General features: G+C 36.0%; 1 protein-coding gene and 1 pseudogene across 1 annotated transcript; one reads left to right on the top strand and one right to left on the bottom strand.

Moving 5' to 3' along the window:
- Nucleotides 1–32,544: 32,544 nt before the first annotated feature.
- BCHE (butyrylcholinesterase) lies at nucleotides 32,545–115,925 on the top strand. Its single transcript, XM_007197554.3, has 4 exons — nucleotides 32,545–32,668; nucleotides 38,851–40,375; nucleotides 111,499–111,665; nucleotides 113,881–115,925. The coding sequence occupies exons 1-4, from the start codon at nucleotides 32,554–32,556 to the stop codon at nucleotides 114,003–114,005; spliced, it is 1,932 nt and encodes a 643-aa protein (XP_007197616.3). The 5' UTR covers nucleotides 32,545–32,553; the 3' UTR covers nucleotides 114,006–115,925.
- Nucleotides 115,926–136,085: 20,160 nt separating this feature from the next.
- Nucleotides 136,086–136,841, bottom strand: LOC103014644 (phosphomannomutase 2-like; annotated as a pseudogene).
- Between the last annotated feature and the right edge of the window lie 7,338 nt (nucleotides 136,842–144,179).

Raw genomic sequence — 144,179 nt, 5'->3', positions numbered from 1 at the left:
TATACAAAAATGATAATTATGTGAGATGACGGAATGTGTTAACTAATTTTGTGGTAATCATTTCACAATATATACTTGTATCAAATCATGGTGTACAGCTTCAACTTAATGTTGTATGTCAATTATATCTCAATAAAGCTGGGGGAAAAAAAGCAAACATTCCAAGTGTTCCGAGAGTGGTGGAGGCTCTTCTACAGTGAGGACTCACATAGATAGCTCTTTACTCACTCATGATGCCACACATGAAAGGCAACTGATAATATGGAGAAATGCCCCGATCACTCGGCAAAACTGCATCTGTCCAGCAGTTTAGTCTACCAATAAGATTAAAGGTCCTGGGGAAGATTTCTGCCTTCAAGTCAGCAAATGGATGAAGCGGTGTTTAAGATTAATGCTTCAACAAGGGGATATTGATTGAGAAACACTGAAGTAAGTGCTATATTGTTTCTGGGGGCTTATTTCATTAAATGTTCTAGGATTTTTACCTATTTTTTCCACTCTGAGAACATTCACTTGCACAACGTGCTCTCATAAGTAACACTCTAAAGGCAGAGGTAGGACACAGACTACCACCCCCTCCCCGCCATGTAATTTGTGAGAAAGGATACTTTTTGAACCATGCTTAACCTTGGATATTCTGATATTTTCTAAATTGGGTCTTTCCCCACTTCTGTCCCTCCCCCATTCTCTTGAGACTCCTTGAAAGTGATCTGAAACTTCCTAAGGTGATGAAAGTGTTCCCTATTTCAATTGAGGTGTTTCCTTTTGTGGGTGTATGCATTGGACAAAATGTACTTAATTATAGACTTAAAATCTATGCATAAGTTAACACAGAAACATAAATTATATGCCTAATTCTTCTAGCTCAATCAAAAGGAACTCAGCCTTAAAGTCTAGAATGTGTGGCAACATTGTCACCTAGTAGCAGCATATTACCATTGCAAGAATGAGATTTACAAGGAAAACTGCAACACATAGTTGAAAACAGTGGAAAATCATGGCTTCTCAATGATACCCCTCCTTTTAGTTACAATAGTTCCAAATTTGTTGAGTCTTGAGACAAATGTAGGATTTTAATCTAAGAAGGGTATCTAGGATTTGAAGTATCTCTCACCACTCTCAAGATCCCTAACAAATTGAGAAAAAGAAAAAAAGGCCAAAATGTCAGCCTTCCAAGACTACCTTGGTGGATAGAGTTTAAATAATAGTCAAATGGACTGACCCCCAGTCCGAGCCTGGGAGAGCCCAACCAGCAAACATTCATTTGTTCTCAGTCTTAACACTGGTTTGAAATGGAGATGAAAGAAGAAACAATATCCCCGTTGTTGTTTATATCTTTTGGTAAATTAGCTAAGTCAAACAGAAAAATGCATAACCATGGCTTTTACCCAGCAACCAAATAGTTGGCTACACCTGGGAGAGTAAAAGTAAGGGGTGAAGGAAGAGGAAAGAATTGTTTAGGGAATATTAAAATCAGAAGTGTGAAGGAGGGTCATTCCCTGTTTAACAGAGTCTAAAGACATACGGAAAATATGAGAAATCAGAATATGAATTGTAGGCCTTACTGGCCTCAGTCCTGGACCTGATGTAATGCAGATCACTCTCATTAAATTTTGGTGATTCACAAATTTGTCAAAAGAATTCTTTGTAGACATAGACAGATTTTTTAATGTTATTACAATATCAAAGCATCAAAATGAAAAATAAATAAAATTATAAAGCCCATCCATTAGATAGTGTTTGGTTAAAAGGGTATTTGTCAATCCCTGTATATTGTTTCCCAAACCATGTTAAAAGAATGCAAGTGACTACCTACTGCTGGAATTAAGGGCAAATGCAAGGTCAGGAGACTTCTATAATTCTGATAGGATTGTTATTACTTGGAAGTAGAAAAGAGTAGAGATAAACATCAGCCACAGGGGAGGACACAGAAGCCTGCTTGTAGGTGCAACATCAAACTAATGAAAACTCTGGGCTTCCTGGTGCCTGTCTAAACTCGCCAATGGCTTCTCTACTCACTCAGGGTAAAACCCAGATCCTGTTAAAGACTTACAAGGTTCTATGTGATAAGAACTCCCATAACCTTTCTGTCCTCATCTACAACTACTTACCCCTTTGTTCAGTCCACTCCAGATGCACTTTCCTCTTTGCTATTCCTCAGGCACAACACACAGGACCCTATTTCAGACTCTATCTGTTCATACCTTTACTTCCTTCAAGAGTTTTTAAAATGTCACCTTGTCTCAGTAAAGACTATCCAATAATTAACTCTTCTGGACCCCTTGCACTGTTTCTTGTTTTCCATGGGGCTTATCACCTATCACTGTATAATAGGCATGTTTATTATGTTAGAGTTTGATTCCCCTGACTGGAATATAAAGTCTATGAGAGAGGATATTTTTGTCTCTTTTATTCCCCGCTGTATCTGATGAATGAATGAGTAGCCTCACAGAGGATGACTAAAGAAAAGGGTGTTCAGGATTTCCTGATGCTGCAAGATACACACCTTCTGTCCGCCCCAGTCTGATATCCTCCTGACACAGGCATCCAGCTAATTGAGTAGCAAGGGATCATCCTCAAATACAGCCTAGTTGTTAGGTGTTTTCCCAGGATGACACTCCGAAGGTCTTCCTGCTTAGCTGTCTCTCTGATCCTGTCTCTCTGGTCCCTGGCTTTATACCTCAAGCCTATACCTCAGTTTCTGGTCCCTTCATGTTGATGAGAGCTTTGGGTTTTGGCTGGACTTCTTACCCTTCCCTCCAAGTCTCTATATTACATCCTTGCTCACCATCCATCGAGGATCACCTCCGTCAACCTGCCGAAAGGAGAGGAAATAGCTGCCTGCTTCACTTTTACATTATTAAAATATGCAGCCTTCAGGGTAGTTATTTGCCACCTACAATTTGTACATATAGCTATGCCTGCAATTTAAAGTATGCCAGATATAACATGCAGAATGTAAGGAGGAGAGTTTTTTTTTTTCATTTTTCTTCATTTTAATGACATTTTTTTCTCTGTCCTTCAGTTAATTTTCCTCTAGTCTTTATTGAGTTATTTTATTTCCTGCTTGCTTTCGGGTGTCTCTTTCTAGACTGTATCCTAGGGACCTATTTCTCATGTCTGGCCTCTTTGCATGTTAAATTTCTGAAGCGAGTGCGGGGTGCAGGCATCTGAAACACATCATCTGCCAACAAAGTACCATGGTGAATACTGAGTGGAGGCTAGGGATAAAGCTGGTATGGGGACAGGAGCCAGGGTTGAAGTGGCTGGTGATGCCGAGAAGTGGAATAAAAGTCACAGAGACAAAAAAAAAAAAAAAAAAAAGCCAGATATAAACATTTCATAATATTGAGGTTTTAATTCTGGGAATAAGAAAGATTTATTTTTAAGTCTTAGTGTCGTCATTTGCTAGTGGTGACTTGAGAGAAACTTTTACTTCTGCTGTTTTCATCTGTAGCTGATAAAACCTGTCTATATTGAATAGAGCTGACAGACTCTCAGGTCCCTCTGCTCCCGTGTCATGATCCCATCAAACTGAGGCTCATGTTTTTGTGTAGGACTTTCCCGAGTGTGTGGACAGGACCTGTGACTTGCTTCTAATCAATAGAATTTGGCAAAAGTAGGTGATGGATGTCACTCCTGTGGTTATGTTACATTAAATAAATCTCCATCTTGCTGGAAGACTTGCTCTAGAGACCCTTTGCAGGCTTTGTCACTATGAAGTACAGTGACATGTTGGGAAAGCTAACACGACTAGGAACTTTAACAGTCTCTAGGAACAGCGGCAGCCTCTAGCTGCCAACTTCTAGCCAGCCAGAATCTGGGGCACTCAATCTTCCAGCTGCAAAGAAATGAATTCTGCCAAAAGCCTGAGTGAACTTGAAAACAGATTATTTCCCAGTCAAGCCTCCAGATAAGAACACAGCCCCAGGTGACCTTTACTGTAGCTTTGTGGGACTGCTATATATATAAATATATGTGTATATATATATTTTTTTAAATTTTTATTGGAGTGTAGTTGATTTCCAATGTTGTGTTGCTTTCTGCTGTACAGCAAAGTGGATCAGTTATACATATACATGTATCCACTCTTTTTTAGATTCTTTTCCCATACAGGTCATTACAGAGTATTGAGTAGAGTTCCCTGTGCTATACAGTAGGTCCTTAATAGTTACCTATTTTATATACAGTAGTGTGTATATGTCAATCTCAATCTCCCAGTTTATCCCTCCCCCACTTCCCCCCGGTAACCATAAGATTGTTTTCTACATCTGTAACTCTATTTCTGTTTTGTAGATAAGTTCATTTGTACCATGTTTTTAGACTCCACATATAAGTGATATCATACAATATTTGTCCTTCTCTGTGTGACTTATTTCACTCAGTATGACAATCTCTAGGTCCATCCAAGTTGCTGCAAATGGCATTATTTTGTTCTTTTTTAATATTCCATTGTATATATATACCACATCTTCTTTATCCAATCCTCTGTCAATGGACATTTAGGTTGCTTCCATGTTCTGGCTATTTAAATAGTGCTGCAGTGAACATTGGGGTGCATGTAACTTTTCAAATTATGGTTTTCTCCAGATATATGCCCAGGAGTGGGATTGTTGGATCATATGGTAGCTCTATATTTAGAGTCTGCAATATTTAGTTATTATACTATTATAAGCAAATATGGCAGCTAAACTGGGCCCAGACTCCTGACCTACAGAAACTTTGAGATAATAACTTTGTGTTATTTTAAGCCTCTAAGTTTGTGGTATTTTCCTATACAACAATAGATAACTAATAAATACACTGAATTTGCAACCCCTGGTAGTTTACCCATGCAGAAACACAAAGGATGCTGTCATGTCTACAGCCCCACCCATGATTTTTACCAAATGGAGGTATTTCCCCTACTTTCTCAGCCACATTTTCCTATGCCAGGATTGGGCAAATGCCAGTTCCTAAACTAAGAGATGTTGTGACCTTGGTGATCCTGCTTGAAAATTGAATTGAGCCAATTAGATTTTGTTCATACAGTTAACACTAAGTAGTGCCTTAAATGCCTCACAAATTTGGGGAAAAGGATCAAGTATGAGAGCATAAATGGATGTGTTTACTATAATATTCCACTCTATCAACATATACAGTATTAATATTTTATTAACATTATAATTTCAAGATAAATGGTACCTAAATGTCAAATGTAGCAGTTTACAATCAATATGAACTTATTACATTTACTCTTACCAAGTTGTGTTGATATTTCTATGTTATATATATTAAAAAAAAAATCTTTGGTGATGGATCCATTTATGTTATATAACACTCTCTAGTGAAAGATATTTAAATCAGAACTCTTTCTAATGGGAAGAAATAAAGACAGCATAAAGTCACTGAATTTGGTGGAGTATAAAAATGTGTTAGTAACAAATGGGTGTTTAAAAATGGTGTTAAGGGCATAGAAAAATAAATTTGCAATTTTATTATAATTATTCTTGGTAGAAATCCAAAATCAAGTTTCCTTAATATAAGTCACATAGTGTATATGACTTATTTAGTGTTTTTAAAATAACAAGTATTGGGTAATACCTGTGATAAGATATGACATGTCCCCCTGATAAAGAGGTGAATAAGACACATACCTTTCATCAAATATTTCATAACTAGAGGAATAAATATTATGTAGCCCAAATAAATTTTATCCATTCTTGATAAAAATTAATGTTGAAATCAGTAGCCACATGCTTCAACTATTAGTTAATGAGAAAACCTTAAAAGAAATTTTTATATTAAATCTTAAAATGTAACATTGGATAGGCATTACTTTTTTAATGAAGAAAGAAAAGAAACGTTAACAAATATAATTGTCATAGTGAAATCTATGCTTATTCTTATCAGAAAATTGAATTATATCTACTTCAGTTAATAAAATTTTCAAGGATCATCCTAAAAGGTTGAAAGGTTTTCTTTCATAGTTCCAGTTAGAATTCCAGTTAGATTATTTGTTGTAGAAAATAAATACTGATTCACTTAAACTTGCAAACTATGTCACAGGAGATTGGCAAGATTGAAATACACACAAGTTGCTCTGGGAATGGGGGAAGGAGCCACCAGAAAATAAGAAGAGCAGGAGATGGTTAAGTTTTGTTTTGGAGAATAAGCATTAGTTGAAAAGCAGAAAAGAGATGGCAGAAATAAGGACACCTGAATACAAAAGAACAGCATATTAAGGGCTGACATGTACCTTTAATTAAAATATTTTATTGTCAAGTCTATTCAAGAAGTGTCCTTTCAACCCCTGTGATTTGTTGTGTAAATGTTTTAGTAATACTCTTACTCTAATAAACTAAGTTTTTTTCTTTCAAAACAGATCTAGAGTTAAGATCACATATAAGTTTTATAAGCAGTGTAATAATTCTAGACAAATGTATTATTTAGTATTTACATAACATTTTTAAACTGTTTGTTTAGCTTAAATAGGCATCTTAGTTCAGTTGATAGTGACATCATGTACTTATTATATTTTTTAGAAACATACTTTGTAATGCAATTTCATACCAAATTCCTTAAAGAGAGGATGATGTGTAATGAATACTTGTGAGAGGAAATATGTAAAAACCCAAACAGTTCTCCAAACATTGTTAATAGAACATTGAAGGTGCAGCAGCATCTACAATAGTGTGATGGTTAGTTGTTATGTGTCAACTTGGTTTGGCCATGGTGCCCAGATATTTGGCCAAATATTATTCTAGAGGTTTCTGTGAAAACGTTTTTTGGATTAGATTAACATTTAAATCATTGGAATTGAGAAAAGCAGATTATCCTTATAATGTGAGTAAGCCTCATTCAATTAGCCGAAGACCTTAGAGGAACAAAGACTGACCTCTAAGCAAGAAGGAATTCTGTCAGCAGACAGCTTTTGAAGTCGGGTTTCAATTCTTCCCTGGGTCTTCAGCCTGCCCGCCTCTCCTGTGGATTTTAGACTTGCATCTCTACAATCACACGAACCCCGTCCTTAAAATAAATTCTCTCTCTCTCTCCATATATGTGTATATGTTCTAATGGTTCTGTTTCTCTGGAAAACCTTGATAATAACAACACTCCCTCACAACAAATACGTAACCACGCTGAATAGCAATTTTCCCAGCCACAAAATGAAGGAACTGGATCACATGACTTCAAAATCCTTTGTAGCCAGGATTTCTATGAGCTACAATTTAAGGTCATTTTCTCAGAGGTATAAGAGCTTGAATGAGCTGCATTCTATTTCCATTGTTGATCACTTACAAGATAATCTTTAGTAAGTACTAAGAAGAAATAGTTGTAATTATATACAAGTTAATAACAATATATACACACTCTGTTTCTAAGGAAATAAGTTTTAAGTCCATATGATACCAGCACAAATGGTGGAGAGAAAAAAATCTAGAAACACAGATTTTTCCCCCCAAATTACCACTTTGTTATTTTTTTCATGAACTGACCAGAACAACTAATACTTTATTATTATAGTTAAGAGGTATTGTTTAATTGAAATTATATTTATTTTCAATGGTTAGTCCATCTTTGCAATGTTATTTTGCCTTTAAATGCTAATGATCTATGCAGAATTCACATGAATATATCATCAAAAGCATTTACATAAAGACACAAAATAATTTATTTTCTTGATCATCCATCCACGTTGGCGACTATGTTTTTTAAACAGATGGCACTATGATAAATTATCCAATATGTAGGAATCATGGCATGAATCTGGAAACTTTGCACAGATGCTTATTATAAGATGTTCATGATCACATACTACTTGCACATTCAGAGAATGACAGAGCCTTCTGTTGTAAAGACATTTTCACAGTGAGGTTGCTTGTAGTAAAATTTAGTGACGCTGCTTTTCTTTAAGGGTGATGTATTTCCTATGAAATCAATTTATTTATTTATATTTACTTAAGGTAAAATATTTCTAAGAAAACTTTGGATGGGAAAGATTGATTTAGAGTTTATTCATTTTAATAAAAGGAGTTGAAAATACTCTGGGCTTAAAGGTATTTACAAAACTAGATTTCCAGATCTAAATATGATTTTAATTTTCAACCACAGAGCTCTCCAGGCTGTCAGGAGAAAAACTTCATTTTGTTATACAGAGAAAATATTGTTTCAAGTGAAAAATAAAATGCTGATATCAAGATATATGAATTATGATGCTATGTTAATTCTCCTTGAAATGCAGGTTACAGAATAGCAGGTAAAATGGACCATTCAGGAAAAAACTCTTTTATTCCAAAGGCACGAAGCTAATTAACTTGAGTTGTAAAGGACTTTAAGATGATATTAATAGGGAGCTAGTGACTTGAAATGTTAAGTGATGATTCCCAAGGAAGGCAGATAAATCACTTGACATAATATTAATACAAATAACTGGCAGAAACATGGGTCATAACAATCTCTTTCTTGGTTCTTTAATACTGAAATATGTAAGTCTCTAAGAGTCAGATGTCTGAGTCTCAGCTCCAAACACAAATTCTGAGTTTCACTGATTTAAACATGGAGAAAAACACAAGGTTCTAGCATATTAGAGGCCCTAATTCATCTATTTTTACTTTCTGTCCCATGTCTTTCTGGTTTTGTGTGTGCCTCTCTTACATACACCACCATGCACATATAAACACACTTTCTAAAAATTCAAGGAATATGCACATATAGTGCTAATTATTTTAACTTCATTTTGGATTGTTTTTTCTAAATTATCCAAAAGAAATTCTCATCTATCCACATATTTATTATATTGGCAGTCATTATTGAACTTTAAATCTATAAACCAATGATGACAAATTACAAGCCCGATTATGTGACACTTGTCTTTCACTTTTTGCCTAGGCACATTTGAGAATTGCTTAAACAAGGTCTAAATATGGTTGATGTACAATAAATTTTATGTTTCTATGATAAAAAATTTAAATATTATCAGGTACTTTCATTGAAACAAACTGATAGTATTAAAACTGGAACTTAGAAATTCCACAATATTTTGATTTTTCTTATGTGAACTATAGAAATTGTTATTTTCTGATTAAGAGCAATATAATAATCCCTTGTTGAGTCAATAGAAAATGTGGAAGCTATTTTATTTTCTTCCTTGAGTTTATACATCAAGTTAAATATACTTTGGTTACAAAATAAATTTTAAATATAAATAAAAATTTATGAGGGGATGAATTAAGTAGACATAAAGAGACAGATCAGTTTTTCCTTGTATTTAAAAAATTTTTCTCTCTTTACTCTTTACTTTTACTTATTTTTCTTATGTTGAGGGGTTGTGTTTAATGGCTACAGCAAAAGAAGGAAACTACCAAGAAATACTCAAGCCAACAGTTTTCAAAATATGGATTAGGGATCCCTTCATTTCTATGAGTCCCCTTAGGGAGATCTGTAAAGTTAAAACTATTTTCAGGGCTTCCCTGGTGGCGCAGTGGTTGAGAATCTGCCTGCCAATGCAGTGGACACAGGTTCGAGCCCTGGTCTGGGAAGATCCCACATGCCACGGAGCAACTAGGCCCGTGAGCCACAATTACTGAGCCTGCGCATCTGGAGCCTGTGCTCCGCAACAAGAGAGGCCACAATAATGAGCGGCCTGCACACCGCGATGAAGAGTTGCCCCCACTTGCCGCAGCTAGAGAAAGCCCTCGCACAGAAGTGAAGACCCAACACAGCTAAAAATTAAAAAAAAAAAAAAAATATATATATTTTCATAACACTGAGACCTCATTTGTATTTTTCACACTCATTATCGCACAAGTGTACAGTGGAGTTTTCCAGAGCCTACATGACATGTGATACCACAACAGACTGAATGTGGAAGCAGATATGAGAATCCAATTATCTGCTATTAAGAGAGACATTTAAAAGTTTTTTTTTTAATGTTAATGCTACTCTTCTGACTAAATTGCTTTGTGATTTCAAAAATCAAGTTATTTTGCTTAAAAATGTATTTACGTTAACATGTAGTGGGTTTATTACTATTTTAAATAAATAAATAAATAAATATTTTTAAAATTCTCTAACTTCTAACACTGTAAATATTAATACATATAACTCATTAAAAAGCTATTTGGGGGGTTTCCCAGGTGGCGCAGTAGTTAAGAATCTGCCTGCCAATGCAGGAGACATGGGTTCGAGCCCTGGTCCAGGAAGATCCCACATGCCACGGAGCAACTAAGCCTGTGTGCCACAACTACTGAGCCTGCGCTCTAGAGCCCTCGAGCCACAACTACTAAAGCCTGAGTGCCTAGAGCCTGTGCTCCACAACAAGAGAAGCCACCGCAATGAGAAGCCCTCACACCACAACGAAGAGTAGCCCCCACTCGCCACAATGGGAGAAAGCCTGCGCACAGCAATGAGAATCCAACACAGCCAATAAATAAATAAATAAATACATACATAAATATATAAAATCTATTTAAAAAAAAGCTATTTGGAATCTTCAATAATTTTTAAGTGTGCAAAGAAACCAAACTTTCAAAACTTTAAGATGATCTGACATAAATTAACCCACAACACCTGAGATTATTGCCAGTTTCTATATAAATGTAAAAACCTAAAGTGACCAGAATGCCCTAGTATATACACCTCCCTCTTCTGTTAACCTATTCAGCTAAAATAAACTAAAATATTTCATATTCAAATCACGGTGCTAAGCATTGGGACTACAATGATCAATGAGCCCCTGCATCTATCACAGAAGGAGGCAGTGTTCTGGACTATCAAGTTCTTACAACTGTGAGGGTGATATCTGCTTGGGAGATTGTACCCTGTATCTGATATGGAGCATTGTTTACCAAATACCGCTTTTTGCATTTTTATACTAATTATTATGCCTTAGCTATTCTTTTTCTGCAATTATAGCAATGAATCAAGGTGCCTGCATCCTATGCCTAAGGTCATGGTGCCTTTCTTACACAAGGTCCAAAGTACATCTGGGTTACGCACACTGCCTCAAAACTTTTTAAGTTTATATGACCGGAATATAAAAAGAAAAAAAGAAAAGTATCCTTACAATATAGGTTTTCAGAGTCTATTTTAAAGTCAAGTTTTTTGTTTTATTAAAGTTGAGCTTTGTTAAGAGAATAAAATATCCTTGAAGAGCAAAAGTTGAAGGCTCTTATAGCAGAACATAAGCTTATGTCACAACAAGAATTAGATAAATGATAGAGGAAAACATATGACTTGGCGCAAGGAAGATGTAGTTCATCTGGCATGGAATGGGGTTTAGAAGAAGATACTGGAAACTGTAATCAGAGGTGAGACTTATGGAGGTGGTGTATGGAGAAGCAAACACAGCATCACAAGCTTGGCTAGCATAGGTCACACCATCACAGAGCTATGTGGGATCCAGGCCAATGTTTGAGTCACATCAGTCCCAACATGAGCATGTGCCTCACATTGCTGGGCTGAGTAGTCATGTAGGTTATGCTTCTCATCATTTCTGGTAAGGGCCTTCCTCAACAATTTCCTATGGGTTGCTCATGAATCATCACAAAGAAGGGATTCTCACCAATGCTGCAAAATTTTGCAGAGCTCCAGTCAAAATGACCAATGTGGGTGTTGCAATATTTACATCAAGACCTTTTGTAAGCCTTTTGAATAACATCAGAGAATTTACAAAATTAGAATGATATGTAAGACATAGACCTTAGCTACTAGACTATAGAGGTTTAAACCAGACCTGTTACTCATGGGGATTTTTATCCATGTCACAGAGTCATTACTAATCTTTAGGAAAATAAAATAAAATAAAGAGAAGTCTAGTCATTTGAACCAAAGGTCATGACCAACACTTTAGGGATAAAATATCATACCAAGGAAGAAATAGGGTTTTCCAAAAAAATAAAGAAATAACGAAAGAAGGAAGGACATAGAAAATAACCTTTAAACTTCTTTCTTGGGTTTTAAACTTTCAAAATATGGAATCTCTTTTCAGGTATAGAATACAAATTTCCACAACAAAATCCTTAAATGTTGTGGCTGAGAGAATATTTGAACAGCTCGGACCTTGTAGAAAAAGACTGGTCTCTATATCCAGGCCTGAAGGAAAATGTGCAGTTGGTAATGTGAACACTAAGTCACTTTGGAGATGTCTTGAGCAGCCAGGAAAGGGTCTTACCATTATTTAGGGGGTGACGACACTTGCATCTCTTTTGAATTAGATGCGGTTGTGACTTAGCTGGAGAGTGGTGCATGACTGCTCAAAGAAAGATTTGCCTATGCTGGTGGCAAAGCTACTAGTGGAGGACATGAACATTCTTGGAAACACTGCAGACCTTCTGAAATGAAAACTCTGGGTGTGGTTCTTTAACAAGCCCTTCCGGTGATTCTGATGCACAGTTATTTTGAGAACCACTGTTCTAGGGTAAGACATAATGTCCTCTAGTACTCAGATGTTGGAGAGATGGCAAGTGACAGAAAAGTCAAGTTTGAGACTATTTGGCTTTCAAATTCTAGGAAGAAATGGCTTCCTTGCCTAAGAATAAGTGTCTTTTTCAGGAAACAATGTTTTACTTAGGTAGGATGAAATTGAGATAATATTTTTTCAGATGAAAGCAATGGAATTCTATTCCTGATAATCTCAGCTATATGCTGGTTTCCATACCCATTGAAATGATGGTATACATTGTAACAGAGGAAGTCAAATACAGCTTAAATAAAGTATTTATTGATCAATTTTGGGTTTCAAATTAGACAGTCTTTTAGTCTAATGGAAGGTAATAGACTTTTTAACATTTTTTTCTACATTTTAGAACCTTTTTTTTAAAAAAATATCAAGATAAAATTTAACAGTCTGAGCAGTTTTTTGCCAAAGCCAAGTCTAGACCTGGCATAGTATATAAATGATATGAGGACAGTTTATTGTGACTCAGAAAGGAAACAAACGTGTGAGCAGTGACAGGAACATAAATATAGAGAATAAAAGACTTGTTAAGATATTGAGAGAGGGCAGACAACAGAAGCAAGAAGAACTACAATCCTGCAGCCTGTGGAATGAAAACTACATTCACAGAAAGATAGACAAAATGAAAAGGCAGAGGCCTTTTTACCAGATGAAGGAACAAGATAAATCCCAAGAGAAACAATTAAATGAAGTGGAGATAAGCAACCTGTCATAAAAAGAATTCAGAATAATGATAGTGAAGATGATACAGGACCATGGAAAAAGAATGGAGGCAAAGCTTGAGAAGATGCAAGAAACGTTTAACAAAGACCTGAAGAATCAAAGAACAAACACCTAGAAGAATTAAAGAACAAACAAACAGAGATGAACAATACAGTAACTGAAATAAAAAATACACTAGAAGGAAGCAATAGCAGAATAATTGAGGCAGAAGAACAGATAAGTGCCCTGGAAGACAGAATGGTGGAATTCACTGCTGTGGAACAGAATAAAGAAAAATGAATGAAAAGAAATGAAGACAGCCTAAGAGACCTCTGGGACAACATTAAACACAACAACATTTGCAATATACGGTTCCCAGAAGGAGAAGAGAGAAGGAAAGGACCTGAGAAGATATTTGAAGAGATTATAGTCGAAAACTTCCCTAACATGAGAAAGGAAATAGCCACCCAAGTCCAGGAAGCACAGAGAGTCCCAGGGATGATAAACCCAAGGGGAAACAGGCCGAGACACAGAGTTATCAAACTGACAAAAATTAAAGACAAAGAAAAATTATTAAAAGCAACAAAGGAAAAATGACAAAGAACATACAAAGGAACTCCCATAAGGTTAACAGCTGATTTCTCAGCAGAAACTCTACAAGCCAGAAGGGAGTGGTACGATATATTTAAAGTGATGAAAGGGAAGAACCTACAACCAAGATGACTCTACCCGGCAAGGATCTCATTCAGATTTGACAGAGAACTCAAAAGCTTCACAGACAAGCAAAAGCTAAGAGAATTCAGCACCACCAAACGAGCTCTACAGCAAAAGCTAAAGGAACTTATCTAAGTGGGAAACACAGGAGAAGAAAAGGACTTACAAAACAAACCCAAAACAATTAAGAAAATGGTAATAGGAACATATATATTGAAAATTACCTTAAACATGAATGGATTAAATGCTCCAACCAAAAGACACAGGCTCACTGAATGGATACAAAAACAAGACCTGTATATATGCTGTCTACAAGATACCCACTTCAGACCTAGGGACACATACAGACTGAAAGTGAGAGGACGGAAAAAGATTTTCCATGCAAATGGAAATCAAAAGAAAGCTGGAGTAGCAATACTCATATCAGATAAAATGGACTTTAAAATAAAAAATGTTACAAGAGACAAGGAAAGACACTGCATAATGATCAAGGGATCAATCCAAGAAGAAGATATAACAATTATAAATATATATGCATCCAACATAGGAGCATCTCAATACATTAGGCAACTGCTAACAGCTATAAAAGAGGAAACTGACAGTAACACAATAATAGTGGGGGACTTTAATACCTCATTTACACCAAAGGACAGACCATCCAAACAGAAAATTAATAAGGAAACACAAGCTTTAAATGACACAATAGACCATATAGATTTAATTGATATTTATAGGACATTCCATCCAAAACAGCAGATTACACTTTCTTCTCAAATGCACATGGAACATTCTCCAGGATAGTTTACATCTTGGATCACAAATCAAGCCTTAGTAAATTTAAGAAAACTGAAATCATATCAATCATCTTTTCTGACCACAATGCTATGAGATTAGAAATAAATTACATGGAAAAAACTTTAAAAACACAAACACATGGAGACCAAACAATACATTACTAAATAACCAAGAGATCACTGAAGAAATCAAAGAGGAAATCAAAAAATACCTAGAGGCAAATGACAATGAAAACACAACAATCCAAAACCTATGGGATGCAGCAAAAGCAGTTCTAAGAGGGAAGTTTATAGCAATACAATCCTACCTCAAGAAACAAGAAAAATGTCAAATAAACAACTTAACCCTACACCTAAAGGAACTAGAGAAAGAAGAACAAACAAAACCCAAAGTTAGTAGAAGGAAAGAAATCATAAAGATCAGAGCAGAAATAAATGAATAGAAACAAAGAAAACAATAGCAAAGATTAATAAAACTAAAAGCTGGTTCTTTGAGAAGATAAACAAAATTGATAAACCTTTAGCCAGACTCATCAAGAAAAAGAGGGAGAGGATTCCAATCAATAAAATTAGAAATGAAAAAGGAGAAGTTACAACGGACATCGCAGAAATACAAAGCATCATAAGAGACTACTACAAGCAAATCTATGCCAATAAAATGGACAACCTGGAAGAAATGGACAAATTCTTAGAAAGGTATAACCTTCCAAGACTAAACCAGAAAGAAATAGAAAATATGAACAGACCAATCACAAGTAATGAAATTGAAACTGTGATTAAAAATCTTACAACAAACAAAAGCCCAGGACCAGATAGCTTCACAGGTGAATTCTATCAAACATTTAGAGAAGAGCTAACACTCATCCTTCTCAAACTCTTCCAAAAAATTGCAGAGGAAGGAACACTCCCAAACTCATTCTATGAGGCCACCATCACCCTGATATCAGAATCAGACACAGATACTACAAAAAAAAGAAAATTAAAGATATTGAGTAGGGATCTGATAAGGGACACCTTGGGGTGGGGAAAAATAAAATAATTGCAAGACAGGGGAAAGAGCAAATTGAAAGAAAAGACCTGTTCTCTGAGGCACTTTATAACCACAGAAGAGGAGAAGTAGCAACTGGAAATTCATAGACATCCATAGGCAGAGGAGAGCTGAAGATGGTGCACAGGGACCTACCTGAGAGCTTGCCTGAAGCAGACATGAGCTACAGAAGCTCTTCATCACTCTTAGAGCATGTGGCCATGCTGAGGACCTGTGACCTGCAAAGGACCAAAAGTTAGAATAAGGGAGCAACAGAATCTGGGAACCTGAGGCAGTGCAAGCACCCAGTCATCATGAGTAAGTACCATCCTGATGGTCTAAAATCAGGCTGAACCAGGTGCTCCTGAGCCTACAACAGTTCAGGAATGACTGTCAGGGAAGAGTTCAGTGAGGACAATGAACAGTGAGATGCTTATGGACAATGTCTTCCACCAAGATTAGAAAGCTTCACTTTGAACCAAGGGATCAAACTGGAAAGTTATGGTAAGAACTTTTGAAGCAGATGTAGCCCTGATAATATGCTCAAACTTTATACTGACAGAGTAATTAAGTGAAAGGAACTATTTTCAACCAGAAGATAAACCAAATTTAATAAACAAATGCAGAGTTTTTATACATGCAGAGTCCATGCATGTATAAAAGCAGCAATAGGGCTTCCCTGGTGGCTCAGTGGTTGAGAGTCTGCCTGCTAATGCAGGGGACATGGGTTCGAGCCCTGGTCTGGGAAGATCCCACATGCCACGGACCAGCTGGGCCCGTGAGCCACAACTACTGAGCCTGCGCGTCTGGAGCCTGTGCCCCGCAACGGGAGGGGCCGCGATAGTGAAAGGCCCGCGCACCGTGATGAAGAGCGGTCCCTGCACCGCGATGAAGAGTGGCCCCCACTTGCCGTAACTAGAGAAAGCCCTCGCACGAACCGAAGACCCAACACAGCCAAAAAAAAAAAAAAAAATTAAAGAAATAAATAAATAAAGTAGCTATAAAAAAAAAAAACACAAACAAACAAACAAAAAAAAATATAAAAAAAAAAAAAAGCAGCAATAAACTGCATTTGTTGAAGTAGGATTTTCACTATCATACTAGTATCACTTCAGATAAATTTGAGAGGAAGCTGCTGCAGTCAAGAAATTTCCAGGAATATTTTTGAAAAATCAGTATGACTTATTTACCAAAACTAAGCTAGGTAAACTGGCATGTGTGTTTTTCAAATATTGGCATCCACTTCTAAGGCTAAAACAGCTTGTAGCCAAGGACTGAGTGCAAACGGTTCAAGATATGCTACATAAAATTATGCCAAATTAGATAATAAATGCCTTCTATAAAAACAAAATTACTAGGCGTGAGTGGCAGCAGGTGTGAGGGTTGTGCCGCTGAGATGCTGGAGCTCCTGGAAGAAACCCCACCCTGAGGAAATGGAAGTTGGAGGCTGAGTTGGTCTCCACATTGTGACACTACTGGTGGGGGAGCAGGGCAGAGACGAGTGGCTGACAGGGTATTGGTGCTCCAGCCAGGTGTCGGACCAGAGCCTCTGAGGTGGGAGAGCCAAGTCCAGGACACTGGACTGCCAGGGACCTCCCAGCCCCATGTAATATCAAACAGCGAGAGCTCTCCACCTCAATACAAAGACCCACCTCCACTCAATGGCCAGCAAGCTCCAGTGCTGGATGCCCCATGCCAAACAGCTAACAAGACAGGAACGCAAACCCACTCATTAGCAGAGAGGCTGCCTAAAGTCATACCAAGTTCACAGACACTCCAAAATACACCACCGGATGCAGCCCAACAGAAGGACAAGATACAGCCCCACTCACCAGAGCACAGACACCATTCTCCTCTACCAGGAAGCCTATACAAGCCACTGAACCAACCTCACCCACTGGGGACAGACACCAAAAACAATGGAAACTATGAACCTGCAGCCTGCAAAAAGGAGATCCCAAACACAGTAAGTTAAACAAAATGAGAAGACAGAGAAAAATGCATCAGATGAAGGAGAAATGTAAAAACCCACCAGACCAAACAAATGAAGAGGAAATAGGCAGTCTACCTGAAAACGAATTCAGGGTAATGATAGTAAAGATGATCCAAAATCTTGGAAATAGAATGGAGAAAATAGAAGAAACGTTTAACAAGAACCTAAAAGAACTAAAGAGCAAAAAACAATGATGAACAACACAATAAATGAAATTAAAAATTCTTTAAAAGGAATCAATAGCAGAATAACTGAGGCAGAAGAATGGATAAGTGACCTGGAAGATAAAATAGTGGAAATAACTGCCGCAGAGCAGAATAAAGATAAAAGAATGAGAAGAATTGAGGACAGTCTCAGAGACCTCTGGGACAACATTAAAAACACCAACATTTGAATTATAGGGGTCCCAGAAGAAAAAGAGAAAAAGAAATGGTCTGAGAAAATATTTGCAGGCATAGTACTTGAAAACTTCCTTAACATGGGAAAAGATATACTCAATCAAGCCCAGGAAGCACAGAGAATCCTATATAGGATAAATACAAGGAGAAACACACCAAGACACATATTAATCAAACTATCAAAAATTAAATACAAAGAAAATATATTAAAAGCAGCAAGGGAAAAGCAACAAATTACATACAAGGGAATACCCATAAGGTTAACAGCTCATCTTTCAGCAGAAACTCTGCAAGCCAGAAGGGAGTGGTAGGACATATTTAAAGTGATGAAAGGGAGAAATCTACAACCAAGATTACTCTACCCAGCAAGTATGTCATTCAGATTACATGGAGAAATTAAAACCTTTACAGACAAGCAAAAGTTAAGAGAATTCAGCACCACCAAACTAGCTCTGTAACAAATGCTAAAGGAACTTCTCTAGGCAAGAAACACAAGAGAAGGAAAAGACCTACAAAAACAAACCCAAAACTATTAAGAAAATGGTAATAGGAACATACATATTGAAAATTACCTTAAATGTAAATGGATTAAATGCTTCAGCCAAAAGACATAGACTGGCTGAATGGACATAAAAACAAGACCCATATATATGCTGTCTACAAGATACCCACTTCAGACCTAGGGACACATACAGACTAACAGTGAGGGGATGAAAAAAGATATTCCATGCAAATGGAAATCAAAAGAAAGCTGGAGTAACAATTCTCATATCAGACAAAATAGACTTTAAAATAAAGACTATTACAAGAGGCAAAGAAGGACACTACATAATGATCAAGGGATCAATCCAAGAAGAAGATGTAACATTGTAAATATCTATGCACCCAACATAGGAGCACCTCAATACAAAAGCAAATGCTAACAGCCATACAAGGGGAAATCGACAGTAACACAATAATAATAGGGGACTTTAACACCCCACTTTCACCAATGGACACATTATCCAAAATGAAAATAAATAAGGAAACACAAGCTTTAAATGACACATTAGACAAGACAGACATAATTGATAACTATAGGACATTCCATCCCAAAACAACACAATACGCTTTCTTCTCAAGAGCTCATGGAACATTCTCCAGGATAGATCATATCTTGGGTCACAAATCAAGCCTTGTAAATTTGAGAAAATTGAAATCTCATCAAGTATTTTTTCTGACCACAACGCTATGAGACTAATTATCAGGTACATGAAAAGAATGTAAAAAATGCAAACACATGGAGGCTAAGCCATATGCTACTAAATAACCAAGAGATCACTGAAGAAATCAAAGAGGAAATCAAAAAATACCTAGAAACAAATGACAATGAAAACAATGACCCAAAACCTATGAAATGCAGCAAAAACAGTTTAAAGAGGGAGGTTTATAGAAATACAATCTTACCTCAAGAAACAAGAAAAATGTCAAATAACAACCTAACCTTACACTTAAAGCAATTAGAGAAAGAAGAAGAAGAAGAACAAAACAAAACAAAACAAAACCCCAATGTTAGCAGAAGGAAATAAATCATAAGGAACAGATCAGGAATAAATGAAAAAGAAATGAAGGAAATGATAACAATGATCTAAAAAACTAAAAACTGGTTCTTCGAGAAAATAAACAAAACTGATAAACCATTAGCCAGACTCATCAAGAAAATAGTGAGAAGACTCAAATCAACAGAATTAGAAATGAAAAAGGAGAAGTAAAAACTGACACTGCAGAAACACAAAGGATCATGAGAGATTACTACAAGCAGGTCTATGCCCATAAAATGGACAAACTGGGAGAAATGGACAAATTCTTAGAAAAGCACAACCTTCCAAGACTGAACCAGGAAGAAAAAGAAAATATGAACAGACCAATCACAAGCACTGAAATTGAAATTGTGATTAAAAATCTTCCAAAAAACAAAAGCCCAGGACCAAATGGCTTCACAGGTGAATTCTATCAAGCATTTAGAGAAGAGCTAACACCTATCCTTCTCAAACTCTTCCAAAATATAGCAGAGGGAGGAACACTCTTAAACTCATTCTACGAGGTCTCCATCACTCTGACACTAAAACCAAACAAAGATGTCACAAAAAAGGAAAACTACAGACCAATATCACTGATAAAAATAGATGCAAAAATCCTCAACAAAATAATAGCAAACAGAACCAAACAGCACATTAAAAGGATCATACACCATGATCAAGTAGGGTTTATCCCAGGAATGCAAGGATACTTCAATATATGCAAATCAATCAATGTGATAGACCATATTGACAAACTGAAGGTTGAAAACCATATGATAATCTCAATAGATGCAGAAAAAGCTTTTGACAAAATTCAACTCCCATTTATGATAAAAACTCTCCAGAAAGTAGGCACAGAGGGAACCTACCTCAACATAATAAAGGCCATATATGACAAACCCACAGCCAACATCGTTCTCAATGGTGAAAAACTGAAACCATTTCCTCTAAGATCAGGAATAAGACAAGGTTGCGCACTCTCACCACTATTATTCAACATAATTTTGGAAGTTTTAGCCATGGCAATCAGAGAAGAAAAAGAAATAAAAGGAATCCAAATTGGAAAAGAAGAAGTAAAACTGTCACTGTTTGCCAATGACATGATACTATACATAGAGAATCCTAAAGATTCTACCACAAAACTACTAGAGCTAATCAATGAATCTGGTAAAGTAGCAGCATACAAAATTAATGCACAGAAATCTCTTGCGTTCCTATACACTAATGACAAAAATTATGAAAGAGAAATTAAGGAAACACTCCCATTTACCATTGCAACAAGAAGAATAAAATACCTAGGAATAAACCTACCTAAGGAGACAAAAGACCTGTATGCAGAAAACTATAAGACACTGATGAAGAAATTAAAGATGATACAAACAGATGGAGAGATTTGCCATGTTCTGGACTGGAAGAATACACATTGTGAAAATGACTCTACTACCCAAAGTAATCTACAGATTCAATACAATCCCTATCAAACACCACTGACATTTTTCACAGAGCTAGAACAAAAATTTCACAATTTGCATGGAAACACAAAAGACCCCGAATAGTCAAATCAATCTTGAGAAAGAAAAATGGAGCTGGAGGAATCAGGATCCCTTACCTCGGACTATACTACAAAGTTATAGTAATCAAGACACTATGGTACTGGCACAAAAACAGAAATATAGGTCAATGGAACAGGATAGAAAGCCCAAGGATAAACCCACGCACATATGGTAACATCTTATCTTTGATAAAGGAAGCAAGAATATACAATGGAGAAAAGACAGCCTCTTCAATAAGTGGTGCTGGGAGAACTGGACAGCTACATGTAAAAGAATGAAATTAGAACACTGCCTAACACCTTACACAAAAATCAACTCCAAATTGATTAAAGACCTAAATGTAAGGCCAGACACTATATAACTCTTAGAGGAAAACATAGGCAGAACACTCTATGACATAAATCACAGCAAGATCCTTTTTTGACCCACCTGCTAGAGAAATGGAAATAAAAACAAAAATTAACATGTGGGGCCTAATGAAAAAAAAGCTTAAAAGCTTTTGCACAGCAAAGGAAACCATCAACAAGTCGAAAAGGTAATCCTCAGAATGAGAGAAAATATTTGCAAACAAAGCAGCTGACAAAGGATTAATCTCGAAAATATACAAGCAGCTCATGCAACTCAATATCAAATAAACAAACAACCCAATCCAAAAATGGGCAGAAGACCTAAATAGACATTTCTCCAAAGAAGATTTACAGATTGCCAACAAACACATGAAAGGATGCTCAACATCAATAATCATTAGAGAAATGCAAATCAAAACCACAGTGAGGTATCACAAATGCTGGAGAGGGTTCGGAGAAAAGGGAATCCTCTTGCACTGTTGGTGGGAATGTAAATTAATACAGCCACTATAGAGAACAGTATGGACGTTCCTTAAAAAATTAAAAATAGAACTATCATATGACCCAGCAATCCCACTACTGGGCATATACCCTGAGAAAATCATAACTCAAAAAGAGATATGTACCACAATGTTTATTGCAGCACTATTTCAATAACCAGGATATGGAAGCAACCTAGGTGTCCATCGACAGATGAATGGATAAAGAAGATGTGGCACATATATACAATGGAATATTACTCAGCCATAAAAAGAAACGATATTGAGTTATTTGTAGTGAGGTGGATGGACCTAGAGTCTGTCATACAAAGTGAAGCAAGTCAGAAAGAGAAAAATAAATACTGTATGCTAACAAATATATATGGAATCTAAAAAAAAAAATTGTTCTGATGAACCTAGGGCAGGACACAAATAAAGACGCAGATGTAGAGAATGGACTTGAGGACGTGGGGAGAGGGAAGGGTAAGCTGGGACGAAGTGAGAGAGTAGCATGGACTTATATACACTACCAAATGTAAAATAGATAGCTAGTGGGAAGCAGCTGCATAGCACAGGGAGATCAGCTTGGTGCTCTGTGACCACCTAGAGGTGTGGGATAGGGAGGGTGTGAAGGAGGCACAAGAGGGAGGGGATATGGGGTTATATGTATACATATAGCTGATTCACTTTGTTATACAGCAGAAACTAACATTGTAAAGCAATTATATTCCAATAAAGATGTTAAAAAGATAAAATTAAAAAAAAATATTTATTTTAAAAAACAAACAAAAAATCTTGCTCACTAATGTTGAAAGCTTGTGAATTCTAGAATTCTTCAGGCAATTCTTCTTTGGCCATTCTCTCTGGCCTGAGTTTAAGATGTTAAGTGATTATCACAAAAATGGGGCTAAGGATGCATTAAAAAAAGAGAGTTTGGATTATTTTGGATTTTCAATGGCAGACAACAAAGAGCTTTTATATGCTATATTATCTTTCTAGTGTATACAAGTTAAAAGGATGAAGCACTAAAGAACAGACTCGGGCAAAACATGCATAATTATATAATTAAGATTGTAGCCTTATCCTACAAACAAAAGCTTCCAAACAGCACACATTTTTAAAATGCAACCATAAATCTATTTAAAGGGCTTCTTCATTTAGGCCTGCAAACACAGCATTGTCTTTGTCAATTTGCCTGTAGTCTGTTCTGGTAGGTGACATTGTTCTTGAGCACTAATCAATTGATGTCTCCGTGCCATCTGGCATTCTGTTGCTAAGCACAGCAGCAACACTCTAAGGTGAAGTGTGAGTGGCAAGAAGCAGGGTTTGTGCTCATCACGATGTCACAGCCCAGACTACACAGTCAATAAATCCTTCGTATGCCAGGCTTATCCTAGTGGTGAAGAAATGCCTTGACAATGCATCGAAGAAAACAGGATGAATAGTAATTACTCCAATAAAACTTTGAAGATCTTGCTTTGTTTACAGAGGGACCTCATAAGAAAGGATACCATTCTTTACTTGGATGGAATATATATGTCATTACCAGCTATGTCATTACATAAAACAATGTACTGAAAACTCTGGATTAATATTTGTCCTTTATTACTTAGGTATATGTACGTTTCTCATGGACCCATTTTCGTCAGTCAGTAGGGGCCTCCATACTTTGTCTTTAAATTTCTGAGCATAATGGCAGCACTATTAATAATCATGCAGAGAAAACAAGCATATACCAGGAGTGTTCCAGACAAAGGAAGTACAGGTCTGCAATTTGAGAAAGCTGAGTCCCATTAAATATTGTAAAATTTAAGTAAAAACTTAAGTTCCTATCAAAATGTTCTCAAAATACTGCTAACAGTTTGCTTTCAAAATATCCTAAATAATTGGCTGTTGTTAACCTTGGGTGTGGTGAAATTTAACACAAATCTTCCTTGATGCAAGAATAGTAAGGTGTTGATTTCAATTATAATCACTAATGCATATGAACTATAATCATGGTGTACCTATACATCCCAGGAAGTGTCTTTGTCATTGTATTTCATGACTACCACAATCAGCATAACCCACCTTAGGAATGTGTGTGACTAATTCAAGAATATCTTCCTGAATTTGATATTTCAGACCTTCTATTGCATTCCTTAGACAAAAGAGACATGTCTAACTTTCATATAAATTGCTTCATTGGGTGTATCCAGGTGGAATAGAACTGGTTCAGAAAATGCCATGGGGAAAGATATTGGCAAATCCCTGTAGTAGGTAACCACCGATAATAGATGAATGACTTCAAAAAATATCCCCAATGATAAGAAATATTTTTTTCTTTTTTTAAAAAAAGTGTAGGGACTTCCCTGGTGGTGCAGTGGTTAAGAATCCGCCTGCCAATGCAGGGAACACAGGTTCGATCTCTGGTCCGGGAAGATCCCACATGCCGCGGAGTAACTAAGCCCATGCGCCACAGCTACTGAGCCCACGTGCTGCAACTACTGAAGCCTGCGCACCTAGAGCCTGTGCTCCGCAAGGAGAGAAGCCACTGCAATGAGAAGCCCGTGCACCGCAACGAAGAGTAGCCATGGCTCACCGCAACTAGAGAAAGCCCGCATGCAGCAACGAAGACCCAACGCAGCCAAAAATAAATACATAAAATAAATTTATTAAAAAAAAAAGTGTACTTCCTGTGTCTAACAATGAAACTCTTAGAGGAATAGGCACACTGTATTAATAAAATAGTATTTGAGAAAAACAATCTACATGTTTTATACATTTATTTATACATTCAAACAACTACCAAATTTTTATAATCTACTATGTACCAAGCAACTTGCAAGGTGCTGTCAATACAAAGATATACAAATGATTGTCCATTTTATAAACAAATATAGGAGGGTGACACGAGAAAATTAGCACTTAAAGAACTACAGTAAGGTATTTACTCGAAAAGCACCCTCTCTCTTTTTTCTCGGACCATTTACCCTGGCCTATTCAGTTGAATTTAACTGAAGTAATCAGAGTGTAACATTCACTTAAAAACGACTATTTATTTGAGTGATGCAGATCAAAAGAAGGAGAAATAGAAATAGGACTAAACATCCATCCTTTTATTTTCACATTTTTGCTTAAAAAGTAATGTATTCTTGGGATATGGCCATCCTTGTTTAAGATTGTTGTGACTGGGGCTTCCCTAGTGGCGCAGTGGTTGAGAATCTGCCTGCTAATGCAGGGGACACGGGTTCGAGCCCTGGTCTGGGAAGATCCCACATGCCGCGGAGCAACTAGGCCCGTGAGCCACAATTGCTGAGCCTGCGGGTCTGAAGCCTGTGCTCCGCATCAAGAGAGGCCGCGATAATGAGAGGCCTGCGCACCGCGATGAAGAGTGGCCCCCACTTGCTGCAACTAGAGAAAGCCCTCGCACAGAAACGAAGACCCAACACAGCCATAAATAAATAAATAAATAAAAATTAAAAAAAAAAAAAGATTGTTGTGACTGCCCTTAAATGTACTTATGTTTGCTTTTATACTTTGATGCTGATGCTTTTGAAAATCCTCCACTGATAGGCTATGGTAACAGACCTAGGGGCATTTCTTACTTCTCTAAGACCAGGTAAGAAGAACCGGAGCCGGATCACTGTTGGTGATACAATTTTATTGTGCTTTGGGAAACAGAGAATGATTAGCAATAGAAATCAAAATATTTTCTGGTTAGTTATATTTATAAACTATACAATAGAGCTATGCAATAACATTATAATTTATTACATGCTTTTCCAGACATTACTTCATGTGATTTTTTCCCCCAAATTTAATGAAATACACAAGACAAAAATACATATTCTCTCTTGAAGGCTCCTAATGTCTTTTCTGTGTCCACCTATATGGCTTACATAAGCTTATGCATCCATAATTTTAAGAATTACTGGATAAAAATAATTTAGATATGTATATCTATTTGTAGAAGAATAATTTGTAAGGTCTATGAATAGGTTGTGCTTTCAAGTCATATTTCTTGGCATTTGTAGCACTTATCTACTTATGTCATGTTGATCTTTTAAACAGAGCCAGAAATCCGACATCAGAATGATTATACAGAGAACTAAAGTGCCATCTGATGGGTTTAAGGAGGAAATCAAAGGTAGAATCATGACTTGGAGGCAGCAATTATTTTGATATAAGTTTTCTCCTGGCCAGCAAAACAAACCTCTCCATACTTAGGAATATACTCCGAATAAAATTCCTTTGTATGATAAAATCATTCTGTGAATATGATCACCAAATATGAACAGACTCAAAAACAATATTAAGATACAGATTATACTGACATGGCAAGATTAATTATTAGTTGCCTGATTATATTTAGTAACTGCAGTAATGCACTGGCAATCCAGTGCTTAGCTAATTAGTCAGAATATTTGGCATTACATTCGTAATCCAGTTGCAAAACAGAGGTGAATGCCAGCAGTTCAGAGTTTCTGCCTTGTGGCTTTTGACACTATTTCTCCCTACTCTCCCTAAAGACAAGATTTGAATTTTGGCATTTGCAACGTCATCCTAGAGTAATAAAGTTTCAAAGAAAAAGCAGAAAGAGAGGTATCTGGAAATATTGCAAAGGAGATACAGGGAAAGAAGACATAGAACAGAAGATCGTCAGGAAAAAAAAAAAAAAACTGAGATGAGATTACCTTGGGAATGAAGGCAAGACCATTCTGGGGAAGGTGCCACCTGTTGCTCTTTTTCAACTCTTGTCTCAGAGGTCGTGGATGACTCCAAAATGTGCTCTTAGAATGATCAAAATTGTTTAATAAAAGGCTTATTATTATTATTTTTATTATTATTATTTTTTTTAAAGAGCTCCTGACTTATTTATTTACTTACTTACTTTATTTTTTTGGCTGTGTTGGGTCTTCGTTTCTATGCGAGGGCTTTCTCTAGTTGTGGCAAGCAGGGACCACTCTTCATCGCGGTGCGCGGGCCTCTCACTATCGCGGCCTCTCCCGTTGCGGAGCACAGGCTCCAGACGCGCAGGCTCAGTAGTTGTGGCTCACGGGCCTATTTGCTCTGCGGCATGTGGGATCTTCCCAGACCAGGGCTCGAACCCGTGTCCCCTGCATTGGCAGGCAGATTCTCAACCACTGCGCCACCAGGGAAGCCCCAAAAGCTTATTTTTTAACTTAAATATGTTACATGCAAATTAGGAAGTTTTTCAAATTATAGAAATAGAGGAAGAACACACAATGTTACACTTTCCCACCTAACAAATATCGTAGCATAACTATTTTATTTTATATACTATATATATCTGTCTTTCTTCCTGTCTAAGTCCCAGCTAGCATAATCTTGCAGCCAGTGTCTCTCTAGTTCTACACACACGCGCACACACACACACACAGACACACACACATTTGCTCCAGAACCATTAAAAAACAATGTTAGTCTCTACTAACAAGTTTGAGGATTCTCAGGAGGGATTTACACCTCACTACAAATATCTACCTTCCTCAAAGTCTTTCCTATGTGTATAACTCCACATTTCTACTCTTTAGGGTGGCTCTCCAACTCACTCCCTTTCCTTTATCTTGAGTCTGCCTCTCATCTTATTTACCTCACCTCAACCTAAAATCTCTTTGCTCCAGCTTCTTCAAACTGCAACTTGTCTTTTTTTTTTTTTTTTTTAATTGTCCTTAACTTGTTTTGCCATGAAGTGTATATCATTTCAGTATTATCAAATGGGGGGCTTTGCCGCTTCCCAATACTCTGAAACAATTAACACAAGATACAATCTCGTTAGATCACCTGGAAATGAAGTGCAGAGTGAAAATTTTGACTGTTATTTATTTAAATTTGACTTTCTATTTTGATATATATAAATGATGATGATAGGAACAGTACATTAGCATTACAGAAAATTGGAAAATAGAGATGAAACATTTAGAAATAGTCTATACACTCACTATGTAGTAATAACCACCATTAATATTCTAATGCATACCCTTCCAAATCTTTCTCTGTGTATGTACGTGTGCACACACACCACAATGGAATCACGTTTTTCATAGTGTCCTGCTACGTACTTCTTTTAATCATGAATTTTCACCACAGTTATTCTCATCTAATCTAATAGCCAGAAATTATTCAGATTTCCAAACTGACCCCCCAAATATCCTTTCTGATATACAAACCCGTTCCTAATCTGTACCATGCACTGAATCTGATCATGTCCCTTACATCTTGCCCAGTCTTGTAGATAAACTTTCTTCACTGTTTTGTTGAAGTGACCAGGCCAGAATGTCCCACTTTCAGGAGTTGTCTGATTACTTTATTGTGATATAATTTATTTTGTTCATTGATTTTCTCTATTTCACATAAAGTGTAAGTCAAATCTTAAAGTTTGCTGATAAAAAATGTAATTCAATTTAAAACATTTCAGATGGAATAGGTCCTGTTGTATGCCTAATATTCCATAGACCTCACCATACATGATACAAATTTGACCCTCTGCTTAAGTTATGAAATTCTGAATGTAATATGTGTGATTTCTGAGGAATGTCAAATATCTAGTTCTCCATCAATCATACACTTAATGATTTTAATACCAGTTGTTCATTCTTGCCCAACCCAATTTTCATCACAGTTTGTTAAATTTTCATTTCTAACATATTATTCCTTCTACATATATTAGTTGTCCTTCTTCTCTAAATTAGACATATCCCTCAGTAACAGGGCTGTTAAGTTTTGTAGTCTATTTATCAGACTGCTGATTAAATTCACTTATATCTACAGCAGGTGGATTTCCATAGATCTTAAAGGAGTGTTTAGGGATACAGGAATGTGATTCCTGCAAATAACACTGAAATAACTCAGAAAAAATTATAGTCACATATATGTACATACATATATTATCATACACATTTTCATGAAGAAAGAGAACATGATATTAAAAATGGGTCAAAATATTAACATGTGGTGAATCTGGGTAAATGAGAGTTCTTTACAGTGTTTTGAAAGTTTTCCACAATTAGAAATTATATCTAAATTAAAATGTTATATTTCAGGAAACTGATAAACACATGAAAATATGGTTGATCACAATAATAGCAAATGAATTAAACATAAAGTCATATTTTATCAAGCAAAATGGAAAAATAGGAAAATATATGATAGTCAACTGTCTTTTGAACCTAAAGGAGACACATTAGATTGCCAGTGAGAATACAAATTGATAATATTTTGTGGAAGTAGTTGGTGGTATGTGTCTTAGCCATAAAAGTGTACATAACTTTTGAACAATTCTGATTTAATTATTCCATAAAAAATCAGAAATGTGTAAAAATATCTACAATTGTTACACCCATTTTTGTATTACTATTTCCATGATCAGTTTAAAGCAATCTACCTTTACAACAACAAAAAAAAGAGTTAGATAAATTATAGTACATCCATAAAAATGATCAATATACAGGCAATGAAATTAAGTTGAAGAAAAATATTTGATAGCATTAGTTATATGAAAGTAGACTACAAAATATTATATTTGACGCATTTCCAAATTAGCTAAAGTAGAGAGCAAAATTGCACATGAGTAAATAGGAGAAAAAAGATAAACCATAAACATGATATGATAACAATTTCCTGATGAGCCAATCCCCAGGACTCTGCCTCTCAGCGTGGCCTGTGAACTTCCCAAATCAGTCTCACATAGGAGGTTAGTTTAAATATCCCACTCCAGGATTTTTAAAGAGCACCAAGATTGATTTGGTGGCATGCTAATGTAGAATTTTTTTCTGAGAGTAGAACTCCAAGATTAATCAAGTGCTTGGTAAGAGTAAATTTAAGCTTATTCAATAAATTAGATTTTAAACAAAGAAGGGCTCTTCTTCTCTGTCTCTTTTTTCATGTTTAAAATATGAGTTTCTCCTTCTTTCTTTGCTCAAGCCCTGAATAATTTAGTTTCAGAGTTTATTTCCGTACTTTGATTCTTTTGTCTTTGCACCTTCCATGAAATTGGGCTTGGTACCATATTTCCTCAGAAGCTGTAGCTTGTTGTTGATTTTAATTATCTTCTTAGAGTCTAGTGATCTAGACTGTAACCAAATTGTTTGGGTTTATAAACCTCTTTCCAGAACTTTTTACACAAAATACCTATATCCTGGTCTAAATAACACAGGGCTACTTCAGATTCCCTGTCATTCACTCTCCCTTAACTCCAAGAGATCTTTGTTTTATCATTTACTGATACTACTGCCTGCAGGCACTTCCAATATTAGGTGTTGCCGTACTCTTAAAGAATTCTTTTTGCTTGCAGGGCTGGGCACTTTTAAAATTTGTCAAGAAATCTACCTTTAAATACCTCACCTGCCACATCCAGGTATGAATGTCTAGTCTCTTGGCTCCAGAGACTTGTTCAGATTTATTGCTATTAAGAACATTTTCCCTTTTGCCAGAACTGTTGGAAACCTCTTCTTATTCCACAGTCTATTGAGAACCTCATAAAATTGCAAAAACAAACAAACAAAAAATCCACATTCTACTAGTCAAGTTCAGTTATTCCACTTCTGGGAAAATAAATTAAGAAAACAAGTGAAAGTTGCAAAAATGCCAATTGCAAGTGTTTACATTTAAAAAATTAGAAAATACTTTTATTACCTGTATGATTCTTGGTAAGTTACTAAAACACATTGTGGATAAATTTCCTCAACCATAAAATAGGGATAATAATGGTACTTACTTAAAAGATGGTTTTGAGTTTTAAAAGAGTTAATGTATTCAAAGGCTTAGAACAGTGTTTACAAATAGTAGTGTATGCAAATTATTATTATCATCATATAAGTAACAAACGGTGCAACAAATTATGGTATAATTGCAGGATTTGAGAATAAGACCAACCACATGCCAGTACAGAGAACAGTGCAGTGGAGCTGTGTTGGAGAGAAGAATTTTGACGTTTGGATTAAAAAAAATCACATATTAAACCAATGAACTCTGTTTCACATGGGCCACCAGAATGACTACATTTTAAACAGAAACACCATCACGTTACTATCCATTGCATGATTGTCAGTGTACCACCTTTGAAAAAATCTTTTTCTCCTTTTAGATAGACCATATACTCTGTAACTTTTGTGTTGCTAGGTTGTCATTACATAAACTATATTCTAAATACAATATAAATCATTGTGATTGTGACATTCATTGTCTAATAAATACCTCCTAAGCAGAAATTTTCCCAGAAAAGATAATTTTAAAAGACCAAAGTGGTCATTATCTTGGAAACAGTTGACATGGAACGACATCAGACAAATCTAGGTTAAAATTCTGATTCCAACCCTTACTAGTGGTAGGATATATATAGCCAAGTTTCTGATCTTTAAAAGCCTTAGTGTCCTCATCTGAAAATGTGATTAATAATATTTAATTCATACACTGGAATTCATATTAATTCATATATTAACTCATATATTTTGTTGGAGTAAAATAAAATAATTTATGTAAACTGTCAATTACAATGACTGGCACAGAGTAGTGTTAATAACAAATGACAGTTCTTACCTTTGCATGTTTGAAATTTTAAACACCATGTTTTAAAAATAAAAAATGGGCTTATCCACAATTACATGCCTACTGGTTAGTCCATAGTAAGCCCCAAAATGAGAGATTTAAAAGTGAAAGTGATCATTTGAGGGAGATAAAGAATATAACTGCATTGAGAAGTCAGGCATTAAGCAGTTTATAAGAAGTTTTTTTTTTGTATTTTGTCTTTTCATTTTCCCAAATATCTAAGTCAAAGAAGATAAGGTTGAAAGACATAAATACATCCTTTCAGCTGACAAATGTGTTTTTCTATAAAGTTTAGTGCTGATTGTTCATTGTATTTTATTTTCCTTGTCTCAACCAGAAAGTCTGTGGCTTCTCATTACACTTGACTGCTTGCAGGGTCGCCGATTAGGAAGTTACCAACGCTGAGATCTGTATGACTTAAATGAGTGTTGGGGTGTGGGAGCTGGAAGGACATACGTATCAGAGACATTCATTCATTCATATAACTAGTCTTTTTGTGTGTGTGTGTGTATATAACTAGTCTTTTGATTTTCATAGCTTTATCTACAGAGTAATTAGTTTCCTATTTAATCTTTTACACTCCTTTATAGCACCATGATTGCCACGGATTGAAGGTACAAAGATTTCAATAACAGCATTTCTTTAAAGCAACATGTATATCTTTAAATCAAAACAAGCATAAGAAAAATGTATATTCCTTAAAGGAGAAAAAAAATCTTAAAAGTTCTGGTAGTGTTTAAGAAAACAAACAAAAATAACCTGTGTATTTGCTGTTCAATTTCAGCGTCTGTTAATGAAGCTCTGTGTCTTTTTTTTCTTCACTGTTAGATGAGCGCCTGCAATCGTAAAGCATGACGCCGGTAATACTTCTGTAAATGAATCACTACTGCATTCATACAATTAGCCTCTGAACAGATGTCAGAAAGTAAAGATTGGCTGCCTCTAGATCAAGTTGCAGCTGCCAACTCTCGCGAGCTTTGTCAGTAACAGTTGATTGTAATGTCAGTGCAGTCCAATTTGCAGGCTGGAGCAGAAGCTGCTTACTGCATTTCCCTGAAGTATTATATGATTTCCATTCCTTGTAAACTTTATCATCTTCATTGCAGTGGGTCGGGTAAGTTGCTCTGAATTTACATCTTCCTGTTAGAGATGCAAGTTACTGTGAAGCTCATTCTGTGGGAGGAACGTGAGCCCTTCACGTGTTTGCTGTGCCCCTTTGGTGCTCTGTGGGAGACAGTCACTGCAAATGGGACAGATGAAGTAAGGGAGCAGTCACATACATCAAATCTTCCGATTATTCAGGGAACGCAGACTGCGGCCATTTAACTGCTAAGGAAATAATGGATTTATTCAACTTTGTATAAAGGACCATAGCACTTGTGGAATCACTGTAATATATGTTCCTAATGCACCCTCTAAGGGAAAACGCTTTATGCTGTGTTTTACCCTTAAATGCACTGTTTAGTGAATTTCTCCTTAAAAGAGTAACAAAAGTGTTTTTTGACCAGTCTTACTCTCTATTTTTTTCTTTTTTAAAAGTGGTTTGAAATGAATAGTTATTGTCTGGCTCTACAGGGTACTTAACATTTTGTCATCTGAAACTTTAACAATATCAATTGGCAAAGAAAAAGTCTAAGTTTCTTTTCTCTAAAAGGAGAAATCTATTTCCCGATTTGATTTACAAACTTTTGTCCCATTTGCCCTGTTTGTTCTTTTTCTTTTAATATGTGTGTTTATAGCAAAATATTTTACATTTGCTATTATTTTATTATTATGGAAATAATAAGCAAATATTGACTTTCTGCTCATCCTATGATTTTGTAACTCTACCTTTATTTTGATATCAGTTCTTGTTTAACCAGAGGATTAAGCATTGAGTATAAAATATATGAATGATTAAAAGTAAACTGAAATGTGAGCAAAATTATTTCATTATTTACGATTTTTATTTGTAATTAAAAAAATTAAAGTTATCTCTTCCACATTTTTATGAAGATATTGCATGATAATAAACTCAATTAGGAGTTACTGTCACTAGGCTGTGTAATGCTTCCATAATATAAGCTATCTCATATCTATGATAAATATTACATTTCACTTATATAAATAGTTACTTTGTTTAAGGATAAGCATGGGCTTTTAAAGAGTGACTTTTACTTTAAATGACATCTTTAGAATTCTCAGTGTATTTGAAATAACGTGACCTTTTGGAAGCAAACTAAATTTCTAATTGGATTTGCAAAGTTCTGTTTTATTTTCCTAAACCTGTTGTTGTTGTTTGTTTTTAATGTCCTGCTTCTTTAATTGTAAGAAAATATTTGGGATCTACTCCACATTTCAGTTTTTAGAATATAAGCTAATAATATAATATAATATAATAATAATAATATATAAGCTATTAATATAATAATAAGCTAATAATATCTTAGCAAATGATATCTTAGTTACAAATTTAGTTTGTGCTTTGATTTATTTCTTGGTAACAATTAATAATATATACTTAAATTGTATGCTGTCTTCATTTTAATGCTTTCATGCCAAAATCTGCTCATTCTTATCAAAACTAAACTGTTTCAAACGTTGGAGAATTATAATTGGATAGATGTCAACCTAAGAACAGATTGAACTTTCAAAGAAGACCCAAGATATCTCTCTAATATTAAATGTTCAAATTGTTCACACAATGAAAAGTTTGTGGATGTTCTTCCTGATTGAGGACAGTTACAGATCTGTTTCTCATGCCTAATATAGTGTCTTCTATGTATACACATCCTTTTAGTGCCTATTGGGTATCTGAAGGGTCCCTGAAAGACAGTGGTATAGTCTATTTAAAAACAGACTTCCTCAGTTCCCCACTTCACTTAGCCTACAACAATACAAGCTCTTTAGGTTTGGTATAAAGGCTCAGTTGTTTTAATTGAACTAAATACATTTTAGTGGCACTTGTTCTAGATCGTATTTTCTAGATGGCTCTTTCCCCACCATTTTAACAGTCTATTTTTATACAGAAATATATATTCTAATAAAACTTTTTAAAAGACAGGAAAATTACATTCAGAGAATACTATTATCAATTTTTGCATGACCATCCTTTAAGAAGTCCTTGACTGGCCAATTATTTTGAAAATTTGGTTGATATCCAATTATGGCAAATAATGGCAAATAAATAGCTCTTTATATCAATAATTTGATTGCACCCATATCTTATAGCATAACCTTACATATTTTAAAAATCAGTCAAGGAATTTCGACACTTTCAAAATTGAATTAAGAATGCAAAAAGAAAAAAAAAAAGAATGCAAAAAGAAGGAAATTATTTTTTACCTTTTTTAATTAAAAATTTTTTTTTAAGTTTAGAATATTTTCCCAAAATTACCAGTAGATTTTGATATTCTGGAGCATTTGATAAACTTGGAACACTATAGTATTAATTGTCTTTCAGGTTTTTCTCTCTTCCCACTCCCATCCATTCTCTTTTGCAATTCCAAACAAAACTTCTGTCTTTTAATCAAATATTAAAGATTATTATAATAAGTTAATTGATCTAAATTCAGATATTTAGTTGTCCTTGGTATAAAACTTTACCCCATTCTTTATGATAAACATGTTATGTGTTCTCAGAGTTTAAATTATTTAATGTGCCAGTAGTCAATTTGCACCAGAAAGTATAGGAGGAAATAAATGAAATTTTATTGAATATTTTAATTATTAGTAAAGACTTAGAGATATAGAGTAATAACATTTCTTAGTCTCTTATATTTGTCTCTCTTTTGATTGTTTAATCATGTGATAGCATATATTAAAAACATAAACATCTCTTAATGGTAAAACCACAGTGCAACATGTGAAACTAGAGAATACCAGGTTATGAAAAGAACAAAATAATGCTTACTTAAATAAAGTACTGCAGCTAAAAAAAAAAAAAAAAAACTAGCCTATGCTAACAATGAGTATGTGAACATAAACATATTTTCCTATTAAAACCTAGATTTAATAATATGGTATATAATACACTACAACAGTTACCATGAAAGTGAATTGGAATTATATTGCCATTCTTGCAATAAACACAGGCTTACAATGATTTTTTGAATGTTACTAATTACATTATTTACAATTACAAGGTGTAAGTACTTGTATTACTAATACCAAGGTGATGACTCACAGATATCATTGTCGAAAAAGCAAGTTATTATTCATATAAATCATATTATATAACATTAAGTTCTCCTCAGCACAAAATATAAATAAAAACATACAAGAAGTAGTAGTATAAATCAAACTAAATGACATGGGGATGATAATACAACCTTTTAGATGTTATAGTAGCCTTTCATAACACGTGCAATGAAAATTATTATATTTATTAATTACATACAAAACCAAAATTTTGGTAGTAATTTTATATTTGCTGTGCAATAAAATTAATAAACAATAGAATGAAAGTTTGAAAAATGTCAGAAAGCAAAAATTATTAGGATTTGTTTTATGGTTTAAAAGACAAAATAAGATTTATATATAAAAAAAAAAAGATTGTCTTTATTAGACTCAGAATACATTGATTGAGCTAGACCAAAGGCAGGAATGAGTCCAACCAAAAAGGCTGCAATTTATCTGTTGAAATGCAGCTTAGAATAAACCAGCTTTGTATCTTAATTCCTTTTCCTTTCTAAAGCAAGTTTTTAAAAATGAAAAAAAAAATCTATCACAGCACTTTGCTTTCTTCCAAATGCCCTCCTCCATTTATTTAGAAGAAATGTCTTAGGAATTATCAGAAGGAAGAAAAAAAAACACACAACTGTGGTATGTGGTAGCAGTGTCTCTAAAACTCCTAACTCTCAGAAATATAAAATTTTACTAGTAAGTGTCAACTTTACAGGAAACTTTATATTATTATGACATTTTATTTACTTATTATTTTTAGAAGATAAATTGCATTTTTGTTATGATTATAATAATAGCTAAATTTTATAATAGTATATACATAGTGTTAAAATATTATATACTTCAATAATATATTTTATTGGTATTAGCACAAATTCAGTTGTATCAAAATTGAGAGCATAGGGACTTCCCTGGTGGCGCAGTGGTTAAGAGTCCGCCTGCCAATGCAGGGGACACAAGTTCGAGCCCTGGTCCGGGAAGATCCCACATACCGTGGAGCAACTAAGCCCGTGCACCACAACTACTGAAGCCCACGTGCCTAGAGCCCGTGCTCCGCAACAAGAGAGGCCACCGCAATGTGAGGCCCGCGCACTGCAGCGCAGAGTGGCCCCCGCTCGCCGTAACTAGAGAAAGCCTGCAACAAAGACCCAATGCAGCCCAAAATAAATAAATAAATTTATTAAAAAAAAAAAAATTGAGAGCATAAAAATTAATCTCATGGTTTGATTTATTTAAACCTTATAACAATCATTATGTATAAATATATATGTATATATATGCATAAACATATGGACATCAGTAGAATTAGATATAAATATATAGATATAGACCTAGTCATAAACATAGACAAAGATAGAGGCAAAAATAGAGGCAGAGATAGAAGTATAGATGGAGATATATCTATAAATACTAGACACTGAACAAAACAGTGTACACAATGGACTAGTTTATTCAGATATTTTAGGGGATCAAAAAATACTTTTGATCAGTAGCTGTCCTATGAGCAGTGGTGAATGAGGCTGATTAACTGTGAGGATCGTAGATCTGAGACAGTTATCACCATAGATAGTGTCTTAATCTCTGCCTTCTAAGACAATTTAATTTAAAAAGTAGAATAAAAAGACTAATACAAATTCTCAATGCTCACAGGATTAGCTTCTTGGACACATAGGTTGGACTTATTATTACACTATCAAAACATAATAAAAATATTTTATACATGTATGGACCTTTGCTATTGTTATGTGGATGAGAATCAGTGTTTGTATTTGACAGTTTTAATCAGATATTCTTTTTTCTTTCAGTTATATAAAGATGTTAGTTCTTTCAAATGATATCTGCATTACATTTTTCTGTCCCTCTTTGCCACTTGGAGTTTCAGAATCTGATTTAAATTTTTTTTTATTTAAAAGAAACTCAAGTATGCATTATGAATTTTTAATGAAAATTTGATTTCCCCAAATGTTCTCTTCATATCATTAATAAATATTATTTAATAAAATGCCAAATAGTTATGATTTTATAGGTCTCAAAGATTACTTTTGCTTCCCCCACTTTTCCCAGTAATTTCTCAGTTTTAATCCTCTTATTTCACTCATCGCGTCCACTATCAAAATACAAGTAAATCTGACCATGCTAGCACATTTACCCTCCCTAGTTGCACATGCTTTAATCAATTAACAAATTAACAGACATGCGTTGAGTAATCCCTGCGTGTAAAATTTCTTCTAAGTCAGTTTCTTCTCCCACATCTAACGTTATCTCCATTGACAATATAATTCAGATAGAAAAGCCCTTCATGGTTATTCAGTTTCAGAGGAATTGGTATATATCCAGTTTTCCCTTTCCAGTTTTTCCCGTAGGCCTTTATAGTGGTAGCAGATTTGTTAGTTTTCACAATTTGTAGGAAAAATGGCAACTACTGTAGTTTTTTGTTACTTCACATTCTGTGAATTTCTTGTCCAAATTCTCTTCTGACCATAGGCTATAATTATATAGAGGAAGAAACCACTAGGCAAAAAAGACCACAGAAGGGACCATGGAAACAGAAAAAGGCAGTAATAGAAGTTTGAGGATCCTTAAAGGTTCTTAACCTACTGTCAAGAGCCAGCCAGCCATGATTAGAACTGTATATATTTCAGAGACTATATAAGCTTGTATTTCCTCTTCTAACTATGGTAGAAATTTAATCTATTATATCTATCATTAAGTAGACTACCACTTAATGCCACCTTTGGTGGTGCTATGTATGGTAAAGAAGTATATATATATATATATATATATATATATATATATATATATATATATATATATATATATATACTAATGCCTTGGACAAATTTCCTCCTTAAAAAACTACATCTTTCTTACAGAGGTTTGAAAACGAATCTTTCCAAATTGAAATAATTTCTCCTTTTCCATTTCACTCATTTATTTCTAAATTGAAAACTGAAATATCTCCAACCATTTTCTATGTTTTTTTACGTGTCTTCGTAAAAGCAGTAACAGATTTATTAGTTTTCATAATTTATAGGATTGATAAGAGCTACTAAATTTTAGTTAATTATCATCAATAAAATATAATACTAGATGCATGAGGCTGTTAAAACTTCCCGCTTATCTCTCTTGCAGAAACCAATATGCAGAGCAAGGGTACAATCATATACATCAGATTTCTCTTGCGGTTTCTTCTGCTCTGGGTGCTCTTTGGGAAGTCACACACTGAAGAAGACGTCATAATTGCCACCAAGAATGGAAAAGTCAGAGGGATGAACTTGCCAGTTCTTGGGGGCACAGTAACAGCCTTTCTTGGAATCCCCTATGCACAACCACCTCTTGGTAGACTTCGATTCAAAAAGCCACAGTCCTTGACCAAGTGGCCCAATATTTGGAATGCCACAAAATATGCAAATTCTTGCTATCAGAACACAGATCAAAGTTTCCCAGGCTTCCTTGGATCAGAGATGTGGAACCCAAACACTGACCTCAGTGAAGACTGTTTATATCTGAATGTGTGGATTCCAGCACCTAAACCAAAAAATGCTACTGTCATGGTATGGATCTATGGTGGTGGTTTTCAGACCGGGACATCATCTTTGCATGTTTATGATGGCAAGTTTCTGGCACGGACTGAAAGAGTTATTGTGGTTTCAATGAACTATAGGGTGGGTGCCCTAGGATTCTTAGCTTTACCGGGAAATCCTGAGGCACCAGGAAACACGGGCTTATTTGATCAACAGCTGGCCCTTCAGTGGGTCCAAACAAATATAGCAGCCTTTGGTGGAAATCCTAAGAGTGTAACTCTCTTTGGAGAAAGTGCAGGAGCAGCTTCAGTTAGCCTTCATTTACTTTCTCCTAGAAGCCACCCATTGTTTACCAGAGCCATTCTGCAAAGTGGATCCTCTAATTCCCCTTGGGTAGTGACATCTCTTTATGAAGCTAGGAACAGAACATTGACTTTAGCTAAATTTATTGGTTGCTCTAGAGAAAATGAGACTGAGATAATCAAATGTCTTCGAAATAAAGATCCCCAGGAAATTCTTCTGAATGAAGTATTTGTTGTCCCTTATGGTACGCTCTTGTCAGTAAACTTTGGTCCAACTGTGGATGGTGATTTTCTCACTGACATGCCAGACACACTACTCCAACTTGGACAGTTCAAAAAAACCCAGATCTTGGTGGGTGTTAACAAAGATGAAGGGACAGCATTTTTAGTATACGGTGCTCCTGGTTTCAGCAAAGATAACAATAGTATTATAACTAGAAAAGAATTTCAAGAAGGTTTAAAAATATTTTTTCCGGGATTGAGTGAATTTGGAAAGGAATCGATCCTTTTCCACTACATGGACTGGTTAGATGATCAGAGAGCTGAAAACTACCGTGAGGCCTTGGATGATGTTGTTGGGGATTATAATATCATATGCCCTGCCTTGGAGTTCACCAAAAAGTTCTCAGATATGGGAAACAATGCCTTTTTCTACTATTTTGAACACCGATCTTCCAAACTCCCTTGGCCAGAATGGATGGGAGTGATGCATGGTTATGAGATTGAATTTGTCTTCGGTTTACCTCTGGAAAGAAGAGTTAATTACACAAAAGCTGAGGAAATTTTGAGTAGATCCATTATGAAACGCTGGGCAAATTTTGCAAAATATGGGTAAGTGCCAATTTTTGTAGTTGTTCTTGTTTGGCTTTGTTTTGTTTTGCTTAACTTTGCTTGGTCTCCAGTGTAGACTTCATTAAAGGTACAGAAACATTTTGATTATTTATTCTCTTCATACCTTAAGCTGGTTTTGTTTTTTATTATGTACTGCATTTCAGTTCCTTGCATCAGAGTGCTTAAAAGAAATAATCAAAGAAATTTTATGAAAAATATTTTCTGATTTCATTTCCAAAGTACTGCAAAGTACTTTAACAATGTTCACCAAAGTTTGTACGGAAATAGATGTTTACCTTGAGAACTAAAATTACTGTGACATGTTATTAAGCCTGAAAGTTTATAGTGTTCACAGGTTTAAGAGAGATTAGGAGTCTCTCTCTTTTTCTCATGCTCTTAAGCAGTAGTACATTGTTATCTGATACACAAAGAAATACATCCCTGCTCAAGAAAATCAAAGGGCACGGTGGTGATAGGGTTGGCCCTCAGATTACTCAAAATACAGAATTTGCCATTTTATCAACGTTTTTTATTCCCTAATATGTTTGTTCAGAGCTTTTAGGTAACCTGTGTTGAACGAGAGCTACAAGAGTCATCTTGTTCAGCTAAGCTGTTTTACACTTGAGTAGTCATATGTATGACATTACATTACATAATCGGAGATGTTACAAAAGAACATATTTTCCCTCATATATTATAAATATTGTGATAGAATGTCTTCAATAGTCAGGAAAATAATCTCTTTTAATATATATTCTATTTTTTAAATATTTTGTGTGTATAAAAAATAAGGTGTTTTTTTTTTTTTTTACTGTTTGTAACCCCAAATTGAATTTTATACATTGGAATAATTTGTATCAATGAGAATAATAAAAGAATAGAAATTTGGGCATCTCTTTTTTTGAAAAGTGCTTACAGAAACTCACAAACCGATTGATGCATTAATCCAATTTGTCATCCTGTGTTTTATGGTTGAAAAGAATGTTGAGAATGATTTTGCTTTCTGGTTTTCTTTTCCATCCTCCATTTGGAATTCATTGTACTCCATGTTACTGTGTGTATCTTTCTACAAAGTACTTGTATGATATAATTCATCTCAAAATTTTTGATACTTATTTACTGTGTATAAAGCTAAAACTCTTCCATCTGGCATTAAGAGGCTTCTATAATCTTGCTGCAACCCGTACTCCCCAACACCTTGTTGCTTGGTAGACAAGTTATCTCATGAATACCAAAGATTTCAAGCTTAACTACGCCTTAGAGCCTTGTTCTTGCTATGTGCCCTGCTTAGGACATTTACCTCTCTCCTTTTTAATGACACAAGTCCTACTATTTTGTTAAGATTTTGACTGACTACATGTTTCATACAATGTATATTTAATTCCTAGAGTTGTAATTCCTTCAGACCTCTTTTTCACTCTCACAGAAGCCATTGACTGTCACATGTCTAAATCCTATCTTTCATTGTATTCTGAGCCTCCTAAACTAGACTAAGAACTAGCTTCTTGAAAAAGAACCTGTGGTTTTATTGGATACTCATTAAAGTACTGATATTAGTATATGCCACACTTAACAAATATTTGGTTAATAATTCAATGAAAGCAGGTAAAAGCTAGTATGGGTAAAAATTTTTTTTTCAAGATATGTAGGCTATCATATTATCTGTTATTATATTATCTGTAGCTGTGCAATACCTTACACCTTCTCAACATCAGTCTAAATTTCTGCTTAAGAAGTATCATCTTATTTCTAGAGCTGCATTAGAATTACGTGTATTTCATTCTGTTCTCTCCCTCAAGGCTCTATCCATATTAAATCATCTGAATATGTTTTTTAATTCTTTCTGGCAATTCTAGAGATTATAAATAACTTAAGGGGACTATTAAGGGAATTTAAGGGAAATATCAATATTTCTTCAAATTATTGATGCCTGTAAATTTTTGTAGGACTTCATACTTTGCATGTTTAAATTATCAAGAAATTTATATTTTCTTATTTCACAATTGGGAACACTGAGAACCAGATATGGTAAAGATCATATTTATGGTACACAGATAGCAACAGGTCAAAGAAGAGAATATTTGACAATTAATAGAATAATAGATTGTTTAATCCTAATCTCCTTCTATGATTAGCATATTTTAATGGGAAATAAATAAAGGTTGACACTTTTTATTTATAATGATAAATTCATATAAACAAGATTATAAACCATAAAAATTAAACTTTTTAAAGAAGTTCAGCCATAACAAGATGTCATTTCAGTCGATAAGTTTCTTTAGAGTCCATGTTTGCACAGTTGAACAGATAATAGCATGTCATATGTGCTGAGATTTGACTTGATGGCAAACATAATTTTAATCTCCTGGTGTGCACTATCTGTTTTCAAAGTATACCTATGAATAAATACAGAAGTTTAGAATGATTAAACTCCATGGAAACAAAGTTGGTTTAAGCGTTAGGTTTGGAAATCCACCCATATTTATTTGACCACAAACATGATGTTTGATGTTCTCATCCCAGGGAGATTCTCCCCCTTGGTTCCCCTCTACTCCCCATACCGGGGACATTTAACAATGTCTGGAGTTGGGGTGCTACTAGCAAGGTAGAGGCCGGGAGTGCTGCTAAACATCTTAAAATACACACGACAGCCCCCCACAACAGCGAATTATTCATTCCAAAGGTCAGCAATGCCAAGACTGGGAAACTGCAGGATTTTACTTCCATATAACCCCAAAATGACACATCAAGAAAGTAAAAAAGTAGAACTGAGTGCTGTAATAATCATCCAGGAAAATGAGTTTTCCAGTTCATGGTTCATAAAATGTTTTAATGAAATTTTCTCCTTAAATAATACGTTTAATATATATTGTATTTCTCATTAGGATTAAGTTCAAAATAATTTTGAATTTTTCTTTGTGATATTTCATTTTGCCAGTGGGTTGTTTAGTAGTCTATTGTTTAACTTCCAGCTATTTGGGTAATTTCTAGATATCTTGTTGTGGATTTCTAATTTAATTCAGTTCTAGTAAGACACTATACTCTGTAAGATTTTTCCCTTTGAAATATATTGAGAATTATTTTATGACCCAGCATATGATCCTTATGGGTGATTATTTTATGTGCTTTTGAAAAGAATGCGTGTTTTTCAATTATTTGGTATGGTGTGTTCTGTAAATTAATTAGTTCATGGTTGCTCAGGTCTTCTAATAGTCTTACTAATAATTTTTGCCTACTTGTTTTAAATACTGAGAGAAAGGTATTAACATCTTGGACTATAACTATGGTATTTTTTATTTCTCCATTTAGTTCTGCTAATTTTCCTTTTAATATTTTAAATCTATACTATAAATTCCATGTACATTTAGGATTATGTAGTCCTGATTAATAGACTGTGTTATCTTTATGAAATGTCTCTGTCCTGAAGTTGACTTTGCCTAATATTAAGATAGATACATCAAGTTTCCCATGCTTACATTTACATAACATATTTTGTTCCATCCATTTACTCCAACCCACCTATTTAAAAAACAAAAAACAAAAGTCTTTCTTACAGTTGGTGTGATTAATCCATTTGATATTTAATGTAATTGTCAATATGTCTTTGTTTAAATCTACCACCTTGCTATGATTTTCTTCTCTTTTTTTTTGAATTTTATTTAATTTATTTTTTTATACAGCAGGTTCTTATTAGTCATCAATTTTATACACATCAGTGTATACATGTCAATCCCAATTGCCCAATTCACCACACCACCATCCCCACCCCCCTGCTGCTTTCCCCCCCTTGGTGTCCATATGTTTGTTCTCTACATCTGTGTCTCAATTTCTGCCCTGCAAACCAGTTCATCTGTACCATTTTTCTAGGTTCCACATATAAGTGTTAATATATGATATTTGTTTTTCTCTTTCTGACTTACTTCACTCTGTATGACAGTCTCTAGATCCATCCACGTCTCAACAAATGACCCAATTTTGTTCCTTTTTATGGCTGAGTAATATTCCATTGTATATATGCACCACATCTTCTTTATCCATTCGTCTGTCGATGGGCATTTAGGTTGCTTCCATAACCTGGCTATTGTAAATAGTGCTGCAATGAACATTGGGATGCCTGTGTCTTTTTGAATTATGGTTTTCTCTGGGTATATGCCCAGTAGTGGGATTGCTGGATCATATGGTAATTCTATTTTTAGTTTTTTAAGGAACCTCCATACTGTTCTCCATAGTGGCTGTATCAATTTCCATTCCCACCAACAGTGCAAGGGTTCCCTTTTCTCCACACCCTCTCCAGCATTTGTTGTTTGTAGATTTTCTGTTGATGCCCATTCTAACTGGTGTGAGGTGATACCTCATTGTAGTTGTGATTTGCATTTCTCTAATTATTAGTGATGTTGAGCAGCTTTTCACGTGCTTCTTGGCCATCTGTATGTCTTCTTTGGAGAAATGTCTGTTTAGGTCTTCTGCCCATTTTTGGATTGGGTTGTTTGTTTTTTTTAATATTGAGCTGCATGAGCTGTTTCTATATTTTGGAGATTAATCCTTTGTCCATTGATTCATTTGCAAATATTTTCTCCCATTCTGAGGGTTGTCTTTTCGTCTTGTTTATGGTTTCCTTTGCTGTGCAAAAGCTTTTAAGTTTCATTAGGTCCCATTTGTTTATTTTTGTTTTTATTTCTATTACTCTAGGAGGTGGATCAGAAAAGATCTTGCTGTGATTTACGTCAAAGAGTGTTCTTCCTATGTTTTCCTCTAAGAGTTTTATAGTGTCCAGTCTTACATTTAGGTCTCTAATCCATTTTGAGTTTATTTTTGTGTATGGTGTTAGGGAGTGTTCCAATTTCATTCTTTTACATGTAGTGTCCAGTTTTCCCAGCACCACTTATTGAAGAGACTGTCTTTTCTCCATTGTATATCCTTGCCTCCTTTGTCATAGATTAGTTGACCATAGGTGCGTGGGTTTATCTCTGGGCTTTCTATATTTACTATTGATCTATGTTTCTGTTTTTGGGCCAGTACCATATTGTCTTGATTACTGTAGCTTTGTAGTATAGTGTGAAGTCAGGGAGTCTGATTCCTCCAGCTCCATTTTTTTCCCTCAAGACTGCTTTGGCTATTCGGGGTCTTTTGTGTCTCCATACAAATTTTAAGATTTTTTGTTCTAGTTCCGTAAAAAATGCCATTGGTAATTTGATAGGGATTGCATTGAATCTGTAGATTGCTTTGGGTAGTATAGTCATTTTCACAATATTGATTCTTCCAATCCAAGAACATGGTATATCTCTCCATCTGTTGGTATCATCTTTAATTTCTTTCATCAGTGCCTTATAATTTTCTGCATACAGGTCTTTTGTCTCCCTAGGTAGGTTTATTCCTAGGTATTTTATTCTTTTTGCTGCAATGGTAAATGGGAGTGTTTCCTTAATTTCTCTTTCAGATTTTTCATCATTAGTGTATAGGAATGCAAGAGATTTCTGTGCATTAATTTTGTATCCTGCAACTTCACTAAATTCATTGATTAGCTCTAGTAGTTTTCTGGTACCACCTTGCTATTTTTTATCCATCCTTCTTATTGCTCCTTTTCAGCTTTTTTCTGCATTAATTTAATGTTTTATTTGATTTTATTTTTAAACAGATGTTTTAGTTTGCCTTTAATTTTTTCCCCAGTATTTGTCTTAATGCTAAGAATTGTTTCTTTAACTTATAACTATCTATTTCGAGTTAATACTGAGCCACTTAACACTTTGCCATTGACATTTCCCACTTTCTAAACAATTCATGCTTCCTATTTTCCATTTTACTCTTACTACTTCACAAATGTAAGAAACTAACAGTATAGTTTCATTTATTGTCCTCCGTGTTTTTTATATTGTTGTCATATGTTTATACAATGTATAATATAAAGTCCCTCTTAAAATTTTATTTGCTTTAAATGATTAGTTATATTAATATAAATTCATAAAAGAAAAGAAAAAATATTCTTTTATGTTTACTCATGTATACACCATTTCCAGTGTTCTTTACTCTTTCTTGTGGATTCTACTTCTCATCTGACATCATTTCCCTTTGTGCTAAGGAACATCCTTTAGGATTTCTCATTGGCAGGTTGGCTAGTTACAAATGTCCTCAGCTTTTTTTAATCTGAAAATACCTTTATTTTGCTTCAATTGAATGATATATTTTTTAAGAAGATAGAATTCTGGTTTGATCTTTTTTTCTTTTATCAGTTTAAAGATGTGTTTCATTTTCTTCTTATCTCTTCAGTTCTGATGTAAAGTGAGCCTTTATTCATATGATTGTCCACTGTATACAATTAAAAAAAAATGTTTCCTCTGGTTGATTTCAAAATTTTCTGTTTATTTTTGGTTTCAATAGTTTGTTCATGATGCTTCCAAGTGTGATTTCTTTGGTTAGGAGTTTTGTTTTGTTTTGGCCTGGTGTTTACTAAGATTCTTCCTGGTGATTTTCAATGTCACATTTGAGAAATTTTGTGTCAGTATTCCATCAAATATTCCTTCTGCCCCATTCTCACTCTTATCTCCTTCAAGAACTCCAAATATACATGCACTAGACTATTGAATTTTGTTCCACAGGTCTCTAAGGTTCTGTTCCCTTTTCTTCAGTTTTGCTTCTGTTTTTCAAATTAGATACATTTTTTTTCTATTTTATTTATTTATTTATTTTTAATATATCTTTATTGGAGTATAATTGTTTCACAATACTGTGTTAGTTTCTGTTGTACAACAAAGTGAATCAGCCATATACATACATATAACCCCATATCCCCTCCCTCTTGAGCCTTCCTCCCATCCTTCCTATCCCATCTCTTAAGTTCATCACAAAACATTGAGCTGATCTCCCTGTGCTATGCAGTAGCTTCCCACTAGCTATCCATTTTGCATTTGGTAGTGTATATATGCCAATGTTACTCTCTCACTTCATCCCAGCTTCCCCTTCCCCCTACATGTCCTCAAGTCCATTCTCTAAGTCTGTGTCTTTATTCCTGCCCTGCCACTAGGTTCATCAGTACCGTGTTTTTAGATTCTGTATATATGCGTTAACATACGGTATTTATTTTTCTCTTTCTGACTTACTTCACTCTGTATGACAGACTCTAGGTCCATCCACCTCACTACAAATAACTCAGTTTCATTTCTATTCTTCCCTTGTCTTCAGTTTTGCTTCTGTTTTTCAAATTAGGTACATTTTTAAATTAGTTTCCCTGCAAGCTCAATGACTCTTCTATCTTCTTCAATCTGTGGTTGAACTTACCCAGTGATTTTTTTATTTCACTTATTAGTATTTAGATCTAATTTTTTTCAGTAGTTTCATTATTTTTCTGAGTTCCTCCCTGTTTTCTGTTTAAAGATATTATTCTTTAAGTTCTTGAACATACTTAAAATAGCTGCCTTAAGGTTTTGTTTGCTCATCCAATATCTGTTTCATGGGTTCATTTTCTGTTTTCCTATTTCTTTGCATGTCTCGAAATTTTCAAATTTGTACTAGACTTTGTGGATGATATGAGTAGAAATTCTATATTATTTTAGGCTCTTCTGAAGAATGTATGTTTCCATGGAATAATGTTTGTTTGTTTGTTTTTAATTTTACTAGGCAGTTCAATTAAGGGATGTGTATAGACTTGAGTTTTTCTCAAATGTGTATAGGCTTGGTTTTATATTTTGTTAGAGTGAATCCATGAAAGGCCCAAGATATTTTATAAACCCTCTAACTTGGCAGGACTTAAACTCCAATGTCCGTTGTCACTGAGGATATTACAGTTACTTGGTTTAAGTGTCTATTAGGATGGGGATAGACTGAGTCTCTTCATTCCCAAGTTATAACTTTCCACTCAGCTGGACTGAGTATTAATGAGATGAAAACAAAAGTGTTGACAACATTATAATAGTTATTCACTCTCCAGTTTTCCCATCTCTTTTCTGCTCTCAGCCCTGCAGCATCTTCTCTCTGGTTAGCCTCTCATACTCTCATCTTGTACATATTTAGCCCAAGACTCACCCAAAGATCTGCAGGGAGACTTGTCTCACAGATTCTAGTTTCTTCTGCATCCTAGAACTCTTATTTCTGTCTTTTAACCTCAGTGAACCTACTGTACTCTGCTTAGTCTCAAGCTCCCTGCATCTTGGACAATAATTTATCCTTATGTGAGTAACCACAGTAAATGTGGACTCACCTTGAACTTCCCCTTCTCTCAAACATCATAGACTTATGCTGTCTGTTATCCAGTTCCTGAAACTCAGTGTCTTTTTGTTTTGGTTTGTTTGTTTTTGGTCTAGTATATAATTGTTTTTTGTAGGAGAGTTAATCCAGGTTCAGTCACTCCATCATGGATGAAGATGAAAGCCCAACCTCTCTCCCATTTGTACTTTAAGAGAATCTTAACCTTACATTTCTCATTCAGTTCCATGAAGTTCATTTTTTTCAGTTACTTTAAAAGATCTTTTCAATTTCCAAGATATATTAGAAGAAAAACCTTTTTAATTTGACTTCTTGCAAAAATAAAGAAAACATTATTCTGTGAAAGCACTAAATGGTATTCAAATTTAGTGTCTTTAGCTGCAGTCTTTGAGAGTCCTCATAAAGTAGAAGCCACAATGTATTTATGCCTTTGCTAGTTGGAATTTCCACCTATATGTAGTTTGCTTGATTCTGCTTTTCCCTTAATCCCATCTCTAAAAATGAATTAAACCCATATCCAAATAGCGGACAGTTCCATATGTGCATTATATCCAATATCCTATAATAGGAGTTGTTGAAATATCCATATAACATATATATCCATCAATTATTCATCCAGTCAATAGCTTGATGACCAATAGATTAAATTAACCAGCACTTAATGACATATTTTCAGCACTACCTCAGTGATACAGGAAATTGGTGAAATCAAACTTGATTTGTCAGATAGAGCAGAACAGCTAAAGAAGGAAAATAAGCCAAAATACAATTAGTAGCATAAGGTCAGATAGAGGATCATTATTCCAGGACAACTCCAGTTGCCTCCTGCTGTTGCAGAGCGTCTTTTGTTTGCTATGTCCTCTCTGGGTGCTATTTTCAGAGCTCCTCCAGGGCACAACCTCAAGGAGAGCTATTCACAGTGCAGTTACACAGTCTTCCCCATCGTAAGTGATAGCCCTGATGTGTCCAGTGTTAATCTTTCTACAGATCCTTTGTATATAATATAACCTTAGGCAAGTTACTTAAAATTCCTTACTGTTTTTCCTTATCTGAAAAATGGGACTATAAATATACAGCCCTATTGACATGTTGAAATAAACCTTATCATTGACAGGAAACTGCATTCCTCCTTTCCATTAAACAAATTCAGTTTTGCCCCTACCAGGCATAAACTACTTCAATCTATTCTTATCTAAGATTAAATTTGGCTTCCTCCCAAGAATGTACAATTGTTTAACTTCCTGACTCAACATTAATCAAGTTTTCAAACAAATAAAGGTAAACTGCAAAATTGAGGCAATTAACTTGCTTCTGTTTTTTTGGTGAGAATTCATTTATTCGGAACTGCTCTGAATTTGTTGCTGTTTCCTAATACTTGTTTGCCAGAAATAAATGATATAACACAAGGCACTCTTATTTTGTCCTAGTTTGATGTCATGAAACCAAAAAGTTACTTAACAAAGTATTTTTAGTAACTTCACATCAGTATACCTGCTGCTATCCTTGTGTGTTTTATTTATTTATTATTTATTCCCTTACAGTGTGAACAACTTATTAAATAGGAACAAAAATATATTACTAAACTTTCAGTCCCCTGGTTCACTGATCTGTAAAAAATAAATATAAACAGTTCTTGACATTTGTACTGGAAAGTAAGTGACATTAAATGAAATGCTAAGTCATTATTCCTTAGTGCACAAGATTACTTTGAATAATTGGGAGAATTTAAAATAGGCCTGCTTCTGTGTAATAAATTATAATTGCAATAATTAGAAATTACAGATTTGCCAGATTTCTAAAATAATGAACTTTATTGCTATATTCCAGATATATATATGATGGGTGTTTAATATGCATTGCTATAACTTCATTTTACTAGTAGGAGTGAACTTAATAATAATGTATTTTCTAATATTTATAATGTGAAGTTTATTTAATAATATTTAGTGTTTAATAGTTATATTTCTTTTGTGTTTACTTATATATGACACAAGAAATAAAGTGATTGAAATAACATTTCAACCCCACTTAATTTTCAAACAAGTATATTTTCTTTGTGTGTTCTTTTCTTTTCATCTCCTGGAATCATTTTATGTTTTTAAAAGGTAATAGAAAAACTGAAGAAAAGTTAAAGAAAATATTAGTGGAGAACTGGTGCCCCTTTATTCTAAATCTCTGTATAGGAACTTAGCATGTGTCTGTTCTCATTTTATAGAGTTTATATCCCTTCACCAAGATACTAATTTTCAAATTACACTTGAATTTATTTTTATTATATTTTCCAACTTAAAATAAATATTCTAGGACTTAATTACAACACACCTTTTAATAAGAGATGTCTTAAATACACCAAAAGAGTAGCAGTTAAAGATAGTTTTAAAGTGAACGGTACCATTATACTGACAAGGTATGAAGTATATGGATGCTATTATTGGAATGAAAATTTGCTGAAATGATGACACTATTTAACATTTTCTGATGAGAAGAGTGTGGTCCATAGAAGAAAAGTGAATTGGAGCTAATAGGGGAAGAACAAAGATTAGCTATGACTCAAGACGATTAACTTTCATTTCCTTCTATTATCCATTCTCCAGGCTGTCTTCACCATGAATTATTATGAAAGCAGTCATTAAATATGCTTAGGAAATGCATTTGGTTGCAAACTTATAATTTTAACATGTTAGCATGCTGATACCTGCCTGGTTAATGTTACAGAGGTAAGGGCAGAGCATAGACTAAAATTAGACATCGTGACATACAGAGACAAATTTAAGTTTGTGAAAGACTGTCATCTGGCCATCTAGTCCAATTATTGTCAGGCTTATAATTAGATTTTTTGACAGATAATAGTTCATGTGGTTTCCAGAGTGAGGGAAAAAGTCCTTACTCTCCGATTCTATAATTATTTGTGGTACATTATCATAATTAACCTAACTGGAACATTTTGATGACTTCACAAAAGGGTTGGGGTTCAAGTCTCCTGGGATTTATTTTATTGTTATCATGACTGCACCAATGCATCAATGTTCTATCCCTTCAAATTCTTTTCTCCCCCTTAGGAATTAGGTGAGGATTTAGTAAGGAATAAAACAATAAATGTTGGCTGCAGTGTTTCTGTAAAATACTTAGTTTAACAAATAGAATATAAATGTAAGTGAAAAAATATACATATGCATTAGTGTAACTTATATGAAAAGAAAAGAATTATGTTACAGGACAATTTAAAATGTACATAAGATTACTTGCAAGACCATATTAGAGTGTCACAATATTTTACCATCAGTGACAGTGGAATGAGGAGAAACCACATTCCCCAAAAGGCTACTACCTCTACAAAGATAGCTATACTGGAATATATTTGACTAAGTGTTTTGAAATACTCTTCACAGTGAAGTAAGGGAAAACTAATGTTTTTGGGATATAAGGGAGCTCATTAAAACATAGAAAATCATATTTATAGGATCAATTTACTTGGAAATAGCTTAATGTGATCTGTTCTCTATGTTTGCCCAAAGTTTTTTCTGTATTTGGAAAAATTACAACATACAGTCTACCTGTAAATCTTAAGTTCAATCTGAAATTAGAATTAATTATCAATTATTTTTTAAAAGTCAGCGTCATATTTTCAGGAATGTACACATAAATGCAATACTTCAAAAGACTTGTCAGATACAAAATAATAACCTCAAAATAACAAAATGCAGTAACCAAAATGTGACTTTAAATATTTTGCTGTTTAAAATACTATATTTTTCTGACTGTTCCATAGTCAGATATGATTAAAATGTGGTTGGTTATATTAAGTTCCAAGAAATTGTTTTTGCTCCAATTTTCCTTCCCAGTCAATAACACTCAAGATCAGAGCTAAAAAGCATAACTCCACTCTTTTAAATTTTCTGTATGTTAATATCGCTCCTGGACACCTTCACATTAGCATGATAGATACTATTAACCTGATGGGATAATCTATTGATTTATTATACATGAAATGTTAATATTCACCTGTCCACAGACCTCTGTTATGTAAAAGCAAGTGAATCTTTTTTTTTTTTTCATACAAATACAAATATAAGATTTTTAGAAATTTCATGTAATGTCTGAAACATTTATATTAACATATTTCCATACAAATAACCCAATGAAAGTTTAGTATTAGTTGTTTTGTTTGTTTTTTTATACTGCAGGTTCTTATTAGGCATCAGTTTTATACACATCAGTGTATACATGTCAATCACAATCGCCCAATTCAGCACACCACCATCCCCACCTCATCGCAGTTTTCCCCCCTTGGTGTCCATATGTCCATTCTCTACATCTGTGTCTCAACTTCTGCCCTGCAATCTGGCTCATCTGTACCATTTTTCTAGGTTCCACATACATGCATTAATATACGATATTTGTTTTTCTCTTTCTGACTTACTTCACTCTGTATGACAGTCTCTAGATCCATCCACTTCTCAACAAATGGCTCAATTTCGTTCCTTTTTATGGCTGAGTAATATTCCATTGTATATATGTACCATATCTTCTTTATCCATTCGTCTGTTGATGGGCATTTAGGTTGCTTCCATGACCTGGCTATTGTAAATAGTGCTGCAATGAACATTCGGGTGCACGTGTCTTTTTGAATTACGGTTTTCTCTGCGTATATGCCCAGTAGTGGGATTGCTGGGTCATATGGTAATTCTATTTTTAGTTTTTTAAGGCACCTCCATATTGTTCTCCATAGTGGCTGTATCAATTTACATTCCCACCAACAGTGCAAGAGGGTTCCCTTTTCTCCACACCCTCTCCAGCATTTGTTGTTTGTAGATTTTCTGATGATGCCCATTCTAACAGGAGTGAGGTGATACCTCATTGTAGTTTTGATTTGCATTTCTCTAATAATTAGTGATGTTGAGCATCTTTTCATGTGCTTCGTGGCCGTCTGTATGTCTTCTTTGGAGAAATGTCTATTTAGGTCTTCTGCCCATTTTTGGATTGGGGTGTTTGTTTCTTTGATATTGAGCTGAATGAGCTGTTTATATATTTTGGAGATTAATCCTTTGTCCGTTGATTCATTTGCAAATATTTTCTCCCATTCTGAGGGTTGTCTTTTCGTCTTGTTTATGGTTTCCTTTGCTGTGCAAAAGCTTTGAAGTTTCATTAGGTCCCACTTGTTTATTTCTGTTTTTATTTCCATTATTCTAGGAGGTGGATCGAAAAAGATCTTGCTGTGATTTATGTCAAAGAGTGTTCTTCCTATGTTTTCCTCTAAGAGTTTTATAGTGTCCAGTCTTACATTTAGGTCTCTAATCCATTTTGAGTTTATTTTTGTGTATGGTGTTAGGGAGTATTCTAATTTCCTTCTTTTACATGTGGCTGTCCAGTTTTCCCAGCACCACTTATTGAAGAGACTGTCTTTTCTCCATTGTATATCTTTGCCTCCTTTGTCATAGATTAGTTGACCATAGGTGCGTGGGTTAATCTCTGGGCTTTCTATCTTGTTCCATTGATCTATGTTTCTGTTTTTGTGCCAGTACCATATTGTCTTGATTACTATAGCTTTGTAGTATAGTCTGAAGTCAGGGAGTCTGATTCCTCCAGCTCCATTTTTTTGCCTCAAGACTGCTTTGGCTATTTGGGGTCTTTTGTGTCTCCATACAAATTTTAAGATGATTTGTTCTAGCTCCGTAAAAAATGCCATTGGTAATTTGATAGGGATTGCATTGAATCTGTAGATTGCTTTGGGTAGTATACTCATTTTCACAATGTTGATTCTTCCAATCCAAGAACATGGTATATCTCTCCATCTGTTGGTATCATCTTTAATTTCTTTCATCAGTGTCTTATAGTTTTCTGCATACAGGTCTTTTGTCTGCCTAGGTAGGTTTATTCCTAGGTATTTTATTCTTTTTGTTGCAATGGTAAATGGGAGTGTTTCCATAATTTCTCTTTCAGATTTTTCATCATTAGTGTATAGGAGTGCAAGAGATTTCTGTGCATTAATTTTGTAACCTGCAACTTTACCATATTCATTAATTAGCTCTAGCAGTTTTCTGGTGGCAGTTTTAGGATTCTCTATGTATAGTATCATGTCATCCGCAAACAGTGACAGTTTTACTTCTTCTTTTCCAATTTGTATTCCTTTTATTTCTTTTTCTTCTCTGATTGCCGTGGCTAGGACTTCCAGAACTATGTTGAATAATAGTGGTGAGAGTGGATATCCTTGTCTCGTTCCTGATCTTAGAGGAAATGCTTTCAGTTTTTCACCATTGAGAATGATGTTTGCTGTGGGTTTGTCATATATGGCCTTTATTATGTTGAGGTAGGTTCCCTCTATGCCCACTTTCTGGAGAGTTTTTATCAGAAATGGGTGTTGAATTTTGTCAAAAGCTTTTTCTGCATCTATTGAGATGATCATATGGTTTTTCTTCTTCAATTTGTTAATATGGTGTATCACATTGATTGATTTGCGTATATTGAAGAATCCTTGCATCCCTGGGATAAATCCCACTTGATCGTGGTGTATGATCCTTTTAATGTGTTGTTGGATTCTGTTTGCTAGTATTTTGTTGAGGATTTTTGCATCTGTATTCATCAGTGATATTGGTCTGTAATTTTCTTTTTTTGTAGTGTCTTTGTCTGGTTTTGGTATCAGGGTGATGGTGGCCTCATAGAATGAGTTTGGGAGAGTTCCTTCCTCTGCAATTTTTTGGAAGAGTTTGAGAAGGATGGGTGTTAGCTCTTCTCTAAATGTTTGATAGAATTCACCTGTGAAGCCATCTGGTCCTGGACTTTTGTTTGTTGGAACATTTTTAATCACAGGTTCAATTTCATTACTTGTGATTGGTCTGTTGATATTTTCTGTTTCTTCCTGATTCAGTCTTGGAAGGTTATACCTTTCTAAGAATTTGTCCATTTCTTCCAGGTTGTCCATTTTATTGGCGTAAAGTTGCTTGTAGTAGTCTCTTAGGATGTTTTGTATTTCTGCGGTGTCTGTTGTAACTTCTCCTTTTTCATTTCTGATTTTATTGATTTGAGTCCTCTCCCTCTTTTTCTTGATGAGTCTGGCTAATGGCTTATCAATTTTGTTTATCTTCTCAAAGAACCAACTTTTAGTTTTATTGATCTTTGCTATTGTTTTCTTTGTTTCTATTTCATTTATTTCTGCTCTGATCTTTATGATTTCTTTCCTTCTGCTAACTTTGGGTTTTGTTTGTTCTTCTTTCTCTAGTTTCTTTAGGTGTAAGGTTAGATTGTTTACTTGAGATTTTTCTTGTTTCTTTAGGTAGGCTTGTATAGCTATAAACTTCCCTCTTAGAACCGCTTTTGCTGCATCCCATAGGTTTTGGGTCGTCGTGTTTTCATTGTCATTTGTCTCTAGGTATTTTTTTATTTCCTGTTTGATTTCTTCAGTGATCTCTTGGTTATTTAGTAACGTATTGTTTAGCCTCCATGTGTTTGTCTTTTTTACGTTTTTTTCCCTGTAATTCATTTCTAATCTCATAGCGTTGTGGTCAGAAAAGATGCTTGATATGATTTCAATTTTCTTAAATTTACTGAGGCTTGATTTGTGACCCAAGATGTGATCTATCCTGGAGAATGTTCCGTGTGCACTTGAGAAGAACGTGTAATCTGCTGTTTTTGGATGGAATGTCCTATATATATCAATTAAATCTATCTGGTCTATTGTGTCATTTAAAGCTTCTGTTTCCTTATTTATTTTCATTTTGGATGATCTGTCCATTGGCGTAAGTGAGGTGTTAAAGTCCCCCACTATTATTGTGTTACTGTCGATTTCCTCTTTTATAGCTGTTAGCAGTTGCCTTATGTATTGAGGTGCTCCTATGTTGGGTGCATATATATTTATAATTGTTATATCTTCTTCTTGGATTGATCCCTGGATCATTATGTAGTGTCCTTCCTTGTCTCTTGTAACATTCTTTATTTTAAAGTCTATTTTATCTGATATGAGTATAGCTACTCCAGCTTTCTTTTGATTTCCATTTGCATGGAATATCTTTTTCCATCCCCTCACTTTCAGTCTGTATGTGTCCCTAGGCCTGAAGTGGGTCTCTTGTAGACAGCATATATATGGGTCTTGTTTTTGTATCCATTCAGCCAGTCTATGCCTTTTGGTTGGGGCATTTAATCCATTCACGTTTAAGGTAATTATCGATATGTATGTTCCTATGACCATTTTCTTAATTGTTTTGGGTTTGTTTTTGTAGGTCCTTTTCTTCTCTTGTGTTTCCCACTTAGAGAAGTTCCTTTAGCATTTGTTGTAGAGCTGGTTTGGTGGTGCTGAATTCTCTTAGCTTTTGCTTGTCTGTAAAGCTTTTGATTTCTCCATCAAATCTAAATGAGATCCTTGCTGGGTAGAGTAATCTTGGTTGTAGGTTCTTCCCTTTCATCACTTTAAGTATATCATGCCACTCCCTTCTGGCTTGCAGAGTTTCTGCTGAGAAATCAGCTGTTAACCTTATGGGGGTTCCCTTGTATGTTATTTGTCGTTTTTCCCTTGCTGCTTTCAGTAATTTTTCTTTGTCTTTAATTTTTGCCACTTTGATTACTATGTGTCTCGGCGTGTTTCTCCTTGGGTTTATTCTGTATGGGACTCTCTGCGCTTCCTGGACTTGGGTGGCTATTTCCTTTCCCATGTTAGGGAAGTTTTCGACTATAATCTCTTCAAATATTTTCTCTGGTCCTTTCTCTCTCTCTTCTCCTTCTGGGACCCCTATAATGCGAATGTTGTTGCGTTTAATGTTGTCCCAGAGGTCTCTTAGGCTGTCTTCATTTCTTTTCATTCTTTTTTCTTTAGTCTGTTCCGCAGCAGTGAATTCCACCATTCTGTCTTCCAGGTCACTTATCCGTTCTTCTGCCTCAGTTATTCTGCTATTGATTCCTTCTAGTGTAGTTTTCATTTCAGTTATTATATTGGTCATCTCTGTTTGTTTGTTCTTTAATTCTTCTAGGTCTTTGTTAATCATTTCTTGCATCTTCTCAATCTTTGCCTCCATTCTTATTCCGAGGTCCTGGATCATCTTCACTATCATTATTCTGAATTCTTTTTCTGGAAGGTTGCCTATCTCCACTTCATTTAGTTGTTTTTCTGGGGTTTTTTCCTGTTCCTTCATCTGGTACATAGCCCTCTGCCTTTTCATCTTCTCTGTCTTTCTGTAACTGTGGTTTTTGGTCCACAGGCTGCAGGATTGTAGTTTTTCTTGCTTCTGTTGTCTGCCCTCTGGTGGTTGAGGCTATCTAAGAGGCTTGATGGGAGGCTCTGGTGGTGGGTAGAGCTGACTGTTGCTGTGGCGGGCAGAGCTCAGTAAAACCTTAATCCACTTGACTGTTGATGGGTGAGGCTGGGTTCCCTCCCTGTTGGTTGTTTTGCCTGAGGCAACCCAACACTGGAGCCTACCCGTGCTCTTTGGTGGGATTAATGGCAGACTCTGGGAGGGCTCACGCCAAGGAGAACTTCCCAGGACCTCTGCTGCCAGTGTCCTTATCCCCACGGTGAAACAGAGCCACCACTTGTCTCTGCAGGAGACCCCACAACACCAGCAGGTACGCCTGGTTCAGTCTCCCCCAGGGTCACTGCTCCTTCCCCTGGGTCCCGATGCACACATTACTTTGTGTGTGCCCTCCAAGAGTGGGGTCTCTGTTTCTCCCAGTCCTGTCACAGTCCTGCAATCAATTCCCACTAGACTTCAAAGTCTGATTCTCTAGGAATTCCTCCTCCCGTTGCCGGACCCCCAGGTTGGGAAGCCTGACGTGGGGCTCAGAACCTTCACTCCAGTGGGTGGACTTCTGTGGTATAAGTGTTCGCCAGTCTGTGAGTCACCCACCCAGCAGTTATGGGATTTGATTTTACTCTGATTGCGCCCCTCCTACCGTCTCACTGTGGCTTCTCCTCTGTCCTTGGACGTGGGGTATCCTCCTTGGTGAAGTCCAGGGTCTTCCTGTCAATGATTGTCCAGCAGCCAGTTGTGATTCTGGTGCTCTCGCAAGAGGGAGTGAGAGCACGTCCTTCTACTCCGCCATCTTGGTTAATCCCAAGCAAGTGAATCTTTATCTTACAAATTAAATTACTTTTGTTGTATCATTCTCTCAGGATTGATATATAAATAATATTTGTTTTATGACTAGAATTATTAATTACAAAATATATTTTATCTGATAAATAATAACCCAATGATATCACAAGTGTTAGAATTTATGTTTTTCTTAAAAGCCATAATGCCAATCAGGCTCTTGCTGGTTTGACAATGTTTCTGGAAATAGGACAAATTACACATTTTATGAAGCTCCTTGTAATTAAAACTTACATCTTTTATAAAGCACTTGCTAATCACAAATTAATAATGTTTCTTTAGATGGGTCATGGAATATGATGATTTGTTTATTCATTCTTCCATTTAGTCATTCAACAAATATATTTGAAAGCCTGTATGCACCAAGTATTACTTAGGTGATGTGAATACAGCAGTAATCAAAATATACCGAGGGAAAGAAAGAAAAAAAACGAAAAGGAAAACGTTGGAGGGGAAAAAAAAAAAAATCCCAGAGAAAGTTTCTACCTTCAGGGGCCTTACAATTTATAGACGGAAAAAGACAATAAACAAATGTATAATATGTCTTATAGTGATCAGAGGTCTGAAAAAATATTAAGCATATTTAGGGACATAGAGCCTGAAGTGAGTGGAATGTGACACTATTTGTAGGGTTGCCGTGAAAAGCCTCTCACAGAGTTATATTAGAGCGAAATGACAGAGTTAATCATGTGGATATCCAGAGAAAAATGTTGTGTTGATATCTTGGGAAAAAGTTTTCTCAGGAGAGAAAGCAGCAAGGACGTGCCCTAAGACTGAAATATTTAGGATGTTGCAGGAACAGCAAGACAGCGAGTGTATGTGAAGGGTAAGTGGTAAAAGGCAAAGTCAGAGAAGCACAGAGGGTCAAGCTATATAAGATTTGGAGCTTAGATACGTTTTCTGGAATATACTCTGAGTGAAACAGTAAGCTGTGGAACATTTGGGGCAATCGAGTTGCATAATTTGACTCAAAGTTTATAAGCATGTCATCTCTCTGGTAGGTAAATAAGAGTGAATCAGAGAAAGGAGCTAGGAGGCTATTACAGTAATCCAGGTGGTGTCTTGAATTAGGTATAACTGGAAAGGAATGGTCAGGACATACTTTGAAAGAAGATCTGACAGGATTTGCTGATAGATTGGATGTGGGATATGAGAGAGCATGTGGAGAAGAGGATGCACCAAGTCTTTTGACCTGAGCCACCAGAAGAACAGAGGTGCCAATTTCTGAGATAGGGATGACTATGGTAGGATAATGGTTGAGATTGTGTAATCAAAAGTGCTGATTTAAACATTTTAAATTTAAGCTGCCTATTCTGTAGACACTTGGAGCAGTAAAATAGCTATTCTAATACTGAAGTCTGAAATTCAAGGGAGAGGCAGAAGCTAGAGATATAAATTTGGTATCTAACAACATGAAAATGGTATTTAAAGTCACGAGAAAGGACTATATCATTTACGGAGGCAGATGTCTGAGTTCTTCAAGGTTAGAGATTTGGAGAAGGAAGAGTAACCAGCAGAGAGAATAGAATGCTTAGCCAATGACTTAGAAGACCAACTAGGAGAACAAGATATCTCCCAAGACCAAATGAAGAAAGCATTTCAAGGAGGGAGTGAATATCTGTATCAAATATAGGATAAGTATAAGGAAAGCTATATGAAACTGTATATAAAGGTTCGTGGGTTTGGAACTGTGGAGGTTATTGGTGGCAAAGATACCTGATATTTTGATGGAGTGATAGGAACTAAAACCTTAATGGCAATTCAAAGGAGAATGAGAGGAAAATAATTAGAAATTGCAATTTGAATCGTCTTTTTCGAAGAGCTTTACTTTTAAGTGGAACAGGGGAATTGAACCAGGGGATGTGGGAACAAGAGAGCAGGAGGTTTTTTTGATTGTTTTTGCTTTTTCATGGGAGATGTTGCAAAAGGTTTGTGTGCTGATGGGAATGGTATAGTGATTAATGTGACTAATAATGGTTTTGTGTCAGCATCATAATCATCTACCTAACTTTATTCATTTATTTATTTTCTTATTAGAAAACAATGCATCTAAATACAATGCAAACCCTTTGGTTAGAAATCAGGCTGTCGGTAACTTGGATTTTGAAGAGCACAAACTAAGGGAATCAAGAGATGGGAAGCAAAGGGAAAGTAAAACCACCACCCAAATATTCTGAACATCAAAAAAAGGCTGTCATGAGATATTTCTTTGATATTCATTCCACAGAAAAGGTTGTATTTCATCCTTTGGAACCTATGGACTTACAATGTGCCCTAAATTCTGAAAGAATTATTTCTCTGTTTTTTAAGATGAGACACAATCAGAAGCAGCAGATTTCTGAGAGCTAAGGCAAGAAGCAAGCAACTTTACAACAGAACTGAGAGGTCACAGACTAACAGCCAGACAAGCAGCTGTGGGTGGGGGAGGGGCAGTAACCTCTGATGCACAACTTCCTGTTAAGTAGTGACAAAATATTGACCCTGAGTCCACAAAACATGTTATGTAGTGCCTTCCATGCATCCTTTAAGATTCAAGGAAGTATTATGCAATATCTGTTAGGAAAATTAATTTGTTAAAATAAAATTAACGCGGTTAAAATAAAAATAACTGAGCCCTTAAGGAATATGCCTCACACATGACCTATACATAATAATTTAGGCTATTGTTGTGGTCTGAATATTCTTAAGAAAGTACTGAAAGTACTGTTAATTTGGATTAACAATTTTAAGCCTATAGTATTATTCATATTAATAATAACATCAATTAGGGCTTCCCTGGTGGTGCAGTGGTTGAGAATCTGCCTGCTAATGCAGGAGACACAGGTTCGAGCCCTGGTCTGGGAAGATCCCGCATGCCGTGGAGCAGCTGGGCCCATGAGCCACAACTACTGAGCCTGTGCGTCTGGAGCCTGTGCTCCGCAACAAGAGAGGCTGCGATAGTGAGAGGCCCGCGCACCGCGATGAAGAGTGGCCCCCGCTTGCCACAACTAGAGAAAGCCCTCGCACAGAAACGAAGACCCAACACAGCCAAAAAATAAATAAATAAATAAATAATAATTAATAATAATAATAATAATAATAATAATAACATCAGTTAAAATGTATTAACTGCTAACATGTGCTTGTTCTCTGCTCAGGACTTCACTTTCATTAGGACAGACAACTTTCTAAGGAAGTATGATCATCATCAACAGGTGGTGACAAGGATACTGAGGGTATTTAAAGAACTTAAGCTGCTCAAAATTCCACATGTATTAGTAAAAACCGGAGCTCCAGCTTGAGCCCTGTGTTCTGATGGAAGAACCCAGGTACTTCTTTCCTGTACTTTGTCCCCTCTATATTAGAATTTTTGTATACCAATGGGAAAGGGAAAGAGCAAATAATTGAATCTTTTCTGCCCTTAGTTTCCTAATCTTTAATATGGGAGTGCTAATACCTATCTCCTGGCTGTCATGGAAATTTGAGAAACCACATGTAAAATATCTGACATATTTCCAGACACATACTGCAAGTAAGGTTGATGGATAAAGAACAGGATACTTAGTTGATTAGTTACATATTGTTTAGGTCAACTAGACAGATTTTTTTTTAGTGTAAGTATGTCTCATATGTCTGCATGGGGCATACTTAAACTAAAACAATAAATAAATAAATGACTTGTTTAGCTAAAATTCACTATTAACGTGAGGTCCTGTTTTGTTTTGTTTTGTTTGTGCTAAATCTGGTAACCCTAACTGGAAGTCAGATGGCCTACAGCGACTGTGAAGTAGCCCCAAGGAACAAAGTTTGGCAAAAGCTGAAAAAGTGTTGGAGGGAAGTTCAGTGAAGGGCTTGAAGCCGAATCCGGCCTCTGTACCCCGACAACAAATTAAATCTTGGAGACAGAGTTTTGGGCGAAGTAGGAAAGAATACCTTTATTGCTTTGCCAGGGAAAGGGAGCCGCAGTGGACAAATGCCCTCAAAACTGTGTGTCCCAACTTGGAGAGGCAGTAAGAAGTTTTATAGCAATGGTTCGAAAAGGGCGTGATCAGCTCGTGGACATTCTTCTGACTGGTTGGTGGTGAAGTAAGTGGGAGTCTGCATCATCAACCTCTTGGTTCCAACTGGTCTGGGCTCTATGTGCTTGTGGGCAGCATACCGTTATCTTCTCCCACCTGGTGGGAGTTTCAGTATCTGCAAAACAGCTCAAAGTATATGTATGTTATGTATATCCCTTAAAGGAGAACCAGGACTTTGCCCCAAGCCTGCACCATTGTTTCTTTTGACTGTTCCTCCCTTGTCTCCACATGCCCTCTCTTCCGTAATTAGCAACTGTTTGAACCTGCTCATTGGAACTCAGGGAAGGTCATAGAGTCTGAATGAAGCCTATTTCCTGTAACCAAGAAATGAGGGACACAGAAAGGCTTTTGTGCCCAGGAGCCCCACAGGGTCCTGCTCAGTATCAGGCCCACAGGTTGGTAGGAAGAAGAACAGAATAAAAAAAATGGACACTGAAGTGAGAACTCATTCTCACAACTGGATCAGGCCAGCAGGGATTGGAGAAGGAGGCTATCAAGGTGAAACCATGCAACTGAGATTGGGACTTGAATCCACGTGCCAGGACTCGGACCCAGCCAAAACCCAGACTGGGACTTGAACCCACAGTCTTTTAATTAGATTCACTCACCTGGTGTCTGGACTTACTGAGGCTCAGGTTCTTCGTGTCTCAGCACAGAAGGTATTCAGCGAGAGGCAAAGTGATAGGTCAGAAGTGGATTTATTTAGAGAGAAACACACTCCACAGACGAAGTGTGGGCCATCTCCGAAGGCAAGAGAGGCACCAGGGTATGGGGGTTGTCAGTTTTTATAGGGGTGGTTAATTTCATAGGCTAATGAGTAGGAAGAGTATTCCAGCTATTTTGGGGAAGGGGTGGGGATTTCCAGGAGTTAGGCCACTGCCCACTTTTTGACCTTTTGTGGTCGGCCTTGGAGCTGTCATGGTGCCTGTGGGTGTGTCATTTAGCGTGCTCGAGGTCTAGTGGAAGTCAGTTGTCTGTCATCTTGGACCTAGTTGGTTCTAACCAGTTTATGTCGTGCCCTTGGGGCTATGTCATTCTTTTAAATGTTGTGCCCTGCCCCATTCCCTCCAGTTTCAAAGGGACTCACTGCATTTCTACTGTCCTGGTTGCATTTCTCAAGGTTGGCTCTGGGTTTAGGCAGGACTCAATCTGCATATTTAGGGTTTCCATTAAGTGTCAAGTGAGCTAAGGAAAGTAAAGATCAACATCATAAGGGCAAAAGTTGGTCTAAATATTAGCATTATAATAGAAATAAGGTTTCCTTCTCCCTCGCCCTAAATCTCTAAAGCTCTGAATATGCATTTGAGTTTATTTCATTGTTTATTTTTGGATTTTTGTTTTGGTTTTTTTTCTGCTTAAGAAAAGATAACCTCTGGGAAATGAATGTTTCATAAAATGTGTTCATAAAGACTTTTGAATCATATTAATAAACCCTGAAATAAAGAATGAGGGGAAAATAACATAAACCAGAAAATGTTATTTGTAGATTCTTCAAACTAATTCTATTTATAACACTAGACTGCAATCTCAGATTTCATTTTTATTACCCCCCAAAATTATTTACAATGTTCTATCTACTTATCAATTTGAGTTACTAGAAAATAAATTACTCAGACCTTGTAATATAAGGGGGTTTGTTACAAAGTAACCATTGTGGAAGTTAAAGAAGCCTAACAACTATAAAAATAATTAAAATTCAAGGATGTACAAGTCCTAATCTTGTCTCCTCCATCAACTTGGGGTTCAGATAGTCTATTAGTTACTTGGGCTTCTAATGAACTAAGTGTAAATTAAGATAGGTTTTTTGATCTCTACCTAAATTATAATATAGAGCCACATTGGATGGTTTATATCTTTAATTAATTACATTCTTTTTCTACCATGAGTACAATAGAGATCATTTATATGTAATGAATAAGTAATTTTAAAGTGAGAAAAATTATTAACTTCTAAATATGAAATTGAACCTCATCTTTACAATTGCCCTTTCTTATGTGGAAACTTTTACAGAAAATTTGCTTAAAACATAAATTTATATTCATTGTTGCCAAACGACAAAAATAAAACAACTTAGTATCGGGTTTGGTGTTCTATTCAAGGGAAAACAGTCTATGGACTGGGGGAATACAGTGCTTCACAAGCAGTGTAGCGCTCTTCCTGAGGGATGTTTGGACGGGAGCGAGTTTTATAGACTTTAGAAGCAGTAAGAAGGAGACAGGACAGGATTGGCTGGCGTTGCATGTGTGACCTTATTAAAGATCAAGGATAAGGAAATAAGTATAGAGCCCAGAGTTGACTTGATGTTTGGGGATTGGCTGACTGGATGTACAGTTGACCCTTGAACAATGCTGGGATTAGGGGGCACCCACCCTCCTGTGAAGTTGGAAATCCAGTATGATTTATAGTTGGCCTCCATATACGTATTCCACGGCCTCAGATTCAAACAACGGAGGATCGTGTAGTACTGTAATATTTATTATTGAGAAAAATATGCATATAAGTGGACCTGAGCAGTTCAAACCCATGTTGTTCAAGGGTCAACTGTACTACTTTTCTGGTAAAACAGAGCATTTACAGGAGTACAAAAGTTATCAAAGTTTGGGTTTGCTGATATAGCACCCCAGGCAGAAGAAGTTCCATCTTAGGCCTAGAAATTATTTCAACATTGTCTTTTAACATTTTTGTCTCCAGTTTTTGGACTAGGGAAAGATTTTGGTGTCAATAAATGAATCTAAATGGTGGATCAATTAAGGTTTTAACAGAATATGCTCAACCAACTTTTCAACGTAGTTAAGGATCAATAACCTTTATCTTGTAAAGTAGTTTTGACTTTATAAAATATTGGTACATAATATGTAAATTCTCCCATTGTAAACCTGCTCTAGATATAAACATAATCAGATATCCACAAGTGGAAGATAATAAGGTGATGAAAAATCAAAATTGATCTTCAATCTTTAGTGATTTAAGAACTGAAAATTATTCAGTAAAGAAGAAAAACAAGAGAATAAAAGATGATTGTAAGAAAATGAACAAAAATCTTTGATAATTTAATATTGAAAATAATATAAAAATTAGTTCAACATCAAAAAGAGTCCAGCTACATATTAAAGCATTTTTATTTAATTTCTTTAAGTATTTAAAAAAATTATTGGTAAATAGTCAAAGTGAACTTATTTCTTGTTTAACAACATGCCACAGAACATTGATTTATTATAATTCTGCAGTTTGTGTGGTTTAATCCACAGTAACTTCTCATTATACCATTTTTTCCCTGGTTAAAAAGTTTTGAACCGTAATCCTGACCAAAAAAAAAAAAAAAAAAAAAATGCATGCAGAAAACCATCATGGAACGAAAGTAAAGATGGCTGAGCAACTAGAGAATTGTGGAAATCCTATGACATTATGAAGGGCATACTAAACATTTTTATTAGCTTGAAATGATAAACAACAGAGAAAGGGGTTAGAAAAAATCGGGAAGAACTAATGCCAATGTACAATGCTTTGGAGCATATCCTTTAATAACTAGAATATACATACTTCCATATTAAAGAAGGTATATTTAGTAAGTTTCCCCCTTCACACCCATACACTATCAGGGTGTATGCCTAGCCATAGTATTACATCTCTTCCTATAGAATATTATTTAAACATTTTTCACCGTGGGAAGATACCACATTAAAGATGGCTCAAATAAATATTAATGACATCATTAGTAACTAGCAAAAAATAAGAAAAATGTATGTAAAATATTTCATTTTCATTTGACTTCTCTGGCACTCTACAACAGTTAAGTTATAACTAGAATGCAAGAGTTGAATTTAAAAATTCACAAAATTAGAAATGCCAATTTTAAGCACAGTTTAAAAATTGAACTTTCCATTTATTTGAAACCATAATACTGTAGTTTTATAGTTTTCTTATGTCTAACATGTGAAACAAATGGTTAGGTTATCATGCCACCAAGAGCATATTTAATGCCTTAAACCTAAACATAGAGTATAAACAGTGATAAATTTAATACTTTTGTCTTTTAAGTCTTGTGGTAGATCCACAAAAATATAAAAGACTTATGAGATACAATTTTTATCCAGTTATGGATTTATATCTAAGAAAACTTTGAACAAGGATATTACAGTATATTTTTATCTCATCAAACTGTTTAACAATTGATAAAATTATGTATTTCAGAGTTAGTACCAAAGTGTTAAGAATGGATAAAGACTAAAAATATTTACTTATATAATTTTCTGTTTGTTCCTGATAGAATGAGGTGGTCCTTTATCTGTTCTTGAAAGTCTGTACTCACAGAATCTTCAGGATCCAGCGTGCAGATATTTTGAACTCTTGAACTGATCTACAGTAAAAAGAATCTCTAGAGAATGATGGATGAGAAGGAGAGAAAAGACAGAAAAAAAATAGAAATTTATCAAGTTTCTAGCTTTGGACTAAGTGTGTTTACATAGATTAATGCATTTAATTTAATTTTGATAACAAATTTGCTTAGAAGGTATTATCTCTCCTAGTTAGATGAAGAGATAGGGTGAATAAAATTGGGCAAAATCAAAGGTTAGACATGGTTTGTAATGGGCTTCTGACCCAAGTCTGTCTGACGCCAAAGCCCATTTTTTTTCCACTACATCACGTAGCCACCTTGCCACTCTAGATTTTACTATGTTTACTATTATTTTTTAATCCCTACTATGTCCAGTACTTACTCACAAAAAATTCTGTGCTTAAGCTGAAACTCTGTGCACTAGGAAGGTAACAATTGTTATCCATGTGCCCTACCTTCTCGTTGAGGAAACAAGAAGTCTAAATTATCAGATTAGATTGTCTTTATTTCAAATTTAGAGATTAAAATTTTAATGCTGAAAATAGAAATCCAAAAATAGAATTTTTGAAGAGCAAATCAAATTAATTTCTACTGTCAGTTGAGTTTTGTGGTTTTTGGTAGATGCAGATATTTCATTTATTCCCAGAACATTACCATTGTCTATTCATACAAAACCCCTCTCATGTTTAAAATAATTTTATTACTTTTCAATTTATCCTTCATTCTTGAATTTCTCTCCGCATTTACATCCCTCTGTCATGCACATTTGCACACAGGTGGGGCACCTGTTCATGAATATATAGGTAGGTGTGTCTCCACTTTTATTTCAGACTCTTGTCCTTTGGTATTAAATGGAAATTTAGTTAGAAGAAGAACTAGACCTCCACCTGCATGTGCAGAATCATTTCTAATTTCACCTCTTCTGTGAGGTTTGTAACTGCCTCTTAAATGGAGATCTAAATCCCTCCACTTTAGATTCTTTTGCAGTTTGAGGCTTCCACTTTTGAGCCAGATTGTTTCATTTCTCAGGTTGTCATATTCTACTAGTTAAAATTTAACAATGCTGCTGTTTTCATGGCTGATTTAAAATATTAAAGATTTATTGTGTCTACTTCACTATCAGTTGTGTACTGCAGCTTCATTTTTATCATCACTGTGAAATAAACTTCAGTCAATTTTTTTTTTTTTTAAGAAATTCACGTTCTTTTATTTATTTATTTATTTATTTATTTATGACTGTGTTGGGTCTTCGTTTCTGTGCGAGGGCTTTCTCTAGTTGTGGCAAGTGGGGACCACTCTTCATCGCGGTGTGCAGGCCTCTCACCATCGCGGCCTCTCTTGTTGCGGAGCACAGGCTCCAGACGCGCAGGCTCAGTAATTGTGGCTCACGGGCCCAGTTGCTCCGTGGCATGTGGGATCTTCCCAGACCAGGGCTCGAACCCGTGTCCCCTGCATTGGCAGGCAGATTCTCAACCACTGCGCCACCAGGGAAGCCCCAACTTCAGTCAATTTAATTTATAACTCAAGTAAAATGTAAAAAAAAAAAAAAAAAGGATAATTCATTCAACTGCATGTTTTAATCAGAGTTTTAATGTATTAATCCTGAATCAGATGTTTCTGTTTGTGCAGAAGTTTCCCCTCAGTCTTATGTTCTGATCTTGCCACAGTTTGTTCTTTGAGTTGAAAGCACCACATCAATTCTTCATTTAATGTTATACTGAAGAACAAAAAATTTTAAAAGAGATAACAGGTTACCTCAAGGACTGCTAAGGAAACCAATGTCAAATAACTTGCTATTCATTTCAAATGGAGGAACTTGATTCTCCAGATGGTCGTCAAAGCAGAGCTGATGCACATCCTTTTTCCTTAATAAGCATCCTTATTCCCAGTGGCATTGTGACTAGTGGTGTTTGTCCCAGTATCACAGCCCAGCCTCTGAGTGGAAAGCTGGTAACAAATTAATACACCCAAGGACAAAATAAGAACAAATGTTATAAAGTGATAAAGCTATGTAAAGTATTCAGTGAATCCCTTAAAATACATTAGTACACAAATGAAGGAAGTGTATGTCCCTGAATCTGCACTCTTCCAGGACACTATATATAGTGTATATCAAGATATTTTGTGTGGACATAATCTTCCTAGTAGAGACAATATGGAAAACTGTCATAAACATCTTACCTGTGAATTTGAGCCTGCTGCTAGAAAGTCACAGATGAAACAGAAAAATATTATCCCTAGCTCATATTGAGTATAACTATAGATAACAAACCTAATTATTTTTCCCAGTTTTATGGAGAAATAATTGACATACATCACTGTGTAAGTTTAAGGTATACAGCATTACGGTTTGATTTATATATATTGTGAAATTATTACCACAATAGGTTTAGTTAACATCCATTATCTCATATAGATATAATAAAAAGAAAAGGAAAATTTCTCCTTATAATGAGAACTCTTAGTATCTGTTCTCTTAACAACTTTCCTACATATCATACAGCGGCCATCATGTTGTACATTACATCCCTTGTACTAATCTAGTTTGTTCCTTTTGACAACCTTCCTCCAATTCCCCCTCCCTACCCTCCACCTCTTGTAACCACAAATCTGTTCTCTATTTCTATGAGTTTGGTTTGTTTTTGTTTTTGGATTCCACGTATAAGTGAGATCATATACAGTATTTTTCTTTCTCTAACTTATTTCACTTAGCATAATGCCTTAAAAGTCCATCCATATCATTGCAAATGGTAGTATTTTCTCTTATATTATGGTTGAATAATATCCCATTGTATATATATACCACAACTTCTTTATCCGTCCACCCATTAATGAATATATATTTATAAAAATTCAGTTAGCAAGAATACAGCCTACCTAAAACTTATTATCTTTGTCGGCAAAATAAATCTCAACTTCTATAATTAGTGTGAAAATAGAGAATGAATTTAAGTTACCTAATACAATGTTTATCACATAGTAGGTGTGATTAAGAATGGCAATTTTTAATATTACTAATAATCATAAACATTAAAAATCCTCCTAAGAATGAGTAAAACTCTACTGACCTCTAAAATACTGAAGAAATAGGGGCATTTTCCAATAAATTATGATAATAATTCTTATCTAGACAACACCATGTTTTTGAAATTTTGGCAGTGAAGGAAATTTAATTAAGGGTCATGCTTTACTAAACATGCTAAAGTCAACTTTTACTAAATATTACAAGTTAATCATAAAAACCATGTCACTTCTCTTAGGTAACTTGTGTACATTATTATATTATGTACTCTACTTTGGAAAGTACTGTAAATATAAAAATATGCTACTCTCAGATTATAAAAATGCATAGCAATATGAGTGAGATTAGTTAGAGGGGAATATACCCAACACATACTTGTTTTAAGGTATCACTAATAAACTTATGCTAAATAGGAGCAATGGATCTAAACAGTTACGTGTGTACAATTATATAGACACATATATAATGGCAAGTAACATATTTTAATGCATCTTGAATGTCAAAAAATCTTTAAATCTACTAATTCATTCTAAATTCTTATTATATAACAATAAAATAAAAGTATCCTGTATTTAAGCTGTTATGTCACACAGGAGACCTACAAACATTCAAATTTGGCAAAAGTTTGATGTCTTATCATAAAAGTTGAAAAACTCTCATAAAATGTTTAAATAGAAACCACATGGAAATTGGGTTTAGCTTTTTTTTTGTACCTGAACTTCAATATTTTAATTTATATTGGCTTAATGTTATCCATCCAACCTTCAAAATAGTCCACAGAAAATAAAGGATAAACATTTTTACTGAAAATATAGAAAAATGAAAGTTCATAACAGTTTTGTTGTCCACAAGCTAAGTACTATATAATATTATGGACACTCATTTATCAGAAAAGGAAATAATTTCATAATATCTTGAGAAATACTTATGAATTGTCTACTCTTTAAATATAAACAGTAAAAGTAGTCTTTGACTTTCTTAGTGATGAAATAATGTATACAAAGTCAAAAGGAATAAATAGGGGCTTCCCTGGTGGCGCAGTGGTTGAGAGTCTGCCTGCTAGTGCAGGGGACACGGGTTCGAGCCCTGGCCTGGGAAGATCCCACATGCCGCGGAGCGGCTGGGCCCGTGAGCCACAACTGCTGAGCCTGCGCGTCTGGAGCCTGTGCTCCGCGGCGAGAGAGGCCGCGGCGGTGAGAGGCCCGCGCATCGCGATGAAGAGTGGCCCCCGCTTGCCACAACTGGAGAAAGCCCTCGCACAGAAACGAAGACCCAACACAGCCAAAATCAATCAATCAATCAATCAATCAAAACATACGCATCTGATTCAAGATCCTCATTAAAAAAAAAAAAAAAAAAAAAGGAATAAATAACTGTAATATGCCACTCCATAATTGATGATGTTTTTTTCCCTTACATTTCACTTTCTTAACTTACTCACAGATAAGATTATATTCAACATTTTTCTGTAGTATATACCTCTGTTTTGTAGATATAAATGGCATTTTGGAAGAAAATTCATAGCATGCTAAATGCTTTCAAAATCGGCCTTCTTAAGTTGTAGCAGAAATAAAGTAACCACAATATAGTCATAGCCTTTAAAATTAAATATTTATTTATTATGTTTATAGAAGACAAAATTTGTATTTAATTAAAATAGAAGATATTTACTAAAGACAATCTTATCACGGTGGATTGATTATGCAACACTTTTTCATAAAATGTCACTGGAGTATTAGAAATTAAACATACCAAAAATTACTTTAAAAAATAACAAACTTTTTTCATTGTTTCCTTATAATGTATGTAACTAGTATACAAAGATTAGATATGTATTTGACAAGTCCAAAAAAATTCCTTAAAATCTATTTTTCATCAGTGTTTATGAATTCATAAACGGCATCTGACATATCTATCATTCCTTTCCCAATAGCTGGTGTCAGAATACTTAATATTATTTAAAATAAGCAAGACTATACTACTCGGTGGTCAGTTTTTCTTAATGAAATCCAACTCAACAAAACCTTAATCATAAAAGTTTCAATGTGAGGAAAATACTTTTTATTTTTAAAATTCTAATCAAATTTCTCTATTTTGATCTCAATCATTTTTAAAATGAATATCTCAGTGTCCACTACAGTGTTAACTGGTTATTAAAAACAACTGTAACTATTTTAAGTGTATTAAAATAATATTGTGCTCCATGTAGGGAGAATTTCAACTCTATTTTCTTTCCAATAAGGAAACTTATTGGACAAATAAGCTTCTAAAAATGTTACTTCACTTTAAAAATGGCTTTTATCATGAGAAATTGGAACAAAATTCTTTAAAAATAAAGAATCTTGTATGATGTCAGAAAGGTAGACAAACATTGTAATTCAACTATAATTTACCTTAATCTGCAGGATTTTTGTTCTAAACTTATTTTTTCAAAGAAACAGATGCTGGAAAATTTTAATAAATTAATGTGAGGGACCTAATATAACATTTTTTTGTTTTTCAGTAATATTTACCTCAAAAAATATAAAGAAATGAAAATTATGTACTAGTTAACTATCTCCACCAACCAAAAAAAAAAGTAATAACTTCTTTAGAAAAATGTGTTAGATCATAGTTTGTCTAAAGTTTTGATAATATCTATACTGAAAAAAAAATACTAATCACATTACTACCTTTTTCAAACCTCCAAACCCCATCAACTGTTCCTTCTGGGATTCAAATCTGACCACAAAATTCACTGCAGTTTCAACTTCTGAATATTTCCTTAACTCTGACTTTAAGTGATGTATGGCTGATCCTAAAGATTCTATTTCACCTTCAGTCCATTCAACTGATGGCTGTTTTTATTTCACTATTCTTATATCATAGATTTGTGTGTATATATATATATATATATATATATATATATATATATATATATTTGAGTAGTGGTTACCATTTTCAAAACATTGTTCCTCCCTCCTCCCTCAGAATATTTCAGTTCACGTGAAGCAGATTCTGTCAGACTACATCAGACTATGCTATCCACTCCCCATCTGCTTAAATCCTGGTGAATCCTATTCATTCAATGAAATGAATTTTATTGAAATTTTATAGAAACTTTTAGCATCTAGCTTACTTTTCTTCTCTCTATCATAAATCATGTATGCACTTTTAATTATTTTAGTGTTCATATGAATAACCTATCCAATGCTTTGACTTCTTTCTCTCAATCTTTATCTCTCTCTCTCTCTCTCTCTCTCTCACACACACACACACACACACACCCCTTACTAATGAATTCAAGACCTTAACCTCAAGGTCTTTAATGTTGCCCAGTGTTGTGTCCCTCACCAATTCATTTCCCTAACTTTTCTATATAACATTTATATCTTCTCTCTCTTCAAAGCTTAAAAATTCCTCCTCCAGACACACTTTCTGTTATAAACTTTCATTTTACATTGAAAAAAAAAAAAAAGCCCAGACTCAATCAGCTCACCAATCAACCTATCAAAATCCACACCTAACTACTTTACTTTCCTCCTTCTACAGTGTATATTTTGTCTCTCATCTCTAACCATGGGTGGGATTCTGCAGAGCCCATGCATGACAATGCAAGAAGTTAGCTTTTAAATTTATTTTTCTTTTCTCCTTCATCATAATTTTTTCCTCTCTACTGAATCATTCCCATTAGTTTACTAATATATAGTAGTATCTCTAATCTTTAAAAAAGACCACGCATTGTTCAATAGCTACTTCCTCACGTTCCTATTCTCTTGGACAACAAAACCCTCTAAATGAGTTATGCTACCAATTGCTTACTTCTCTCCTCTCATTCTATATTTACACTATTTCACTATCCCAGTCACCTCATTTTGATTACTCTCATAACGGTTGGCAGTTACTTCCACATTGCTAAGTCATATAGTCATTTCTCAATCTTCTTATTTAACCTGTCATCAATGTTCAATATATTTTGCATCTCCTCTCTTCCTTGAAACATCTTCAGTTAGGTCTTGGGAACCCAGAAATCACCAGGTTTTGCCTAACCTTTCCAAAACTGTTATTTTAGCCTCCTTTGGTATTTCCTCTTCTCATCTCTAAATGTTGCAGTGTTCCAAAACTCAGTTCTTGGTCATGTTCTCTTTTCTCTACATATTTATTCCATAGGGGATCCAACCTAGTTTCATGCTTCTAACTACCATCTACATGCTGATAACTTCCAAAGTTATATCTGCAGCCCAGATCTCTCCCTGAAACCCTGGACTTAATGTACACATCCACTTAGATATCTACTATCACAAACATTTATAGCATTAATTTGTTTTTAACATTTTCCTCACAGGCTTTCTTTCCTATTTCAGTTAAAAACAACTCCATTCTTCCACTTGCTTAAGCTCCAAACCTCAACATCAGTGTTGCTGTCTCCCTTTTTGTCATTCCTCACATCCAGTTTATCAGTAAATTCTGTCAACTTGACATTCAAAAAAGTAACCAATCAGAATTCTCTTCAAGGAGATTGATTCAAGATGGCAGACTAGAAGGTCATGCTCTCACTCCCTTTTGCAAGAACACCAGAATCAAAACTACCTGCTGAAAAATCATCGACAGGAAGACACTGGAACTCACCAAAAAAGATACCCCACATCCAAAAACAAAGGAGAAGCCACAATGAGATGGTAAGAGGGGTGCAATCACACTAAAATCAAATCACATAACTTCTGGGTGGGTGACTCACAAATTGGAGACCACTTATACCACAGAAGTCCACCCAATGGGGTGAAGGTTCTGAGCCCCACGTCAGGCTTCCCAACCTGGGGGTCTGGCAACAGGAGGAGGAATTCCTAGAGAATCAGACTTTGGAAGCTAGTGGGATGTGATTGCAGAACTTTGACAGGACTGGGGGAAACAGAGACTCCACTTTTGGAGGGCACACACAAAGTAGTGTGTGCATCAGCACCCAGGGGAAGGAGCAGGGACCCCATAGGAGACTGAACCAGACCTACCTGCTAGTGTTGGAGGGTCTCCTGCAGAGACAGGAGGTGGCTGTATCTCACTGTGAGGACAAGGACACTGGCAGCAGAAAATTTGGGAAGTACTCCTTGGCATGAGCCCTCCCAGAGTCCGCCATTAGCCCCACTAAAGAGCCCGGGTAGGCTCCAGTGTTGGGTCACCTCAGGCCAAAAAACCAACAGGGAGGGAAACCAGCCCCACCCATCAGCAGACAAGTGCAAAAAAGTTTTACTGAGCTCTGCCCTCCAGAGCAACAGTTGTCTCTACCCACCACCAGTCCCTCCCATCAGGAAACTTGCTCAAGCCTCTTAGATAGCCTCATCCACCAGAGGACAGACAGCAAAAGAAAGAATAACTACAATCCTGCAGCCTATGGAACAAAAACCACATTCACAGAAAGACAGACAAGATGAAAAGGCAGAGGGCTATGTACAAGATGAAGGAACAAGATAAAACCCCAGAAAAACAACCAAAAGAAGTGGGGATAAGAAACCTTCCAGAAGAAGAATTCAGAAAAATGATAGTGAAGATGATCCAGGACTTGGAAAAAGAATGGAGGCATGATCGAGAAGATGCAAGAAATGTTTAACAAAGACCTAGAAGAATTAAAGAACAAATAAACAAAGATGAACAATGCAATAACTGAAATGAAAAATACACTAGAAGGAATCAATAGCAGAATAACTGACGCAGAAGAACGGATAGGTGACCTGGAAGACAGAATGGTGGAATTCACTGCTGCGGAACAAAATAAAGAAAAAAGAATGAAAAGAAATGAAGACAGCCTAAGAGACCTCTGGGACAACAATAAACGTAACAATATTTGCCTTTAAGGGGTCGCAAAAGGAGAAGAGAGAGAGAAAGGACCCGAGAAAATATTTGAAGAGATTATAGTCGAAAACTTGCTTAACATGGGAAAGGAATAGCCACCCAATTCCAGAAAGTGCAGAGAGTCCCAGGGAGGATAAACCCAAGGAGAAACACGCTGAGACACATAATAATCAAGTTGGCAAAAATTAAAGACAGAGAAAAATTACTGAAAGCAGCCAGGGAAAAATGACAAATAACATACAAGGGAACTCGCATAAGGTTAACAGCTGATTTCTCAGCAGAAACTCTACAAGCCAAAGGGGAGTGGCATGACATATTTAAAGTGATGAAAGGGAAGAACCTACAGCCAAGATTACTCTACCCAGCAAGAATCTCATTCAGATTCAATGGAGAAATCAAAAGCTTTAGAGACAAGCAAAAGCTAAGAGAATTCAGCACCACCAATCCAGCTCTACAACAAATGCTAAAGGAACTTCTCTAAGTGTGAAACAAAAGAGAAGTAAAGGACCTACAAAAACAAACCCAAAACAATTAAGAAAATGGTAATAGGAACATACACCGCGATAAGTACCTTAAACGTGAATGGATTAAATGCTCCAATCAAAAGAAACAGGCTTGCTGAATGGATGCAAAAACAAGGCCCATATATATGCTGTCTACAAGAGACCCACTTCAGGCCTAGGGACACATCCATGCTGAAAGTGAGGGGATGGAAAAAGATATTCCATGCAAATGGAAATCAAAAGAAAGCTGGAGTAGCAATACTCATATCAGATTAAATAGACTTTAAGATGAAGAATGAGACAAGGAAGAACACTACATAATGATCAAGGGATCAATCCAAGAAGAAGATATAACAATTATAAATATATATGCATCCAACATAGGAGGACCTCAATACATAAGGCAACTGCTAACAGCTATAAAAGAGGAAATCGACAGTAACACAATACTAGTGGGGGACTTTAACACCTCACTTACACCAATGGACAGATCATCCAAACAGAAAATTATTAAGGAAACACAAGCTTTAAATGACACAATAGACCAGATATATTTAATTGATATTTATAGGACATTCCATCCAAAAACAGCAGATTAAACTTTCTTCTCAAGTGCACACAGAACATTCTCCAGGATAGATCACATCTTGGGTCACAAATCAAGCCTCAGTAAATTTAAGAAAATTGAAATCTTATCAAGCATCTTTTGTAACAACAACGCTATGAGATTAGAAATCAATTAAAGGGAAAAAAATGTAAAAAACACAAACACATGGAGGCTAACCAATACATTACTAAATAACCAAGAAATCACTGAAGAAATCAAAGAGGAAATAAAAAAATATCTAGAGACAAATGACAATGAAAACACAATGTTCCAAAACCTATGGGATGCAGCAAAAACAGTTCTAAGGGGGAAGTTTATAACAATACAAGCCTACCTCAAGAAACAAGAAAACTCTCAAATAAACAATTTAACCTTACAGCTAAAGGAACTAGAGAAAGAAGAACAAACAAAACCAAGTTAGTAGAAGGAAAGAAATCATAAAGATCACAGCAGAAATAAATGAAATATAAACAAGTAAACCAATAGCAAAGATCAATAAAACGAAAAGCTGGTTCTTTGAGATGATAAAATTGATAAACCATTAGCCAGACAAATCAAGAAAAAGAGGAAGAGGACTCAAATCAATAAAACTACAAATGAAAAAGGAGAAGTTACAACAGACACCGCAGAAATACAAAGGATCCTAAGAGACTACTACAAGCAACTCTATACCAATAAAATGGACAACCTGGAAGAAATGGACAAATTCTTAGAAAGGTATAAGCTTCCAAGACTGAAACAGGAGGAAATAGAAAATATGAACAGACCAATCACAAGTAATGAAATTGAAACTGTGATTAAAAATCTTCCAACAGGGCTTCCCTGGTGGCGCAGTGGTTGAGAATCTGCCTGCCAATGCAGGGGACACAGGTTCGAGCCCTGGTCTGGGAAGATCCCACATGCTGCCGAGCAACTGAGCCCATGAGCCACAACTACTGAGCCTGTGCGTCTGGAGCCTGTGCCCCGCAACAAGAGAGGCCGCGACGGTGAAAGGCCCACACACCGCAATGAAGAGTGGCCCCTACTTGCCGCAACTAGAGAAAGCCCTCTCACAGAAATGAAGACCCAACACAGCCAAAAATAAATAAATAAATAAATAAATAAATAAAATAAAGCTAGTGTTGAAATGCCATTTGAAAAAATAAGTTAAAAAAAAAATCTTCCAACAAACAAAAGTCCAGGAGTGGATGGCTTCACAGGTGAATTCTATCAAACATTTAGAGAAGAGCTAACACCCATCCTGCTCAAACTCTTCCAATAAATTGCAGAGGAAGGAACACTCCCCAACTCATTCTATGAGACCACCATCACCCTGATACCAAATCCAGACAAAGATACTACAAAAAAAGAAAATTACAGACTAATATCGCTGATGAATATAGATGCAAAAATCCTCAACCAAATACTAGCAAAATAGAATCCAACACATTAAAAGGATCATACACCATGATCAAGTGGGATTTATCCCAGGGATGCAAGGATTCTTCAATATACGCAAATCAATCAGTGTGATACAGCATATTAACAAATTGTAGAAGGAAAACCATATGATCATCTCAGTAGATGCAGAAAAAACTTTTGACAAAATTCAACACCCATTTGTGATAAAAACTCTCCAGAAAGTGAGCATAGAGGAAACCTACCTCAACATAATAAAGGCCATATATGACAAACCCACAGCCAACATCATTCTCAATGGTGAAAAACTGAAAGCATTTCCTCTAAGATCAGGAACAAGACAAGGATGTCCACTCTCACCACTATTATTTAACATAGTTTTGGAAGTCCTAGCCACGGCAATCAGAGAAGAAAAAGTAACAAAAGGAATACAAATTGGAAAAGAAGAAGTAAAACTGTCACTGTTTGCAGATGACATGATACCTATACATAGAGAATCCTAAAGATGCCACCAGAAAACTACTAGAGCTAATCAATGAATTTGGTAAAGTTGCAGGATACAAAATTACTGCACAGAAATTTCTTGCATTCCTATACACTAATGATGAAAAATCTGAAAGGGAAATGAAGGAAACACTCCCATTTACCACTGCAACAAAAAGATTAAAATACCTAGGAATAAATCTACCTAGGGAGACAAAAGACCTATATGCAGAAAACTATAAGACACTGGTGAAAGAAATTAAAGATGATACCAACAGATGGAGAGATATAGCATGTTCTTGGATTGGAAGAATCAATATTGTGAAAATGACTATACTACCCAAAGCAATCTACAGATTCAATGCAATCCCTATCAAATTACCAAGGGCATTTTTTACAGAAGTAGAACAAAAAAATCTTAAAATTTGTATGGAGACACAAAAGACCCTGAATAGCCAAAGCAGTCTTGAGGGAAAAAAATGGAGCTGGAGGAATCAGACTTCCTGACTTCAGACTATACTACAATGCTACAGTAATCAAGACAATATGGTACTGGCACAAAAACAGAAACATAGATCAATGGAACAAGATAGAAAGCCCAGAGATAAACCCACACACCTATGGTCAGCTAATCTATGACAAAGGAGGCAAGGATATACAGTGGAGAAAAGATAGTCTCTTCAATAAGTGGTGCTGGGAAAACTGGACAGCTACATGTAAAAGAATGAAATTGGAACACTCCTTAACACCATACACAAAAATAAATTCAAAATGGATTAGAGACCTAAATGTAAGACTGGACACTATAAAACTCTTAGAGGAAAACGTTGGAAGAACACTCTTTGACATAAATCACGGCAAGATCTTTTTTGATCCACCTCCTAGAGTAATGGAAATAAAAACAAAAATAAACAAATGGGACCTAATGAAACTTAAAAGTTTTTGCACAGCAAAGGAAACCTTAAACAAGGCAAGAAGACAACCCTCAGAATGGGAGAAAATATTTGAAAATGAATCAACAGACCAAGGATTAATCTCCAAAATATATAAACAGCTCATGCAGCTCAATATTAAAAAAACAAACAACCTAATCCAAAAATAGGTAGAAGACCTAAATAGACATTTCTCCAAAGAAGACATACAGATGGCCAAGAAGCACATGAAAAGCTGCTCAACATCACTAATAATTGGAGAATGCAAATCAAAACTACAATGAAGTATCACCTCACACCAGTTAGAATGGGCATCATCAGAAAATTTACAAACAACAAATGCTGGAGAGGGTGTGGAGAAAAGGGAACCCTTTTGCACTGTTGGTGGGAATGTAAATTGATACAGCCACTATGGAGAACAGTATGGAGGTTCCTTAAAAAACTAAAAATAGAATTACCATATGACCCAACAGTCCCACTACTTGGCATATACCCAGAGAAAACCATAATTCAAAAAGACATATGCACCCCAATGTTCATTGCAGCACTATTTACAATAACCAGGTCATGGAAGCAACCTAAATGCACATCGACAGATGAATTGATAAAGAAGATGTGGTACATATATACAATGGAATATTACTCAGCCATAAGAAGGAAGGAAATTGGGTCATTTGTAGTAATGGATCGTGGATGGATGGACGTGGATGGATCTAGAGACTGTCATACAGAGTGAAGTAAGTCAGAAAGAGAAAAACCAATATCGTATATTAATGCATATATGTGGAACCTAGAAAAATGGTACAGATGAACTTGTTTGTAGTGAAGAAATTGTGATACAGATGTAGAGAACAAATGTATGGACACCGAGGGGGAAAGCGGCATGGCGGGTGGTGGTGTGATGAATTGGGGGATTGGGATTGATATGTATACACTGATATGTATAAAATGGATAACTAATATGAACCTGCTGTATAAAAAAATAAAATAAAATTCAAAAAAAAAAGAAATCTCTTCAAGAGTACACATTGCTTACAATTGTTAATATTCATTACATATCTTTTAATCTAAAATAATCATAAATATAGTCTGGTCATTAGGTGATATTAAGAAATCATTGTTTAATTTGTTAAGTATGATGTTATTTTGGATAATTAGAAATATGCTTTATTTGAGGAGAGGAAGATGCATACTGAATTGCTTAGGTGAAGAATGTGATGCCTGCACTATAGCATAAAACAAACAAATAAATAGAATAAGTTGGAAAATACCCAGAATTTAACCAGTTTTGGCCACTTCCACTGCTACTTCTTAGGTTCCAGCCAACATCATCTCCCACATGTATTTTTGCACTAGCTTCCTGTCTGGTGTCTATTTTCTGTGTTTGTTCAACTTCCATCTGTTCTCAACACAGCAGCTAAAAGGAGCTATTAAGTTTGTCAGGTCATGTCATTTCTTTGTTAAAAATCCTTCATTTGCTTTCATCTCACTCGGAGTAAAATGAAATCTTTTACAATGATTTATAGGCCCCTTAAACAATCTCTTCTCCGACTTCATCTCCTCTGCCTTAACCTCCTCCATTCCACACCAGCCACACTGGTTTCCTTGCTGTTTCTTGAACTTACTGGCACACTCCTATACTACGTATAGTCAGAACTTTTGCACTGAGTCTCTTTCACTGGTTTCTTTGCCTCCTTCTCTAGATTAGTATGTGAATATATCTTTCATTTTCTTCAGGTCGATCCAAAATCACCTTCTTGGTAAAGACTTTCCTGGTCACCTTATTACATTTTCAGCTTTCTACATGCTAAACATTTTCCTTCTCTGCTTCTTTTGTCCCCTAAGCATGTATTATTTAACTGATTGATATTATACATTGTCTCTCCCTCTCTCTCTCTCACCAAAATATAAGCTCCAGAAGAAAAAGGGGTTTTGTTTATTTTGTTCAGAACTGTATTATCCAGTACCTACAACATTGTTAGGCACATAATAGATAGTCAATGAATAATTACTCAGTAAACTGAATAGATAATTAAATGAATTATTCTTATCTTCCCTACATCTAAAGCTTTCCAGAGCTTAGGTTTTAGATCTCTTCCCTTCTCTTTTCCTATATGCTTCCCTAAGTAATCTCATCTTATTTCTGTGATGTTAAACACCATATATATACTCATGAATTTTTTTATATCTCTGTAAGTGTCCCCTATATTTACAAGTTTCTCAAAACCCAAACCTTTGCTATCTTTGAATCCTTACTCCCTCCATTTCATATCAGCAAATTCTAGTAGCTCAACCTTCAAACTATTTCAAAAAATAACAGACCTTACTATCCTCAGTTACAAACCTAATCTATACCAGGAAGGTATCTTCTAGTTTACTACAATAGCCAGTCTCCCTGGTTCCACGATTGTCTCTCTGTAGTTTATTCTCCTCACTATGGTTGCAATTAATTTTTCAAGATGTAAGCCAGATCTTATCACTGCCGAGATAATAACTCTCCAGTGATTTCTTAGTTTATCTAGAATAAAATCCAAATTTTATCATTATCTAAAAGAACCTATATGGCATGTTGTTTGTCTACCTCTGTTAAAATTCCCTCCCTGCTCACTATACTCCAGTCACTTTGGTCTCCTTGATACAATCGATTAAAAATGTATGGATAAATAGTCCCTGAGAAGTTGAATAACTTCATGCAAGTTTAGCCTATTTTTAGTAGTAGAGTCTGAGCACAAGGCCTGTGATTATAAATCAAATATCATGCATCCCTTCAGGATGTAGTGTGATACTGGGAGCAGGTTGAGGGTATCCATTGAATGGGAGAACACAGAAGTGTGCACTTTTGTGGAGGTTAAATATAGATAGTGTGGTCTCACTGAGTTGAACAGGGAAGCAGAATGCTAAACATAGGTATATATACAAGTGGCTGGGATTTCATCTCTAGGGTCCAGCAAGGTGCTGTGGTTGAAGAATGTGGAGAGAGGCAGGCAAGTTCACCATAGACAAGAATAATTAAAACCGAGAGTGGATAAGTTCGTTAAGGGAGTGGAGAGAGTCACAAAGAAAATTTGAGCCTGGGGAATGAACCTTACAAAAAGTTACACCCGGGGAACCCAGAATCTGAATGGCAATTTGGTTTTTTTTTTTTTTTTTTTTTTTTACTAATTACAAACCTTTGAATAACAAGGTCTTACTGGCCTTTGGAATATTGAGTCACAATGACAGTGATTTTAAAGATAGAGAATAAGACATACATCTTCATCAAAGTTTCCAGGTAGGTATGTGCAATTTTAAAAAGTCCTGCAAATAAGTCTGGTAGACCCCTAAATGGATGTGTCTCCTAATCAGCACCATTTTCTTTTACTATTATTTCCCTTCCTATTGAGAATCACTGATTTACAGCATAGGAAGCAGAAACACCTAAAATACTTCTTTTCAAACTATACCAGCAAAAAGCGTTAAAAATGTAAGAGGAAATGATGGTAGTAGCAAAAGAGACACAGCATAAAATAAACATACATTTAAATTAAAAGCTATCTCATGTATAACACTGTCATCATTGTATGGATAATATAAATTACTGGTACATGAATGTCCAAAAGAATGTACTTTCCAAAAAAGCGTTAGGATGATAATGTTTAAAAGTATGAACACATTTAAAAGATGCAATACTTTTATTTTAATTACTTTTTAATCCTGAACATATTGAAATAAATGATGTTAAAAGTTGAAAATCTAAACACACACTTTAGTATGGATTTCTTGGTTTCTCTTTCACCTCCACACACACACACACAAAGCCTTGCTTTTTTATTAAACTTCTAACAAACAATGATGCATCAGAAATAGCATGGCCTTTAGACAAACACATACTTGATTTTTGAAGCCCATGTTTACCACAGAGTTGCCAAGGTAATTAATTCTTCTGTGTCCCTATTTCCCAAAGAAAATCTATCTCACATCTTTATTGGCAAACTTTGTCCAGTGAGTAATGTGGATCCTACTGTGGGAAGTCAGCAGACAGCTGCTAGAATAGCTCCAGTGATTACAGGACAATGTTGTCACCACTATCACTATCTTCCTCTTCATCATCATAGCTTACATTTGTTAAATATTTTATTCATATCCAGGTATGGCTCTAAACATTCTGTATAGATATTTCATATTTAGTTTACAACCACTCTATGTAAAATGCATTCATATCCCTATATTACAAATCAACTAATGATTGGAGAATTTAGGCAAATTGCCCAAGGTCACACAACCAATAACATTTATAACAAATTCTTCTTCCACTTCATTTTATGATATTAAAACTGTTTTAAAATTATGACACCTGCAGTAACACTTTAGAACCCCTCGTATCAAAAAAACAAAAAACAAAGATAAAACAAACCTTTGAAACATAAGAGGAATATATTGTTGGCAGAAATACTCCTTATCTTCTTTAAAAATCTACCATTCTCTATGTAGAAAATAAACGTTTATCCCACCTCTCAGATTAAGGACATTTTAATATTTCTAATTCCAAAAATTGTATTTATATTATATTTCATAATTTATATTTCGTTTCATAATTCTATAGTCATAAAATGTTGAAAATATATCTGATCATAACAAGATAAATATATCTATAGCCCTAATCATAAGACAGAATACAATTTAATAGAAAAGATATTAATTTTTCATTACCTCAATATTTTTGCATAAAATTCATGAAATAGTGTCCAAGGAACACTTCTTTTAAATTCACAAGTTTTTAAATCACACTTCCCAGTGTAAAATAACTATCTCTTTAGTTTTTATTATGGTCCATCTGCCTTGGACATAAGAAGTAGAGTCCTGTGACTGACTTAGCTGCAATTCACAAGTCATTTAGAAGTCACATTCATCATTGTCACTAAAGAAGAGTCCAGAAGGAATTGCCTGGGCTGTATTTAGCATCTATGAGAACTGCAAAGTCCACTCCTTCTCGCATTTCTCTTTCTAGGTAAAAGCCGGAAAGCTGTAACCAAGAACCAGTGCAGGAAGTAAGGTTCACTTTCAGTATCCTTCCTTAGTTCCTCTCACAATTCCTTTCTATGACTCAATAGCCAGCTCTGAATTATCACATGTTCTTGAAAGATATTTGGTTACACTGCTTGTCTTGTCTTCATAGATTAAATAACTACCTGAATTTTTAATGATATTACTTTATTTGTTGTCTATCTCCACTCATTAAATTGATGGAAATCTGTGATCAGGGCCCTTATCAGCTCTGTCACTGCTCTGTCCATTGCCCATGGAGTTCCTGGCACACACTAGGCAATAGAATTCAATAAGTGAGTAACAAACAACTTCCTGAAAAAACATAAGTTTGATATTTTATTGTGGATTAAAAAAATTCAACAGAATACTGGCTGTCATATAATACATCTCCAAATAAGAATAACCTCATTTTCTCATGAACCAAGAGGTTATCTTTAGTCTGGTAGACAAAAAGAGGTGTTTGAGTGAGGGGGTGAGGTATCTGGCTTCAAGTAAAACAAAAATTTTGTCATAAAGAGAGTTTTAATGTATTTTATGTGGGCACAAAGCAGAGAACCTTTAGGTAAAATTCATAGAGAGATCATTTTAGCTTAGTATAAAAAAAAACCCTCAAAACTATTTCTCTTTGAGAAAAAATAAACAATAGCTCTAGTGCCTGGAATTCTAGTAGAGTCTGAATACAGATCTGTTTGATCAACTAGAGTGAATGATGAATAAGGTTGTCAGGAATTGGAATGACCTTGTCCAGAATGTGGCACACATCCCGTTATGGAAAGTGAACAAACAAGCTAGAAGAGCTTTAAGCAGATACTCTAGAGACAATGAAAGACTGAATAGGAGATTAAGCAACATTATCTCAACTTCAACTTTATTTAAAGGTCATAATATTTATCTCTGAGTAAAAAAATAAAAATGATTTAATAGGAAAGCTAGGAAAAGTATCCAGAAAAAAGTTAACTGAAACAATTTAAGAATAGAAAATCCTTGATTATGAAATATATCCAACTACCTGTTAATAAAATACAATGCTTTCCTGAGAAATAACTGAAGGCTTATATGACACATCATAAAGGTTTTAAATAATGTAAAATATTATTTTTAATTTACTAGGTTTTGGTCAAATAATTAATATGATAGAAGAATTATTGAAAAAGGCATGGTATCTTATATGGCAGATAAAAAACATGTATTTGTTGTTATCTCTCCAATGTTAATATAGATTTAATATCACTGGGGCCAAAGAATTTCACCAATTAGTTAAATTTCACAAAATTGATCTTAAATGTAATAAGATTATTTTATGTGTATAACCATTTTAATGATAGAAATTCAATATGCTTGGGTGCTCACTTTAGAAAATTCATTAAGCATGATTTGGCGCTCTATTCTGTACATATGTGTATTGCAATAAAACTTACTTAAAATATTTGTTTCTCCAAAAATAATGTCACTGCTGTCTCTGCACCTTAACATGATATATTTGTTTCCTTCACCTTACTTTCCCTAGAATCAATGTCCTGTAAAACAAAATCAAATATACGTGAATATTTTTATAATTTTAGTTTGCAATATATTCATCATATTACCTAAATCTTTTCTTTGCACATTGGAGATATATATATATATCTCATAAAATTACAATCAGTTTCAGTACAATTAGTCTAATCATTTACTTACTTAAGCAAGCCCTCTGATAGGAAAAACCTTTAGCAAGCAGATTTTATTGAGCACGGACTGTGCTAGGCTACAGGAATGAACCAAACAGGCATGTTATCTACTCTCATGGAGCTTTCTAGCCTAATGGAGTTGATTATTCAAATAAAGGAACCCCCAGTGAACAGTGATAAAAAGAACAATAATTTTGAATTCAGGAAGAATTATTTGATATACTCAAACTCTCCAGTAAAGAAAGAAACTGCAATAATTAAGGTTTTATGTAATTTTCTCAGAGCACTTGCTTTCCCAAGTCCCTTCGAATGTTCAAGTGTTCCCTTAAAATCAAGCTATTTTAAGACTTGCATATACTACTACAAAACTAAGTTTCCAGGACTTTTTCTTGGCATTTCCTAGGCTTATTCTTGAAACTGTGGGCTTGCTGCCATCAACTTTACGGCACAGACTAGAGCAAACGGACATGAAGAAGAACAAAACTGGTAGAATTTGGAAGACTCAAAAGACAAGCCAATTTGTTTCAAGTCTGGGATTATTTTCTTATCTATAATTAATACTAAGTCTGCACCCTTATTAAAATAAGTGCTCTGGTGCCATTATGTAAAAGTGCATTTGAACTTTCTACAGACTGTTGGGCTATAGCCCCTCCGGGATTGTTATGTTTGCATCCAAATGATAGCAACTGCTCTAGTGTCACTAGAAGACAGAAACAGGTACAAATATAATGCATTTTCACATTTAGAAATTAGGCAGGATATCTGGATGCACTTGCCAAGCTAATAAGGTAAAGCAAGAAGGAAGAAGGAAGGAAGGAAGAGAGGAAACATTTCTGCTTCTCATTAAATCAATCAAGTATTCAGCCCAGTTCATTTTTCTAGAGAGCTGGAGGAGGCTAAACATTGCCTGGTATTCCTCTTTAACGCTCCAGCTAATTAAGCCAAACCTTCTGTCCAAACAATGCAGAGGAAAGAAGAAAGAATAATCTTCCAGACCATGGAAGCTTTGTTCATCCATCATACCAGCCACCTAGTGCAGATCTTAGAGATCTTTTGTCTGGCAACCTTTTGCCCTTTCGTCTGATGAACAACTGAAGATGTGCAGTGCAACCTAATTGCTAAATGCAAACTGTGCCCTGGGAATCAATTTGTTTGCATGGTTCTATCCAACCACTTTAGTGAAGTATTTAGGAGACTGGGTTAAGTACAAAAACCTCTTTTAAATACTAATTACAATTTAAATGTTCCTACAAAATAATAGAAAATGTGCTTTAAAGTGGGCACCTGATTTTTGGTTACATATTTAGAGAAAAAAAGAAACTACATCTCAGCAAAGGTGGTAATGTGTTGGAACATTTAGATCTGGATTAAAAGGAGAAGCATCTTTGTGTGTGTTTAAGACATCTTTAACTCCTTTTTTTTCCCTTAAATATTATCAAGTTCAACAACACTGAAAATCTGTGCCAGTTTCTTCGTTAAGTGTTAGTAAAAAATAAAAAATAAAAAAGATTAGACAAGGTACTGACACCAGGGAACACTCAGGAAGTCTCACCTTATATGAAATGTTCAGCTTTACTTTTTTTAATCATCCTTTAGACCGGATGTTTTTTTCTTATTTCCCAGGCATCCATTTTCACAGCACATATTTATCTGTACTATATCATAATTGGCCTTTGCTTGTTGCTAGCACTGAAACCTCATCCCATATTCTGCATGCCTCCAGTTACTACAGTTGCTAATTATTTTTAAAGTTAGAGGATGATGTGCAGCTAAATATATCTCATCTTCCTAATGGTATTTGTATAACCGAAATGTAATTTGTTCCTTTTTATTTGTGCTGAGTGAAAATAAATCTTCCTCCCTTTTTTTCCTTCCCCCCAGAAAGTTTGATCCTTGATGTGTTTTGCCTTTTGATCAAATTTGGTAACAGGATTATACAATTCATGTATTTCTTTGGGAGTCTTCTCTTTAATTCTCTCCCTTCCCTTACCTTCTCTTTTCTCTTCTTTCTCTCATAAAAGTCTGTATTCCTATTTCTCTGTGAAGTTGAGAATGTATCCCAGTCCACTAGTTAGGAATGATGGGATAATAAAAATTTAATAACCAACTTGACCATGGATCCTACTTATACAGTATATTTAGATGGAAGAAATCATTGCTAGAGAATTTCTGAATTATTGCAAACTTCTACAGTGTACTAGTACAATCCTGCCCCTCTGGGTACCCAGATTCCTGCCTAGGAAAACAAACCTGTTGAAGTAAGGAGGAAACTTAAGCTCACGAAGCTAGGGAATTGTTCTTCAATAATTACTTCTCTCATTTCCACAGTTTGCAATGGAAATGTCAGGAGATGGGAGGAAACAAATAGCAAAAGTGACCTAGATTTAGACGTTTGCATTAAATATAATCTAAATTGCAAATAATCCACCTATAAAATTTTTTCTATACACAACTACATTATTATACACTCCATATTGCTTTAGTAACTAATTTTTTTGCCCTTTTTACATCCAGGGGGAAAATAGTACAGTCATAAAAACCTTCCTAAAAATACACAGTGCATCTAGATGGAGGACACAAGACTTGGAAAAGAGTTGAGATTCAATTTGTGAACATGTTTAAGAGAAACTCATGCACATTGTGACCCCCCAACAGATCATGTAGGACTTTGAAGTCAAATATATTATTACTTTAGGCACTTGAAGAATCAATGTGTGTTTTCAAGTTTTTAATCTTAGAAGAGTAATATTTACCAGACATTTTAATTCACCTTAACACATGAGAATAAAGGGAATTACTCTCTTCTTACACTACTGTGAAAAATATTTTATAATTGATACTGAATTAATTCAAAATATATTCAAAGTTCTGAAGGCTATTCACTTAGTTCTCATTTCAACAAGCATTTACTGAGCATACACTTTCTGCTCAGGTTTATGACAGGTACTAACCACTAAATTCCAACTGCTTACTTAACATTTCCCTTTGGATCTCAAATTTAACTTGTTGTGAAATGATAAGAAATATATATATATATATATGTTGGTCGCTGCGCGTGGTTCCCGGCACAGAGATCCTAACACCTTATACGTTCCTAAGTGGTAAGAACATTAGGAGCATCTCTGGTTCTATTACTTTGTCTTTAACCCCGTCCCTAACACAAGGCTCCTAAAACCCTTGTAAATTCTTAAGTGATAAGAGCACCAGGAGCATCTTTTGTTCTGATGAGGTGACTCTGGATGGGCTTCTGGATGCGGACTGGTCACCAGAAAGAACAAGCCATGAGTAGAAGCTTAGAATTTTCAGCTCTACCCCTCATCCTCCAGAGAGGGGAGAGGGGCTAGAAAGAGAGTTAATAATTGATCATAAATACGTGAGGAAGCCTTCATAAAATCCCAGAAGCATGGGGTTGGAGAGCTTCTAGGCTGGAGAACACATCTGCACGGGAAGGGTGACACATCCCAACTCCATGGGGACAGAAGCTCCTGTGCTCTGGAACCTCCCAGAGCTCACTCCATGTATATCTTCATCTGGCTGTTCATCTATATCCTTTAATAAACTGGTAATTGTAAATAAGCATTTCTCTGAGTTCTGTGAACTGTTCTTGCAAATTAATCAAACCTGAGGAAGGGGTTCTGGGAACCTCCAGTCTATAGTTGGTTGGTCAGAAGCACAGGTGATAACCTGAACTTGCTACTGGCATCTAAAGTGTGTCAAGAGGGTGGGGCATTCTTGTGGGGCTGAGTCCTTTCCTGTGAGATCTGATGCTCTGTCAAGGTAGATAGTGTCAGAATTTAGTTAAATTGTAGGACACCAAGCTGGTATCAAAGACTAGCTTATTGTTGTGAGAAAAGCGTTCACACAGTTGATGATCAGAAGTGTCGGAAGTGACGTGTTCTATGTGATAGGAAAGGAGACACACAGGGAAGAAATATACAGTAGGGAAGAAATGAGGTTTTCCCTGCATAGGAAGGAAAAAAAGCTGACGTTTTTCCTAAAGACATTGGAAGAGCTGACTCGTGATATTTTCCTCCAAATATTCTCTTCTTGCAGTATTTCCTATCTGAATAATGGCAACTCCGTTAATCATCCCAATTCCTCAGGCCAGAATCCTTGGAGTCATCTTTGACTGCTCTCCTTCTCTCCACATCTAATCCATTGGCCAATTGCAAGAGCTCTACCTTCTAAATATTTGCAAGCTCTGAGCACTTCTCTCATTTTCTGCTACTACTTCCCTGGATCAAGCAATCATCATCTCTCATCTAAATTATTCCTGTGGTCTCCTTACTAATCGCCCTGCTTCTGCTCTTGGATTCTCTGCAGTCAATTCTCAGAGATAATCTTTTAAAAAATACAAGTGAGATCTTATCCTTTCTTTGTGCAAACCCTCCAATTGCTTCTTTCCTCATTCAGAGTAGATGTAAAAAATCATAAGATCCTACAGGTCACTAAATAATGTCAACTATCAATCCTCCCTCCCTGGCTGGCTTCACTCGAGCCACACTCTCTTACTTGTTATTCTTGGAAAACTCCAGGCACACACCTGCCTCACCAGCTTTTGCTTCCTCCTTTTTCTTTTTGTTCTTTTAACATCTTTATTGGAGTATAATTGCTTTACAATGTTGTGTTAGTTTCTGCTGTATAACAAAGTGAATCAGCTATATGTATACATATACCCCATATCCCCTTCCTCTTGTGTATCCTCCCACCCTCCCTATCCCACACTTCTAGGAGGTTACAAAGCAAAGAGCTGATCTCCCTGTGCTATGTAGCTGCTTCCAACTAGCTATTTTACATTTGATAGTGTATATATGTCAATGTTACTGTCTCATTTCGTCCCATCTTACTCTTCCCCCTCCATGTGTCCTCAAGTCCATTCTCTACGTCTGTGTCTTTATTCCTGTCCTGATCCTAGATTCAACAGAACCACTTTTTTAGATTCCATATATATGTGTTAGCATACAATATTTGTTTTTGTCTTTCTGACTTACCTCACTCTGTATGACAGACTCAAGGTCCAGCCACCTGCCTACAAATAACTCAGTTTCATTTCTTTTTATGGCTGAGTAATATTCCATTGTATATATGTGCCACATCTTCTTTATCCATTCATCTGTCGGTGGACACTTAGGTTGCTTCCATGTCGTGGCTATTGTAAATAGTGATGCAATGAATATTGTGGTACATGTCTCTCTTTTTTTTTAATAAATTTATTTATTTATTTATTTATTTATTTGGCTGCGTTGGCTCTTCATTGCTGTGCGTGGGCTTTCTCTAGTTGTGGCTAGCAGGGGCTACTATTTGTTGTGGTGTGCGGGCTTCTCATTGTGGTGGCTTCTCTTTGTTGCAGAGCACAGGCTCTAGGCACACAGGCTGCAGCAGTTGTGGCATGCAGGTTCAGTAGTTGTGGCACACAGGCTCAGTAGTTGTGGCACACGGGCTTAGTTGTTCCATGGCATGTGGGATCTTCCTGGACCAGGGCTCGAACCCATGTTCCCTGCATTGGCTGGCAGATTCTTAACCACTGCGCCACCTGGGAAGTCCCACATGTCTCTTTTTGAATTATGGTTTTCTCAGGGTATATGCCCATTAGTGAGATTGCTGGGTCATATGGTAGTTCTATTTTTAGTATTATAAGGAACCTCCATACTGTTCTCCATAGTGGCTGTATCAATTTACATTCCCACCAACAGTGCAAGAGGGTTCACTTTTCTCCACACCCTCTCCAGCATTTATTGTTTGTAGATTTTTTGATGATGGCCATTCTAACCAGTGTGAGGTGATACCTCATTGTGGTTTTGATTTACATTTCTCTAATGATTAGTGATGTTGAGCATCCTTTCATGTGTTTATTGGCAATGTGTATATCTTCTTTGGAGAAATGTTTATTTAGGTCTTCCATGCATTTATGGACTGGGTTGTTTGTTTTTTTTTGATATTGAGCTGCATGAGCTGCTTGTATATTTTGAATATTAATCCTTTGTCAGTTGCTTCATTTGCAAATATTTTCTCCCATTCTGAGGATTGTCTTTTCATCTTGCTTATGGTTTCCTTTGCTGTACAGTAGCTTTTAAAAAGCTTTTAAGATTCATTAGGTCCCATTTGTTTACGTTTGTTTTTATTAACATTACTCTAGGAGGTGGGTCAAAAAGGATCTTGCTGTGATTTATGGCAAAGAGTGTTCTGGCTAATATTTCCTCTAAGAATCTTCTAGTGTCTAGCCTTACATTTAGGTCTTTAATCCATTTTGAGTTTATTTTTGTGAATGGTGTTAGGAAGTGTTCTAACTTCATTCTTTTACATGTGGCTGTCCAGTTTTCCCAGCACCACTTACTGAAGAGGCTGTCTTTTCTCCATTGTATATTCTTGGTCCTTTATCAAAGATTAGGTGATCAGAGGTGCGTGGGCTTATCTCTGGGATTTCTATCCTGTCCCATTGATCTATAGTTCTGTTTCTGTGCCAGTACCGTAGTGTCTTGATTACTGTAGCTTTGCAGTATAGACTGAAGTCAGGGAGCCTAATTCCTCCAGCTCCATTTTTCTTTCTCAGGACTGCTTTGGCTATTCAGGGTCTTTTGTGTTTCCATACAAATTGTGAAATTTTTTGTTCTAGATCTGTAAAAAATGCCATTGGTAGCTTGATAGGTATTGCACTGCATCTGTAGATTGCTTTGGGTAGTATATTCATTTTCACAATGTTGATTCCTCCAATGAAAGAAAATAGTATATCTCTCCATCTGTTTGTATCTCCTTTAATTTCTTTCATCAGTGTCTTATAGTTTTCTGAATACAGGACTTTTGTCTCCTTACGAATGTTTATACCTAGCTATTTCATTCTTTTTGTTGCAGTGGTAAATGGTAGTGTTTCATTAATTTCTCTTTCAGATTTTTTGTTGTTAGTGTATAGGAATGCAAAAGATTTTTGTGCATTAATTTTGTATCCTGCTACTTTACCAAATTCAATGATTAGCTCTAGTATTTTTCTGGTGTCATCTTTAGGATTTTCTATGTATAATATCATGTCATCTGCAAACAGTGACAGTTTCACTTCTTTTCCAATGTGGATTCCTTTTATATCTTTTTCTTCTCTGATTGCCTTGGCTAAAACTTCCAAAACTATGTTGAATAATAGTGGTGAGAGTGGGCAACCTTGTCTTGTTCCTGATCTTAGAGGAAATGGTTTCAGTCTTTCACCATTGAGAATGATATTGGCTGTGGGTTTGTCATATATGGCCTTTATTATGTTGAGGTAGGTTCCCTCTGTGCCCACTTTCTGGAGAGTTTTTGTCATAAATGGGTGTTGAATTTTGTCAAAAGATTTTAATGCATCTATTGAGATTATCATATGGTTTTTATTCTTCAATTTGTTAATATGGTGTATCACATTGATTGATTTGTGTATATTGAAGAATCCTTGCATTCCTGGGATAAACCTCACTTGATCATGGTGTATGATCCTTTTAATGTGCTTTTGGTTCTCTTTGCTAGTATTTTGTTGAGGATTTTTGCATGTGTGTTCATCAGTGATATTGGCCTGTAGTTTTCTTTTTTTGTGACATCTTTGTCTGGGTTTGGTATCAAGGTGATGGTGGCCTCGTAGAATGAGTATAGGAGTTTTCTTCCCTCTGCTATATTTGGAAGAGTTTGAGAAGGATAGGTGTTAGCTCTTCTCTAAATGTTTGATAGAATTCACCTGTGAAGCCATCTGGTCCTGGACTTTCATTTGTTGGAAAATTTTTGATCACAGTTTCAACTTCAGTGCTTGTGATTTGACTGTTCATATTTTCTGTTTCTTCCTGGTTCAGTCTTAGAAGGTTGTACTTTTCTAAGAATTTGTCCATTTCTTCCAGATTGTCCATTTTATTGGCATATCGTTTCTTGTAGTAGTCTCTCATGATCCTTTGTATTTCTGCAGTGTCAGTTGTTACTTCTCCTTTTTCATTTCTAATTCTATTGATATGAGTCTTCTCCCTTTTTTTCTTGATGAGTCTGCCTAATGGTTTATCAATTTTGTTTATCTTCTCAAAGAACCAGCTTTTAGTTTTATTGATCGTTGCTATTGTTTCCTTCATTTCTTTTTCATTTTTTTCTGATCTGATCTTTATGATTTCTTTCCTTCTGTTAACTTTGGGTTTTTTTTTTTAATTTTTCTTTCTCTAATTGCTTTATATGTAACTTTAAGTTGTTTATTTGAGATGTTTCTTGAGGTAAGATTGTATTGCTATAAACTTTTCTCTTAGGGCTGCTTTTGCTGCATTTCATAGGTTTTGGGTCATCATGTTTTCATTGCCATTTGTTTCTAGGTATTTTTTGATTTCCTTTTTGCTTTCTTCAGTGATCTCTTGGTTATTTAGTATCGTACTGTTTAGCCTCCATGTGTTTGTATTTTTCAGTCTTTTTCCTGTAATTGATATCTTGTCTCATAGCATTGTGGTTGGAAAAGATACTTGATAGGATGTCAATTTTCTTAAATGTAACAAGGCTTAATTTGTGATCCAAGATATGATGTATTCTTGAAAATGTTCCATGAGCACTTGAGAAGAAAGTGTAATCTGTTGTTTTTGGATGGTATGTCCTATAAATATCAGTTAAGTCTATCTGTTCTAATGTGTCATTTAAAGCTTGTGTTTCCTTATTTATTTTCATTTTGGATGATCTGTCTGTTGGTGAAAGTGGAGTGTTAAAGTTCCCTACTATTATTGTGTTACTGTCTATTTCCCCTGTTATAGCTGTTAGCATTTTCCTTATGTTTTGTGGTGCTCCTATGTTGGGTGCCTAAATATTTGCAATTGTTATATCTTCTTCTTGGAATGATCATTTGATCATTATGTAGTGTCCTTCTTTGTCTCTTGTAATAGTCTTTATTTTAAAGTCCATTTTGTCTTATATGAGAATTGTTACTCCAGTTTTCTTTTGATTTCGATTTGCATGGAATACCTTTTTTTATCCCCTCACTTTCAGTCTGTATGTGTTCCTACGTCTGAAGTGGGTTTCTTGAAGACACCATGTATATGGGTCTTGTCTTATCCATTCAGCCAGTCTATGTCTTTTGGTTGGAGTATTTAATCCATTTATATTTAAGGTAATTATCGATATGTATTTTCCTATTACCATTTTCTTAATTGTTTTGGGTTTGTTATTGTACGTCTTTTCCTTCTCCTGTGTTTCCCACTTAGAGAAGTTCCTTTAGCATGTGTTGTAAAGCTGGTTTGGTGGTGCTGAAATCTGTTAACTTTCTCTCTTCTGTAAAGCTTTTAATTTCTCTGTTGAATCTGAATGAGATCCTTGCTGGGTAGAGTAATCTTGGTTGTAATTTTTTCCCTTTCATCACTTTAAATATGTTTTGTCACTGCTTTCTTCAGAGTTCAGCTGTTAACCTTATGGGGTTTCCCGTGAATGTTATTTGTTGATTTTCCCTTGCTGCTTTTAATATTTTTTCTTTGAATTTAATTTTTGATAGTTTGATTAACATGTGTCTGGGTGTGTCTCCTTGGATCTCTCCTGTATGGGACTCTCTGCACTTCCTAGACTTGATTGACTATTTCCTTTCCCACTTTAGGGAAGTTTTCAACTATAATCTCTTCAAATATTTTCTCAGACCCTTTCTTTTTCTCTTCTTCTTCTGGGATCCCAATAATTCGAATATTGGTGCATTTAATGTTGTCCCAGAGGTCTCTGAGACTGTCCTCAGTTCTTTTCATTCATTTTTCTTTATTCTGCTCTGTGGCAGTTATTTCCACTATTTTATCTTCCAGGTCACTTACCCATACTTCTGCCTCAGTTTTTCTGCTATTGATTCCTTCTAGAGTATTTTTAATTTCATTTATTGTGTAATCCATCATTGTTTGTTTGCTCTTTAGTTCTTCTAGCTCCCTGTTAAAAGTTTCTTGTATTTTCTCCATTCTATTTCTACGATTTTGGACATCTTTACTATCATTATTATGAATTCTTTTTCAGGTAGACTGCCTATTTACTCTTCCTTTTTTTGGGCTGGTCAGTTTTTACCTTCCTCCCTCATCTGCTGCATATTTCTCTGTCTTCTCATTTTGTTTAACTTACTGTGTTTGGGTTCTCTTTTTCACAGTTTGTGGGTTCATAGTTTCTGTTATTTTTGGTGTCCGCTCCCAGTGGGTGAGGTTCATTCAGTGGCTTGTGTAGACTTCCTGGTGGAAGCATTGGTGCCTTTGTTCTGGCGGGTGGGGCTGTATCTTGTCCTACTAATGGGCACGGTTGTGTCTGGTGGTGTGTTTTGGAGTGTCTGTGAACTTAGTATGACTTTAGGCAGCCTGTCTGCTAAAGGGTGGGTTTGTGTTCCTGTCTTGCTAGTTGTTTGGCATGGGACATTCAGCACCGGAGCTTGCTGGCCGTTGGCTGGAGCTGGGTCTTTTTGTTGAAACAAAGATCTCTAGCAGAGCTCTCACTGACTGATATTACATAGGGCGGGGAGGTTTCTGGTGGTCCAATGTCCTGGACTTGGCCCTCCCACCTCAGAGGCTCCAGCCCCACACCTGTTCAGAGCACCAAGACCCTGCCAACTATGTGGTTCAGAAGTAAAGGAAGAAAGAAAGAAAGAAAAAAGCTAATAGACCGAACCCTAGGACAAGTGGTAAAAGCAAACCTAAACAGACAAAATCACACAAAGAAGCATATGTATACACACTAAAACAAAACGGGAAAAAGAAAAAAAAAAAAAAAAAAAAGGAAGAGAGCAACCAAACCAATAAACAAATCTACCAATGATAATAAGCACTAAAAACTAAACTAAGATAAACATAAAACCAGAAAGAAATTAGACTCAGAAAGCAAACCCCAAGTCTACAGTTGCTCCCAAATTCCACTGCCTCAATTTTGTTAACCTTCATTGTCAATTGAGGTATTCTTCAGATGCGGAGTTTATCAAGTTGATTGTGGGGATTCTTTTCTGCTGCTCCTGAGGCTGCACAGACAAATTTCCCCTTCTCTTCTTTGTTTGCACAGCTCACAAAGGGGTTCAGCTTTGGTTTTGGCCCTGCCTCTGTGTGCTGGCCTCCCTCAGGAGTCTGTTCTCCACCCAGACAGGAGCGGGTTAAAGCAGCAGCTGATTAGGGCTCTCTTGCTCACTCAGGCCGGGCAGAAGGAGGGGTACGGTAGTCATAATTAGAATGAGGGGTGAGCCTGCAGCAACAGCAGCTGGTGTGTCATTGCAACAGCCTGAGGCACACCGTGTGTTCTCCCGGGAAAATTGTCCCTGTATCATGGGACCCTGGCAGTGTGTGCTGCACTGGCTCCCAGTGTGTGTGGGGGTGTTGGGGTAGTTACCTGCACTTTCATATAGGATTCTGCTGTTATAGTGGCAGCAGCATTAGCAGTTCATGCCCATCTCTGTGGTCTGAGCTGATAGCCACGGCTTGTGCCTGTATCTAGAGCTCACTTAGGTGGTGCTCTGCTTCTGTGGGCACATGGGGAAGGAATCCCTTCTCCTCGTGCACCCTGGAATAATGGTCTCTTGTCTCTGGCAGGTCCAGACTTTTTCCTGGACTCCCTCCCAGCTAGCTGTGGTGCACTAACCCCCTTCAGACTGTCTTCATAGCGCCAACCTCAGTCCTCTCCCTGGGGTCTGACCTCTAAAGCCCTAACCTCAGCTCCTAGCCCCCACCCACCCCAGTGGGTGAGGAGACAAGCCTCTCAGGTTGGTGAGTGCTTGTCGGCACAGATCCTTTGTGCAGGAATCTCTCCGCTTTGCCGTCTGCACCCCTGTTGCTGTGCTCTCCTTCATGGCTCCAAAGATTCCCCTCACACCCCCCCGCATCCCCACCAGTGAACGGGCTCTCTAGTGTGAGGAAACTTTTCCTCCTTCACAGCTCCCTCCCAGAGGTGCAGGTCCCATCCTTATTCTTTTTTTTTTCTTTTGATCTACCCATTTACGTGGGGATTTTCTTGCCTTTTGGGAAGTCTGAGGTCTTCCACCAATGTTCAGTACATGTTACATAGGAGTTGTTCCACATGAATGTGTTTTTGATGTATTTATGGGGAGGAAGCTGATCTCCACGTCTTACTCCTCCACCATCTTGAAGGTCTCTTGCTTTTGTTAAAATATTCTTCCCTCAAAAAAATTGCATGGCTTACTCTTGTCCTCTTCACTTAAAATTTCTTTCCTATCAAATATTGCAGAGTTTCACTACCCAGAGGTAGCCAAAGTCAAGGTGAAGACACAGCCTTCAGACTGTCAAGTTGGCCCAAGATTTCTGACAACACTTGCAAGTTCAGAGTCCCCACGGATGCCCTCAGATTTGATAATTCACTAGAATGATTCACAGAACCGAGGAAAATGCTATAATTACAATGAACAGTTTTAATATAGCAAAATGATATAGTTCAGCATGAAAGGAAGAGATACATAGAGCAAAATCTATGACTGACAATGTTCCAAACAGAAACTTTTGATGTCCTCAGAAATACATTACCTTCATGGTATCAATTGTGGCAATGTGCAACAAGCCTCTTAGATAGCCACATCTACCAGAGGGAAGACAGCAGAAGCAAGAAGAATTACAATTCTGCAGCCTGTGGAAGGAAATCCACATTCACAGAGGGATAGACAAAATAAAATGGCAGAGTACTTTGTACCAGATGCAGGAATAAGATAAAACCCCAGAAAAACAACTAAATGAAGTGGAAATAGGCATCATTCCAGAAAAAGAATTCAGAAAAATGATAGTGAAGATGATCCAGGACCTAGGAAAAAGAATGGAGGCAAAGATTGAGAAGACGCAAGAAATGATTAACAAAGACATAGAGGAATTAAAGAACAAACAAAAAGAGATGAACAATACAATAACTGAAATGAAAAATACACTAGAAAGAATCAATAGCAGAATAACTGAGGCAGAAGAACGGATAAGTGACCTGGAAGACAGAACGGTGGAATTCACTGCTGTGGAACAGAATAAAGAAAAAAGAATGAAAAGAAATGAAGACAGCCTAAGAGACCTCTGGGACAACATTAAACACAACAACATTAGCACAATAGGGATCCCAGAAGGAGAAGAGAGAGAGAAAGGACCCAAGAAAATGTTTGAAGAAACTATAGTTGAAAACTTCCCTAACATGGGAAAGGAAATAGCCACCCAAGTCAGGGAAAGGCAGAGTCCCAGGCAGGAGAAACACACTGAGACACATAGTAATCAAATTGACAAAAGTTAAAGACAAAGAAAAATTAGTGAAAGCAACAAGGGAAAAATGACAAATAACACACAAGGGAACTGCCATAAGGTTAACAGCTGATTTCTCAGCAGAAACTCTACAAACCAGAAAAGAGTGGAACGATATATTTAAAGTAATGATAGGGAAGAAACTACAACCAAGATTATTCTACCCAGCAAGAATCTCATTTAGATTCGACAGAGAAATCAAAAGCTTTACAGACAAGCAAAAGCTAAGAGAATTCAGCACCACCAAACCAGCTCTACAACAAATGCTAAAGGAACTTCTCTAAGTGGGAAACACAAGAGAAGAAAAGGACCTACAAAAACAAACCCATAACAATTAAGAAAATGGTAATAGGAACATACATATCAATAATTACCTTAAACGTGAATGGATTAAATGCTCCAACCAAAAGACACAGGCTCAGTGAATGGATACAAAAACAAGACCCATATATATGCTATCTACAAGAGACCCACTTCAGACTTAGGGACATATACAGACTGAAAGTGAGGGGATAGAAAAAGGTATTCCATGCAAATGGAAATCAAAAGAAAGCTGGAGTAGCAATATTCATATCAGATGAAATAGACTTTAAAATGAATAATATTACAAGAGACAAGGAAGGACAGTACATAATGATCAAGGGATCAATCCAAGAAGAAGATATACCAATTATAAATATATATACACCCAACATAGGAGCACCTGAATACATAAAACAACTGTTAACAACTATAGAATAGGAATTTGCCAGTAACACAATAACAGTGGGGGACTTTAACACCTCACTTACACCAATGGATAGATCATCCAGATAGAAAATTAATAAGGAAACAAAAGCTTTATATGACACAATAGACCAGATAGATTTAATTGATATTTATAAGACATTCCATCCAAATATAGCAGATTGCACTTTCTTCTCAAGTGAACATGGAACATTCTCCACGATAGATCACACCTTGGGTCACAAATCAAGCCTTAGTAAATTTAGGAATATTGAAATCATATCAAGCATCATTTCTGACCACAATGCTATGAGATGAGAAATCAGTTACAAGGAAAAAAAAGGAAAAAACACAAACACGTGGAGGTTAAACAATACGTTACTACATAACCAAGAGATCACTGAAGAAATCAAAGAGGAAATCAAAAACTACCTAGAGACAATTACAACAAAACATGACAACCCAAAACCTATGGGATGCAGCAAAATCCGTTCTAAGAGGGAAGTTTATAGCAATACAAGCTTACCTCAAGAGACAAGAAAAATCTCATATAAACTATTTAACCTTACACATAAAGGAACTAGAAAAAGAAGAACAAACAAAACCCAAAGTTTGGAGAAGGAAAGAAATCATAAAGATAACGGCAGAAATAAATGAAATAGAAGAGAAGAAAACAATAGCAAAGATCAATAAAACTAAAAGCTGTTTTTTTGAGAAGATAAACAAAATTGATAAAATGGAAAAGGACCTACAAAACCAAAGCCACAACAATTAAGAAAATGTTAATAGGAATATACATATTGATAATTACCTTAAACATGAATGGATTAAATTTACCAGCCAGACTCATCAAGTAAAAAAGGGAAAAGACTCAAAGCAATCGAATTAGAAATGGAAAAAGGAGAAGTTACAAGAGACACCGCAGAAATACAAAGCATCATAAGAGACTACTACAGTAACTCTATGCCAATAAAATGGACAACCTGGAAGAAATGGACAGATTGTTAGAATGGTTTAACTTTCCAAGACTGAACTAGGAAGAAATATAAAATATGAACAGATGATCACAAGCACTGAAATTGAACCTGTGATTAAAAATCTTCCAACAAACAAAAGTCCAGGACCAGATGGTTTCACAGGTGAACTCTATCAAATATTTAGAGAAGAGCTAACACCCATCCTTCTCAAACTCTTCCAAAATTTGCAGAGGAAAGAACACTGCCAAACTCATTCTATGAGGCCACCATCACCCTTATATCAAAACCAGACAAAGATACTACAAAAAAAGAAAATTACAGACCAATATCACTGATGAATAAAGATGCAAAAATCCTCAACCAAATACTAGCAAACAGAATCCAACAACACATTAAAAGGATCATACACCAAGATCAAGTGGGAATTTTCACAGGGATGCAAGGATTCTTGAATATATGCAAATCAATCAATATGATACACCATATTAACAAACTGAAGAATAAAAACCATATGATCATCTCAATAAATGCAGAAAAAGCTTTTGACAAAATTCAACACCCATTTATGATAAAAACTCTCCAGAAAGTGGGCATAGAGAGAACCTACCTCAACATAATAAAGGCCATGTATGACAAACCCACAGCAAACCTCATTCTCAATGGTGAAAAACTGAAAACATTTCCTCTAAGTTCAGGAACAAGACAAGGATGTCCACTCTCACCACTATTATTTAACATAGTTTTGGAAGTCCTCTCCATGGCAATAAGAGAAGAAAAAGATATAAAAGGAATACAAATTGGAAAAGAAGAAGTGAAGCTGTCACTGTTTGCAGATGATATGATACTATACATAGAGAATCCTAGAGATGCCACCAGAAAACTACTAGAGCTTATCAATGAATTTGGTACAGTTGCAGGGTACATAATTAATGCACAGAAATCTCTTGCATTCCTATACACTAAAAACGAAATATCAGAAAGAGAAATTAAGGAAACAATCCCATTCACCATTGCAACAAAAAGGATAAAAACCTAGGAATAAACCTACATAATGAGTTAAAGACCTGTACTCAGAAAACTATAAGACACTGATGAAAGAAATCAAAGGTGACACAGATGGAAAGATATGTTCTTGGATTGGAAGAATCAATATTGTGAAAATGACTATGCTACCCAAAGCAATCTACAGATTCAATGCAGTCCCTATCAAATTACCTGTAGCATTTTTTACAGAACTAGAACAAAAAATCTTAAAATTTATATGAAGACAGAAAAGACCCTGAATAGCCAAAGCAGTCTTGACGGGAAAAAAACGGAGATTGGAACCAGATTCCCTGACTTAAGACTATACTACAAAGCTACAGTAATGTAGACAATATGGTACTGGCACAAAAACAGAAATATAGATCAATGGAACAGGATAGAAAGCTGAGAGGTAAACACACGCACCTTTGGTCAACTAATCTATGACAAAGGAGGCAAGGATATACAGTGGAGAAAAGACAGGCTCTTCAATAAGTGGTGCTGGGAAAACTGGACAGCTACATGTAAAGGAATGAAATTAGAACACTCCTTAATACCATACACCAAAATAAACTCAAAATGGATTAGAGACCTAAATGTAAGACTGGACACTATAAAACTCTTAGCGGAAAACATAGGAAGAACACTCTTTAACATAAATCACAGCAAGATCTTTTTTGATCCACCTCCTAGAGTAATGGAAATTAAAACAAAAATAAATGAATGGGACCCAGTGAAACTGAAAAGCTTTTGCAAAGCAAAGGAAACTATAAAGAAGATGAAAAGACAACCCTCAGAATGGGAGAAAATATTTGCAAATGAATCAACGGACCAAGGATTAATCTCCAAAATATATAAACAGCTCATGCAGCTCAATATTAAAAAAAACAAAGAGCCCAATCAAAGAATGGGCAGAAGACCTAAATAGACATGTCTCCAAAGAAGACATACAGATGTCCAAGAAGCACATGAAAAGATGCTCAACATCACTAATTATTACAGAAATGCAAATCAAAACTACAATGAGGTATCACCTCACACCAGTTAGAATGGGCATCATCAGAAAATCTACAAACAATAAATTCTGGAGAGGGTGTGGAGAAAAGGGAACACTTTTCCACTGTTGGTGGGAATGTAAATTGATACAGCCGCTATGGAGAACAGTATGGAGGTTCCTTAAAAAACTAAAAATAGAATTGCCATATGACCCAGCAATCCCACTACTTGGCATATACCCAGAGAAAACCATAATTCAACAAGACACATGCACCCCAATGTTCATTGCAGCACTATTTACAATAGCCAGGTCATGGAAGCAACCTAAATGCCCATCAACAGACTAATGGATAAAGAAGATGTGGTACATATTTACAATGGAATATTACTCAGCCATAAAAAGGAAGGAAATTGGGTCATTTGTAGAGACGTGGATGGATCTAGAGACTGTCATACAGAGTGAAGTAAGTCAGAAAGAGAAAAACAAATATCGTATATTAACGCATATATGTGGAACCTAGAAAAATGGTACAGATGAACTGGTTTGCAGGGCAGAAATTGAGACACAGATGTAGAGAACAAACGTATGGACACCAAGGGGGGAAAGCGGCGGGGGGAGTGGGGGGGGTGGTGTGATGAATTGGGCGATTGGGATTGACATGTATACACTGATTTGTATAAAATTGATGACTAATAAGAACCTGCTGTATAATAAATAAAATAAAATTCAATAATTCACACAATAAAATGTAGATCTTATCCTTTCACTTACCCTCTTAAACATTTTGAAATATTCTGATGGCATGTAAAATAAAATCCAGTTTCTTTATCATTAAAAAAAAAAAAATGTGGCAATATGCACATGGAGAATTGCTAACCCAGGAAGCTCACATGAACTTGAGGTTCACAGTTTTACTGGTGCTTCATCATAAAGGCATGGTTGATTGTATTATTGGCCAAGTGGTGAAACTCAATCTTCAGGCTCCTCTCCTTCCTGGAGATCAGGATGATATCACTTATTTCAAAGTCCCAACCCTTTAATCACATGGTTAGCGTTTCTGGTGAGGATACTTCTTTCCCTAAAATTATCAGTGTGACAGCCTTACCCTGAGTCATGGCATTAGCAAAAGCCATCATGTGCACAACATGAGTTACCTTGTTAGCATAAAGTATCAGGTACACTGAAAAATTCCGAAGACTTAGGGGTTATCTCACAAGGAAATGTGGACAAAGGCCAATCAAATTCATTATTATACAGTCCCTCACCACTGCCCCTTCACACACACACACACACACACACACACATACACACACACACACACACACACACACAATAATATACACTCCTCATTTCCTATCATCCCCACTCTCCACTTTATTATTATTTCTAGCAGCTATTACTGTTTAACATACTATATATTTTCCCTTATTTTCATCTTTATCATCTATCTTTCTCATAGAATGAAAACTGTAAGAGGCAGGGATTTCTGTCTTTTTTGTTTTTGTTGAATCTTCAGTGATTCAAACAAGCCTGACATAATGAAACAGGAGGGAAGGGGGCAGGGCACAACTTTAAAAGAATGACATAGCCCAAGGATACAACATAAACTGATTAGAACCAAATAGGTCCAAGATGGCGGACAAGTCGACTTCCACTAGACCTTGAGTCTCAGTATACTCATTGTAACACATCAGCATGCTAAATGACACACCCACAGGTGCCATGACAGTTCCAAAGGTGACCATAAAGGTCAAAAAGTGGGTGGTGGCCCAATTCCTGGAAATTCCTACACCTTCCTCAGAATAGCTGGAATACTCCTCCCACTCATTAGCCTATGAAATTACCCACCCCTATAAAAGCTGACAACCCCAAACCCTGGTGCCGCTCTCGCCTTCTGAGATTGCCCACACTCCATCTGTGGAGTGTATTTCTCTCTAAATAAATCCACTTCTTACCTATCACTTTGTCTCTCACTGAATTCTTTCTGTGATGAGACATCAAGAACCTGAGCTTCATTAAGTCCTGCGACCAGGTGTGTGATCTCAATTAAAAGAACGTGGGTTCAATTCCCAATCTGAGTTGCACAGTCTCAATACTATACTCTCAGTTAATATTTGTTTAATGAAAGAATGGATTTAATCTCTAAATTCAGATTCTCTTATAACCCCTCTATTGTTTAAATTAAAATACTGTTTGCGGACACATAGTTTTTGAAGGCAAAAGCCCACTGTGTCCCTCTTTGCCTGGCAAAGTAATAAAATTATCCTTTTCTACCTCACCCCCCCAAAAAAAATACAGTTTTATTTAAGCACGACATGACATAGAATATAAATCCACGAATATTTGCATATTTAAGAAATTATCCAATATATACTGTATCCCTTTAGCACTCTTATGATTGTGGAATATTTCAGGTGGCCTTTCAATTTACAACTACTAATCGTGGCTTCATTTTACTAGATTGTAAAGCACTCTAAAATATATTCACTTTAAAATCACTGTATATCTTACTTAGAAATAACTGTCTCTGGCTCCCTGCTGGTTGTTTGGCCTGGGGCAACCCAGCACTGGAGCCTAACCAGGCTCTTTGGTGGGGCTGATGGCGGACTCTGGGGGGGCTCACACCAGAGAGTGCTTCCCAGAGCTTCTGCTGCCAGTGTCCTTGTCCTCACGGTGGGACACAGCCACCCCCCGCCTCTGCAGGAGACCCTCCAACACTAGCAGGACTCTGCTAAGGCAGATACGTGGGCACTGAGGTGTCCGGCAGAGGCCCCCAGGCTGTGTGGAAGGGGGCATGGGCCTGATGCTCCCCTCTGAAACCTGTTCAAGTGGCCAGGATCACAGAACAGAGGCTCTGAAGGGGACCCCTAACGACTACTGCAATCACAAGGCACCTCCCTGTCACCCCTGAGCCCCCCCCCCCAGGACACAGGGTCGTCCTGTGTGTGGGTTCCCACTCAAGATCTAAGTTTCCGACAGATGGTGACACTGAAACAGAAGAGATTTGCTTTGGTTAAACGTGACTTGAGCTGCAAGGAAAAACCCATGATCCATAAACTCAGTGAATCACTGGGCCACCCTGCCCTGAAGCTGGGGATCAAGAATCTTACTAAAGTTAGATGTAGTCACACATCCTAAAAACTAGTTGCAGAGATTGATAACTGAAACAATACAGAAAGGAATACAGTAAGGACACCCAGAATTCCTGAAGTCACCCGAGGACCCCGGACACACTGAGAACGACCAAGTGGGAAGAGGGGAAGGCCTGGATCCTGGTAACAAATGCTTCTAAGTCACTGACCCAACCAAACCAGGAATTGTCCTCCTTTTGTCTTTATAGTGTCAGGAAAAAACATCTTGATTTTTAAGCTACTCTTTGTTGAGGTTTTTGTTTTCAGAAGCCCAAGCAACCAAATGCTACAGTTCTCACGACCCTGCTCCTTACCAGACAGCCCAGGATGCCTGTTTAAAGGAAATCAGGGAAGAAAAGAGGATTAAGTGGAATTTACTGACATCTCTGGACTAAAGGAGCCTCCAAAATAACAGGACAAGTGAATACATAGTTAAAATAGCTGAAAATGCCCACCCAGAAGAGGTGGTTCACCTGCTCCCACGGAACACACAAAGCTCCAGGCCCCGTCTCAGGGTCCAGACAAGGAAACCGAGGCACACGAAATGAAGTTCCTTATCTGACGTCACAGCAGAGCTTGCCTGCACTGCCTAAGTGTCAGGCTACGTTACCAGGATACACCAGCGTAAGGACACAGTGTTTGCTTCCCCAGAACTTCCTAGAAATTACAGCAGGACAGGAGATGTCACCTCATGGGATGGGAAACGAGAGCCGGGCAGGCTTCCCAGAGGCGGCATGTGATTTGGAGCTGGGAGACAGACACAGGTGTCTAACAGAGGAGATCAAAACCACTTTCATCATTCATAAAGCCGACGGGACACCTGGGCCTTAGACCTGCAGTGAGGCAATCGGCCCCAGGGAAACCCCTAGCTCTGGAGGACACATCTCAAAGTAGAAGAAGGTAAACCCAAAGGCAACTGTTTGGAAACACAAAATATAGTTAGATGTTTCACCTTCTAAAAATGTCAGTGCTGGGCTTCCCTGGTGGCCAGTGGTTAAGAATCCGCCTGTCGGGGCTTCCCTGGTGGTGCAGTGGTTGAGAATCTGCCTGCCAATGCAGGGGACACAGGTTCGAGCCCTGGTCTGGGAGGATCCCACATGCCGCAGAACAACTGGGCCCGTGAGCCACAACTACTGAGCCTGCGTGTCTGGAGCCTGTGCTCCGCAACAAGAGAGGCAGCGATAGTGAGAGGCCCATGCACCGCGATGAAGAGTGGCCCCCGCTCGCCGCAACTAGAGAAAGCCCTCGCACAGAAACGAAGACCCAACACAGCCAAAAATAAATAAAATAAAAAATAAAAAAAAAGAATCTGCCTGTCAATGCAGGGGACACGGGTTCAAGCCCTGGTCCGCCAAGATCCCACATGCCGCGGAGCAACTAAGCCCGTGCACCACAACTACTAGAGCCTGTGCTCTAGAGCCTGTAAGCCACAACTACTGAGCCCACGTGCCACAACTACTGAAGATTGCCAGCCTAGAGCCCATGCTCCGCAACAAGAGAAGCTGCCGCAATGAGAAGCCCATGCACCGCAACAAAGAGTAGCCCCCAGTCGCCGTAACTAGAGAAAGCCCGTGTGCAGCAACAAAGACCCAATGCAGCCAAAAAAAAAAAAAAAAAAAAAAAAAAAATTGTCAGTGCCTAAACTTGACCACATTAGAGGGACTGAATAGATGACAGGGAAAGTGAGCTGCCTGTGCCAGAAAGAAAGGACAAATGATGTCTGTGGTCCTGGGAAATTTTTAAAAAGCTAAAGAAACAAATGGAACACACCTTTAACAATTCTGATATTTGCTTAAATCCCATAAAAATAAAGACAAGTTCTTCAAATGAGAAAAAAAAAAATAGAAATAACTGTTCCTGAATTCTTAAAGGGAGTCTTAATTCCTGTGTTAGGATTAGGTAGGCAATATTGGAATTTGCAATTCAAAGAAAACTTGATGCATAAAGTTGAGTGCATCCTACTTCTTCATAGCAGGCATGCTGAGTAAACTAATGTCTTTTTAAAGAATTTCTTCATAAAATGAATTATCACATCTGTGCTCAAATACCAATGACAAGCAGGTCATTTCCTGTAATACAGTTTGAAAGGTACTCTGTTTTTTTAGTTAAATAAGCCATATCTTAAAATTTTTCTATCCTACATCAGAGGAAAAGGGAAATGGATGCCTGTTAAACCACTTCTGTATACCACAAATTGGGAAAAGAACCTGGTAACAAAAAGAGAAGAGCTTTTTTTTATCTCATGGAAAGTGTTAAGTATTATCACTTTGAGGTCTTTATTTTGTAACCAGAATAGAAAATATTTTTGAAAAATAATAAAGTCAAGATGTTTAAATTTATCTTATAATTTTGGAATTAAAATTATATAGTGTTTCAGAATTCTGTATCTGGGAATTATACTGTACTTCACAAAGTGTTTAATTGATACAAATAGGAAGAGAATTATGTCTCTGGTAAAGTTTTAGCGTCTCTGGAGGTTTCTTCAATTATAGAGTAAAATGCTTCATCACTTCAAGAGCTATTTCAATCACTTTTTGAAAACTATATCTGCATCCATAGGCAAAGGAATTTTATTATCTCTGAATTACAATTTGGAATGTCATGAGTTATTTCATAGGACAAAGTTTGTTAAATGAACACTGGCAGTGCCATTAGTGCTTCGCTCTTGAACTCAAGTACAAGTCAGCTCTATTTAAGTCGCCATTTGCAGAAGCCAGAAATAAATGTGCAGTTAAAATGGTGTCATAAGTTAATTAGAATGGAATTAGAAGGGAAGTGGGCAATTTAGGAACATAAGAATTGCTGTACCGAATCAGACCAATGGTTCTCCTGGTTTAATATCCAGCCTCCAGCAGCTGTACTTGTTCGTTTCTAAAGCTTTAAAAGAAAAGAAAAAGACTACATAATTCACTTAGACAAGTGTGCCGTCTGTGATCTGAAGAACTTTTCTTCCTGACCTCTTTCAAATAATACCCTAAAGCAAGAGGTTTCAATCCTGTCATGATATTGGCTTAGCTTGAATAGCTCTGGTTATTAATAATTCTTATTAAATCATCCAACTCCTACATAAAATCAACTAGTTCATCAAGAAGCTGTTTATCTCTACAGTCCCTGAATCATGGTTGAATATTTGTGCATCTGTGATAAATTAGGAATTTATGGTACTTATTCAACACAAGTTCTTGTTGGCAAAATCTGCCTCTAGTTAACCAAGCTGGATGAATGCCTGCTTCGCTTTCCAAACTCTAGGGGTTCACAGGCTTTCGGCCAAAAAAAAAAAAAAAAAAAAAGTGTATCTGCTATCACTACTCCCAACTTCCTATTCATTAATAATATACAGAAGGTATTTGAATAATGGAGAATTCTGTGTGCTAAACTTTTAGAAAAGTTCAACTGGAGTTTTTCTTATATGACTTTGCTTAAGTTAGACGAATCTAAGAGAAAGGAATGAGTTACTTATCCCTATCACTTTAGTCTCCCTTTTATGATACAAGTATATGTGACTAATTTCTAGGTTTTTTGATTATTCTAGATACCACCTCCAGGTCAATATTTCTAAAATGTTATGTACACAATAAACCATCTAGCAAAGAATCCCTCAAGAATTGTAAATGCCTACAAGCTAAAGTCTAAATCATTTTCCTAAGCTGTCAGATCTTACTGCTATAACACTTATATCCTAAAGCTATAATTCTAATAGGATCTCCTCTATCTTAGAATCGAAGAAAACTAGTTTTTTCATTGCTATTTGAACTAAGATAACACTTATTATTTATACTATGTTAATTCTGTTCCCTTTCTCTAGCACTCCAAACTTCTCTTTCTGGTTCAGTTCCTTATTTTTTCTCCTTACTTCAGCTAAAATTGCATTCCTTTACGTAATTCCCTCTTCTGACAATTTTTGTCCCTTTGTTTATGCTTAATTTAGTCTACCATATATTGTTGGTTCTTTGTTTTCATGGATGTCCTTGATTGTAAATTCCCTGAGGGAAACCATATTTTCCATATTTATTTGTGTTTCTAGAGCCCAGGCAGGGTCTGACTCATAATAATAGCATACAAATATATTAAAGAAAAATCTTTAGAATCACCAGTGACTATCTAGACAGAGTCACTTCCAGAATGTTTACTCTTTGAGTTTCTGTTTGTGTGACCTAGGCAATAATATATTATTGAGTCCTACAAGGTACCAAAGAACCAAAAATCATAAATTTCTGAAAAATAGAGCCAAGTGTTACTGATTTAAAAATCACAAAGATATGGGAAACATCAGCACAAAAAGAGAATCTGAAGGTTCTAGACTCCTGATGTTAGAAAATGAAGGAATTCCAAGCACAAGTAATAGCTAGGCAAAGACAGGAGGTAAAATAGAGGAGGGAATCACTAAGGAACTGTCCCTAATTCCTGTTGGTTGGCCCATGAAAATAAGTTTGGAAATGTGGGTGGCAGCATGTTCACTAACCTTTATTGAACTAACTCACTGGGGAATTATTGAAAGATTTTTAATCAGTGAACAGATCTATAAGAATGTAAGATCAACTTAAAAATGAGACTGAGGGCAGTTCCCTAGGGTAACGAGGTTATTACATACTAAGGAAATGTGTAATCAGTCCCAAATTTAAACACATGTTTAAGTGTGAAGAAAATATAAGCATTCTAGAATAGAATATATTTTTCTCCCTGTACGTTAAGCAGAAATGTGTGTAATAAGTTCTTCTTTAAATTTTATTTTCTACAATTTTAACTAACATAGTGCTTCAAGGTGCTGAAAACATTCAACCCAGTTCATTTATGCTTGACATCATCAAACAAATGCACAATTTTTCTTTTTCCACAATTTTCCTGACTTTTTAAAAGCTCTTATTGGTTTTTGAGAACAATATATATAAATATATATATTTTTATCTATCATTGATTTCAGTAGAACTATAATGCCTCTCTTTAATTTTTTAGAAATCCAAATGGGACCCAAAACAATAGTACAAGATGGCCTGTCTTCAAAAGCAATGAACAAAAATATTTAACCTTGAATACAGAGTCACCAAGAGTATACACTAAACTACGTGCTCAACAATGCAGATTCTGGACACTATTTTTTCCCAAAGTCTTGGAAATGACAGGTGTGTGTTGTTTTTTGTTTTGTTTTGTTTTGTTTCAGTATTTGGTTAAATAATTGGTTATGGATTATGTAAAAGGGGGAAAAGGTAGACTATTCATGGCACAGTGATAATGTTCATCTGTGACTTTACAATTAATTGATTCCAATGTGTACATTATCTTAACAACCTTCTTCCATAAGTTTAGATATGTTTTGAGGGCTTACTATATAAGCAGCACCTTAGCAGTTAAATAAAGAAAGCAAAACTAGGAATTTTTCCCTGGAGGAACATGAAACCTAGCAGTGGAACTAAAATAGGGCACTCTCGCTATTCAGCCAATTTTTGTGGAATTAACTAATGGATAAATGAAAAAATAAATATATAAAATAAACAATGTATAATTGTTTATTTTATATATTTATACTCAAATAGAGGCAAAACAAATTTAGTGATACAGATGTAGAGAACAAACGTATGGACACCAAGAGGGGAAAGTGGTGGGGGTGTGTGGTGGTGGTGGTATGAATTGGGAGACTGGGATTGACATATATACACTAATATGTATAGAATAGATAACTCATAAGAAAAAAAAATTAGTGATAAATAGTAGAACCCTTGATTTCTAAGGGGGGAAAAATCTCTAAAATTTACATATTTAAAAACACAATCCAAATATTTCTAAATATTCTAAGCTTGGAGATATTTAAGACCACCCCTACATACATTAAATAATACAATAAAAAAGTAGTAATTTAGTTAACTATTCTTCAGGAAGTGATTACTTAAATTTGTATAAGGAAATACTGAGAAAATTGTTCAGATTATCCTACTATTTCAGAATTCATTGGTAAGAAGATATTTGGCTAAACTTGAATGACCAACATGAATGATCACATTTTCTGTGAGAAAAATGACATACATATACAATTCACTGCCTTTTTTTTTTTTTTTTTTTTTTTTTTTTAATGTCAGCTATTTATAACTAATGTGGCTCCTCAGGTCTATTTTCTATATTTTTCAAATAAAAGTAATTGACTTTCAATCACCAGACACATTGCTAACTAGTTCCTTTATACTTTACCATTCTGTGCATCAGAACATTCCGCAATTTTCAGGCTACGTACTAGATATCACAATACAGTAGATGTTTTTAGTTTCTTCTTTATAGCGGTTAGGGGTTAGTTTCAGGCAAATATGGACATCTCAGAGTTATATTCGATTGTTTAATATGCCTTTTGATTCTCAGATTTTACTCACCAAAATTATAATTATGGACTCATCTGTTTGGGAAACATTACTGATAGACCAGTTCTCTGTGTATCACTAAATGCTCTGTGGCACAATATATATCAGAGATGGGCTTCTGCATCCCTTGACAGAGCTACAGTGCTGCCCTTGTGTCCTCTGGGTGTGAATAGCAATGAGGTAATGCATTTAATCTGCCAAGAGACCAGAAGAGGTATCATTTAACAAATCACAGACTACATATTCTCAATCATTACTTAAAATATTTGTAAATGAGAGGGTCATAATTTGAAGGGAAATAAGGTGGGGTAGGGGCAAATTTTAAATGACTAATTTATTATAAACCAAACTGAGTCATTCTGGTTCAAGCACATGTGGTCTACTGTGATGTATTTGTTGGTAAAATAAAATTTCAATATCAGCAATTTTTGAAAATGTACTTCAAAATCTCTATCTCTAAATACTCAACTACTGTAAAGCAGGTTGAATAAACAAACTCCTAAATTTTTGGCTAGGTTCTGCTCCATCCTACACAAGCCTGAACAACCTTCTAGTGTAAGCAACACTGAGCTGTATGGAAATACCATACCTTGCTCTGGGATACTTCCAGTGTGTCTTGAAAACATAATTTTATATTTTAGCACTATTTTCTCAGATAATTCCCCCAAAGGAGTTATATGAAATATATTTAATAAAATGTAAAGTAAATGCATGATATAATTGTTATAACATCAACAATGTATTAATAATAAAAATGTTTACATTTAAACAAACAGAACCAGTTTGAAATGCCATGTTTTTAGGTTTTATAATATACAAAATTTCAATTAAAATCTTTTCAGGTAGTGAGAGAAGTTGATAATAAATAATGAATAAAACATCGCTGTACAGTGTACTTGGAGAAAACGGCATCTGCAATCAAAATTATTTTTCAATGAACGTAAACAGAGATTAAAATTTAGATTAATACAACTCATTCCATGTTTTACAGGAAATATTGATGAAGCAGAACGAGAATGGAAAGCAGGATTCCATCGGTGGAACAATTACATGATGGACTGGAAAAATCAATTTAATGATTACACTAGCAAGAAAGAAAGCTGTGCAGGTCTCTAATTAATAGATTTACCCTTTATTGAACATTCTTCTTCCGGTAGATTAAGGCAAAAATATCTCTTACACACCTGGTAAGAAAGCTATTATATAGCTGATGCAAAAATGCCAGAAGGATAATATTGATTTCTCACATCTTTCACTTAGTATTGTACCTAGCATTTCAAAACCCAAATGGCTAGAACAAGTTTAATTACATTTCACATTATAAAGTTTCACAATTAATTATATGCATATTAAAACAATTTGCAGCTTCAAACTCTCTCTTTCCTGAATAACTTTAAGATTTTTTTTCCCTAAAAAGTATCTGTGTTCTTTTTCCAGTCTCAACTTTATTTTCATTACCACTCATAAAAGGTATCTTTTAAAAATGGATAAGGTCTTGAAACATTAGATACTATAATTTACAATATTACTTCCTTTAATTAATTTATGCATTTAATGTTAATATGATATATTAAAACAAACAGAAAATAATTGGCTGCTTTGTTTTTTTATATAAAGGCAAGAGAATTTATTTATTTAAGAGAATCTTAAAATAACAGACTTGGTCACTTGGAAACACCTTATGATAAAAACAAAATGTTACTACCAAGAGACAAAATGTAAAAGAATATAATTATTTATATTTTGTATTTTTTAAAAATATGTATGCTTGGAGTCCTCAAATTATATTCCTCATTCTTTCAACTCTTTTTTTCCTCACCTCCCCACTCCCCAACTCTCCTCAAACATGCCCACATGTAAATTACTCTTCCGGTAACTCAAAAATTAAAAAATGTGGGTGAGCAGAAGTCTAAATGAACAATTTCAGAAGTCACGTACCATCTGGAATAAGGGAACCCTTGGCTGGACCCAGAAATGTCAGGATTTTAGTAGAGAAATTGTTCAATTCCAAAAAAGAAATGATTATACTTTCTGCAGACAAACTATATTGTTTTAATAATTTAAAAAATTACAAATTTGCATTTACTAACTTGAATGTCAAGAGAACACATCCCATGAATAAATTCACTGTCTTTCACTAAAGGGGAGAAGTCAGGGGATTTTAAATCCCAGGAAAGGGCAATACTGTTGATTATGCTAATTAAGCATTGAAAACTAGCACTCAGGATAGGATAAAGTGAGTCTATCCGTCTGTAGACTGTTGGTTAACGCAGTCTCATTATTCATTGGTCATAAGTATGTCTATAGTTAGATCCAATATAGGTCTGCCATCCTCATCAAATTGTCACTCAAAGATCATGGTATTTTATCAAATTCAGCTGATTAAAGAGAGTTGTTATACAAGCCAAGTTAGTTCATTTCAGTGCTGCTGTAAATGTACATTTTGCTTTATATTTCTTCCCTCATCCTGAGATGAAGAAAAAAACCATACAAAGGATAGACAAATTATCTGGCTTTCCATTCTACACCACCATCTTCATTTCAGGGACCATTCCCCTAGGATCTATTATGTTTTCTGAATCACCTGAGCCTCCTTTTTAGGTAGAACCCTCCTACATATGAAATAACTGGATGATACCTGTTCAACAGCATTAAAGACCCTTTAAAAGTTCTCTTAATGAGAGCAATAATGAGGAAAACATAACTAATGTTTGTAGAATACCTGTAACCTCCTTCATATGACAAATGCAGTCATATGAAAAGATCCCATGGACCACTTTGTCCTACCTTGGACAACAAATTGCTTCATTCTTGAATTTTAACTAGAACACCTCTTGACTTACTCTGAAGCTTTTATCCATGAGTTTATTTTGCTTTACTCTGTCTTATCCTTGGTCTGAAATCTCATCATTAGAGTTACCAATTCATGAGACGATAATAAAGCAGTAGGAGTGACAGTGATTTTAGAAGTGAATGCTAACACAACCATGCACACACAACACAAAAACTCATTTATCTCACTAAAAAATAAAAGGCTGTTTTCTTCTCCAGACATTGCCCATTTTCTTGGCCTGGTTTAATCCTTTATGGTTACTCTGAAAAGTGAAAAAAACAAAATTTCCAACGCAATTAATTGTCAGTGCCTTGATACTGTGAGATTCATCTCTAGATTCGCAGCTGGGAACTGCTTGCAAAGTGCCATCACACTGTGTAGGTGTTTGTTGATTGAGTGAATGGATGGGAGGATGAGATACAGCCAAGTTCAGTTCCTCTGTGTAGCAGGAAAATTGCACTGTGAATCCTCAGAGAGCCAGGAAGAAGCATTAAAAAAGTAGAAGAAAAAAGTTGGGGGCAGGGGTGGAGGAGGAGGAGAGCCATCAAATGGGCCATCCTAAATACTTGAGAATTTCAGGGCAGAAGAGGTGATGAGAAAGGGAATTGCAGATATATAGAGTAGATAATTTCACATTGGTATTTGGGTATTTAACTCAGTGATTCTTAACTTTCAACCTTGACTACACATTAGAATCTCTGGGAGTAGAACCTAGACATCAGTATTTTTAAGTTTCCCAGGTGATTCTGATTTCAGCAAGTGGGGGGATATTCATACCATTTTTTACTCACAAGCAGATAACTATAAAACTTGCAGTTTGGCATGAGAAAGAAATGTACTTGATATTGATATCTGAGGACCTAATTGTTTTTCTCTGAACAAGGAACTGTAACAGATATTACTGAATGTGTAAAATGAATTTGGCATGCACACTTTTTTTCTATGACCTCCACACCAGAAAGTTATCTTTTCAGGATGTCATTTTTACCATAAATATATGCTTTGAGAGGTATGTTTGAAAAATTAGAAAGAGTACATAAAATACATACAATATTTTACAGTCTTTTATGTAACTGCAGTTATTACAGAAGATCATTTGGTTTGAGCTAAACCAGAATTTTTTCACTTGACAATAATTAATAATAGTAATTCAGATTCAAGATAAGGAATCAGAACTTTAATTCCCATTTTCCATTGCATTTTTCATGTAAAGAGTATCAACTGTCTGTGAACTCTCAAAAATATGGATAAATAATCATTCTCACCAGGCTCAAAAAGAGATGTTTTTAGGGATTAATTACTTAATGATTATTAAACTAGGTAGGTGAGTACTAAGAGTTTTTTTTCTCCTCAGAAGAATTTGCAGAAGTCTTTTGCTTGAGGTAATTACTGTATTACCTTGCTTTTCTGAAGTGAGATGTTCTATTCTGTTTTAATTCTTTTTGATTTCCTTCAATGGTTCAGGGAGAAAAGGGGGGAAAACTTATCAAAGAAGTCTCTGGATAATAAACTATAAAAATGTATGTAACAGTGTTAAGCATTCTATAATCCTTGAAGTGAATATATGAAGAGAATGATCTATCATCTATCTATCGTCTATCATCTGTCTGTCTATCTATCATCTATCTAGGATAGCCACTCCCAATTTTAACCAAAGGGAGGGTTACTAGTATACCTAATACAACCTGGAATATAAATTCAAAGTCATTGCCTTGACCAAGATAGCCTTACTGTTCCCCTCAGCTTGACTAACTTTTAGACAGATTTCTTCCTGGCTGTGGGCCTCTGACCTCCAGTTTCTTAGAGAATTTGCTTCAGAAATATTGCAATTGTAAATTCTCTCTCTGTCCCTTTGAAATGTATATAAATCTCCCAGCCTCTTGACCTCTTGCCAGTTTTACTACCCAGGAAGTGTCTTTCTCAAGGATCTGAGAACTATTACTTTGAAATTAAACATTATAAGAGATAGTGCCTCCATCTCTCAGTCTCGATGGGAAGGTAGAAGCCTAACTACTTTGGGAGCCAGTTACCAGCCACAGATGGCTTAATCCCAGAAGAAAACATTTCGAACTCTAGGATAACTCTACAAGCTCGACACATCCCACTGGTCAACCCTCCCCCAAAGTCCTCCAGTACTTTTTCACTAGCTCACCTCAACACTTAGAAACCTTCACATCTTTTATTTCAGGGGAGTTGAGTTCAGTCTCTCTCCCCTATTGCAGTAGCCTTATATAAAGTCTTTCTTGACTGTTGAACTTTGTTCAGTGCAATATTTACTTTCACAGCCTAAACCAAAATTCAACACTTCTTAAAGTGCCTAGGGCACATTCACATTTATATTAATATTCTACTATCAATATCATATCAGGAAAATACAAATGTTTTCTTGCAGCAGATATCCTTCAGAAAGAGTGGTTCCCTAGTGAAGAGGGCAGTAAAACTTGAATTTATGAGGTGTTGACTACCTATTTTTTAGTAATTTTTTCTAGTATCTTTTTTTTTTTAAATTTTTATTTATTTATGGCTGTGTTGGGTCTTCGTTTCTGTGCGAGGGCTTTCTCCAGTTGCGGCAAGTGGGGGCCACTCTTCATCGCGGTGCGCGGGCCTCTCACTGTCGCGGCCTCTCTTGTTGCGGAGCACAGGCTCCAGACGCGCAGGCTCAGTAGTTGTGGCTCACGGGCCTAGTTGCTCCGCGGCATGTGGGATCTTCCCAGACCAGGGCTCGAACCCGTGTCCCCTGCATCGGCAGGCAGATTCTCAACCACTGCGCCACCAGGGAAGCCCTTTTTCTAGTATCTTTTACAGTTTAAGCAGATGGTAATTTTCACTCTTGTGTTAGTCTCAAGTTTTTGGAATTTTTCATTTTTAGCATTTCTTAATGTTCCATAGTATTTTTTTTTTTCTTTCCTTCCACATCAAATTTAAATTTTCATGGGCATACTCTTTTCCTGATAGAATGGCTGTAAACAAATGGATTCCCCCATTTTGCGTGTAGGACATTTTTTCTTTTTTTCTCTTCTTTCCTCTCCTCTTTCCTTTTCTTTTTCATGAATGCAAAAAGAAAAAGAAAAGAAAAAATATAGATACAGATTCTTGTACAGTGGTCTAGGAGTCACTGGTGATATAAAGGATTGCATATACATCTATAATGCAAATTTCATTAGGCTGTTAGACCTTTGGGAACAAAAAATAGCATTTTCCCAGAAAAAAATTTATCATGAAGAATAGCTTAAACTTCAGGAATCCTACTTGCAAGGACCCCTTTGAAGGCACTCTAGGTAATTTTATATTATTTTTCTTAAAGACTTTTATATTATTTTTCTTAAAAACTTTCTTAAAGTTTCCACAGGAGGAACAAAACTTGGTTTAGTTGTTATTTTTCACCACATCAGTGGAAATGAGTCTTTAGTCTATAGCCCCAGACACAAAATGACATTTTTAGTCTAAGAGGACTCTTCCTCCGCCCATTGCCTTTAAAGACATTCTACTGGTTTTCTTTAGTTGAAATGTGCTATCATTGTATTACAACATTGTAATATGCTAATTTTGAAGTTACTATCTTTGTGCAGAGTAATAAGTGAGTGAAAAACTCAAATGCTAACATCTGCTGTGGCATTTCAATTTTAAACCAAATGTGTGCATAATATTCTCTTTGGTAAGTGAATTAACATTTTCACATAACCATGAAAGATAAAATTTTAATAATCTCCCTTGGAGTTGTCTCTTTGAAGTCATGTGCAAAATATTAAGTGAGAATTCTAACAGAACACTAGTCCTTCTTTTAAGATTTTTGAAGTTTTCAAAGACAGAGAGTGAATACCATGTCCTTCCTCTCAGGTCATCTGGTGTTACAGCCAGTTAGAGAGGCAGCAATTTTCTTATCTTAGAGTAGATTGAAGGCTACAAAGGAATGCCTCGAATTCCAGAGCACCTAAGGTTCTTGATCATTCGCTGGCACTGCTATATTGAACTCTACTTTTTCATGTATATTTTTTAATGCCTGAAAAACATTCTAACTTTTTCTAGGGTGTCTTTCAATCATCTTTTCAACCTCTTTTTGACTGTCACTATCCCTTGGAAGAACAAACATTCCAACTATCCTATGCTAATGTCTTAATGAAAAGTATTTGATTTATCACATTACATTATCCCTCCAAGGCATATCAGTTTTAGTAAATTGAGTCTGGCTTGGATCCTACCTAAAGAAATTGAGTAGTGGAATGATTGGGGACACTGTGTCACTTAAGTTCAGGCAGAGGGAACAAATGAGAAGGCCCTGGGGAGATCGTCTCACTTACTGTGTTTAGGGAACAGGCAAGAGATCTAAACTGCTGGAGGAAATAGAGAAAGGTGGTAGGAAATGGGGCGGGAAGTGAGGAGAAAGGCAGATAGGAAGCCATCACAGGGCTTTGAGCAGATAAGTAACATAATCATGATCATCCTTTATTTTAGCAGGAGCACTCTAGTTCCTTGGAGGCTAGATTACACAAAGGCAAGAATGGGCATAAAGAAAGCTGTTTAATTATTCCAGGCAAGAGAAAAGAATGGCTTGAGCCTAGTTAGTACCTGTCGAGAAGTAAGAGGTATTATATTTATTATATTTCTAAGCCATAGCCAACAAGATTTGCCAAAAGAAAGAGAGGAGTAAACAATGATTTTTACAAGATTTTCTGCTTAAATAACTGGTTGAATGGATTTATCATATTCTGAGACAGGGAAAGCTGTAGGTCTAAATAGAGAAACAGATCTAACAGAGAAACAAGAGTTTGGTTCAGGGCATGCTAGGTTTCAGATGCCTATGTGGTCTCTAAGAAAGAAACCAAGAAAACACTTTGTTAAATGAGAGTAGAGTAGTGGGGAGATGTCTAAATTAGAGATATGAATTAAGTTGTTTCCGGCATAAAGATGGTATATAAAGCCATAGGACTGAAGATTACCTAGAGATTGGGTGTAAATCTGGACTGAGCCAAGCCAGCACTCCAGCCCTGAGACTTAATTTGACGTTTAAGTCTGTCAGTTTTATAAAGGTCTGTGCTTATTTCCAGACCTTTATAAAATGACTTCCCTATCCTTAAGTTTCTAACCTTGATTCATCTCCCATTCGTCTGTAATTCAACACAATTTTTTCCTCAGGAGAAGTAAACCAAGCCTTTTTATAGTTGAGAAAATCTTTTGGTGTCCTCACAAATAAATGATTATTTCATTGAATTTATAATATCACCATTTAAATATATTTTTCTCAACTCCATAGAATTCTCTACAGAATGAAAGTCTAAGAGCAACTAGAATTTTGTTTTTATGCATATAATCTATATCTTTTGTTTGGGTGCTTACTAGATTTACACGTACATGCAAGCATACTTATAACTCACAGACTAAATAATGGAAGCCCAAAAGACAGCCATTTTCTAATCCTTGGAACTTGTAACAGTTGCCTTATATTGCATAAAATAATTTTGTAGAAGTGATTAAGTTGAAGATCTTGAGAGAAGTAGATAATATTGGATTATCTAGGTGAGCAGTAAATGTAATAACATGTATCCTTATAAGAGAGAGGCAGAGGGAGATTTGACACACAGAAGAGAAGGCAATGTAACCACAGAGGCAGAGTTGAAAGTGATGCAGCCACAAGCCAAGGAATGCCAGTGGCCACCAAAAGTAGAAGAGACAAAGAACAAATTCTTCCCTAGAGCCTATGGAGGGAAGGTGGCCCTGCTGACACCTTGGTTTTGACACAATGAAACCGATTTCAAATTTCTAATCTCCAGAACTGTGAAAGAATAAATTTCCATTGTTTAAACCATTAAGTTTGTGTTACTGTATTACAGCAGCCATAAGAAACTAATACATAAATAAAATTTCACCAAGTTATATCTAAGTATTATTTATCTAACATAATTTTCCCTAGGATTTCAAAGCTACTTTCAATCTGCCAGTTAATATACATCTTAATTTGGTGAAAGTTTTCATGTGTATATCTTTTTGTTATTTCTGCTCTGTCTGCTCCGTTCTCGCCTCCCATAGTCCTATTATACATGAGTCAAATTACCTGAATCTGTCCCCTTTTACCCTCACTTTAATTTTTCTTTATTCCTTTCCTTAGAAATATTCTGATTTGGGAAAATTTCCTTCTGGTGTTTGCTCTTCCTCCCAGATTTGTCTTCTGTAACTAATCCATTATTTTTATTACCACAATTATTTTTATTAAATTTTATATTTTTTTGCATCTCATATAGTTTTTCTAATTTCAACTTATTCTCTCTTTATAACTCATTGTTACAATTTCATAAGTATAAAAATTCCTTTGATCTTTCAAAAATAAATTTTTATATGTTTATAAATACTCTAAAATTTTCTTTTATTTCTGCACTAGCAGAATTTCAAAAGCAGGCTAGCTTTACCTATGGAAAGATAATTCATCCTTTCAGATGAATTATCTTTCCATAGGTCTAACACAGTGTTATGTGATATAAATGTTGAAATAAATTTTGGCAGAAATAGGTGGGGATTGCTGGTCTAGTTCTCCAGATACAGGCAAAGGAAGAGGAGAAAGATTATTATATTTAATATAATTTTAATTTATCAGTGGGGAAATCCAATATCTGGTAGGTTCTAAGAGGTAATTCTAGTGGAGGGCCCTTCCACAGAAGGGATATTTATCTGGATTCCACTCCAAGATAGGTGTGATAGACAGAAAACTGCCTTAGCAATGCCCTATTTCAGTTTATTCTTCGTTTCTCCTGTTGGCTTTATTTCACATTTTTTCAGCCTTGCTTGGTAATGGGATAAACCAGTATTCACCTTCAGCGGTCCGTTTGGTCTTTGTCTGGCTCAGTCTTCAGTACTAGAAATATGATTAGTTAAAATGTTAGACCCTAAATGCTGCTGACCTGCATTTTTAAAGATTTTTTTTAATTCTAAAAAAGTAAAGGGGTATAGGTTGGAATTATGTGTGACATCTGTGCAGAAATTCCTATGCTGGAAATAGAAGAAAAAAGAAAAAACAAACAAAAAAAACTACATCCTCAAAACCTGTAAATCAGTGTGTCAGATATCTTACATCAGAAACTCAAAGAGATATATCACTCAAGAACAAATAACTCAGCTATAGTGATATCAACTGATGATCACACTATTGGTATTAATTGTCCTGTAGAAAAGACTACTGAAAATGTTTCAAATAATAGTCACAAGAACTGTAAAATTATTTTTAGTGGATCACAGCACTAGTTTTCATTTTGAGTAGCACTTCCACCATTAATTTTATTTTTGTTGTAATAGAAGCTCAATAACTGTCAGATATACCTTATATAATATGCCTATATGTTCAGCAGCATTTAAAGACTCCTTCATTTTTCACTGAGATGCTTTTTCGATTAAGTCAAGAGGCATGGTGCCGCTAATCCTGAGATGCAATAAATCAACTCGCGGCTCGGGCATAGTAAATTCATCAAATGCTTCTTCTTTTTATTGTTTTAAAATAGCACTCAAGGGCTTCCCTGGTGGCACAGTGGTTAAGAATCCACCTGCCAATGCAGGGGACACGGGTTCAAGTCCTGGTCCGGGAAGATCCCACATACCATGGAGCAACTAAGCCCATGCACCACAACTACTGAGCCTGCACTCTAGAGCCTGTGAGCCACAACTACTGAGCCCACGTGCCACAAATACTGAAGACTGCATGCCTAGAGCCCATGCTCCACAACAAGAGAAGCCACAGCAATGAGAGGCCTGCACACCACAATGAAGAGTAGCCCCTGCTCGCCGCAACTAGAGAAAGCCCGCACGCAGCAACGAAGACCCAACACAGCTAAAAATAAATAAATTAATTAAAAAAATAGCACTCAAGATGAACAAGTGGGGACCACTAAGCTAAGAGATTGTAGATGCCATAATTAAATATCAAAATGTAATTTAAATATAATATTTTTCAGTAATAAACTAAGGAAATAATGACCTAATTCAGTAAGTTCTAAGAAAAATTCTTGCCTCCTGCAAAATTTCTGCAAATTCTTGGTCCCAAACTGAACTCAATGAAATTACGAAACTGAGGCAGGAGATAGATGGGCCCCAGGCTGAGCAGCCGGAGTTTGTCTCCTGTGGACAGATACTCCAAAATAGCAGGATGGAGGAGAAGCTGAGCCCTGCCCAGATCAGAGATCACATATATCTCATTCTTGAAGTCAGGGAGACCTTCCCGACTGTACATGCACAGAAAGGCTCATTGGAGGTCAAAAGGGAGTTATGTCAACCTACCCATAGGCCTCTTCACTATAATCCATCTTGGCTAAGAGATGCGCACGCACACAGGGAAGGACCCTGAGATATACCAAATACGGACCCAGAACCAGGCAAAGCAAGATGATTGGCCAAAGGAAACCGAGAAGAAATGCCCCATATAAGTGATTCAAACTACCATGAGGGCGAGACCTTTCTCTGAGCTCACCCCTGTGTGCTTATTGGCACGTACTCTTTTTCTTCCTAATAAACACTTTACTTGTTTCACTACTTTCCGTCTTTGTGGGAATTCATTTCTACAAAGACGCAGGGCCAGGGTCTTGTCACTAACCAGTAGTCCAGTGCCGTGGCCTGACTTCAATCTCTGGCTGGGAACTGACATCCTGCTCCAAGCCAATGCAGGCCAAGGCCACCCAAGATCAAAACCAGCACAGGATTTATAGGAAAATGCTAGAATCAAAAGAAAAAGAAATCAGGAAAATAAAGGATGGACAAAAAACACTCACTACGAAAAAAAATTCTTGGAGCAGATAAAAATTGTGACCAAATATATTGCCATTAAACTAAAAAATATTAATAAGTAATTATATAACAAATAGTTCAAAGCAGAGATAAAAGAATTCAGGAAAGATATCATAGGTAACAAGAGATACAACACATGAGTCAGCAAAGCACAAGACAGAAGGAGGAAAAAATAAAATCTCAAGTATGAAGCCCACATTAAGAACATCATAAAAGAGAACGATCCTGGCTGAAAACACACTGACAATATGACAGGATTGAAAAATAAACAAAATAAGATAAAAGGAAAGCAGGAGTAAAAAAAGCCAAAGATGAATAGGAACGATTGAAGAAGGAGATACAACACAATCAGCTTGCTAACTGTGAAAACTGAAATAGGAGCACAAAAAAGAATTGATGATGTAATTCAGGGAAAAAAGTATGTTAAATACAAACTTTTTGCCTGTAAATTGAATAAGGGCACTATTTCTCAGGGTGAAAAAATGTTAGAGTAGTACAGTATCCTAGGACTTCTCCAAGACTTTAAAAAAATTCTTCTTTGTGAGAAAGATTAGAAAACAACATAAATGTCCACTAATAGGAAGGTGTTAAAGCTAATTTGGTTTATTCAGAAAATGGAATACCATGCAGCAGTTGGATGAGGTAATTGGCTCCTTACATGTTGATATGGAAAAATCTCAAATATTCTTTTAATTGAAAGATATCAATGTGAATAATATTAAAGATGTGTTATTGAAACAGAGCAGGACCCTATGGCCCTTGCCCCCCCATGTCCTCAGCCTGCCTTTTGTCTGTGGAAAAACTTTAGCCAAAGAATAAGTTTAATCAGAGAAATGAGAAAATACAGAAACAAGGGAAAACAGTCCAACAAGACTAAATAATAATAGTTTAGTCATTAAGCAAATTCAAGGACCTTTAGTTCCTCCTAAAGGGCTACAGATAATATTCTGAGCCATATCCTGTGAGCTGTCTTATAGATACTGAAACCCCCAGCAGGTGGAAGAAGTCAACAATGTGATGACCAGGTTGTAGGCGTGACATAAGCTGCCACAATTCTGAGATCTGGCCTCAAAGAAATGGGAACAAACCAACCCTGGAACTGAAGATTAACTGTACTTAAAACAATCAAATTGACGCTGGTCAGACCACCGATGATCAATTTCAAGGTGACTCTCAGAGCTGACTGTATTGTTTCTGCCTGTAGCCCCTCCCTCTGTCTATAGAAGCTCTTGCCCCCTGATTGTCAGGGGAGGGGGGGAGTTGGCCTCTGGACAGGCGTCCACCCTCCCCCTGGTTGCTGGCATCCAAAATAAAGAAAACTTTCCTTTCCACCAACCTGGCCTCTTTATTAGATTTTGAGCTGCAAGCAGCCGGACCCCACTTTCGATTACATTATTATTTCTATTTAAAAGCAATATGTTTGGTATCTATGCTTAGATATACATAGATTCTCTCTGGAAACACGTTTTAAAAGTACTATAGCAGTGAAAGCCTCTGGGGAAGGAACTAGATGACTGTGATAGAAATGTCAGACTGAGAATTATTTGTCATGTTCTGTCTTTGAGCGCCTTTTCTACTTTGTAGCATGGGCATATATTACCTATTCAAAACAAATAATAACACGTAATTGTAAAAAGGCAGCCAAACCTGTTAAATTATTTGCAGGGAAAAATATATATATAACAACAACTGAATACCCATACTGTTGCTTTTGACAGGCATTTTTCTGCAATATAATGAATGATGCTAAATAATTCCATCAAACATGTTAATACCTTTGTTACCAAAAGCTCGACCTCTCTGTACACTGGTGCCAAATCAAATCTCGGAGACAGAGCTTTAGGTGAAGTAGGAAAGGATAGCTTTATTACTTTGTCAGGCAAAGGGAGACACACCAGGGGCTCTGCCTCGAAAAACTATGTGTCCCAACCCCAAAGGATTTGATGAGGGTTTTTTTTTTTTAATAAATTTATTTATGTATTTATGTATGGCTGTGTTGGGTCCTCGTTTATGTGCGAGGGCTTTCTTTAATTGCGGCGAGCAGGGGCCACGCTTCATCCCCGTGCGCGGGCCTCTCACTATCGCTGCCTCTCTTGTTGCGGAGCACAGGCTCCAGACGCACAGGCTCAGTAGTTGTGGCTCACGGGCCTAGTTGCTCCGCGGCATGTGGGATTTTCCCAGACCAGGGCTCGAACCCGTGTCCCCTGCATTAGCAGGCAGATTCTCAACCACTGCACTACCAGGGAAGCCCTGATGAGGGGTTTTATAACAATAATTCGAAGGTGAAGTCTCTGACAAGATTAGGGTGTGTGTAGGGCCTGCACTCCTTTAATCTCATCTCAGGTGGCCTTTGGTGTCCTAATCTTGAGCTTCTCTGGTCCCTTCATTCTTGCCTCAGGTGGTTTCTTGGCTACTCCCTCCCTTGATTAGTAACCACTTGAATCCACCTTCTGGAACTCAGGGAAGGTCATGAAGGCTGCAGTCTTGCCTATAAGAAATGGGGGACAAAAGGGCCTCCGTGCCTGGAAGCCCCACAGGGCTTCACTCAGTTTCACCTTCAACTCCTTAGAGCAGTATTTTGCTGCTAACTCATGCTGGAGGATCCATGAAGGCAGTGTTATTCAAAATTATACATTTGGCAAAGAAATTTACTAAAGTCCTTCAATGTCTATGGATAACTGGTAACACCTGCCCTTAACATTTCCAGGCCAAAATGGCTCTTCCACGCTCCGCAGTGCAGAACTCTGGGATCTCAACCAAGGCACTGATCCTTTTACAGGAAAAAAAATATATAGCCAATAGGACTCCTTAAATGAAAATACAATTTATAGTCTTTAATTTCCAAAATGAACACTTACAGTTTGCTTCAATCAGTATCAGAATGCACCTATATCCTGGGTTTTTGGAACAGATGAAATGCATGTGAAGACTTGCCCAAAACCCAGGCCATTTCGCCCCCTCAAAAGATAAAGGAAAAGAAGCATCAAAATTTGAATAACAACCACACCCAGAGAGAATTTCTTTGACCTTCTGTTACCCCTATACACTCCCTTCCTCCCTTTTTCTGTTGATAAGATAGGAGGTTAACAAAAAGCAAAAAAGTCATAATACCATGCCCAGGCAGATTCTTTGTCAGATAATCAGGTCTGTTTTCTGATCAAGATAAAGCCACTTTTTCTTAGAATGTTCACCATACTTGCTTCTGCAGTTTCTGAATATAGCAAGTATGACTCTTTATACATAAGATACTATTTTTTGCTACACAGCAAAACTTTCTCCATCAGGAAACAGTGCATTGATTTCCATTCTGTTGCAAGTTCCTTATTTATGTTTCCAGCTACTCAGAAGGTCTTATTTAGAGGAGCACTGTGATACCGTATGCCTGGAGGATGACTTAGGCTGAATGGTCACAAATGGCCCCCCAAGTCAGTGATCTAAATCTGAGATGAAAATAACAAGAATGAGATCATCACACAGATGTCTGAGGAAGAGCATTCTAGGTTAGTGCAAAGACCCCAAGGCCATAATAAGCTTATTGTGTTTGAGGAAAAGATTAGAATTTAGAAAGAATAGCATGAGCCACAGGAGATGAAGTTCAATCGTGCAGGGTCATATAAGAGCATTAGGACTTTGCATTTTATTATAAATTCAATGGAGAGCTATTACAACAGTAATAAGTGGAGGAATGACATGATCTGATTTAGATTTTGAAAGATCATTCTGACTTCTGTGTGGCAAAGATTCTTGGGAAAGGTGCCCCAAACAGAAGCAGGGAGACCAATAAGGAGGCTATTAAAATACTGCAGGCAAGAAAAGATTATGGCTCGAAAGTTTGGATGAGAAGGTGGAATACGCTTTGAAGGTGAGAACATCAGAGCTTTTTAATGGATTGAATATGGGGCATGAAGAAAAAGGAAGACTTGAGAATGACTCTAAGATTTTTGTTTTGATTAACTCAGTGTATTATGGTGAGGTGAGATGGGGCAGCTGAGATCAGGAAATTCAAGAAGTGGAATCAGTTCATTAGTTGAGGGTGTAAATCAAGTGTTCTTTCTGACATACAATCCACACTGCCTATGTTTAAATAAACCTCATAATCCTTAGGAAAAATTATTAGTTCTTCATTTCTGATCCAAGAGGATCTCTGGGACCACATCTCTAGTTAATCCTAACAAACACAAGTAAATCCCATTTTCCAAAACAAACCTACTCTTCCATTTCCCTTTGTCCAAACTATCTACATCTGCACACTTTCCTAAAGAAGTATTACACATCCTATAAGTCCCGAGTATATATCAGTTTCTTTCTATTGCTTTTCTTGACCCTTATCAGGCACAACTGCCACTCCCCCACAAGTATCACTTCATTTTATTCCTTCTTTTTAGGAGAAGGTATCACACTAACATTTTCATCAACTCTACCATGCGTTCCTCAAGGGTGAGTCTGCCTCTAATTTGTACTAAGATTCCTAGAAACTTGCCCAGTGCATAAATTCTCACTACAGACAAATTTTCTTACATTCTCATGCTGAAAAACAGTCACAAGTAGTATTTTAGACCCACCCACATACGTAAATAGCAATCATTCTCTCAAGGTACATCTTCGAGTACATAGGACCAAGGAATGTTTGGAAAATCAAAGGTTTAATTTAAAAACTAATAGCAAATATATGATTTTTTTGTTAAAGAAAACCTCACTTTAAATGTATTTTTATTTCTGTTGTAGAAACATTCCATTTTGTATTAGGAAGAAAAAATACTATCTTCAAGTTTCTCAGTTCCCACTCGTTTGTTGGTAGTAAGTATTGCATGAAGGAACACATTCTATATTAAACTCGCACATTTGTAATTAAACCAAAATGGTTTCCTTGCAAGTCGCAGATTTAGGTCAAGAATCTGACAGTGATTCAGGGGCTAAGAGGCAATGAAAGCAGTGAGTCTGGCTCAACTGTGGGCCTCAGTGCGGAAAAGGATGAGTGCCAGCTGAATGAGTATGTGCTCTTCCTCTGCTTCTTTTTACAACTGTGCGGGGACTGCCAAGATCTGTATATTGCTGGCAGGCAAGCAGAGCCAATCCAAGCACCTGTGTTGCAAAATTCAGCAACTGTGCAATTGCTATTACCCATCCAACTGTGAGGAGGGTATTTGCCACATGTCAGTTGACTCACATAAGGGGAATTGGAAGGGAAATTCCATCAGATAAGGAGGACAGCAAAATTAATCGATCATTTTTTCTTCTTTTTGATTGAAAAAATATAGCAAACATGGATGGGAAGTGAGAATTATACAAACGATTTGAACAGATTAGTAAAGGCTGTTTCGTGACAAATGGAAAAACTTTAATTCAAAGAGAAAACATAAATAATATTGTATCATTTGAGGAACAAAGATTTTACTGTTTTTAGTGATGCATTGCACACGAATGAAGTACCAGAGTCACTAGTCCAGTATAGAGATAAAAGAATGATGTCATCCCAAAGACTCTAAAACATTAAGTGAGGTTCATTATGTTAGATTCTTAAATAACAAAATCTCAATTACTGAGAATCAAAAAATTCAGACTTTGTGGTGTCATAACTTGTCTAAGCTGAAGTTGGGCTGCATTATCAATGAAAATGGGCTTAATAAAAATATCAATAATTTAAAAAATACTTATGGGGAAAATATTGAAACAGTCTCTTTTAAGTAGAGACATTTTTAGCATATTTTAGTCTGTGAATATGCTAATAATATGCAAATTTAAAGTAGCATACTAATAGCAATTCCCACTTAGATTTACTGAGCATGTGATGTGCAGTGGAGGAAGTGCTACAAGTATCTTATTTTACTTCCTTTGAAGCTGTTAAGGTTCTAGAACTGGGGCTCAAGGTAGTTACCTGTCTTAACCATTCAACAAAATGACCTGTTTAATATTTTTTAAATAAGCTTTACTCCTTTTATATTATTTTTGTGGCATAATTCTATTTTTTAAAATAAGTTTTACTCCTTTTATATTATTTTTGTGGCATAATTCATAGTGGTGCCTATTAGGCAGTACTTGATAAACATCTCAGTACTTAAGTTATTGAGACAGTACAATCCAATAATATTGTATTATGAATTACATGTAGAATTACATGAAATACTGTACTAGCTGAGAAAATCAATAGAACATAAAATACCCATGGACTAGGTCAATGAGAAAGGATTGAAGGATAAAAACAAATATTTGTCATGACAAGTTTCAGGTGGGAAATGATAAATTCGGTTTTTAAAAAGCAGGGTTTCTAGCCAGATCTATTAAATGGCAAAGATAATACATGCTTCCTGTATATTTGCTTTAGTCTCTCCAACCTTTAAAAGGGCATTTATTAAAACAAATTCTAGAAGACCATACACCAAATATCTCTGAGTAGTGAGTATACAGATAATTTATATTTTCAGATTTTGCTCTTTTGTATTTAAAAATGCATAACTCTTCATTGTGGAATTAAAAACTTGAAAGGAATGTTTAAGATGACCCACTGTAATCAGTGAGAAAGGTACACGTTGAATTTAGAAACTCCAAAGGCAAATGAGTTTAAAGCAATGTAAAATACTATCTAAAGTAGTAGGCATAGAGATTGTTCTAGATTCTCAAGTGTATAGAAATACTAATTGAGAATGCATTATGTGAGGAAGTGCTGATTCATTTCGTTTTAATTTTTTTCCAATATTTCATTGGGATAATTTTCAAACATACAAAAAAGCTGAAAGAATTTTTCTGTAAAAATTCATATATATACTATGTCAGTGCTGCAATTAACATTTCACTATATTTGCTTTATCACAGACCTATTTGTCTATATTCGTCTACACATCCCTCTAACCATTGATTCATGTATATTATTTTTTGATGCATTTCAAACAAAGTTACAGACATCAGTATGGTCCCACAAATACCTCAACAGGCATATTATTAACCAGAGTTCAATATTTGTTTCTAGTGCTTTTTGGTTATTGCTGTTGAGGTAAAATTTATATACCTTAAATGCATAAACCCTTAGTATCCTTTTAATGAATTCTGACAAATGCATCTAGATACTAATTTTAAAAGAGCATGGACTCATATTAAGCTCATCTTCTTATCGTTATTTTCTCAATAGCTTCCCAGGTTGGTGGGTTGAGGGCAACAAATGAAAATCAAACATTGTTTTTATGGATGAGGGAATTTTTTAGACACATGATATCTTGTCAATCTGGCCCTATTACTATATTTTCTGGCTTGACTAGCGATAACTTGTCAGATTGGAATAGTGAGACCTCTTTCTCTGGACACAGTAGCAGGACCCATTGTGGTTAGACTAGGAGAGGTACTGACACAAACCAGACCAAATAGTTCCTTAGCAAGGCATCCAGACATTTAACCTTTATCATGGCATCCCTCCACAATAGGGATTCTAAACTTGAAAGCTGACAGCAGCTATTTTCAGGTATGAGAAGAGGTTGTTCAGCAGTAAGACTGAACAAGGAAACCGCCCAAAGTGACCATTAACGAGAAAGCTCTAATGGCAGTCATACTGGTGGTTCCAGTTCTTTTCCTGAGGTCTGGCCACATGAGGCCCTTGTGACCTGTGAATTACCCTTATATTCTGTTCTGCTAATAAATTTTCCTTTTTGATGAAGCAAGTCCCAATGAGTTTGTTATTTGCCAGTAAGAGTTATAATTATTCTATTAACTATAGGTAGATGATCCTGAACAGAAACCTCTTTATACCCATATTACAGAGTTATATGACAATTTATTAAATGTAGACCTCAACTATTTTCTAACTATACTCTTTCATGTAATTAATACTGAATTTATTCCCTCCTTAATAAATAACGCTATAGAATGATGTGCTTCTTTTTAAAACAAGGGATGCCTTCTTGTACTCTTAGAAGTAGCTGAGAGACCAAAAGGATTAAGAAGTACTGAAGAACCATCGCATCTTCATTTAAATTACTATCCATTTTATCTTCTCCACCCTGTTTCTATAAAACATTAATAAGGCTGTAAGTCTAAGCTCTTATGTCAATGTAACTGTGTGTAGCTTTTGGACTCTCCAAGAGATTGACTCCAAATATGGTATTTTCTTGCTACAAGTAATGTATATATGAGAGGCAATAACTCATCTCTGCAAGCTCTAATTCCATAATAATTTATTCCAAGGCCTTGGCAGCTAATGCTTCACTCACTATTAATAGAAAACTGTGCAAGTGGCGTAGGTGGTACTTTCAGTTTAGTGATGCTGTAGTTAATTTCTTTAATTTATAAAGTATTTATAAATCTCATCTTTGCAAAGCTGCTGAAACTGTGTAGGCAGAAACCAGTTATCTCCTTATCTCACAGCCTTCCAAATTGTATCCTCTCCTAGAGCCTACATAATCACTTGCACTCCTCTCACTAAATCTGTGTGACCCCATCTGTTACTTTGTATCTTGTGAAATAGCTGATTATTTATATGGCTCATGACTAAGTATTATTTTGTTATTCCAGTTACTCTAGAGCAGGTTTTGTTACAGAGGGCTTGGTACAATTCAGATTCCTGGGCTTTATGTCAGCCCAGTAAAAATCTCTATTTCACCTTTTACCTTTGTGAATTCTCCTCAGTTATATTTGGTAATACCCTGTGCCCCCAAAGCCTCCTTTATCTGACACTAGAAGAACCATATCAACTTTTCATCATGCTCAGTGTTTGCCTGGTATGTCTTTTCTCATCTTTTTACTTTCCTATGTTACAATAAAACTCCATTTATGTTCTGTGAAGTTTGAATTTCATATCATTTTTCATTTATCACAATATTTTCTTCTGATTTTTTTTTTCATTTACAATGTAAACACCATTCCTAGGTTGAGGGCCATGCATAAACAAGCAGTGCACCAAATTTAGCCCATGGGGCAGCATTCGCTAATCCCTGCTCTACAATATAAAATAAACTTAATCCAATTTAAAATGCAGGATTCAATATTTATAGTTCATTTTTATTTGCTCACTTGGTATTTACTGATTATCCAAATAGGGAAAAGTGCTGCAAAATTGCAAAGGTAAATAAACAACTCAGGCAGGACTCTGTAATTCCAATAGGGGAAATAACACATTTAAATGTGTAGAAAATCCAATATTAAATGTGGTAAGTGACAAAAGGGCATTATGGAAAATACTGGGCATTGATTTGAGGTTTTGTTGAGAAAGAATTTACATACAATAAAAAGCACAGGTGTATGGCCTGAAGAGTTTGACAAGTATGTACTGCTGTGAAACCACCATCCCGATCAAGAAAGAAAGTATCTTCATCACCCTGAGAAAATATAATATGTCCTTTTACAATCAAACCCTCACCAAGATCAACCATTAATGAGATTTGCCTCAGATTAGATTAGTATTTTGTGTTCTAGAAATGCATGTAAATAAAATCCTACAGTATGCTCAACAATAATGATGGATTTCTCTAGTTTTCTCTTTAGTTCTGACAGTTATTATTTATGTTTTGTTGAGCTCTGTTATTAGGTACATACAATTTAATATTTTTAGATACTCTTGTTAAATTGACTCTCTTACCATTATGAATATTCATTACCTGGAAATACCCCATGTCCTGAAGTCTACTTTATCTGATATAAGTATAGTCATGTCAGTTTTAGTTTGCTGTGTTTACATAGTATAACTTTTCCAATGTTTTTACTTTCAACTTTCCTGTGTTTAAAATTCATCTCTTGTATACTGCATATAGACTGAGTTTTGCTTATTTATCCAGTTTAACAATCTCTGACTCTTAATAGGAGCATTATGTCCACTTATATTTAGTATAATTACTGATATTTGGGGGTTTAATTGTACCTTCTTGCTATTTGTCCTATTTTTTATCATCTGTTCTTTGTCCTTTGTTTAGCCTTCACTGCCTTTTTATTTTGTTTTGCCTTGTTTTTTAGGAAACAATAAAATCACTTTAATTTGCTGCTTTTCACTTTGAAAGGTCATTGCAGTATCATTTGCAAAATTCTACTAGGAAATATACCACTGGGTGGTCATGCCTGGGAATCACTGAGAAACGACAGTCCTGTGTGTAGTAAATGGAGTGGTTGAGCCGGGCAGACTTCATAGGCCAGCATTTCTTCTTTTGTTCTCCCAACCCAATCCTGAGCTAAGAGAAGACTGAGCAGCCAGAAGGTTTGGAGGGAACCAGGTTTATCTGATGCAAGCAACTGTTAGGGGCTGGGAGGCAGGGCATGCAGAGCACAGGGTTCCCCCTGGCCCAGGATTCAGGTAGGTGACCCCCAGCAGAGGCCACGCTGTAGACTGAAGCTGGCCCCAGCACCTATCTGTGCAGGGTTTGGGGGTCTCAACGTTGCCAAATACCGAAAAGTGACGTGTGAACAATTACCTTGGGAGCTCTCTTCAGCTGTGATCTGAACTAGGGCCTTGAGCTGCCTCCAGTTTCACAAAGAACTTGCAGAATGTGGAAGGGAGGAGAGAGGGTCCCAACCACAGCTGCTCTCACCCCTTAAGTCAAAGTCTAAGTGAGGGCCTGGGTGGACAACTTATATTAAAAAGTCTGCAGAGAGATAAAGTGAAGCTCCTATTCCTATGAATAATCTAAGCTCTTACCTGAGAAACTAGAGGCAAATTATGCCTTTGGGAAGCCAGTCAGGTCCAATAAGAAGATACTTTTAGTAAAATTTAACATGCCAAGTTAGTTTCTCCAGACCTCGGATCTGAACCTACATCCAAGGGAAGGACTGTTCTGCTGGTGCCAGTTCTCTAACCAGGGGTTGTTGGTTTCTATTTCCTCCCATCTCCATGGTTACCCAGAACCAGCCAGGGTATTCAAGGTGTAGTGAATACAAAGCTGATCTGCCTTCTGGGAGAGCTGAGTGCAAACTACTTGGGGTCAGTGGTCACTTGGCCTGTCATCTGTCAGCAGCCCATTCTGAGGTCTGCATCTCACAAACAGGAAGCAGGATTGGAAAAGAAAGATTGTACAGAGTCATTTAACTGAATACCACCACAGTGATCACATTCTTCTCAGTTTCAAAGCCCCATCAAGCTGACGCTCAGGAGGGAGCTTCATTTCAGAAAGTGTTTCTAGACTTTTGTCCCAGGGTTGAATCATTGTAATTGTCCTGTCCTTTCTTTCTCATCACAAATCCCCCTTTCTGTTGTTGATGCAGGGGGTCCAAATATAAATATCTGTTACATTTATCACAGGACCCATGACGAGGGAGGGTCCCGGCACATTTGTTCTTTCTCTATCTTTCTAGAATGATAGGAAGTTTCCCCAAAGCCCAGGCATACTCTGATTGCAAATATGGAGTTGGGGGATAAAGTCTATTGGTGGGGTTATTCCTTTGCTCCATTCTTGACAAGTCTTTTCTTCTCTCTTCTGGCATTGGAGGTGGAAGGCCTCACGTGTTTGGGGATAGAGGGAGGTTTCTCTGTTGTTTGAGGATATCACTGTCAGGACCCTATGAGATGACTGAACCCTGCGGAGAGCCTGGCCTGGGCTGGGTTGTGTGGGCATATGAAGGGGAGACCTTGGGTTTGGCCACCGAATGACCCTGTCAGGCTCATTAGCTCCCTCTTCTTCCCTCAGGGAAAATGACCATTAGTACAAGAGCTCTTCACAGATCTTGCCTGTGTCCTCAGGCACAGACTCGTGTGGCCTGCAGTTCCCAGGTCTGTGAAGATCTCATGGTCGTTGCCACCTGCCACAGTGTTGTCTCTAAAGAGAGAAATGGTCTTATAACCATGATTTTCCACATGTCCCAGGCAATACCTCTTGCTCTATCCATCCCGAAAGACCTCAAAGCTGATCTGGCCTCCTACAGAAAACGTGAGGCCTTTAATTGCAAATGCTTTCCACAGATTTGCTACACATTTTGTCTTACATTTTCTTTCTTTATAATGTGTATAGAACTCCATGTGTTCTTTGGGGCTGCAGCTTCTTTCAATAGAGGATGAATTCACATCCCATTTAGAATTTCAATGAAAGCACCCCTTCTTCTTCAGGAGTTCGGTTTCTACAATGTAGCTCAGACAGTCATTGATTAAATCTTGGATTAGGGCCTTATTCAAGGTGACCTTGAATATTCTGTTTAATTAAGAGTTGCCCATCTTTGTATGCTACCAAGCCATTTCCTGGAAACACATAATCATATTTTTTTAATCACGTCATTTCCCAGTTCACCTGCACTTTATCGAAATTTAACCCGCCTATGACTCAGATTTTGATCTTCTGCCTCAATTTTTGTAGAATACCATTTATTTCTTTAGTAATTTTCTGCTGAGGGGCCAGCAGGGTCCAGTCCACACCAAGGAGGCAGAACACTGGGCCATGAGCCCTCAAGTCCCTAGTTTCCATCCCTTCCCCTACTTTTTGTTAAAATAATGAAAATAATTGACTGTTTTTAGTATTCTATTTGATCTCCTACATAGAATTTTATTATTCACTGTTTCAACTAGTTTTATAGTGGTTATTTTAGGGATTACAATATGCTTCCTTAACTTTTCACCTACCTTGAATTAATATCATACCACTTCATATAAGGCAAGAATTATTTCCAGTCTCATTTTCTTTAGCTGGATTCACTTCCTGTGGTGACCCTTGCAACTCTGCTCTGTTAGTTCTAGATTCTCTTTGGTTTTGTTTTTCTGAAAGTTTATTTTGTCTTCCTTTTTGAAGAATACCTTCACTGTATATAAAATTCTAGGTAAATGTACAGTTTTTTTCCTTATTTCTAACTTTGTACTGTATACAGAAAGCTTTCAAAGACAGTACAAAGAATTTTTATATATCCTTCACCCAGATTCCCCAAAGGTTAACATTTTACCATATGTGCTTTATCTGCTATATGTACCTGTTTCTTTTTCTCGGAACCATTTGAGAGTAAGTTGCAGACATGATGACCCTCTATCCACAAGTATTAGCTTAACTTGCATTTCTTAAAAATAAGGGTAAATGTACTTTGTTTTCTATTTTTTAATTATTTTTTAATAATTTTTCCTTTTTTTTAATTTATTTTTTTATACAGAAGGTTCTTAAAGTCATCAACTTTATACACATCAGTGTATACATGTGAATCCCAATCTTCCAATTCATCACACCACACCCCCACCACCCCGCCGCTATCCCCCCTTGGTGTCCATACATTTGTTCTCTACATCTGTGTCTCAAATTCTGCCCTACAAACCAGTTCATCTGTACCATTTTCCTAGGTTCCACATATATGCTTTAATATACGATATTTGTTTTTCTCTTTCTGACTTACTTCACTCTGTATGACAGTCTCTAGATCCATCCACGTCTCTACAAATGACCCAATTTCATTCCTTTTTATGGCTGAGTAATATTCCATTGTATATGTGTACCACATCTTCTTTATCTATTCATCTGTCAATGGGCATTTAGGTTGCTTCCATTGTAAATGGCTATTTACAAAAGTAAATAGTACTGGAATGAACATTGGGGTGCATGTGTCTTTTTGAATTATGGTTTTCTCTGGGTATATGCCAAGTAGTGGGATTGCTGGATCATATGGTAATTCCATTTATAGTTGTTTAAAAAACTTCCACACTGTTCTCCATAATGGCTGTATCAATTTACATTCCCACCAACAGTGCAAGAGGGTTCCCTTTTCTCCACGTCCTCTCCAGCATTTGTTTTTTGTAGATTTTCTGATGATGCCCATTCTAACTGGTGTGAGGTGATACCTCACTGTACTTTTGATTTGCATTTCTCTAATAATTAGTGATGTTGAGCATCTTTTCATGTGCTTCTTGGCCATCTGTATGTCTTCTTTGGAGAAATGTCTATTTACGTCTTCTGCCTATTTTTGGATTGGTTGTTTGTTTTTTTAATATTGAGCTGCATGAGTTGTTTATATATTTTGGAGATTAATCCTTGGTCTGTTGATTCATTTGCAAATATTTTCTCCCATTCTGAGGGTTGTCTTCTTGTCTTGTTTATGGTTTCCTTTGCTGTGCAAAAGCTTTGAAGTTTCATTAGGTCCCATTTGTTTATTTTTGTTTTTATTTCCATTACTCTAGGAGATGGATCAAAAAGATCTTGCCGTGATTTATGTCAAAGAGTGTTCTTCCTATGTTTTCCTCTAAGAGTTTTATAGTGTCCAGTCTTACATTTAGGTCTCTAATCCATTTTGAATTTATTTTTGTGTATGGTGTTAGGGAGTGTTCTAATTTCATTCTTTTACATGTAGCTGTCCAGTTTTCCCAGCACCACTTATTGAAGAGGCTGTCTTTTCTCCATTGTATATCCTTGCCTCCTTTGTCATAGACTAGTTGACCATAGGTGCGTGAGTTTATCTCTGGGCTTTCTACCTTGTTCCATTGATCTATGTTTCTGTTTTTGTGCCAGTACCATATTGTCTTGATTACTGTAGCATTGTAGTATAGTCTGAAGTCAGGAAGTCTGTTTCCTCCAGCTCCATTTTTTTCCCTCAAGACTGCTTTGGCTATTCAGGGTCTTTTGTGTCTCTATACAAATTTTAAGATTTTTTGTTCTACTTCTGTAAAAAATGCCCTTGGTAATTTGATAGGGATTGCATTGAATCTGTAGATTGCTTTGGGTAGTAGAGTCATTTTCACAATATTGATTCTTCCAATCCAAGAACATGGTATATCTCTCCATCTGTTGGTATCATCTTTAATTTCTTTCACCAGTGTCTTATAGTTTTCTGCATACAGGTCTTTTGTCTCTCTAGGTAGATTTATTCCTAGGTATTTTATTCTTTTTGTTGCAATGGTAAATGGGAGTGTTTCCTTAATTTCTCTTTCAGATTTTTCATCATTAGTGTATAGGAATGCAAGAGATTTCTGTGCATTAATTTTGTAACCTGCAAGTTTACCAAATTCATTGATTAGCTCTAGTAGTTTTCTGGTGGCATCTTTAGGATTCTCTATGTATAGATATCATGTTATCTGCAAACACTGACAGTTTTACTCCTTCTTTTCCAATGTGTATTCCTTTTCTTTCTTTTTCTTCTCTGATTGCCATGGCTAAGACTTCCAAAACTATGTTGAATAATAGTGGTGAGAGTGGACATCCTTGTCTCGTTCCTGATCTTAGAGGAAATGCTTTCAGTTTTTCACCATTGAGAATGAGGTTTGCTATAAGTTTGGCGTATATGGCCTTTATTATGTTGGGGTAGTTTCCCTCTATCTCCACTTTCTGGAGAGTTTTCATCATAAATCGGTGTTGAATGTTGTCAAAAGCTTTTTCTGCATCTATTGAGATAATCATATGGTTTTTATTCTTCAGTTTGTTAATATGGTGTATCACATTGATTGATTTGCATATATTGAAGAATCCTTGCATCCCTGGGATAAATCCCACTTGATCATGGTGTGTGAAACTTTTAATGTGTTGTTGGATTTTGTTTGCTAGTATCTTGCTGACGATTTTTGCATCTATATTCATCAGTGATATTGGTCTGTAATTTTCTTTTTTTTTAGTATCTTTGTCTGGTTTTGGTATCAGGGTAATGGTGGCCTCATAGAATGCGTTTGGGAGTGTTCCTCCCTCCGCAATTTACTGGAAGAGTTTGAGAAGGATGGGTGTTAGTTCTTCTCTAAATGTTTGATAGAATTCACCTGTGAAGCCATCTGGTCCTGGACTTTTGTTTGTTGGAAGCTCTTTAATCGCAGTTTCAATTTCATTATTTGTTATTGGTCTGTTCATATTTTCTATTTCTTCCTGGTTCAGTCTTGGAAGGTTTACCTTTCTAAGAATTTGTCCATTTCTCCCAGGTTGTCCATTTTATTGGCATAGACTTTCTTAGGATGCTTTTTTATTTCTGCAGTGTCTGTTGTAACTTTTCCTTTTTCATTTCTAATTTTATTGATTTGAGTCCTCTCTCTCTTTCTCTTGATGAGTTTTTCTAAAGGTTTATCAATTTTGTTTATCTTCTCAAAGAACCAGCTTTTAGTTTTATTGATCTTTGCTATTGTTTTCTCTGTTTCTATTTCATTTATTCCTGCTCTGATCTTTATGATTTCTTTCCTTCTGCTAACTTTGGGTTTTGTTTTTTCTTTTTTTCTAGTTCCTTTAGGTGTAAGGTTAGATTGTTTATTAGAGATTTTTCTTGTTTCTTGAGGTAAGCTTGTATAGCTCTAAACTTCCCTCTTAGAACTGCTTTTGCTGCATCCCATAGGTTGTGGATCATTGTGTTTTCATTGTCAGTTGTCTCTAGATATTTTTTGATTTCCTCTTTGATTTCTTCAGGGATCTCTTGGTTATTTAGTAATGTATTGTTTAGCTTCCATGTGTTTGTGCTTTTTACCTTTTTTTTGCCTGTAATTCATTTCTAATCTCATAGTGTTGTGGTTAGAAAAGATGCTTGATATGATTTCAATTTTCTTAAATTTACTGAGGCTTGACTTGTGAGCCAAAATGTGATCTATCCTGGAGAATGTTCCATGCACACTTGAGAAGAAAGTGTATTCTAATGTTTTGGGATGGAATGTCCTATAAATATCAATTAAATCTATCTGGTCTAGTGTATCTTTTAAAGCTTCTGTTTCCTTATTTTATTTCATTTTGGATGATCTGTCCATTGGTGTAAGTGAGGTGTTAAAGCCCCCCACTATTATTGTGTTACTGTCGATTTCCTCTTTTATAGCTGTTAGCATTTGCCTTATGTATTGAGGTGCTCCTATGTTGGATGCATATATATTTATAATTGTTATATCTTCTTGGATTGATCCCTTAATCATTATGTAATGTCCTTCTTTGTCTCTTGTAATACTCTTTATTTTAAAGTTTATTTTATCTGATACGGTATTGCTACTCCAGCTCTCTTTTGATTTCCATTTGCATGGAATATCTTTTTCCATCCCCTCACTTTCAGTCTGTATGTGTCCCTAGGACTGAAGTGGGTCTCTTATAGACACCCTATATATGGATCTTGTTTTTGTATCCATTCAGCGAGCCTGTGTCTTTTGGTTGGAGCATTTAATCCATTCACGTTTAAGGTCATTATCATTATGTATGTTCCTATTACCATTTTCTTAATTGTTTTGGGTTTGTTTTTGTAGGTCCTTTTCTTCTCTTTTGTTTCCCACTTAGAGAAGTTCCTTTAGCATTTGTTGTAGAGCTGGTTTGGTGGTGCTGAATTCTCTTAGCTTTTGCTTGTCTGTGAAGCTTTTGATTTCTCCATCAAATCTGAATGAGATCCTTGCTGGGTAGAGTAATCTTGGTTGTAGGTTCTTCCCTTTCATCACTTTAAGTATATCTTGCTGCTCCCTTCTCCCTTGTAGAGTTTCTGCTGAGAAATTAGCTGTTAACCTTATGGGAGTTCCCTTGTATGTTATGTGTCGTTTTTCCCTTGCTGCTTTCAATAATTTTTCTTTGTCTTTAATTTTTGCCAATTTGATTACTATGTGTCTCGGCATGTTTCTCCTTGGGATTATCCTGTATGAGACTCTCTGTGCTTCCTGGAGTTAGGTGGCTATTTCCTTTCCCATGTTAGGGAATTTTTCTACTATAATGTCTTCAAATATTTTCTCGGGTCCTTTCTTTCTCTCTTCGCCTTCTGGAACCCCTATAATGTGAATGTTGTTGCGTTTAATGTTGTCCCAGAGGTCTCTTAGGCTGTCTTCATTTCGTTTCATTCTTTTCTCTTTATTCTGTTTTGCAGCAGTGAATTCCACCATTCTGTCTTCCAGGTCACTTATCCATTCTTCTGCCTCAGTTATTCTGCTATTGATTCCTTCTAGTGTAGTTTTCGTTTCAGTTATTGTGTTGTTCATCTCTGTTTGTTCTTTAATTCTTCTAGGTCTTTGTTAAACATTTCTTGCATCTTCTCAATCTTTGCCTCCATTCTTTTTCTGAGGTCCTGGATCATCTTCACTATCATTTTTCTGAATTCTTTTTCTGGAAGGTTGCCTATCTCCACTTCATTTAGTTGTTATTCTGGGGTTTTATCTTGGTCCTTCATCTGGTTCATAGCCCTTTGCCTTTTCATCTTCTCTGTCTTTATGTCAATGTGGTTTTTGTTCCACAGGCTGCAGGATTGTAATTCTTCTTGCTTCTGCTGTCTGCCCTCTGGTGGATGAGGCTATCTAAGAGGCTTGAGCAAGTTTCCTGATGGGAGGGCACTTTGTTTTCTTAAGCACTTTAAAGATGTCATGTCATTGCCTTTTGCCCTCCATTACTTCTTCTGAGAAATTAGCTGTCCTGTTTATTGTTCTCTACTTTATGCATTGCTTGCTCTCTCTCTCTCTCTCTCCCTTTTTTCTTTTTTTCTCTCTTTTTTTACCTGGTTGCTTTCAAGATGTTCTCTTTACATCTCATTTTTAGCAGTTTGACCAAACTGAGACCTGGTGTGGTTTTTACTATATTTGTCCAGCTTGGAAATTCCTTTCTTCTTGGATCTGTGGGTTGACGTTTTTAAAATCTACTAAAATTTTTAGTGAGTGTTAATATTTTTTCTTTCCCATTTTTGCTCCTCCTCCTGGGACAACAATTACATGTATTTTAGACTGTTTTTATCATCCCCTTGTCTTTGTGGCTCTGTTTATTTTTTCAATTTTTTTTTTTTTCTATCTATGCTTCAGATTAGATTGAATAGTTTCTATTTACTGGTCTTCAAGTACAATGATTCTTTTCTCTGTATTATTATTATTCCCATCTAATAATTTTATTTCAAATATTGTATCTTTTTAGTTCTCAGATTTCTTTTTGGTTCTTTTTAAAGAGATTTCAATCTGTCCTAAAATTCCTTATATCTTTACCATTCTATTCATCTTTTACTGTAAATTATTTAACATATTTCTAATAGTAATTTTGAAGTCTTTGGCTGCTAATTCCAACAAATGTGCCATCTGAGTATCTTTTTCTATTCACTTGCTTTCTCCTTTTATTATGGATTCAATTTTCCTGCCTCTTCACATGTCTAAAATTTTAACTATATATAAAACATTATAGATGATGTATTGCAGAAAATCTTAATTTTGTTATCCTCATCAGAAGAATGTTGAATTTTTTCTACCTGGCAGTTAAATTATTGGTGGATCTCCTTATCTTGTGAAGGCTTTTATTTTAGGCTTTGTTAGAGTGAATCTATATTTATTCATTTTTTCCTACAACATCAATGTCACTCTATATTTTGAGAAAGACCTTTACTCCTAAAACATTAGCCTATCTGTTTTTCACTGGCATTCTTGAAATGTTTGATATATGAGCTGTTCAGACACCTTTAAAATTGTGACATACTGTCATCATCTTTTTAGCATTTTTTACTTGCCAGTGTAACAAGAATTTCCAGCCTCATCTCTTACTTTCCTTGTCTCATATCTGTAATCAGTCAATGGGAAATTGGAAGTCAGCCATAAGGGGTTTTGTTTCATCTCAGTGATTAATAGTATTTTAAAACAAGGATCTGGATGCTGGGTATCCTTGTGTTCATGATGTATTATTATTTCTGGGCCTTTTCAGTGAAAGAAATAGAAAAAAAAATTTTTAATGATTTCAAGCATATTTCCACTTCTGCCCATAAAGCACTGCTCTAAGAATGGCTCTGCTGTTTTAAACAACTATAAAAACATATATATATCTACAAATTTCAGACATTAGAAAACAGCCAGAACAGGACTGTGATCCTTGAGAGAAAGAAAACAAATAAGCCGGCCTTATGCTTGACATGGATTACTTTCTGAAGTCAGTTTCCAGGCTGTGGTGCAG

Source organism: Balaenoptera acutorostrata, chromosome 4 (genome assembly GCF_949987535.1).
Source record: "Balaenoptera acutorostrata chromosome 4, mBalAcu1.1, whole genome shotgun sequence".
NCBI lineage: Eukaryota > Metazoa > Chordata > Mammalia > Artiodactyla > Balaenopteridae > Balaenoptera > Balaenoptera acutorostrata.
This window is presented reverse-complemented; position numbering and strand designations above follow the sequence as displayed.

Coding starts and splice junctions, on each gene's coding strand:
- BCHE (XM_007197554.3), top strand. CDS start 32,554: ATGTCAGTGCAGTCCAATTTGCAGGCTGGAGCAGAAGCTGCTTACTGC. Junction 32,669..38,850: donor TCTTCATTGCAGTGGGTCGG/GTAAGTTGCTCT, acceptor TCTCTCTTGCAG/AAACCAATATGCAGAGCAAG. Junction 40,376..111,498: donor GCAAATTTTGCAAAATATGG/GTAAGTGCCAAT, acceptor TTAATTTTTTAG/AAATCCAAATGGGACCCAAA.